This window comes from Myotis yumanensis, unplaced genomic scaffold (genome assembly GCF_028538775.1).
Source record: "Myotis yumanensis isolate MYYU_CA2020_CCGP unplaced genomic scaffold, mMyoYum1.0.hap1 SCAF_10, whole genome shotgun sequence".
NCBI classification, from domain to species: domain Eukaryota; kingdom Metazoa; phylum Chordata; class Mammalia; order Chiroptera; family Vespertilionidae; genus Myotis; species Myotis yumanensis.
In genome coordinates this window covers 51,706,338-51,825,403 of record NW_027223761.1, presented here as the reverse complement: position 1 = coordinate 51,825,403, position 119,066 = coordinate 51,706,338, and the positions used below count along the sequence as shown (strand labels likewise).

General features: G+C 41.4%; 1 protein-coding gene across 2 annotated transcripts; it reads left to right on the top strand.

Moving 5' to 3' along the window:
* The first annotated feature begins 39,998 nt into the window (after positions 1–39,998).
* On the top strand, positions 39,999–118,673 carry RAB30 (RAB30, member RAS oncogene family). 2 transcript variants are annotated; one of them, XM_070425723.1, is made up of 5 exons: positions 39,999–40,125; positions 104,986–105,086; positions 109,518–109,601; positions 115,504–115,687; positions 117,730–118,673. In XM_070425723.1, the coding sequence occupies exons 2-5, from the start codon at positions 104,994–104,996 to the stop codon at positions 117,978–117,980; spliced, it is 612 nt and encodes a 203-aa protein (XP_070281824.1). In that variant the 5' UTR covers positions 39,999–40,125; positions 104,986–104,993; the 3' UTR covers positions 117,981–118,673. The 2 variants fall into 2 exon arrangements, with proteins under 2 accessions (XP_070281824.1, XP_070281825.1); XM_070425724.1 differs by lacking the exon at positions 39,999–40,125 and adding an exon at positions 46,574–46,598.
* Positions 118,674–119,066: the final 393 nt, after the last annotated feature.

The following is a 119,066-nucleotide window of genomic DNA, read 5'->3' as shown; positions in this document are numbered from 1 at the left end:
TAGAAATTTTTTCATTGATCCTTAGAGAGAGTGAAAGGGAGGGGAAGAGACACACAGAGAGAAACAACAATGTGAGGGAGACACATTGATAGATTGTCTCCTGCATGTGCCCCAACCAGTGTTGGGGATCTAGCCTGCAACTGAGGTACCTGCCCTTGACTGGAATTGAACTTGGGACCCTTCAGTCCTCGGGTTGGCGCTCTATCTGCTGAGCCAAACAGATTAGGGCCGCAATGAGTTTTTTATATAGTCAGCCTGAACCTTCAAAGTATTTTGGTATCATTAATTTGATGAATAGAACCACAGACTAGCTAGAACAAAATGCTCTCTGCCCCTTATCCTGGCTTTAAATCAGAGCTACTAACTTGGTGTTCAGAAGACTTACTCTTAATATTCTGTTTTAAGAAAAAAAATGTTATTGCCAGAGTTACCCCTTCGTTGCTGATTGAGAACACAGAGTGCTTCCAAATGTTCCTAAAGATAGATTCACACTCCACAGCACACCTGGGTTCACACAAGTTACCAGACCTCCTCCACAGGTGAGGAGTCTGGGCTTTGTGGGGATAAGGGAAGATTCCCAGCCAAGCCGTATGGATATCACCATCTCTAAGAGCTGGATAATGGAAACATCAGTGGCTTTGGACAGTCCAAAGTTCAAATCCTAAGTCACTTCCTGGCGAGCCGACCTTGGGGAACTGAACATTTAGGAGCCCTCGTTTCTCCATCAGTATAAATTAGGCCTATAAATGATACTTCATAAAGTAGTTTTGAGAATTAAATAAGAAAACAAATATAAAAGGGCTTTCCAAATGATGTCTCTTTGAAAAAGAGTGTGGAGTCCAAAGGGACCTTTAAAAACTGTCATCCTCTTCACACCCCAGGGTGTTTATTATTACAGAGTCATTAGTCCTAGGGGAATGAGCTCTTGACAGTAAGAGATACCTCAGTTTTTCCCTGGCTCCTCTGCACCAGACTGGGTTGGAATTTTAGCCAATATGCAAAGCAGCCAACTGTTTAGTTATTTATTTTTTAATATATTTTTATTTACTTCAGAGAGGAAGGAAGAGGGAGAGAGAGATAGAAACATCAATGATGAGAGAGACTCATTGACTGGCTGCCTCCTTTACTCCCCGCACTGGGGATGGAATTTGCAACTCAGGGCATGTGCCCTGACTGGGAATTGAACCGTGACTTCCTGGTTCATAGGTCAACACTCAATCACTGTGCCACCTCACTAGGCAGCAGCCAACTGTTTTGATTGAAGAATAGTGAATGTGTGGTGGTTCTTTTGGATTTGGTCAAAGGAGTTGGAAAGAGAGACTTAAACATATACAGTATTTTCAGTTTCTACTACATGCAAGGCATGAGTGAGAGGAGTATGATGCAATGCTGTGGAGTATGAGCACTAGGACCAGATTGCCTGGGCTCCACCTGTAGGGATGTGTCACCTGTAGGGATGTCAATGTCCTCATCTTAAATTTGGCATTATAATATACTTGTTGTGAGGATTAAATGAGGTAATGTTTGCGAAGTGCTTATAGTAAGTTTTTGTGTTTGATAAATTCACTCTGTGTTTAGTGTTTACTTCATCTATGTAGGTCTTGTTTTTGTCCACTGGATTATAAATCCCCACAGAATAAATGAATCTTGAAAAGGGAAGGGGAAGTTCACATTTTTGCCTTGTGTTAGGGAGTGTCCCTATACATAGTCTGTTAGATTGTGTTTTATATTCATTACACACATTTAATTCCCACCAATTGAGAAAGATGTTATCTTTTTACAATCAAAGAAGCTAGAGTTCAGAGAGTACAGTATTGGAGACAGAATTCAAATCTGTTCTAATGGCAAACTCCAGAGTCATCTACCTTAATAGGTATGAGGATATGGAGGGGAGAATCCAATGCTTGTTGCGTGATCACATTCTGCTGTTATCTCTTATCAGTCACCCTAAAGTGTTCAGTATATGTTTCTGAGTCACCCTAAAAGTGTTCAGTGTATGTTTCTGAAATAATACAAGGACATATAGTCAGTATTATGCCTATGGATCAGAGGCACAAAAGTATTCATCCTACTTTCCCCAAGTAAATATGAATTCATGTCAAAGAAAAAAAATAGTAATTATATTCTCAGGGGGAGGATAAAGGAGTGGAAGAGATGAAAGGGGGGCAAAGAGGAAGGGAAGGGAAGGGAAGATATTTTGCTGACTAGAAAATGTTGTAAACTTAATTTATAGGACTGATTAACACAAAACATGCAGGAAGCATCCTAAGTAACATAGAATTAGCCTCTGCCTGGAGGAAAGAAAAGGCCCGCAGACAAACATGTCACAGGCCACCAGGAAGCTCCCAGGTGACCAGACTCAGGTGCTGTCAAGCATAGGAAGCATCCCTAGGACAGATGAGTTTCAAGCCAGGTGTTAACATAAGGAGCAAGTGAAGAGAAGACGGGGCCCATTGTCACTGCTACTGACCTTCAGGTAAGGCTGACAAATCAGTGGCTTTTGGAGTTGGGTTTTGAAAAATGTGTTCAGAGTACTTGTGAAAGATTGTTCAATAAGATAAGGAGTGTGATGAGAAGGAGAAACGGGATGGATAGGACAGATGTGGAGCAGGCAGGAGGAAAGGAAAAGGGAAAGACAGAATGGGGTCAGCAGGGAAGGATATTAAAGGTATCAATGAAAAAACACACTATCAGGCAGGTGTTTTAATTGAGCACCTACTACATGCAGAACACAAACTATATGCTTAGAATACAACAGAATAATGAGACCACTGTTTTTTGAATGTTTACAAAGTGTCAGATACTATGGTAGCAGGTTACATATTTATTTTCTTTTTTAATCTTAACAGCTCTCTGAGGTGAGGATTCTAGCCTTGAAAGTTTAATCAAAGCTAGTTAGTGGCAATCAGAGATTCCTAAACCGAGTCCATTAAGATAATATACTTTCGCCGAAGCCGGTTTGGCTCAGTGGATGGAGCGTCGGCCTGCGGACTGAAAGGTCCCGGGTTTGATTCCGGTCAAGGGCATGTGCCTGGGTTGCGGACACATCCCCAGTAGGAGATGTGCAGGAGGCAGCTGATCGATGTTTCTCTCTCATCGATGTTTCTAACTCTCTATCTCTCTCCCTTCCTCTCTGTAAAAAATCAATAAAATATATTTTTTAAAAAAAAGATAATATACTTTCCTTCTCCTCCCTCATTTTCCCTTTAATTTTTATAAGATTTTTTTTAAAAAAATGCATTTTCATATATTTTAAAGTGTAAAAAGGATACATACTTATTGTAGAAAAATTGGAAAACACTGCTAATAGCATAAAAAGTAATGAGATTTTTCAAACCTATACAACATTAAAGGACAAGAAAGAACATCCTGACATTGATTGCTAAAGAATGTATGAAAGATCCTGTTCTTAACACTCAAATCAACATTGAGTACCATCATTTTTAAAAATGCCCATTTCATAAAAAGAAAGGGAAGATCATTGTTATTTTAATTTGCATTTCTCTAAGACTACTGAGGTTTTACCGTTTTTCATGTTTTTGGCCTCTTCTACATTGTATGTCTGTGTCACACACGAATATCTTTTATTTTTCTTACTGATTTACAAAATGATATTAAGAATATTAACTTTGGCCCTAGCCGGTTTGGCTCAGTGGATAGAGCGTCGGCCTGCGGACTGAACGGTCCCGGGTTCGGTTCTAGTCAAGGGCATGTACTTTGGTTGCGGGCACATCCCCAGTGGGGGGTGTGCAGGAGGCAGCTGATCCGATGTTTCTCTCTCATGGATGTTTCTAACTCTCTATCCCTCTCCCTTCCTCTCTGTAAAAAATCAATAAAATATATTTTAAAAAGAAAAAAGAAAAAAAAAGATTAACTTTGTCTATTATATGTAGCAAACTTTTTTCCTAGATTCTCTTGTTTTGTTTATAGTACATTTTGACATAAAGAAGCTTTTCATTCTTGTGTAATCAAATCTCCTGAACAATTCCTTTATGTTTTCCTCGTTCGCTTTCTTCCCTTTGGAAAAGACTTCACCCCACGAGCAGCTTTGTTATCTGCTAATGGGCTGGGTTTTGAAGGAGGCAAGGGACATGGATTGACTCAGAGGAGGAGGAGGAAGGGATTTAGGGACTCAAGGCAAATACAATGATGGGGCCGTCGCCAGGAGCAGGGATGAGGCCCAGGGATTGGCAAATAGAAACTGGATTGCATCAGTGTACAGAAGGCAGACACGGAGAGGACACTATGTAGACTTGGGGCCTTGAAGGCTGGGCTGTAGAGCCTGGTATTGATTGGTTAAACAGGAACTAGAGACTCATGCCAGCTTTTCCCAAAGGGGAATCCCAGGTGGGAAAAGGACACTATATAAGGGTAAATTTGCTAGAAATTGCACAAATGCAGGGAGCCAGAGGGCTGGGCTGCTGTTGCTGCAATCCAGGCCTCTGATGATGACATACACATTGGCAGGTCCAAGAAATAACAGTGATAAGAACAAAACTAGGATTTTGTGTCTCGGCACACTAGGAGACACACAAAAGGTAGGTTTTAAAAAATGTCTTCAGTGTTTGGAGAAGCAGGTGAGGTTTCTGTTTTAATGAGAGCAGCAGAGAGATTTGTAAGGATGAACTGGCTTCAGGTGCAGTGTAGGTAAAACCTACTCATAGTGTTGGGATGTTCTCATTTCTTAGCAATGATGAAATATCCAGTCATCTATCCCATGACTAAGGCAAGAGAGAGCAGCTCACTGGTGGAATGAAGGAAGTCTGAGATCAAGCAGGAAACTGGGTGGCTTATTCTCTCTTCCTGAGTACATGGCTCTAAGCAAGGCCTGTGCTTGAAAGAAGACAGCTACTAGCTGTCTCCTTAGAGGTGTTTGAAAATGGACTAATTAATGAGCCAGAGCCTCAAGGGAATACTTTTGAGAAAAGACAACTTGCATGTTGGTGTTGGTGCTTGGGGTGAGATCCTCTAAGGAGGGCTGCCAGATGAAATACAAACCTCAGCTACATTAGAATTTCAGTTAAACAGTGAAAAAAAATGCTAGAATAGTATTACCCAAATGTTTTATGGGAGATATATATATCAAAAATTTGTTTGTTGTTTATCTGAAATTCAAATTTAACTTGATGACCTGTATTTTCAATTGCTAAATCCAGAAGCACTACCTATAGAGGAGATCCCAGAAGTCTCCAAGAATATGGCAGTTTGTATTAGCAGTTGGTGAATGGAAAACATGCCAGGAAATTTCAACTTCCCAAAAAAGAGAAGATGCAAATCAGCAGGAGGAGGAGATAATAAATTCAGAATAGATGAATTAATTGATATGCTTTTCTTAAGCACTTGCCTTGCACTGTTCTGGATACTTTGAGAGCTTCATCAGGAGCTTACAATGAGTTTTATTTTTTTATTTATTTTGATTTTTAAAAAATATTTTTTTATTGATTTTAGAGAGGAAGGGAGAGGGAGAGAGAGATAGAAACATCAGTGATGAGAGAGTATCATTGACTGGCTGTCTCCTGCACACCCCCTACTGGGGGATGAGCCTGCAACCCGGGCATATGCCCTGACTGGGAATCAAACGGTGACCTCCTGTTTCATAGGTCAATGCTCAACCACTGAGCTGCACCAGCTGGGCTACAATGAGTTTTAAATAAATTCCTATAGTTAGTTCTTTTTTTTTTTTTTTTTTTTGGTTAATCCTCACCCGAGAATATTTTTCCATTGATTTTTAGGGAGAGTGGAAGACAGAGGGAAAGACAGAGAGAAACATTGACGTGAAAGAAACACATTGATTGGTTGCCTCTTGCACGTGCCCTGACCAGGACCCAGGCCGAGGAGGAGCTTGCAACCAAGGTATGTGCTCTTGACTGGAATCAAACCCGAGACCCTTTGGTTCACAGGCCAGACGCTCTGTCAACTGAGCCAAATCGCTAGGGCTAGTTAGTCCTTTAACAAGCATGAGAACCAGCTATGTGCTGGGTTCAGACCTTGACATTAAATTATCAAATGAAGAAGATAGTGGCACTTACAACAGTAGGGGAGACTAGAGTAACTCAGGGAAAAAATTTGGAGACCAATTCAAGATGGAATCTAATTGGAAACTAAAACTGTGGCTTCTAAGAGCAACAGGGTGAGCTTAGAAGTGATGTCTCCTCTATCTTCCTGGCTTTGCTTAGTTAGCTTTGAGAAGCAGACATAGTTCAAAGGAAGTAGCAATCAGCTGAAGGTCACACATTAATTAGAGGACAGGTGCTTCAAGCCAAGCCTTGAGTCACTCTAGAGCTCTTACCATGGCTGCAAGGGAAGAGCTTGTGAAACATACCAATTGTTTGCACTGACATGAAGATGAAAAGGTCTGCTCTCATTGCAGGAATGTTTTCTGAAAAGAAAGTGTGGAGCAAGAGCCTTCTTCCTCCAGCTTCCCCTTTGCCTCCACATTCCTGGATCCTTTGTAAAGGGATTTCTTCTGTAAGAAAGTTGTGAGTGGCAGTGAATTTTCCTGATGAAGATGAAAGAGGGTGAAGGGTTCCTTGCTTGACAGACCTGGAAAAGCTGACCTAGAACTTCCTTGTGTCAGTCAGGGCTCTCCTTCACGTCTCCCTCTACCCTGCAACGTTGGTGGCTTGACATCTGATACAAGATTGGCTGTGAGGTCATGAGATCTTTGCAACCCAACGGATGGGAAACTTGGCACCTCACTTACAGCATGGTATCTCTTTTCTTAGGGCTGGTGCAGGGCCGGGACAAAGGAACTCATTAATATTTTTAAGAGTACTTCATGATGAATATGAGTTATGATCTACATATTTTCAATTATTCAGAAAGATCCTGGGAATTTTATTTTCAGATGGGGACTCAAATGTCAGAGATGAAATGACAGGGTCAAGACTTGGGGCCTACCTTCTTCTCATCCTGTATCTCATACTTGATTCATATCACAGCTGCCTATCTTCTAGGCAATTCCTTATAAATGTACCAATTAAACCTTGTTTCTGGGAACCATCTTCTGAGGACTTGAGCCCTTAGATAAAAGAACTTATTATAAAGGGATTTGACCTCTAACTCCAACCCTTCTTACTACCATTTACTGAACACGTCCTGTATACCATGCATCATTGTGCTAAGCAGTTTGTAGTCTCCATCTATGTAAACTTCACTGCAATGATATGTATGTATGTATACGTGGTTGTGTGTGTGTGTTACTTGCTCAACCTCATATACTAGTAATTGATTGGGTCAGATCGCTATCATTCTAGCTAAGGAGTGTCTAATTCTAAAGCTGCTATTATCTACTTTAATATTTCTTTTTCTAGACTTTGGTTCCTATCTTTGAAGTGCTAACAAAGTGATATTCAAACAAGCTTTCATTTTAAAAATTTCCAAGTTTTTTTCTACATGTTTGTTCTGTCACAGACATAAAAAGAAGAGAACAAAAACTATGATCCCCCAAAGGACTCTCAAATTTGAAATTAATTTTACTAGTTGACCAAGAACTATCATTTGTGAATGTATTTTTAGGATCATGTTTATAATTCTGCTGTAAGTCAAAAACATCTGTTTGTTTAAACTAAGGTATCCAGCCCTTGCAGGGTGGCTCAGTTGGTTGGAACATCGTCCCAATTGGTCAGGGTTGTGGGTTTGATCTCCAGTCAAGGCAGCAAAAATTAAAAAAAAATAAAATAAGGTCTTCAAAGCTTTAATTATTGATTTCTTCAGTCTTTAAATACCCTTGTTTCCAAAACAGCATGAGTACTGCTTATCTCCAACAATGTTAGTCTTTCTAGTGCTTACCTTTAATAAAGACTCTACCACAGTTTTTCAATTAGATGTGACTAGCCCAGTTTTTTATCTTTGGATGAAATTTTCAGGATTGACATCTCAAGGAAGGCTCAATTACTTTGCTTCAGGCATACATCCTCTCATCTTTCGATGAGGAAGGCCCTGAGTTGATTTTCCTGAAGCTTTGAGATGAGGAAGAACAGTCATAGTGAAGAGAGATGGCCTTGGGCAGGAATTGGAACTGGCACAGCCCCTGACAGAGAAGATCCAGAACAGAGCCCCTGTGTACTCACCTGCTCCACGTAGTTAGTTAGCAAATATTTACCGAGCACTCACAATGCTTGCATGCTAGCTGTATAGGGACTCTGGCACATGGGAGCTCATTTCAGTTTCCTCTTCCTACACAAAATGCCTGCAAAGTATAAAAGGTCAGTGCCCAACTTGAAATTCTTATTACAGATCCTGATCTGCAGGTTGGGGACCATTAATTTTTTTTCTTTCTTAAGCTCACCTATTTTGAGATTTTACCATTGGCCTGGTGGTATGCCATATATATACATATATATACATATACATATATATATATAAAATTATTGATTTCAGAAAGGGAGGGAGAGGGAGATAGAAACATCAATGATGAGAGAGAATCATTGATCGACTGCCTCCTGCAGGCCCCCTACTGGGGAATGAGTCTGCAAGTCGGGCATGTGCCCTTGACCAGAATTGAACCTGGGACCTTTCAGTCCACTGGCTGACACTCTATCCACTGAGCAAAACAGGCTAGGGCTGCTAAATATTTTTATATTCATCATCTAAGACTCTGTTTCCTTGTCTGTGAAATAGAGGCAATAATAGTAGCTATCTTATGGAGTTACATTAAATGAGATGATGATGATGATGATTTGTTGAGCGTGAACCCTGTGCTAGGCACCACCGTTAGCACAACAATTATTTCATTCAACCCTTATAAAAACCATGAGGTGGGTACTCTTATTAGCCACATTTTACAGATTGAGGCTCAGGCTGGTTAAGTTAATTGCCAAGCTCACAAGGAAAATAAGTGACAGACTTTGGACTCTAATCTAGGTTGGTCAAAGGTTAAAGCTATGTGCTCAACCACTGATCCACGGTGTCTTCCTAATAAAAGTGGAAGAAGATTTTAATGTACTGTTTGGTAATGGTTGCCCTATGGTGGTTACTTCTAATCCATTTTTACAATACTATAAATAAACAGTTTAAAAATTAAACATTTCTCTGCTAAATCAAATTAGACAGATTTATTCTTGACCAAACAAATAGAAACACAGGGTTATCCTTTGAGGGATTGGAAGCTAAAGTGAGTACATTTCCACTGCATGCTCCCTTTTTGCTTTTTTTTTTCTGGTCAAAAATGGGCTTTGGTGACGTTTGGGAGCAATCTTGAAGGAGAAAAATTCACCAAAGGGCAACACATAGTCTGAACTGAAAGTGAGAAAGGTGGAAAGTGGGAAGAAAATTAATATTTATTAATCTCCTCCATATGTCAGTCATCTTAAGTATGTTATTCACTTATTGTGCTCAGCAAAAAATTTTGAGCACCTACTGTGTGCCTGGAAATGTGCTGATGATGAGCTATCATAGTCTTACCACACATGGCAAATGAGGACACAGAGCCTCAAAGAAGTTAAGAAATTTGCCCAAGGTCACATGATCAGTTGTTGACAAAACCTAGTTTCAAATTGTGATCGGCCTGCTTTCAGTCTGTGCTACTTTTAATTTTTATTTTGAGAGTGCATTTATTAAAGCTGGGGACAGTGAAACAAAGGAAGGGCTTAGTATAGAAGAAGCAACAGGAGAGAGGCTGGGCAGTAGAAACATTATGGGAAAGAAGTGAGCCATGCAGGGCAGCATGCACTCATTGAGAAGTAAAGGTCACAGTGACAGAAGTGAGCCAAGATGGGGCTGCTGTCAGCCCACTGGAAAGTCAGAGAAAAGGGGACCTTGGAAACAGGTTCAGGGGGTTAACCTGGGATGAGCTGCTGCTGCCTACTGCTCTCCTGGTTGCAAGTTTCCTCAGAACCCTTAGTGCTTAGGAGAAGGAAAGCAGAGATACACACCCAAGAAAGGGGGGAGAAAGGTATGGGTGTGCTTGATCCCCAGCCCCAGTCAGGGCCCATACAGGAGGCAACCAATCAATGTGTCTCTCTCATATCGATGTTTCTCTCTGTCTCTCACCTTCTTTTCCACTTTCTCTAAGAAAAAAAAAATTCAGTGGAAAAATATCTTTTGGTGAGGATTAACAAACAAACAAACAAAACCAATTAGAAAAGTAACACATGCAAAATAAAAAAGCATTGGATTGTCCCAATTTGTATCAGAATTCAAATTCAGACATATCTAACTGCAAACCAATGCTCTTTGCACTGTTCCAAGGTATCTAGGATTAAAGATATGATTTTAGAGAGAAAAAAATTATCTTACATCATGCAGGGAAGCAAACTGCCCATAAGATTTGCAAAGCACTAGGAATTGTTCCCTGAGCTACTATGTCATCAGTTTAAATATAACAATTCCCAGAGGAACCCATTATAATTCACAGCTGTCTACATTCTAAATTGACTAGGATCCCCCACCTTACAGAAAAAAACCCTCTTCCCTTTCCCCTTGTCATTTCTCTGCAACTTCTTTGGGAAATCATGTCAAACTGTATTAAGATTTTTGACACTGAAAATAGTCATATTCAAATGTTACACAAAATGCCTCCACAAAATGTTTTTTTTTTTTTTTTTTTTTTTTTTTTTATAATAATTTTTATTTCTTAAAGTATTACAAAGAGTGTTACATATGTCTCCTTTTTCCCCCCCATGACATTCCCTCGGCCCCTACCCCCCGCCCCCCCCCCCGTCCCGTGTCTTGTGTCCATTGGTTAATCTTATATGCATGCATATAGGTCCTTCAGTTGGTCTCTTAATCCCCCCCGCAACCCTCCCCAGGCTCCCCATTGTAGTTTAACATTCTGTTCAATGTTGCTCTGCTTCTGTATCTACACCTGTTCATCAGTCCATACTGGTCCCCTTTATTTGTCCCAGCCTCACTGGAGCAGTCTCAACCTCACCAGGGCCGTCTGAGCCTCACCAGGGCCGTTTCAACCTCACCGGGGTCGTCCCTACCTCACGGGGGCCGTTTCAACCTCACCGGGGTTGTCCCTACCACGCCGGGGCCGTTTCGACCTGACTGGGGTCGTCCCTACCTCACGGCCTCCACAAAATGTTAACATCTTCATTAAATATACTGACTATTAAATTGGACTGGGATTGTGAACACATAATTAAATACTTTGGAAGAGTAATGGGCTGTTGGAAAAAACAAACAAACACTTGATTATTTAGACCTGGATCTTATAGAGTATCTGCTAAAGTAGACTCTATATCATTGCCTATCTTGGATAAATCATGTATTTATATTTCACTCAGTCCTAATCAACTTGCTAACTTCCTTCCATATGCATTAGTATTTTATTCTCAATCTTTTCATTGGATAAATGCTTTCATTAGTGTAACCAGCTAGTGTTTGCTGAGCCTAGCAAGGTAATTGATTGCATGGCTGTTTAGTCTTTTGTTCCCAAAGCTAATTTTACATTTCATGTAAAGACATTTCATGTCTTTAATGAAGACAGTTATAAAAAACACTAAGCCAAAACCAAAACTATGAACAATAATATCTATCCATAAACAAATGAACATTAATTCCTCAAATATTGAATTATGGAGTAAAGGTAGAGAGAAATGACATAACAATTCTTCAGAAAAATAACAGAAATACAAGTTTCAAGTTTCTCAAATTTGGACAAGGATAAAGAGGGAACTTTGGTGTCAGATCAGGTTAAAAAAGAAAAAAAGAGGGAATTATAAACCCCAATAGGCTATGATAATCTTTGCAAACACCTAGTAATGGTGCAAGAAAAGAAAATAGACCAATAGAATAGAACACAAAGACCAGAAACAAACTGCCACAGGGACACCTGATTGATAGCAAAGGTAGCATTTCAAAACAGACAGTGGGAATAGGACAGTCTTTCAGTAAGTGATGTTGGGTCATTAGATGTCCATCTTATCTTATATAATAAAAGCCTAATATGCTAAGTGTCCGGTCAACCTGTCGGCTGTTCAACCAATCAAAGCGTAATATCCTAATGATATGCTAAGGCTGCTCAACAGCTCACTATGACGTGCACTGACCACCAGGGGGCAGTCGACTGGTCGACCAGTTGCTATGACGTGCACTGACCACGAGGGGGCAGATGTCCCGACCAGTAGGTTAGCTTGCTGCTGGGGTCCAGCTGATGGGGACTGAGTGAGATGGGCCGGACATGCCCTGGAGCCCTCCCACGGTCCCTCCCTGGCTGTCCAACCTTCCGCATCCCTCACTGGCCCCAATTGTGCACTGGTGGGGTACCTCGGCCTGGCCTGTGCCCTCTTGCAATCTGGGACCCCTCGGGAGATGTCAGAGAGCCAGTTTAGGCCCGATCCTGTAGGCCAGGCCGAGGGACCCTACTGGTGCACAAATTCGTGAACCAGGCCTCTAGTATGCTATAAAAAGGAAAGATAACATACAAAGTTCAACACCAGGTAGATTATAACCTTAAATATGAAAATCAGGACAATACAACTTCTGGGAGATTATGTAGGAGAGTATCTAAATAGAACTCAAAAAGCACAATACAAGCTCAAGACCGAACAGTTGACCATATTTAAAGGAAGAATTTCTATTTATCCAGTGATAGCATTAAGAAATGAAAACGCAAAGCACAGATTGAGAGAAGATATGTGCAATACGTTATCTATTAGGACTTATATCCAGTACATAAGGAAAACACCTACAAATCAATAACAGAAAGTTAAACAAGCCAATTTTACTAATGGGCAAAAATCTTCAACAGGCTTGCCCTAGCCGGTTTGGTTCAGTGGCTAGAGCATAGGCCTGTGGACTGAACAGTCCCAGGTTCGATTCCAGTCAAGGGTACATGCCTGGATTTCAGGCTCAATCCCCAGTAGGGGGTGTGCAGGAGGCAGCCGATCAACGATTCTCTCATCATTGATATTTCTCTCTCTCTCTCCCTCTCTCTTCTTCACTGAAATAAATAAAAATAAAAAACTTCAACAGGCACCTCACAAAAGAGGATATCTAAAAGGCCAATAAACATTAGTATTCAGAGAAATGTAAATTAAAACCACAATGATATGCCACAACACACCCACTGAAATGGTAAGTATTAAAAAAAAAAAAGAAGGAAAAGGATGTGGAGCAACAGCACTCATACACTGCTGATGAGAATATAAATTGGTTCAACCAATGGGGAAAACTCTTTAGTATTAGCTATGCAAGTAAATTGCATATACCAATACACATCAATTCTGCTCCTAGGAATATACCCAATAGAAATGTATGCACATGTATATCAAAAGATGTACACAAGCACATTCTTATGTATAAAAATTCAGGTTGGTGATTACCTTTTGATGGGAGGGAGGGGGCACAAGAAGCTTTGGGGATTCCAGCAGTGTTCTATTTCTTGATATTGGTGGTGGTTACATGGGTGTTTGCTTTGTGATCATTTATGGAGTTATATATTTTGTTTTGTGAACTTTTATATTTCATAATTTGAAAAATATTTTTTTTTAAACCCTCTCTCTGGAGAGAAAGCGAACGTGGCAAGATGTCAACAATTTCTGCAACTAGGTGAAGGGTATACATACGGGTGTCATACTATTCTTTCAATTTTTCTGTAAGTTTAAACATTTTTTAAAAGTTGAAGGAAACACTCTCTTTGATCTACCTTCTCAGGTGGCCACTTCATCCCATTACCATATGGCAAAACTTCTTGGAAGTGTCTATATTTAGAGTCTCTAGTTCCCTTCCTCCAACCATCTCCTGAACATATCCCTGTCAGGTTTTGCTTCCACTGCAGAAGTAAAATTGTTCTTCTCGAGGTCACCAATGATGTCCACATTGCAAAATCCAATGATTGTGTCTCAGTCCTCAACTGTATTCAATATCTGTAGCATTTTACACTGTTGAGCACTCTCCCCCCTGAAACATTTTCCAGTTTTAAGGACACTTGCCTGATTTTCCTCTTATTCTTTCAGATGCTTCTCACCATTCTCCTTTCCTGGTGCTCTTAACTTCCCTGACCTCTAATTATTGGAGTGGCCCAGGGCAAGCCCTAGAGAGCACATGGGCACTTTAAATCTTTACTTAAATCTAGTTTTTTCAGTGAGGCCTTATTGGCCACTCTTATCTAAAATTGTAACCCAACATTTCTTAACTCCTTTTCTTAGTTTGCTAAAGTATTCCCCTTAGCACTATCTGAAAAATGTTATTTTACTTATTTTGTTTACTGCCTGTCTTCCCTGCTAGAATATAACTTTCAAAAGTTACTGCTACATGCCCAGAACCTAGAACAGTGCCTGACATATATTAGGCATTCAGTGTTGACTACTGAATGAATTGCACTTAAAGAAAAAATCCATTCTCCAAGTTTACAAAACCCTGCTTAATTTGTCTTCTGCCAGCCTCTCCTCTCCCATTTCATACCCCTTTCATTTCTCTAAACTCACCAAGCCCTTCCCCCACTCAGAGGCCTTTGCACTTACTTCTCTCCATCTGCCTAGAAAGAATTTTCCTGGCTCTTCGCATAATTGGCACCTCGGGGCTCAATTTAAATATTCCCTCCTCTGAAAAGCCCCACTCTGACCACTCTGATTGCCTCCCATCCTACCCAATTACTCTTTTACACATTCCCCTGTTTAGTGCCCTCATTTTTTACTTGTTTGTGTGGGGTTTTTGGGGTTTATTTACCATGGTAAGATGTAAACTTCATGAGGATAGGGGTCTAGTCTGTCAGTCTTTCTCATTGCTATTTCCCCAGATCTGGCACATAACTGGAAGTCAATAAATGTTTACTGGGTGAACAAGTGAATACACAATTAAGTAAATAAATGAAAACAACAACTTTCTCAGTGTTTAGAGCAGGATTCAAATAGACACAAAGAAGCAATGCCATCACTATCCAGAAGAGGACAAAGGACATTTGTCCTGATGCATCAAGAGCCCAAGAACGACATACTCAGCATTCCTTTAGAGTCAACTTCCTTACAAGATCCTTTTTCCCTCCGCACAGTCTGACCAGTTGCTGAGGGATAAAGAGCCAGTAGTCTACCTGCACCAAATGGGCTCCTTTTGATGTACTAAGCAGAGAAGGCCTGAAATGCTTGGTTATGGACAATTAAGGATGACTGGCCTTTGTAGTCTGTGCTTGAAACAACAGTGGCTGTGTGGGAAGAGGAGTGGGAGGGTGGCTTCCTGGTTGGGGGCAAAGTACACTGTGTGTTCCACCCACTTCTGCATTTTATTATTATATGTTAGAGAACAGGTTTTATAGCAAATTAAGGTCAGATTTAAAAGGAAAATGAAATTACAAAGGAGTTTTTTTTTAAAAAGTAACTTGGCCTGGAGAAGTTGAAGGGACAGAGGGCCAGATCATTTTCATGAGGAGGGCCAGGTACTGCATGTAAATGACAACACTGATTTTTCATAGTAAGTCTTCATGGTGAGATATCATTCCCATTTAACAGATGAAGAAATGGAGGTTTAGAATTATGAAGGATTTGTTCAAGTTTACATAGATTGAAACCTCAAATCCCTCTGATACCAAAGCTCTTCCCTTTCTCTTTTCTTTGTTAATCCTCACCCGAGGGTAATTTTCCATTGATTTTTAGGAAGAGTGGAAGAGAGAGGGAAAGACAGAGAGAAACATCAATGTGAGAGAAACACATCAATTGGTAGCCTCCTGCACAGGCCCTGACCAGGGCCCAGGCCAGGAAGGAGCCTGCAACTAAGGTATGTGCCCTTAACACGAATCAAACCCGGGACCCTTTGGTCCACAGGCTAACACTCTATCCACTGAGCCAATCCGACTAGGGTAAAAGCTCATACTTTTCCCATGATACCTGGTAGTCTCCCCCGTCTTCCTCCAAAAGAACAGTCTTGGATCCCAAAGCTGTGCCGCCTGAGATGATCACCAGAGGCTTTCCTGTGCAATGTGACCTTATGGTGTATTTCTCTCCATTCTCAGTGACTAGCATACTGCTACGTAGCCGGCTCTTCAGCAAAGTTCTATCGAGTAAAAAATAAAAGAATGAACAAGGGAGATGTCTTAAACAATATAGCTTATCTTATAAATTACATACTGAGAACCAAAACAACTTAGCCAGCTTCTGAGTGTCCTCCCCCCACTGTAGTCCTCCAGGGGAAAAGGCTGCAGTCAGTCTGGTGTTGACTTTCTCTGCCCTGACCTGGGCGATACTCTGTTTGTAAAGCTGCAGGATTATCTTCTTGTGGTGTAGTAGTTGCCAATAATGATAGCTAGCACATATTGAGCAAATACTCTGTGCTAGGCACTGTGCTAAGTAAGCTCTTTTCACGTTTTACTTTACTGAATCCTCAAACGCCTGAGAGAGAGAGAAATCAATCTATTATCTCACTTCACAGGCCAGGAAATGGAGATTTTGGCTTTTCTACAAAAATCAGTTGCCAACTTGTGAAGCAAACACTGCAAAGTCCCTTCTTTTCTCTCTCCATCCCTTCTCTTCTTAAGATGTAAAATATAATGCCTACAGAAACTCAGTTGTTTGAGAATAGAGGCATCAGGAAAAGATCTGCCTAGTCAAAAGATTCAAGAATCCATAAGACACTGCATTTGTCCTGATAAATGCGGTAGGACAGGGCTGTTCTCAAAAATATATTGTTTCTCTAGAAGAGACTGCATTACATTGATGTCGAAAGCGCTGGGGTTGAGTCTTTGGTTGCCATTACCCTGGAGGAGCCTCAGCTTTCTCACATATGAAGTGGGAATAATACAAATCCTTTCTTTTTTTCTTTTTTTTAAAATATATTTTATTGATTTTTCACAGAGAGGAAGGGAGAGGGATAGAGAGTCAGAAACATCGATGAGAGAGAAACATCGACCAGCTGCCTCCTGCACACCTCCCACTGAGGATGTGCCCGCAACCAAGGTACATGCCCTTGACCGGAATCGAACCTGGGACCCTTCAGTCCACAGGCCAACGCTCTATCCACTGAGCCAAACCGGTTTGGCTACAAATCCTTTCTTGATGGGCTTGTAATAAGGGTCAAATGAAGGAATGTGATTTGAATAGACTGAACCTGTCTGCAAACGATGACTATTCTCCTGTTTGGAGATGAGTTGGGCTTCCCCAGGACTTTCAAAGATCAGGGTCTACCATGCAACCCCAGGTAAGTGTTCCTTTCCATAAGAGCTGGTGACAGTGAGCTCTTGTCCAAGATTGCACACAACAGTGCAAGGAAGGCTTCTGAGACACTGGGACTTGGGAATCCAGGTTGAGTGCTATATCCAGAGCAGTAAGAAGCAGGGTGAAGGAGTGTGTCTGAACATGGGCTTTTTCTCCATTTATTTATGTCTTCGCTGATGTCTATGAATAAAGTTTTAGTCTTCTTCCTAGAGATAGCCTCATCTTTTGTTATTCCTGGGTAGTTGTTATTTTTAATGCTATTAAAAGTTATCTATTTCAGACAATTTAAAAATTATTTGTAGCTGGTATATAAAAATGCAATTGATTTTTATATATTAGTCTTGTATTCAGTAAACTTTCTAAGCTCTTATTAAGTCAATTCACTTATAGTTGTTTTTGGATTTTCTTTCTTCCTTTCCAATCCTTAATACCTTTTATTTATGAATTTTTCTTGCTTTACTGAGCTGTCTAGCACCTCCAGGGCAATGGTAAGAAAAGGAAGTCTTATTTTTTATTTCAAAGAGAAATTTTCATCTTTTAACCTATTTAGTATGATATACTTCTAAAAGTTATCCTTTATCAACTTAAAAAAGCTTTTGCTTCCTTAAATATAAGGTTTTTAGATATCCTTTATCAGTTTTCAAAGTTCTATTTACAATTTGCCAAGAGTTTTGTTTTTATGGGTGGATGTTGAATTTTATAAAAACTAGAGGCTCGGTGCACAAAAATTTGTGCACTCGGGGGTGGGGAGGGGGGCTCCCTCAGCCTGGCCTGTGCCCTCTCGCAGTCTGGGACCCTTCAGGAGATAACGACCTGCTGGCTTAGGCCTGCTCCTGGGTGGCAGAGGGCAGGCCCAATCCCTAGGTGCAGCCCCTGGTCGGGCTCAGAGCAGGGCTGATTGGGGAGTTGGGGCGCCACCCCCTGTCATGCACAGAGCAGGGCGGATCGGGAGGTTGCGATGCCACCCTCAGTCACGCTCAGGGTAGGGCCAATTGGGGGGTTGGGGCACCGTCCCCTGTCACACTCAAGGCAGGGTCGATGGGGAGGTTGCAGCACCACCCCCTGTCACGCACAGAGTAGGCCCCATCAGGGGGTTGGGGAGCTCCCCCCTGTCACGCACAGAGTAGGGCCGATAGGGGAGTTAGGGCATCGCCCCCTGTCACACACAGAGCAGGGCTGATCAGGGGGTTGGGGCGCCACCACTGTCACACTCAGGGCAGGGCCGATGGGGAGGTTATGGCTCTACCCCGTCACACACAGAGCAGGGCCCGTGGAGGGGGGGGTTGGGGCGCCGCCCCCTGTCACACACAGAGCAGGGCCGATCAGGGGGTTGGGGCGCCGCCACTGTCACACTCAGGGCAGGGCCGATGGGGAGGTTATGGCTCTACCCCGTCACACACAGAGCAGGGCCCGTGGGAGGGGGGGGTTGGGGTGCCACACCCTATCACACACAGAGCAGAGCCGATCAGGGGGTTGGGGCACCACACCCTGTCACACACAGAGCCGCAGGGCGATCAGGGGGTTTGGGCGCTGCCCCCTGTCATGCTGATCTGGTGCCAGGAAACCTCTCGGCTCCGCTGATCCCGGTGCTGGGAGGCATATTACCCTTTTACTATATAGGATAGAGGCCTGGGGGCTGGCTGGTTTGCCCTGAAGGGTGTCCTGGATCAGGGTGGGAGTCCCCACTGGGGTGACTGGCCAGCCTGGGTGAGGGGATGATGGCTGTTTGCAGCTGGTCACACCCCCTTCAGGGTGGGGGTCCCCAATGGGGGGCCTGGCCAGTCTGGGTGAGGGGCTGAGGGCTGCTTTCAGGCTGGCGGCTGTTGACTGAAGCTCCCTACCGCTCCTTTTTTTCCTTTTTTCTTTTTTTTTATTCTGGGCCAGCTTTAGCTCTGGCTCTAGCTCTGAGGCTTCCACTGCTGCGTTCTATAATCGAAACACTGTATCATCTCCAGCTCTGAGATCCCGGCCGGCCGGCTGAAAGCTGGTTTCTGGGGTTTTGTTTAGCTTCTATATTTGTTAGAATGTTTCAAACTGCAAGTTCAGAGGCCGGAAAGGCAGGCGGGGAACGTTGGAGTCCTCCTTTACTGAAGCAAGCAAGCCTCATGTTCGCTTCCAGCTGCCTGGCTGCCGGCCGCCATCTTGGCTGACAGTTAATTTGCATAAGGATATGCTGATTAGCCAATGGGAAGGGTAGCGGTCGTACGCTAATTACCATGTTTCTCTTTTATTAATGTAGATAGATGTTTTCTGCATCTCTGAAATGGTTACGTGTGTTTATCCCATCAATCAGTTAAGGTACAAATTACATTTCTGACTTTTAAAAATACTAAACCAATCTTATATTCCTGATGTAAATACATGTTTATGTCTATTTTAGATTTAGCTCAGCAGTAATTTACTAAGATTTTTGTAACCATATTCACAAGTCAGATCAAAGTGGGTTTTCTCAGCAATCTCACAAAGTGGTTTACCATTTCCATTTTACTTGTGACTCCTAACAAGTGGAATAACTGACCAATGTTATTCCAGGACTTGAAATCAGGTGTGTCTGAACACTTGTTTGTTTCCTTTAAGCAAGGAACATTTATCAAGGTTTCAAAACGAATTACCCAGCTCCTGAATGTTTTGGAAACATGACTGAGGGGAGGAGCATGATAAGGGTTATAGCAGGAAATAGTCTTGGGAGGCTGTGCTAATATTCTGATTCACCAAAGTCAAGAAGAAATAATTTACCTGTATTTGAGGAGAAAATGGGAAGTCAAGAGCTAAGTAGCTACACATGTAATTCTATAGGAATCAATCTTACAAATAAGAATGAAAGAGAAAGAGAGGAGAACATAAAGGGTGTCCCAAAATTCACGCAAGAAGTAATTTTGATAGAAAACACAGGTTTATAATAAAAAATTGTACATTTTTTATTGATTCATAAAGCATACAGTATAGGGTTATATATGAAATAGCATATCAGGTAAATGGATTATCATGTCTCGATAGCACCATTAACTGTTATTGCCTGAGCAGCCGCATTTTCAAAGAAGTTCCGATGATGCCGCCAGCCCAAAATCCGCACCAAACAGTGACACGTTGTGGATGCATTTGTTTTTCAACAATCACTCGTGGATTTTCTGAACCCCAAATGCGACAATTTTGTCGATTAACCAAGCCATCAAGATGAAAATGAGCCTCATCGCTGAAGATGATTTTGTTCAAAAAATCAGCATCCACTTGTTGTTGTTCCATAATCCATTCAATGAACTCTATTCGCTTTGCGTGGTCAGTAGGCTTCAGTTCTTGAGTCAATTGAACTTTGTAAGCATGAAGAAGCAAATCTTTCGTGAGAATACTCTGTAGAGATCTTCTCGAAATGTCCAATTCTTGACCACGGTGCCGAATTGATGTCCCTGGACTCTCAGCAACACTCTCACGAACTGCTTGGATGTTTTGTGTTGAACGACTTGTTGAAGGATGGCCAGAGTGTTTAAGATCACTAATTGATCCAGTCTCCCTAAATTTTTAAATTAATCTCTTCACAGTTGATGAAGTTAAATCACTATTCCGACCATATTTTGCACGAAAATTGCGAAATGTAGCTGCCAAACCTTCATTATTTTTAAAATATTGCTCAACAATGAAAATGCATTCTTCTTTCCTGTAGTCCTCCATTTTTAATAACCCTGAACTGTCAGCTGTCACGCTATCTTTTTTTTTCGTTGGCAACACTTTACGGCACAAATGGCGTAAAATTCAAGTCATGCGTGAATTTTGGGACACCCAGGCGAGGGAAGCCTGGGTCCTGGGTGCCAGATGGAAGCTGGTGCCGGCAGCTGGGGGAAGGAAGGCCTACTCTTGCACAAATTTCATGCATCGGGCCTCTAGTACATATATAAAGCTTAATTTGTAAATTAGGCACAATAAGAGATTAACAATAACTAATCATAAAACAGAATTATTATAATAATACTAGAAGCCCAGTGCATGAAATTTGTGCATGCGGGGTGGGGGGGTTGTCCCTCAGCCCGGCCTGCACCCTCTCCAATCGGGGACTCCTCGAGGGATGTCTGACTGCCGGTTTAGGCCCAATCCTGCAGTTGGACATCCCTCTCACAATCTGGGACCGCTGGCTCTTAACTGCTCGCCTGCCTGCCTGCCTGCTCACCCCTTACCGCCTCTGCCTCCCGGCCTGATCACCCCCAACTGCCCTCTCCTGCTGGCCTGATCGCCCCCTAACTGCTCTTCCCTGCTGGCCTGATTTTGCCCCCAACTGCTTGCTCCCCTGCCAGCCTGATCGCCCTAACCACCTCTGCCTCGGCCCCTGCCACCATGGCTTTGTCCAGAAGGAAGTTGGACACCTGGAAGATGTCCAGTTGACCTGGTCTAATTAGCATATTACCCTTTTATTAGTTTAGATACTGTTATAGTTATGTAATGGTCTCTCTCAAAATATCTATTGTACTGTACTCATTCTTCTTGTGATGATATGAAATGATACAATGCCTACATGATGAGATAAAGTGAGGTAAATGACATGGGCATTATGACGTGTTAGGCTACTACACGCGTTATTTGAACACAAGAACTGTGATAGTAGATCTGATAACCAAGCAGGCTATTAACCAACTAATGGGATGGGCATTGTATACAGCATGACATGCTGGACAAAGGAATGTTTTACATCCCATGAGGAATGGAGCAGAAAGGAACAAGATTTTATCATAGTACTCAGAAAAGCATGCAATTTAAAACTTATGAATTATTTTTTTCTGGAATTTTCCATTTAATATTTTCAGACCATGGTTGATGGCAGGTAACTGAAAACTTGAAAAATGAAACACAAATAAGGGGGGACTACTGTACTGACTTAGACAAAGCCTTTCCACCATTCTCCAGTTAAGAGTTCTGGCCTATGAACACAGTGACTAGTATCTGATGATCATGCAATGAGAGTTAGTTGCTATTATTATTAGGTCCAAAAGCCCAAGGAGGTTCAGATCATTCTGATGTAGAGAGACATCATTTATATAATAACCACCACTATTTCACTTCAAGTAAACAACATAATCTGTGGTCTCTCTGGAGACAGTTTTTTGAAACCATAATATTTGCTGCAATTATAATGCTGGATCTAACAGGCAGTCACATTGACTTGAGAAATTCTAGAAAGCCTTTCTTCTAATCCCCCTTTCATTACTACTTGAGAAAACTCAAAAGACCTCTCTTAACTCCTTCTCTACCTACAATAGCCCCTACCGCATTCCCACCTGAAGCCCCTCTATTATTAGCATTTATTCCTGTGAAGGGGACTACCTTAACCACCCCACCTCTGCCCCCAATTCACCTTCCCTCCTCTGTGCTCCAAAGCACCTAGTATAAAACTCAAAAACAGCACTTTGAATGTACATACTTATGTGTCTGCCTGCCTGCTGAATAACATGTTCTGGTAGGGATAAAGGCTGTCTCATTCATAGGCTTTGGAATTAGTGCTGACGATATGATCTTAGGCATATAACTATACCTCTCTCAATCTAGGGTCTCATCTATAAAGTGGGAAAATATCTCATAGGGTTTCTGTGAACCTGAAATGGGATAATGTATTTTTAAAAATATTTGGTTCACTGCTATGGTGCTCCAATCCCAAAATCTACACATCTACACTCCTTAATTTGAGCCAGTTCTCTATTAGTTCTTAGGGATGACAGAGCAAAATGCTATTCACAAAAATGTCTTCCCCGAGTCCCTGGCTATGCTGGATGTAAGTTTGGAGTTTGAAGAATAAAAATCAATTTCCCAAAAGAAAAAAAAAAATATATATATATATATATATATATGGCTCATTTTAGGTGTTCAACACAACACCTGTTTTCTCCATCCCTCCCACCCAACAAAATAAGTACCTTTTCAGTGTACATTAAGTGAAAGAGTGTTGAACCAATTAATTTATTTGGCTTGAGCTCTTATAAAATATGAGTTTTTTATAAATAATAATGTTTCAAGTGTTTACTATGTCTCAGGTACTGTGATATATGCTTTATGTGTCTAATCTGCACAACAACCATATGAAGTAGGTATTACTTTAATCCCCATTTCATACGTGAGAAAACTGAAGCCTAGTTATTTATCCACAGATGAGTGGTAGAGCCAAGATTAGAATCTGACTCTCAGGCCCATATTCTAACCGCTGTGTTTACTGTAGAGTGTAGAGGAATACTTATGGTTTAAATACCTAATTTTCAACTGTGCTCAGGGATAGAACAAAGCTGTGTGTATTTGGATTTAAAGCAAACACTGCCTAGGCCTTTCGCAAACACTTCATGGAGACCATCCTGTTCCCTCTCCTGTAAGACTGTGCCCTCTGAAAAGCAATGTGCATAGCAGTGCCAGGAATCAGATCCTTTGAAGTACACAGCCCATGAAATCAACCTGCCTGGGCTTTGGCCATCAGCCAGCTCTGAGTCAGCTGGCAGGCAAAAGGAACAGAGGCTCAGATGTAATCAGTTCCTGAACAGGCTCAAGCACACCACCTCCACCTTCCTCAGCCTTACTTATCCTTCCAACCTGATTTCACAAAAAACTTGTTTGCAAAGGAAGGCATCACCTATCAGAAATGGCCCAGTAACTCCCCCTTAAACCCTCCCAACTAATTCCATCCCCCCTGCCCCCCCCCCCCCCCCCCCCCCCAGGGACAGCCACACTTACTATGCAAAAACCAAGAATGATTAACGATAATAATGCTTGGAAGCTTTGGTAGCGTATTCGAACAAAGTACAGACTTTGGAGTCAAATCAGCCAGAGTTCAAAGTCTTAGCTTTATCATATTGTTGGACAAATTTTCCAGTCTCTTTTTAAAAAAATATATTTTTATTGATTTCAGAGAGAAAGGGAGAGGGAGAGATAGAAATATCAATGATAAGAATCATTGATTGGCTGCCTCCTGCACGCCCCCTATTGGGGATCAAGCCCACAACGCAGGCATGTGCCCTTGACCAGAATCGAACCTGGGACCCTTCAGTCTGCAGGCTGACGCTCTATCCCCTGAGCCAAACCAGCTAGAGCTCCAATCTCTAAAGATTCCAAATTTCTTATTGATAAATTAGGGATGGTAATATTAACAGTATTTTACAGAGTTGTCATAAATATTTAGAAACTTCGGAATGAAACTTTGCTTAGAGGAAGAGATTAAATGTTATCTGTAACTGTGAAGCCTTGAGTAAGTGAACAATGGAGACACTCTCACTCACACTTAGAAAGCTTTTGTGTAAAATTAAAAAGCCCCTGGCACAGAGTCAGCGCTCAAACATTAATTTATTTGATCAAAAACTCCCTGTTTCCCAGTTTAATAATAATAGTAAACAACTCAAGTTTCTTCTGTCACAAGCCCGATGAGATGCAGTCTTGTTGTCATCTATAAAAGGGACAACACTATGCGAGATTAGGTAAGCATCTTGGACTATATTAGGTTCTGAGGATTTTATATCAGGTAAGAGCCACGTGTACTTTAAAAACCTTAGACTTTACACAGCATTTACTTTACCTTTAACCAGTCTGACCCTCACAGCTTTATGGGGTAGTTCTCATATCATATTTGGAATTATTTATAGTTGTCCCTTGAACATGGGTCCACTCTATATTGGATTTTTTTCAATTGACCTGTTCAAGAGTCAAGTCTTTGGTTGGGAATTCCTGTGTGTAGAGAGCTGACTGTAGTTATACTAGAATTTTCTACTGCCAGGAGGTTGGCACCTCTAACCCTGGCTTGTTCAAGGATGAACTCTATGTGTTTCACATGTCATTCTCCTCCACTATGAGACAAGGAACATTTTTCATCATCTTTCTCTATATAGATGAAATTTCACTGATGAGGACACTAGCCTAACAGTGTTTTAAGTGGGTTTCTGAACAGAGAGAGGTAATAATAGAAAGCCAGAGATAATGTTACTCACGTAAGGTAAGCTTTGGGACAAACCTTAATTTCTTCATCTTTAAAATCACATAATCCTTACTTCAAAAACCTTGAAAAGATAAAGATGCCGATCCTTTGGTTGTAGCACATATTAATAAACCTAAAAGCAAGTTGAAAACAATCTTTGATCATAAAAAGAAAACTGAACATGACCATTAGTTAATGCTCAGGAGGCATAATATGATTCTCCCTAATATGTACAGGACCAAGAAAGGATGGTAACACTATAAATTTATGGAACTATGTTTGTAGGCTGCCTGGATACCCAGAAATGTTTTCTGGGTTCAGTTCTTAACCTGTGGCACATGAAGGGATTGTAGAAGGGCTAAAAACATTCCAAATACCTGTACAGATGTGAAGGTGGTTAAGGTGAGAGGGATGTGGTTGTTTCTTTTTGTGTACATGGAGGAGGTCCATAGCTTTTCTCATATTCTAAGAGGTTAATGGACCCTAAGAACCACTACGTTAGGGTATGAGAAAAATCCCTATTCATTCAACAAACATCCACCAAACCCTACATAGAGCACCATGCCATCTGTGCCCTCATAGTAGAGAATAACGTGAAAAACAAATATTCTGAAAAATTTCAATAATTTATGGTATGCCCTAACCGGTTTGGCTCAGTGGATAGAGCGTCGGCCTGCAGACTGAAAAGTCCCAGGTTCAATTCTAGTCAAGGGCATGTACCTTGGTTGCAGGCACATCCCCCGTGAGGGGTGTGCAGGAGGCAGCTGATCGATGTTTCTCTCTCATGGATGTTTCTAACTCTCTATCCCTCTCCCTTCCTCTGTAAAAAATCAATAAAATATATTTTAAAAAAATAACTTATGGCTGAAACCGGGTTGGCTCAGTGGATAGAGCGTCGGCCTGCAGACTGGAAGGTCCCAGGTTTGATTCCGGTCAAGGGCATGTACCTGGGCTGCGGGCACATCCCCAGTAGGGGATGTGCAGGAGGCAGCTGATCGATGTTTCTCTCTCATCAATGTTTCTGACTCTCTATCTCTCTCCTTTCCTCTCTGTAAAAAATCAATAAAATATATTTAAAAAAAAATAACTTATGGTATGAAACAGTTTTTCTCCTTTTTGTTATCAAAACAATCAGGCTCTGTGATTTTTTCATCTGCTTAGCTCAATCACCTGAAAAAGATAGGTATTTAAAAGTGCCTAACAGTAAGCTATCAACCATTAGTTCATTTTCCTTCACTTATCAGTTTAAAACAACATACATCTTCCCCCTTCTTTAGTGCTACTTTTTTGTTATTGTTAATCTTCAGCCAAGGATATTTTTTTCCTTTGATTTTTAGACTGAGAGTGAAAGAGAGGGAGGGAGGGAGAGAGAAACATTGATGTGAGAGACTAATCGATTGGTTGTCTCCTGCACATGCCCCTAACTGGGGCGAGTGCTCTAGCCTGCAACCCAACTACATGCTTTTGACTGGGAACCCAACCCATGACCCTTCGGTGCATGGTCGATGCTCCAATCACTGAGCACACTGGCCAGGGCCTTTGTGCTTTTAATGTTCATTGAAAGAAAATCTTGCCTTAGGACTGACTATATTATCCAGGATGGGAATAGGAGGCACGGTGTGATTTCCCTGTATCTGTGTATCTGTAAAGGATGGCAGCACTATAAAAGTCCTTAAGTAATGTAGGTCAAATACCTTACATTAAAAGCTCTGGCACATAGAAGGTACTAAATGAATAGTGGCTAATAAAAATAAACCAAGATATTCAAAATCAGAACAACAGGTGCAGACTCAGCGGAAGTGAGAATAGAAGCAACACTGGTAAGTTTTAACAGGTTTCACAGTCGTAACATGTGAGAACTACAGGGAGCATTAGAGTATATACCAGTGATGGCGAACCTTTTGAGCTCGGCGTGTCAGCTTTTTGAAAAACCCTAACTTAACTCTGGTGCTGTGTCACATATAGACATTTTTTGATATTTGCAACCATAGTAAAACAAAGACTTATATTTTTGATATTTATTTTACATATTTAAATGCCATTTAACAAAGAAAAATCAACCAAAAAAATGAGTTTGCGTGTCATCTCTGACACGCGTGTCATAGGTTCGCCATCACTGGTATATACAGTCATTCTATAAATGAGAAGGCTGAGGATCAGAGAGCTCTATCACTGGTGTCCAGTTCAGATCAGCCTTAACTTTGCAACTTTTGACATCAACTTACATGAAATTAAAAAAAAAAATTGAGAGAGACATGAATTTGTTGTTCCACTTATTTATGCATTCATTGGTTGCTTCTTGTATGTGCCCTGACCAGGGATAGAACCCACAACCTTGGTGTATCAGAATGATACTCTAACCAACTGAACTACCTGGCCAGGGCAACATACATGAAATTTTAAGAGATCGTAATGCTTGCTAGCATTTGGTTTTGTCATCTACATATGTGTCTCCTCAGTTAAAATTGGACAGAGCAGGTACTCCCTCCTGGGAGCATGCCCTCTCCTTTCCCCACAGGCGTGCATCTCCTAAACTCTACGGGGAGCAGTGAGCAGCAGCAGCTCATCCTGGGCTAACTTCCTGACGCTGTCCCCAAGGCCCCTTTTCTCTGACTCTCCAGTGAGCTGACAGTGGCCTCGCCTTGGCTTCTTTCCCATAACATTTCTAGAGAGCCAAAGCGGCCCTGCCTAGATTCTCTTCTGTTGCTTCTTCTACCCTAAGCCCTCCCTTGTTTCACTTCCCCAGCTTTAATAAACATATTCTGAAAAAAAAAAAAGGGGGGGGGGGGGTAGAAACTCAGGAAACACACACACACGCTTTTAGTTGTAATTGGAGAACACTGAATTGGGCTTTGGAATATAATTAATCTAACCTTATTTATTATAAATGATGAAATTTAGTCCCAGAAAGGGGAAGTGACTTTTCAAGACAAATTACTGGCCAAGTCAGTACTGGAATCCCAGTTCTGTATGTCAGATCAAACTTTACATGAAGGCCAGCCCTCTTCAGAGCTCATTTCCTTTCTTTGGTGCCCCCTATCTTTGAGAACCAAGGGCCCTTAATACTACTCAAAACACACTTCCTGTATCTGTCATTGCATGCACATTGTTCAGAACACATTGTCAAACCCTAATCTCCAACTCCATCCACTCACCCCATCCTCTTCCTAACCTAACACACATACAACACTACATATACCTTTGTGAATCTTATTTCCAACAGCTTGATCTATAAACTAAGGTGAAGATGACTAATAATGGTGTAATGATTTAGCCCCTCTGTTTGTTTGTTTTTTAAATCCTCACCCAAGGATATTTTTCCATGCTTTTTCTAGAGAGAGTGGATGAGAGAGGGGAAGACAGAGAGAAACATCAGTGTGAGAGAAACACATTGTTTGGTTGCCTCCTGCACGAGCCCTGACCAGGGCCTGGGCCGGGGGAGCCTGCAACCAAGGTGTGTGCCTTTGACTGGAATCGAACCTGGGACCCTTTGGTCCACAAGCCGACCATCTATCCACTGAGCCAAACTGGCCAGGGCAATTTAGCCCCTCTTTGGATATCTATATTTCTATAGAGGCTTATTAGAAAAGATACTGTCCCAAATGCCTTTTTTGAATAAGTTGTACATGGAACAAACATTAATTTTTGAAAAATAAAATTATTTTTTACCACAAAAAATTTACAAAAGGGGCAGCACAATAAATTTTTTGGGGTAATGGAACTGTTCTATGTCTTGACTGTGGTAGTGATCATACAACTCTACACATTTGTTAAAATGCATAGAATTATACATCAAAAGAATAAGTCTTACTGTATTAAACATTTTAAATTAACAGAAAATTTTTAAGAGAGGGGAAAAAGTAATTTCATAGCTCATTAATAACCCTTAGTTTTCCTGCCCAGAGGCAATAGTAGTCTTATAAAAAATGATATTATAATGGTGGAAATTTGGTCACAGAGGAGGCTGCCTTATTAGGGTGATATTTTTGGAAATGATGGTAGTTCTCTTAAACCAGGAAATCTCCTACTCCACTACAATATATTATACTGCAGCTTTTTTGGCTTATAGATCTATTCCCCCACTTCCCACCCCCACGACTGTTGCCTCCTAAAGGCACGTTTGTGTTTAGTTACCTTGGTGTCCCTAGAATCTGCCTAGTATATCTGACACCTAGTGGATACTCAATGAATATCTGCTGAAGAAACAGAAGTGTTTAAGCACAGAAGGAAATGTGAAAATAAATATGGTATAGTTCTTGCTCTCAAAGGAATTTAACAACGTAGTGGCTATGTACTCGCAATGTAGTTTATGGTATACAAACAAGTGGGAAATAAGAGGGCAGAGGTAGGGAAAGATTGAGTGTAGGCTGATGATGGAAATCTTCAACCTATCTTAATGTTTTGTTATGAACATTAGTGCTATAATGTACAACAGGGGACCCTTTAATATCTCTTCATAGAACTGTGGCTGATGATAAAACACCTTACTGGGTGACAGAACAGACCAGATGGAGGTAGTCTATCTAAAAATGCTTTACCTAATTGCAGAGTATATGTTTCTTTTTTTTTAAAGAAATTGAGGATGGTACAGCCTTTGACAAAGTTGCATCTTAAAATTTTTTACATAAAGAATCAGGTCCCAAAGGAAAACAGTAATTAATGTCACCAAAACAGTCATTCTGGAGTAATTTTGCAGGCTTCCTTTAGAAAATTAACTTAAGTGTTGCAGTAATGGCTTTATGGTCATGACATGAAACACATAATGGCATAAAGCCCCGCTATCAATAAATATTTTATTCTCAAATATCATGGTCTTCTCTGCACTGGGAATCAAGGATTCCAATTCAGTTTCCTGTCCAAAACTTGAAGGACTTCATCAAGCAATGTTCTATTTCCTTCATTGTCTCAAAGTCTACTTCATTAGCACAGAATCTGTCACAAAATAATCAGGTGATAAGGGGTGATGTCAGTTACTACTTAAAGGACTAAACAATCCATTAGTGTTATAATTTAACAACTTACAACTTGTTGATCCATTAAACAATTTGCTGCGTATCTACTGTGTGCCAGGCAGAAGAGTGTATTAACTACAGGTAAAAATAACATCTGGTCGCCAAAGGCAACTTTCTGGTTTATGAGCCAGTCATTTTGCAACTTTGTGCTAACAGGGAGTTGGAAGGTAGAATCAAATTGTCCTAGACATGGTAATCAGCTTTTGGGGAGCACTGTGAATTTTAAAGGTAGCTTTTAATTCTCTTCATTGGCCCACAATTAGTCACTGGTTCTACCTTTTCCAGGTCAAGAACTAAATGATTCAGTATATCCATAATTATTTTCAAAATATAAAATTGTGTCATGTAGCCTGCACAAGAACGACAAGTTAAAAAATACTGAAAATTAAAATTGTTCTGTAAGGTCTGAGGCACATTGTCAGTGTTTATGCTTTTAGTACCAAATCACCTAGATGACTATTGTGAAAAGGAAATAACTATAGGTGGACAATCTCTTATCCTAAACCCTTGAGACCAGGTGTGATGCAGAATTCAGAAATCCCTGGCATTTAGAATGGCAATAAGGTCCTTATACTGTATTACAGTTCCAGGGCAGGAGGAATGGGTTAACAGAAGCAGGCCAGTATGGCCAATTTGCAACGTTCTAACAAGCCTATCTTCTCCAGCCAAGGACACTTGAGAGCAAATGGTTAAAAATCTCCCTGAGGAAAGAATGCAGAAAGGGGGAAAGAAAAACAGGGGTTTTACTCCATAAGCAGAGAAGCCAGCAGTCTCAAGGCGTGGCAAGATAAAATTGCCAGGTGCTTCTCGTGAATTCTGGGAAGTCCACAACAAAGTAAAAAGGGACCTTGAGAATTAATCTGTATCAAAATACTCAGCAAAGGAATTTTGAAATCTATAGACAGGAGGGTAGATAATGCCTCAGACCCCCAACCAATTCTTCAGATTGGCTGAGAGCCATCTGCGCTTCGTAAACCAGATGTATAGGTTTGTTTCTCTAATAAAGTTGCATGCTTGAATTGTTTTAATTGGCCTTATATAAAACAATAAAGGTCTCTCATATAAATTCACTTATATGAGAAGATAGGATTGAGGTTGGGGACAGCCCTCTCCCAAGGATTCAGGGCGCTGTCCGGTAACACCTCTCTGGTGTCTGTGAGAGGTGCCTCTAACATACTGTATTATGAAATGCCCCCAGCAGGCTTTAAGTCAGCAAACTGGTATCAAACAATATTTCTGCAGTGAAGTGAATGCCCAGCCTATAAATAACTTTACATCAGCACAGATCAAGCCAAATTGTACTTCCAAGCTGCTCAATTTCCTCATCTGTAAAGCAAAGTTCTACTTCTTTAAGTTGGTAGTTGACAAATATTGATGTACTAATTTAGATATTGATCTAGTGTGCCCCATGTGGATCAAAAGGTCTTGAACATCACTATTCACTTTAGCATTTTTTTCAGTCCAATGTTTTTGTCTTAACTGCTCTACAGCTTTCTACCTATACAAGCTATGAAGAAACAAACTCATTGATATCCTTAAGGGGTGGAGAGGGAGGAGGAGAAAAGCTATTAAATCCTTTCAGCTGTAAATTACCAACACAAACCCCAGAAAACTTGAAATATTTTTTGGAGGGTAGAAAAGATGAAAAGATACCAAGTACACTGTGAAGGCAGAGCAAATTGCAGGATGAACTCCAGCTTAGCTATTTTTAAAAACTTGCTTTAAATAGTTATGGAACTTTTGTTTCACCATATGGTCTTTGTTTCATATGGCTGTTTTACTTCCTTGGGAAATGTGGGGGGCGGGGGGTAGGGGGGGAAGAACACAACATATTTGCATAGTCTTTGGCCAAATGGGAGATACTTTAAGTCTGGGACATTTACTTTCTCATTTCTCCTAAAAGATACTAGTAGCAGGTCTTATATAGATCTTAAAAGTCAACAACCTGGGTTCTACTCTTTTTAATTTTTGTTATTGGTTTTAGAGGGAAAAACAGTTTGTTGTTCCACCTATCTATACATTCATTGGTTGTTTTTGTATGTGCCCTGACAAGGGATCAAATTCGCAACCTTGGTGTATTCAGAGGACGCTCTAACCAACTGAGCTACCCAGCCAGATCATGAGTTCTATTCTTATTTCCTCTACTTGTTAATTGGTGAACTTGAGATTTGTGCCTTAATTTAAAAATGGAGGTGCCGAAACCGGTTTGGCTCAGTGGATAGAGCGTCGGCCTGCGGACTGAAGGGTCCCAGGTTCGATTCCGGTCAAGGGCATGTACCTGGGTTGCGGGCACATCCCCAGTGGGGGATGTGCGGGAGGCAGCTGGTCGATGTTTCTCTCTCATCGATGTTTCTAACTCTCTATCTCTCTCCCTTCCTCTCTGTAAAAAATCAATAAAATATATAAAAAAAATAAAAAATAAAAAATAAAAAAAAATAAAAATGGAGGTGACCCAGGCCAGCGTGGCTAACTGGTTGAGTGCCGACCTATGAACCAAGAGGTCAGGGTTTGATTCCTGATCAGGGCATATGCCTGGGTTGCAGGCTCGGTCCCCAGTGTAGGGTTTGCAGGGGGCAACTGATTAATGATTCTCATCACTGACGTTTCTCTCTCCCTTCTGAAATCAATAAAAATATATTTTTTAAAATGGAGGTGATTTTTACCTAAGTACTGTTGAATGAAAATGGTAGCTAAAAATATACTTGTAGTTCTTATTAGCTTTCTATTAAGGAGAAAATACCTCATTTACTTACTGAATGTCTAAGAGGTTTCTTACTTTCCACAGCTGGAGGTAGGTTAATGCTGAAATGTTCTGAGCAGTGTCTAGGGAGGTACCAGAATTGAGGCTGATTAGGTGAAGATAAACTTGTTGGGTGTGCCAGGCACTTTCCTGGGCTTTTGTAGTACCACCAGCTATAATGAAAACACACCTTACCTCATGGAGCTTACACACCAGTGGAACCACTCAAAGATGTTAGCCCTATCTTTTAATTCTGTCTAGGAAACAGTTATTTACAAACAACCCCTGCAAACTGTTCATTTAATACAGCAAATAAAGCATTTAGTCCTTACTCTAGTATTCCCTTTTTCATGTTGTACCCGATGTTCTCAAAACTGTGAACCTCTTATGGCAAAGGTCCATTCATTCATCCTACTGTTATTGAGCTTTTACTATGTACCAAGTATAGTGGATACAGACAAGCTTGGATACTAAACACACACTTTGAGACAATAGTAAAGCAGCCACTTTCCCTGCCTGTTCCTAATAAAACAAAAGGAGGTAAGTCCTAAAAAGTGTCCGTCTTCACCATGAGAAATACGAGAACTTCCTTAAATCCACTTTGTGGTATAATTTGACTTTGAAATAGAAGAAAGGCATCATAGAAGCAAGGCATCACAAGTTTTTCAGTGAGCAGGTCTCTGAAGTTCTTGATCAGGTCTGATATGCAACAGTGAAAAAGAGAAAGTTCCTGTCATTAAAAATTTAAAACAGGGCTGTGCATCAGGGGGTCATAGAATTCAGGAGGTCCATGAACTTGGATGGGAAAAAATTACATCTCTACTTTTAATAACTTCAAATAAAATAAAATTTGAATGTAGGTAACAGACCAGAGTAGTGTCCACAGAAAATGTTGACATCTTGAAGTATTTTATGCTCAATGTTGAAATTACAGCCAGTGCTAGATCTTAATGAGTTAATAAAGCATACCACAAATTTTAATTTTTGATATTTCAATATTGGCTCCTTTTGTAACCCAACATACTGTACTTTAAAAATTTCTTTTGAAAATGACACTAAAAAGGCTGAGTCTAACGGTCTGAAGGATCATAGTCTCCGTTGTATCCTGAGTCTTGTACTTGATAATTACTCCATACTTAAAGAATGAAATGGCCCTAGCTGATTTGGCTCAGTGGATAGAGCATCTGCCTGCGGACTGAAGGGTCCCAGGTTCTGGTCAAGGGTACATGCTCAGGTTGTGGGCTTGATCCCCAGTATGGGGCATGCAGGAGGCAGCCAATCAGCGATTTCTCTCATCTCTGATGTCTCTATCTCTCTCTCTCTCCCTTTCTCTCTGAAAGGAATAAAAATATACATACAAAAAAAAAAAAAAAAAGAATGAAATGGATTTACAACTGGTTAAACGGCACTCTCCAAATATTGATACTTTGAATGTCTATAAGAGTACTGTAGGGTTCCTTATCCAAAAATATTTTTAATCAAATGCCTTAAAGACATGGACCATATAACTTGCTCATTTCCCTAAGAAAACTGATACACCTTGGTTAAGCAATACTTGTTCATGTGGTTGGATTACATTATTCACTGAATATATATGTACAAAAAAACATTAAGGGTTTGATTCCTGGTCAAGGGCACATATTTAGGTTGCTCCCTGGCCTCAGGAAGCAACCAATCAATGTGTCTCTCTCACATCGTTTCTCTCTCCCCCACTCTCTAAAAATCAATGGAAAACATATCCTTGGGTGAGGATTAACAACAAAAAATTGGTTAACTGTCTTGAAATTTCAACAAAAATAAGATGTACTGAGCACAATGGAAAGAAGTCTGAATTAGGAACACAAAAGAGGGGGCTACACTTAGAAGCCTGACTTTGGTAAATTATTTTACCTTGGTGTTTTCAAGTAAAATTAGGTGGAGAGGAATCACCTAGTGAGTTTATTATTAAATGGTTATATTCAGGGATATATTTATATTTGATTAAGTTCATGTTCATATACTTAATTCTTAAAAATAAATATTTTCAATCATCAAAACCTACAAAAAGAAAACCACAGAATAGAGGGCAGACTTTTCTGGTTAATCAGTAACTACAGGCATTTAGATTTCAAATCTTGACTTTGGGATATTTACTGCATTTACCTTTAGTTGCACATTAAGCCCAAAGCTAAAATTATGCCAATTTGCTACAAATACAACAGTGGGTCAACTAAACAAGACTAGAAAATATATTTTCTTTTCCTGAATATTAACTCAAAGTAAAATGTTTAAAATGTGAAATACTAAAAAGTTTACAGAATGAGTGAAACTCCAAATGCTGAACCGTGTACGGTATGCTCATTTGTGTCCGCTTATAGAGATGTACACTTCAGAAAACATTCAACTCCATCTAAGGTGAGGCCTGAAAAGGTATCTTTTGGTAAATGTTTTTCTTTTTCTCCTTTAAGCTTACTTGTCTCAACTCTGTGATCAGGTTGGAATAATTTTTAATGTAACTGCTGAATCTACATCACTTTGGGTTGCTGGCATTTCATTTTGGAGACAAGTAAGAAAATTGATTCTATTTTAGAAGGCAGATACAGAAAAGCAGACAAATTTCATAGCTTGGAATGTAAAAGCATTACTTCAGAACTATGTGAGACATGAAACAATTCTAAAATTTTTCATAATTTAGAAGATCATTTCTTTTAGAGAACAAATTACAGCGATCCTAAAGTAAGATTGGGCCTGGTTTACAAAATCAACTGTGGGCTTTTTCAAGCTACACATGTACACAAGCAAAATCTGTTTCTGTATAATTTTTTTTAAATTTCAGCCACCCTAGGTACTATAAAAACCTCTTCATAACAGAATTCAGTAAGGAGAATTTTATATTCCTTATGTGGTAAGGGCTGAAAAGAATTGTTGCTTTCTAAAAAATGGAACTATATTTTTTAAGAGCTTAGTCATGCAAGTCTGACTTATCAACAAATGGCTGAAAGAGTACATCTGAGGTCATCTCTATCCTGTCCTTGGGATCCTAACTACTCTGGGGCTACTTCCTAAAAATGTAAACACACACACACACACACTTATCTGTTCCCAAGCCCTCGGCTAAATGCTTTATATAGATTATTCTGTTTAATCCTCTCCCACACCCTTGAGGCTATTATCATTGAGGCAAAGAATGTTACTAATTTCTGTGATACTGTGCAAGGCATTCAAGACAGATTTCAAACTGAAGCAGTAGGAAGCCAGAGGTCACTAATATTCTCTGAAACTCTGAAGTCAGTCTTCATTTACCATCTCCAAGAGGACATCCTTCCTCCAAAGACAGACCCTAACTGTGTGTATCTTAGGGCTGCTTTAAACATTTCAAATGCTTGTTCTCTTGAGTCTTATCTTTATTCTTTAGCAGATATAGATCAAAGAATGCTACAGGATTTTGAATGTGAAGATTCCAAACTCAGTAATGGAGTAAAATTTGGAGCAAAAAAGATACTATACAGTGTGGCTCAGTGGTTGAGTATGAACCAGGAGGTCACAGTTTGATTCCTGCTCAGGGCAGATGCCCAGGTTACAGCTCCACCCCCAATAGGAAGTGTGTAGGAGGCAGCCAATCAATGATTCTCTCATCATTGATGTTTCTATTTCTCTCCCTCTCTGAAATCATATTGTCATCTGAGGATATGTTCCCATTGATTTTTAGAGATAGTGGAAGGGTGGGGGAGAGACAGAGAAACATCGATGTGAGAGACACATCAATTAGTTGCCTCCCATACACACCCTGACAGGGGCCAGGGATTGAGCCTGCAACCAAGGTACCTGCTCCTGACTGGAATCAAACTCGAGATCCTTCAGTCCGTGCACCCTGCTCTATCCACTGAACCAAACCGGTTAGGGCAATAAAAATCTATTTTTTTTTTTTTAAAGATACTGTATTACATATGTTGCACCCAAGTATCAAGAGTACTAAGCCCTAACCGGTTTGGCTCAGTGGATAGAGCATTAGCCTGCGGACTCAAGGGTCCCAGGTTCAATTCCGGTCAAAGGGCATGTACCTTGGCTGCAGGCACATCCCCAGTAGGGAGTGTGCAGGAGGCAGCTGATCAATGTTTCTTTCTCATCGATGTTTCTAACTCTCTATCCCTCTTTATAAAAAATCAATAAAATATATTAAAAAAAAATAAAAATCATTATTCTCCCCTTTAAAAAAAAAGAGTACTAAGATTAAATCAACCATTTTAAAAATTTAGGGACTTACTAAAAATTATTTTCAGAAAATTCTAGTATCTGGCTGCCTGTCTAGAGTCTTCTTTTAAATATCTGAATAGCTTTACCATAATTTTGTGATTGCATTAAACTCTTACTGAAAAAGTGTCTCTTATTATCACTTCCTTAGCATTAGACTAAATCCTTACTCTAAGAAATATCCAGGTAAGTCAAGATATTTTGGTATTCTTTCTCTTTCCCCAACTATCAAGTATAAATTGATCCCTGGGTGATTTCCTCACCTATATATATCACAATTCATTTATGGGTATAATTTGTAATAAACCTAAAATCTTTGCCGATACTGTTTACAGTATTACAGATAGCCCTCATGTCACCTATAATTTAAAAAATACACAATAATTAGTTCCAACCCTACAGAATTAGGCAGGGATGGGTGGACAATAACTATGTATTTTTCGAGTTCTATAGGTGATCCTGACACTTAACCCTCTTGGAAAAAATCCTTGCTCTTTAAGCAACTGACAATACAATACTACTTAATGATCTACCTATAATTATAATAAAAATCAATGTACTAATCCTATTTTATTTTTTTCCATCACATTTATCCCCCCTTTATCCTCCTCCCTAATTCTCTTTTGAGAGATGAGAAGAGTAGGTTTCTGTATCTACTTAAGGCCGTCCTAATTCCACTTTTCAGTTTTCCTAACCCAGTGTTTTCTTTGGGACACTGAGGTTATTGTTTTAGAAGCTGACAACACTGACTCCTCAAATATTAATTTTGTAAATGAAATTTCTAAAAGAATAGTATAGATCCTCCCTCCCCCCCAAAAACTTAAGGGTTAACTCATGGAATCTTACTTACTGTAGCTATTAACTAGATTCATTTCATTTCTTCATGGTTAGATGTCCATTGGATACAAGGCTAGAAAAACTTCAAACTACCCAAACACATGACAAATTACAGAAATCAGTGCATTACATAGGTCTCACTCTCACACATTTCTAAGAAATTTGCTGGTGTTTCTTCCCCCCACAAATTTGTCTTCCATAGTAACTCAAATTGAGGAGGTTATTGCTTTAAGAAATATAAATGAGCAAGTCACAATAATTTTGTATAAGACACAAAAACACTTTGTATAACCAACCCCTAAAAATAATTTAAGTTTGAAACTAAGCCTAAATGTAAACCTGTCTAGTCTATTTTATATCTGTTAAGCTTGAAACACTTCTATAGTTATACTGAAGGTCAGAAATAAAATAGTAAACACTTTGTTCCTTTTCTTATACTTACCACCGTTAACTTCAAAGGTATTTTTGAGTAACAATTATTTGCATGAGCCCTTCCCATTGTTATATTCATAGATAAATGAGACCAATACCTATTATCTTTGTTTAAAAATAAAACAAAGCCATTCATCTAGTGACTTGTTCCGGGGAAACGTGACATATAAGATCATTCCTCATAAAACTGCTTACATTGAAGAGACTATTTCTACCATGCTTTCATCGTCTGGAATCATTGTGCGGAGCCTTTCTTTGATAAGAGAATTTGTTTATCAGCTACAGTTTTATTAAAACTTCTAGCAGTGTGAAGTGCCTACCTTCCTGACCCAAAATAACTAGTTACTTTTGTTTTCAGAATGAGGTGCAAAACGGAGGAAGACAAACAGCATAAAGTACATCAGCATTTTTAACCCTTCAGACACCCTCAGGAGGAAGAGAAGGCGCCCATCTTTCCACAGTGCAGACAGACTCTGAAAAATAAACACACAGCATGGCTTTAGTAACACAGTTGACATACAGGTCATTCGAGACACTAGACAAAATCACTTCAAGGACCACTGATTTTTGATTTCAGTTACTTCGTTTAAAAAATCAGTTGTTAAGCAGTGGTAATTAGGGAGTGCCACACACTTAAGGAAGTCGGCGATCCGTGCTAAGGAGCACCCCATCTCCGCAGGATTTGGGCGAACACTCTCTGGGTTTTACCCAAGAACCCGTGCTACTCGGGAACCGATCGCCCGCCGTCACAATACCCCCTTCCACCCCTCCCCGCTTCTGCCGGCAGGTGTGAGGATGCCATTTTAACCCGATTTGCTCATCCTTTAGGCCGCTCCTTATCCTTCCTCAACCGCGGGGCCAGAGCACCGTCCGACCCCCTGCAGCTTGTCTACCTTCCAGCATCGACTTCCTTAGACCCTTTTGCAAATCACTCTGCATGAAAAACCAACGAGGGTCCGAAACCTTTGAAGGAGTAAGGAAAATAAATTAAGTTAAACATACGTTTGGAGGGGACAGCCCAACTCTGTGGGTGGAATCTCCGACCACGGGCGAGAAGGTCGCCGCCCGGGGCCCCTGCACCACAACAAAGATATCGACCACCCCGACGGTCCTGTCAGAGGGTATAAATAATGCTCCGAGCCCAGATGTGAACTGACTCCCTCAGTATCTTCCTTAGAAAATGGAGCAAGAGGCGTAGGGGGCCTAGGCAAGCCCCGCAGAGCCGTGAGGACGAGGCCCATTCGGCCTCTGGAAGCCGCCTCCAGCCAGGCCCGCCCTACATCTGTCTCCAGATGAAACCTCCACCTCCCGGTTCCCAGGCTCCGGCCCCCGGCCTCCTACGGGCTTGTCCTCCACCTCACCGTCCCCAGTGCTCCACCACTCGCCTCCCGCGCTTCCTAAAGCCTCTGCCAGCTCCGCAGAATCGCCAGGCTCCCCCAATATGGCGGCCGAGCTTCGTTCGCTGCCTGAGTTCGCTCTGGGTGCGTCCGACCTCGGGGCATTCTGGGCATTGTAGTTCCGACAGCAGCCTCACTATTCCGAACAGGCTTGAAGAAGACTACAATTCCCAGAATGCAGCGCTCTTGAGCATGGCTATTGGGGCCTTTTGGACAGAGGGATGATGTCATTGCAAAAACCCCACTGCATTCATTGTGCTACGGTCTATCCACCCCCCTGCTGCTGCTGGGCTTGTGATTGCCGCTCGCTCCAGCTGAGCTAAGAGTAGCAGCGGCATCAGGGCAGGGACTGACTCCAAACCTTGGACTAAAGACTTCGCACCACCTTACGTTGCGTGCGTGACTCGTTCGCATATTATTTCTGTTTATGCCTGGGGTGGGGAGAAATATCCCAAACCAGGTGAGTTGAAGTGATTTATTCAAATGGTTCTACCAAGTTATTCCTCCCGCTTAATTCTCAAGGCTTTTCTTTTGGGAAGATGGGGGTTCGGGGGGAAGGATTGGGGAGGTGCTCGCAAGCGCTGCTAAGCGAAAAGCTCTGTGCAATTTGGGTCACTGTGCAGAACAACTCCGGCAACCTTCCCCCGCGGGAGGACCGATGCCTGCCAATTCTCCAGTCGCAACTCCCCTCAACCTTCCTGAAGCCGAGAGAGGGGGCTGGGCTGGGGAGGATGTTGGGAAGTGCTCTTGGAGAATCAGAAGAAGGCTGAGGTGGGGGAACACTGCAGTCCTGTCACCAACGGCCCGCGTGCTGAGGTTTGAGTGGGAAGGGGCGATGCGTGGGGAGAAATGGAGACAGTGATTTAATGTGCTCGCACTGCTTTAGAACATTTCTGTGTCGCTCGGGCGAGCACACGCTCTTCGCTTTTAAGCGGAGCGTGCTGCTTCTCAGTGGGCTAAGTTTTGTGGGGCTCTATTTTGCATGTGTGTCTGTGTCGCTTGCCTCGCCTTTTCTGCGGATTTGAGGTGACAGTGTCCTTTAATGGTGCACTCCGTGCCAGTCAGAAATGTTTCACGTGTCTCGGGAAGCTTCTCTTCGGCTGCTGGAGGCAGCCGTTTCGTTCAGAGTCCTTTTCCCGACTGCAGGATTTCAGGATTGTTTGGGAGTGGAGCTGACAGATTTGTGCTTGTGTGAGTGTTTTAAATTACATGGCAATAGGCTCCTTGCCACTGGCAGCGGTACCATAATGAGCTGCTGTTTCCTGAGGCACAGTCACCAGGCACGAATAACGGTTTGGAGAAGGGATCATTAAGGAAACCTAGGTTCATTTTAACGTGTTAGGGAAGGGAAAGTTAGAAGCATCGTTAACCTTCATTTGCCATTACTGAAAGGTACCTATTGAAGAGTGATCCTGGCCAAGGAAACCAAGGAGCAAAGTAGTGTTATTTTTTGTTTGTTTGTTTATTTTGTTTTGTTTTCTTCTTAAAGGAACCAACACATTTAACAGGACAGAAAGCATTCTGTCTTGTATGATGTTGGCTCTCTTCTTGTAAGTAATTAGGATGATTAGTGCAATAAATATGTTACTTTGACATAAACAACTGGCTGACTCAAGAACAGATGGGGCCAGTCTTAGCTGAGAGATCTACACCCTTGGAAATGAATAGACCTGGGGTCAACCACACCCCCCTCTTAGAATGTCAAAAGAAGGAGAAATGCCAGGCACTTTACGCTTAACTCTAAAATGCCAAACCTTTTTATAGGCATTGGGGGAAAGTCTTTACTGGTTATCTTCTGCTGCTGAATTGATTTTGTTCGTTTTTAATTCTGATCCTTAGATCTCCAAAGTTACAGCTGGGTGATGCTTCATTTAATGCTGCTTGTTACTGAATGCAAAGGACAATCCATTGTATGGGCTTTGTAGTAGAGTGATTTATTGGAATGCAGTGACCAGCTTTTGGATTTGGGAGAAGATGGGCTGCCTGGCTTTGCCTCTCTCTGTGTCTCTCTATTGCTTACTGTCTGCTTTTTGGGGGCACCTTACTTGTTTCCCCTGTACCTTCCTTTCCCGACCCTTCAATATCTCTCAAAGTTCTTTCCGTTTCTTTTCCCATGTCTCCATTTGCAATTCTCATTTTTCCTCTGTGTTTCAGAATCTCCCTCTCATCACAGGTATATCACATCTATTTCTTTAAGTTTCTTTCCAGTCTCTGAATACCCTCCCCCCCCCCCCCGCCCATTCTCTACCCTACCCAGAAACTCCAGGCTACATGGAGGCAGTGTGCATATTTATTCCACGGAGTTCTCTTTGAGGAGGCTTTGTCCTTTCCCTTTCTTTCAGTTGGTGCTTGGCAGGATGAGCAACAACGAGCCTGACCCCTTGGCCTGGTTTGTGGCTTCCATGGCAGCATGTGGACAATGACATGTTGCAGTAGAGCTCATGCCAATTGTATTGCTACCTTTATTAAGAACTGCCAATGGGTTAGCAAGGTTTTAAAATGCTTTACCTGGAATGTTCTTATGATTCCCAAGGAATAAGTATATTTCAAATGGCTTTTGTCTCATTTAATACTCCCCCACCCCTTATCCCTGTTCCAGTAAGTGGTGGGAAGTCTGCCTTTCCCCCCTCCCTTCTCTGTTGATTGCTGAGGAGCATTATCCAAGGGAGACACCTTGAGCAAAGACATCTTTCTCTCCTGTGGTTTCTAATTTGTTATTTTAGAAACAAAGTTTGTTATTTTATTTCCCCCTCTTAAGAAGAAAAGTGTGGTGGTAGTTATATTTGTTTGTTTAACATGAGTGCTTCTCTAGGCATGGAAAGTCCAATGTCTAATTATCTAGAAGCAACTAGTATGACAGGCAGTTTCAGAAGCTGTCATCCTAGACCCCTCTATACCTCCTTCTCATTTCTAGTATTCTTCTTCTAAGATGCTCCCTTTCCCAACCACGTTTTTTAGTGTTTTAGGGAGGAGAAATGCTATTTCCGTGCTCTTGAATAACTATGCAGTTCTTTCTATTTTAGTTTATATCTTTACAAAGGGATAATGATCCTCCCCCCTTGGTTTACTTGGCCTGCTACAATCTGGGCCCAGCCTATCATTCTGACAATAAACATTAATTGAACACCTACTGTGTTCTAAGGTCTGTGGATACATCAGGGAAAAGAGAAGCTTCTCTTGCCCTCATGGAGTTTATATTCTAATAGGGAGACAATCATTAAACACGTTATTGCAAGTGTGATGAATGTTACTGACAAGGGGGGGGGGAATTACAAGGTGGAACAGGAGTGCCTAACTGGTGCTCTCCCCTTGTGCAGAGGAGTCAGGGAAAGTTTCCAGTAGAAAGTAGCATTTCAAGAGACTTGAGTGAGTGCAAATACTTTAGGATGGTAATGGGAGGTTCAATTACATATGTAGTTGGTTCAATGTGATATGTAGAAAGATATTAAAAACATCACTGTGGCTGTTAAGGGAAGAAGAGATTGGAGAGAATTGGCCAAACAGAATGTGTGACCAAGTAGTAAGTCATTTTTGTTGTCTACGTAAATAATGATGGTGGCTTGGATCCAGGGTGGTGGCAGAGGGCTTGGAGAGAAGGGATGAGATGAGAGAGACACAAAGTTTGAAGATTATAATTGATAAGATTATTAATTGACTGGATGTGAGGATTGGGAGAAGAGAGTCAAGTTAACTTGAGTTTTTTCTTGAGCCACTAAGGATGTCATGTATAGAGAATGAGAACACTGGATGGGGACCAGATTTTTGTTTGCTTTTTTTCAAGAAGGAGTGACTTTTGGACATGTTGAGTTTGAAGTTCCAGGAAGACATCTAAGATCTTTCTCTTACCCTGTCCGCATGTATGATGTGGCATGGTGGAATAGACGAGAGCTCTGGTGAGAGCTCTTTCTAAGACCGGGTACTACTTATTTATTAGCTGTATGATGTTGGACATGTCATATTCTTTTTCTGACCTTTATTTTTCTCATCTGTAAAATATATGTATTCCACGATTTTATACTGATCTCCAGCTATATGTGCACTGTGCTAGGAAGATAGCACTGATAAGATAGTGTTTGCTTTGGAAGAGTTGAGGGAGACAGACAAATAACCACATACAGAGAGGTATGTAGGCCTTGGTAGAAGAGCACAGCCCCAAGAGATGCTTTTATTCTTCTTTCCTGGGGGGAGGGATCGTGTCTACAGTGGCTTGTGACATTTGATCTTTAACATGAGGTAAGAAAGAACTCTCTAGACCAGCGGTTCTCAACCTTCCTAATGCCACGACCCTTTAATACAGTTCCTCATGTTGTGGTGACCCCCAATTTCATTGTTAAAAATTGAACATAATTAAAGCATAGTGATTAATCACAGAAACAATATGTAATTATATATGTGTTTTCTGATGGTCTTAGGCGACCCCTGTGAAAGGGTCGTTCGACCCCCAAAGGGGTCATGACCCACAGGTTGAGAACCGCTGCTCTAGACTGTGTCCCCAGGCACCTAATAGAGTACCTTGCATAAATTAGGGAGTCTGAATATTTGTTGATTGAGTGAACTAACCTAGGTTACTAAGGGTCCATTCGAAAGCGGGAAATATCAAAATATTGAAAGAGAGCAATTAGTAATGCAAATGTCAAATGTGAAATGTTTTTAACAAGTCCATTAACATGTATTCCTGAGATCTGAAGCCTTTGAGATGTTTTGTGGATGAATTTGGGGAAATTCAGAAATATTTCAAATCTGGTTTCCTTTTGATCTTCACTTCCTTTATTCAAGTTAGTTTCTCAGAAATAATGTTAACTGTATATAGTTCGCTAAATCAATGGGTCTTAGACTTTTGAAATTTATAGATAAATAGAATTTTAAAAAATAAGATATAATGGGGGGTGAGTGGTTGACAATAGTTATTTTTTTAATGTCCCCTTTGACTTTTATCTCATAAAGGACATTTAATACCAAAAGCTGTAGGAAGAGCATAATTTAAAAATTAAGAATATATTTAGCTTTATAATTTTTTTTTCTTTACATTTTCTTTATTTTCTTACTTTGTTGGAGAATGGTTTAAAGAAGACAAACAATAGCCCTAGCCGGATTGGCTCAGTGAATAGAGCGTCAACCTGCGGACTGAAGGGTCCAAACTTCGATTCTAGCCAAGGGCACATGCCTGGGTTGCAGGCTCAATCCCCAATTGGGGGCCTGCAGGAGGCAGCTGATCAATGATTCTCTCTCATCATTGATGTTTCTATCTCTCTCTCCCTCTCCCTTCTTCTCTGAAATCAATAAAGAAACATATAAAAAAATTTAAAGAAGACAAACAATAAAAACACAATATTATATTTTTTAAAACATCAATTTGTTGTTCCACTTATTTATCTATTCATTGATTGATTTTTTTAAAATATGGGGTAGATTTATTTTTAAATTTTTATTTAAAAATACATATCTATATTTTATTTATTTCAGAGAGGAAGGAAGAGAGAGATAGAAATATCAATGATGAGAGAGAATCATTGATCAGCTGTCTCCTGCATACCCCCCACTGGGGATTGAGCCTGCAACTCAGGCAAATGCCCTGACCAGGAATCGAACCCGCGACCTTGGCATATGGGGGAAGATGCTTTAAGCGACTGAGCCAACTGGCGATGAGGGCAATATTATAATAATTCATGGAACCGCTGTCCTATATTCTTGGCTGTGATGAAAATGTGGCCCATCTCCAATTAAGAACATTTCCAAGTATGGAAGAATTTTATGTGGACCATAGCTAATTTATTTTCAGTTTCTTCTTCATAGGAATCCAACTTTTAAAACTAGATAGGCCTCTGCAAGATTATGCTAAGGCAGAGGTTCTTAAGTTGTCCATGGAGGATTCTCAGGGAGAACATGAACCCCTGAGATATGTTAAAGTGTGTCTGTGTGAGTTCACATGTGCATACACATGTTTTCTATCACTACATGTGTGTCCTTGGGCAAGTTACTTAACTTCTTTGAACCTCTGTTTCTTCACAAGATTGTTGTGAAGGTTAAATGAGATAATGTGTATTATATATATACATATATGTATATATGTATATATATATGTATATATATATATATATTTAATATATTTTTATTGCTTTCAGAGAGGAAGGGAGAGGGAGAGAGAGAGATAGAAACATCAATGATGAGAGAGAATCATTGATCGGCCGCCTCCTGCATGCCCCCTACTGGGGATAGTGCCTGCAACCTGGGCATGTGCCCTTGATGGGAATCGAACCTGGGACCTTTCAGTTGGCAGGCTGATACTCTATCCACTGAGCCAAACCAAGTAGGGCAGATAATATATTTTAAATGTCTGGCACTATGCCTGGTGCTCATGGTAGCTGTTTTTAACATTAAATGCATTTATTGTTGTGAATATTTTATTTATTGGCTGAAGCTTGCTTAGTGCCTACAGTGATAAGACAAGTAAAAGATAACTTAGTGTAACTAGAAAACCTGATGCAACGGAAAGTATACAACATCATTGATGTAGAATTCATGCCAGAAATGTTTGACCTAAATCTAATCATGAAGAAATCATCAGCCAAATCCAGATTGCGGGACATACAGTAAAACAGCTGGCCTGCGATCTTTGAAAATGTCAATGTCATGAAAGACAAACAAAACGAAATAAAACAAAAATGTGTGGGTGGCTGATCTAGACTAAAGGAGACTAAAGAGTTGTGACAACCAAATGCAACAAGTAATCCTTGGTTGGATCCTGTACTTAAAAAGCTATAAAGGACATTTTGGGGACATTTGGGGAAATTGAATGGGAGCTGCTGATTAGATAATCAGTTACAATGTTAGTTTTCTTGAATGTGGTAATGGTACTTTCTGTTTAGCCTGACATGTTATGGTCTTGGTCTTTGGTACAGCAAAGCTAGAAGACATCAAGGGCTGCTTCAGAAGGTAAGTGATTTTCTTGGTCACTACAAGTACTTAATCAGCCTATGTGCTGGAATACCATTTGTTGGGGGGCATTGTAAGTGATCTTTGTATCTTTTCTAAACATGATCCTGTATATCCTAATATATATAAAGAGCTAGGTGCCACCATGACCGAACAGGCGACCGGTCACCATGAAGTGCATGGAGCACCTCTCGGTCCACCCCCTCCCTCCGGCCCCAGAGCCGCTCACCATGAGGGGGGGCTGGCGGCGGGGTAGGACTGGGGACTGTTGAGCAGTGGTGGTGGGATACTTTGCTGGGTGGCCATGAGCTTAGCGGAGCAGTCACCCGGGTGGCAGCGAGTTTCGCGAAGCAGTCGTGGGGTGGGGGTGGGGGAGGGAATTTCCCGGAGTGTTCAGCGGCCAGCTTCGTGGGGTGGCAGCAAGCTTCATAGAGCAGTTGAGGGACGGGGGGAGCCTCACGAAGCAGGCGAGGGGCTGCGAGCATCGTGGAGGTCCTGGGGCGGAGAGCTTCACGTAGTGTCGCAGGGCGGCAGAGGCCAGGCTAGGTCTGGGGACCTTAGCCGCGTGCGATTTTGTGCACGCTGGGCCTCTAGTATTCTATAAGGATGCAGACTTTGCCTGGCCAGTGTGGCTCAGTGGTTGAGCATTGACCCATGAACCAAAGAAGTCGCTGTTCGATTCCGGTCAGGGCACATGCCCAGGTTTCAGCCTTGATCTTCAGTGGCAGGCATGCAGGAGGCAGCCAATTGATGTTTCTCTCTCATCGATGTTTCTACCTATCCCTCTCCCTTCCTCTCTCTCTCTAAACTCAGTAAAAACATATTTAAAAAAAGAATGCAGACTTCTACAGCTGGCATTCTACCTTTGCTATTATTAGAAGTAGTAATGCAGGTGGAGCTGCAAACTAGCTGGTTCCAAAGTGAAGAGGAAAGGATGAGGAAGGGCACATAAATATATACATTAATTTTATTTTTTTAAAATTCTAGATATAAGATTAATCAAAATTTATTACAGAAATACACAATGAACTATATAAGAAAAGTTCCCCTTAATTTCACCCTGTTGAGATTTATATGTATATTCCTCTGTCATTTTTTCCTACACATATGCTAATGATATTAGTATAATACATATATATATATATATTTTGCTTGCTTCCTTTAACTTAATATATTTTGGGCATTTGTCCCACATATTTGCATGTTGCTCTGATTTATCCATTTTAATGGCCGTTGGGCACTGCTGCAGTGAATATTTGCATATGCATCTTTTTTTGATGAATTTGTAGGACTATTTTTGTAGAATACATTTCTAAGGGTAGAAATACTGGATCAGGTGGCATGAACAGTTCCCCTTTAATTGTCCCTTGACAATTGAATTCCTATTAACGGTTTTTGAGAGAGCCATTTCTATATACCTTTGTCAAGTTACTTAGCCACTGGAGCTAAACTCTTTTACTAAGGGAAGAAACTTGTGATGGGTAGACAGAAGGTGGGCAAAAATGGAATAGCAGATTTCCTGCTGGTTTTTGAAATGGCTGTAATAAAAGGTTGATATGTAAATAACATGGAAACCTCTGGAAAAGTAAAATACATTATCTAAGCTGTAGCACAGCATGATGTTTAAAAAGTGAACTGAAAGAATAAAGCAGCCAAGAGTCTTCCCCAGAAAATTCTGCAGGAAATTTTATTTTTGAGTTATGGTTCACTTCACTAAAATGTGGACACCATCAATCTTGAGATGAAAATAACCTCTTCTGCTTAGTTCCGCTCCATCTCAGTCACACAACCACAATAGAAAGGGGAATCGAAGCTTCACTTTTTAAATATCTGAAGCAGGTGGTTAAAAGGCCTGATTGTTTCTCTTTCTGAATATCAATAGAAGCAATCCGAGGGCAGGTTTTCGGCATTTTTCTGATAAAAAAGGTGTGAGTTCAGGTGACTCACTCTGCCCCAGCAGAAACCCTGAGGAAGAGATTGTAAGGATCATAGGCTGTGAATTATTTCAATTCTATTAGCCAGTTATTCCCTTTCTTTTGTGTCTGAGTGGAGCAAGCACCCATTTGAGTTGTGTGCTCAGTGGGTAATTTATCTTTTTAAGCTGCAGTTTCTTCATCTATGAAATGGGGATTATTGTGAGGCTCAAATGAGATAATGTGTGTAAAAGATTTTGGCAAATGTATGTGCTGTTGTGAAGGTGCTGTTGTCTCTGACTGGGCCAGCTCCTCTTGATATTTTCTTTAATGCAATTTGCAGCCTAAGAAGCATCTGTCTCATACAGTCTCTCATTACTTCTTCAACCAATATTTGTGAGCATAAGCTAAATGCAAGGCCCTGCACTGGGTGTTCTGATAGGGAAACAAAGGTGGACCCATCCAGTTTTCCTTCTCCCCCCACTTTTATTCTAGGAGACTAATATCTTTTAAAGAGAGTCTGTAAAATAAGAGATGCTTCACAATGGCGTGTTATGTATGCTGTCTCATTCTCTCAATCCTAGGTAGTAGATTTGAGTTCAGTTTTTCCATATAAATGAGGAAACAATTCTTAGTGAGGTTAGGTAACTTGTTTTGTTTTTTTAAAGCTACCTAGCTTAAAAATTTTTGCAGATGTAGGTCCTAGGTAGATTTTTCTGGAACCAAAACCCATACTGCTTCTTCAGCTGCTTCCTGTTTTTGCCTTAACTTCTGATCAAAAATATAAACTTCATGAAGGCAAGGACTGGCTGGTGGCCTTTCCTTTAACGTGAGTCATTTTACCTACACGCATGGGGGAAGGAGCTTTCTGTAGATTTGTTGAGTTAGCTGAAGCCATGATGTGAACTGTCATGGCATCGACTGGGTACTAGATGGCTTACGTGCTTTATTTGATTTTCCCCCAACTTATTTTGAAGACTTTCAAACATATGGAAAAATTGCAAAAATATTACAGCAACCACCCATGCACCCTTCATCTAGATTCATTTGCTTTCTTTATGTATGCACACACATTCCCCCCTCCCCCTCCCAATTCCAAATTACTTGAAACTGAGTCGTAGACATGACAACACTTTATCTCTAAACACTGGAGCATGTATCTCTTAAGAACAAGGACATTCTCCTGTGTAACCATAATACCATTACATTGAAACAATAATATTTTCAGACTTTCCCAGTTGTTCCAACGTTGTTATAACCTTTGTTTTGGAACCCAAGATGGAAAGAAGGATTACACACCGTAGTTGTGTCTCTTTAGTTTCCTTTAACATATCACAGTGCCCCTGCTTTTTTTTTTTGTCTCTTATGACATTGAAATTTTGAAGATTCCAAGTCTGTTGCCTTGTTGTAGACTGTAAGTTGGATTTGTCTGATTCCCCCCGCCCCCCGCCACTATGAGACTCAGGTTAAACGTTTGTGGTAAGAATTCCCCATAGGGAATGTTGCATCCCTCCTTTGCATCGTATTTGGTGACACATAATGTGAGTTTGTAACATCGCTGGTATGGGAGGTTTGATGGTTTGGGTAGGTGGTGTTGCCAGATCTCTGCACTGTAAAGATAATGTTTTCTGTTTGTAATTAATAACATTATCTGTGGGGTTATCCTTTGAGCTTGTTTAGATATCCTGTTCCTCTGCAACTTTCATCCAATGGTTTTAACATCTATTGATAATCCTTGCCTAGGTCAATTGGTATCTATTGGTGTTTTCCTGATTGGTTAGCTTTCAGCTTTCTTCTTCTTCTTCTTCCTTTTTTTGTATCACTTGGACTTCTGGATTCTCTTATCCACCCAATATGTTTGTTATAATCCATTACCAACCTTCTGTCTTCTTCACCGCCCCCCCGCCCCCCCCAACCTTGTGCTTTTCGATACTCAAATTATCTCAACTTTGGTCACAGGGTATCTGTCTTATTTTACTTAACTCTAAAAGCAACCTAATAAAGTAGGTGGGATTTTGACCACTTTATAAGTGAGAAAATTAAGGCTCAGAAAGTACAGATAATCTTCCCAGGTCACATAGCTAGTTAGCAGAGGGGGCCAGATGCAAACTCAGTTCTGACTAACTCTGCTTCCTGCTACTCACACTGCTTCCTGGCAGTCCGGGAACAGAGAGTCATCTGATGAGACCAAGTTAAAAGCATTGCATCATTGTTGGTGATAGCGAATGATTGAGAAGAGCCTAAGTGTGCATCAGTGGGAAACTGGTTAAATGAATGGATACGTTCACAGAGGGGAAACTATGAAACTACAGACAAGAATTAGGGTATTCTTGAGGTACTGATATGGAGAGATCTCCAATGATATGTTAAGTGAAAGAAAGAAGGTGGCAGAACAGTGCATATTTTGTGAAAGAAATGGGGCTACACATATTTCAGTTTGCATGAAGATTCCTTGGAAGGGTGTAAAATAAATTGGTTACTCGTACAGGGCAGTAGGGGTGAGTGGTGTGTGTGTGTAATGAGATTTCTTAAGATTTACTATTTTATGTAATGCTGACTTTTAAAATAGCTTTATTGAAATATGATTCACACATCACACAATTCACTCATTGAAAGTATACAACTCAGTAGTTTTTAGTATGTTGACAGAGTTGTGTCAACATCACTAGACTCAATTTAGAACATTTTCATTATCCCAAAAAGAAATTCTGCGCTCATTATCAGTCATTTACCATCTTTCTCACCCCAGGACCTCAGCCCCAGGCAACCACTAATCTTCCTGTCTATAGATTTGCCTATTCTGGACATTTTATATAAATGGTTTTTTTCATTAGCATAATCTTTTCAAGGTTTAGCATGTTGTAGCATAAATTAGTACTCCATTCTTATTTTATTACCAAATAATATATCATTGTATGAATATGCCATATTTTATTTATTCAGTTATTAATTGATGGACATTTGGGTTTTTTCATTTTGGGGGCACTATGAATAATGCTGCTTTAAACATTTGCATACAAGTTTTTAAGTGGACATTTGTTTTTATTTACTTTGCATCTGTATCTAGGGGTGTAATTGCTGGGCCAACCGAGAGCTCTATGTATGAACTTTTGAGGAACTGCCAAATTGTTTTCCAGAGCAGCTGCACTATTTTACATCTCCTCCAGCAATTTCTCTGCATCCTTGCCAACACTTGTTATTATCTGCCCTTTTTATTATAACCCTTTGATTGGGTATATCACATTGAGTTTTGAACCACATGAATATATTACCAAGTAATATTTATTCCAAAAATAAAATAAAATAAAAACAGAAAATTAGAAAGAAATGACAGCTCAGAAAGAAGTTTCAGATGGCCAGCCAAAGGGTCAGGGTGTGGTGAGATGGCCTTAGGGTAGGAATGAATAAGGTTTGTCTTGTTTGGCTTGGTGTCTTGATGCATATACATTTCCTTCTTCTGCTTTTTTCTTTCTTTTTTTGGTTAATCCTCATCTGAGGATGTTTTTCCCATTGATTTTTTTTTTTTAAGAGAGAGTGGAAGGGAGGGAGTGGGGAGGAGAGAGAGGATTCCTCATCTGTAATAAAGGAGCCTAAAGTATCTCCTCAGAAGGTACTTATTAATTACAAAGGTGGAGAGAGTGACTTTACAGTGGAGAACAGTGGCAGGCATCATTTTAAATTTCAGTATGAGACAAATCAACATCTGAGGACATATCACTTGTGTGGCATTCCTGTGGAAAATGCATAATCTGAATCTAATCATGAGGAAATATTAGATAAACTGAGAAACCTTCTATAAAATAAATGAACTGTATTTCTCAAAAATGTCAAGTTCATGAAAGACAAAGACTGAGGAATAGTTCTAGATTAAAGGAGACTAAAGACACATAGAAACTAAATAAATCACATGATCCTAAATCAGATTGAACCAGAAAAAAAATATTTTTTGGCATTAACAGACATTATTGGGTGAATTGGCGAAATTTGAATAAGAACTGGGATTAGATTATAGTATAATATTTATATTAATTTTCTGGTTTTGATAGTCATACTGTGAAAATATAAGAAAATGCCCTTATTATTATTTGTTAATCCTCACCTAAAGATATTTTTTCCATTGATTTTTAGAGAGAGTGGAAGGGAAAAAGGTGGGGGAGAGAAAGAGAGATAGGCAGGGGGAGAGAGAGAGAGAGAGAGAGAGAAACATCAATGTGAGAGAAACACATAGATTGGTTGCCTCCCACACATGCCCTGACTGGAGCCAGGCATCAAACCTGCAACCCAGGTATGTGCCCTTGACTGGGAATCAAACCCGAGATCCTTCCACGTGTGAGCCGACACAAACCAGGGTGAGAATATCCTTATTTTCAAGGAAATGCTAAGTAGTTCGTGGTAATGTAATATCTATTTACAGAGAGAGAGAATGATAAAGCAAATGTGAGAAGATATTAACCTATAGGTAATCTGGGTGAAATATATATATGAATTCCTCATTTTTTTGCCTTTTTTTTCTTTTGGTATGTCTGAAATTAATTTAAAATAAAAAGGGAGAAAAGGAGGGAGAGGCGATGCCAATACCTAGAGCATAGGGTTGTTGTGAAGATAAAATTGGCCCCTGTGTGTCAAGTCTTAGCATGGTACCCTTCACCTGGTGGACCTTGATGGACAAGGCAGCCAGTAGCTCTTAGCCATTGCTGGGGAGCCAAATTAAAATTGACACATGAGATATGGTGACAGTATTGTTCTGAATCCAAAATTGTAATTCATGGTCTGACAAAGAATTTTTTTCTTTACTTATAAATTCACTTAATTGCAAAATTTTACAAATACATTTATTAAATCTCATTTTGTTTTTCATTTAACAAATCATCTTAGTATAGTGTTACATTTACATGAAGTCATGATTGTTCTAGGAAAGTTAGGGGTTGTTCACTTAGGGCCACAGTCAGGCTGATATTAGCATTCAGGCAACTTCCATTTACCTTTTCTTTTCCTTCCCTTCCCTCTCCTCCACCACACAACCAAGTTTCCTATTTTTGTCTCAGAGAGCCGTTTTAATTAGCCATGTCAAATGTTAATTGTTATGGCAGACAGAAACTTGAATAAGCTTTTTCTTCTAATACTTAAAAACTACTTCCTAAGAGCTAACCTTGGAAGGAATGTTTCTGGTCTGGAAAATTCAGATAGCAACCACAAAAGGAATTCATGTCCTAGAGGAACTGGGAGGAGAGTGGGGAGTTCAGTTTCCTTTGAGACAGATTAAAATAAATATTTCTGTCTGAAATAGTAATAAAGGGCTATTTATTCCTTCCATCTTTTTGCTAAAAGCTTTACAACATGAATGATTAAATTCAAAATCAATTTAGCCGAGGTACCAAAAAAAAAACCAAAAACCTCAAGTAATCCTGATTAAAAAACATTTATGAGATCTTGGACAGGCTGCTGTGCTAAGTGAGATGACCCTTAGTATAACATTTAGGTCTGTTCCTTTGAAGTGATTTCCAGCTACTAGAGTTGTAACCGTATAGCTCAAGATTCCACATTCAGTGGTACCAATTGGATTCATTGTTACTGCTGCGAAAGTGTCTGTTTTGACTGTTTCTTGCCATAAATTCTTTGGTCTCAGAATACTCCATGCTCTTTGCTTTTAAAGTTATCATGGTCAGGAAGCTAAATGGTATGTTTGCATGTGCAATAAGTGACTTTTAATATATAACTTTATAAAATAATATTGGCAAGGTTTCAAAGTTTGTGATGTGCCAAGAGCTGTGCTGCTTTACATAAGTTATAGCATTTAATTGTGGCAAAACCACATGAGGAAGTTGAAACTCTGAGAGCTTATTAAAACGCATAAGGTCCTGCCCAAGCCGGTTTGGCTCAGTGGATAGAGCGTCAGCCTGCGGACTGAAGGGTCCCAGGTTTGATTCCGGTCAAGGGCACATGCCCAGGTTGTGGGCTCGATCCCCAGTGGGAGACTTGCGGGAGGCAGCCGATCCATGATTCTCTCTCATCATGGATGTTTCTATTTCTCTCTCCCTCTTCCTTCCTCTCTGAAATCAATAAAAATATATTAAAAAAAATAAAATGCATAAGGTCCTATGACTAGTAAGAGGCAGATCCAAGATCAGAAATCAAGACTGTCTTATTGCAAAGTCTGTGCTTTTCTGCTGTGATTCTGCCCTTTTGCAAATTTGTATGGAAGCTGATTACTTTTTCACTTCATGTTTGGAGCAGCCCTGTCTCATTTACTCGATAGGTACTTATTGAGTGCCCATTACCTGTCAGGCACCTTGAGAACTGTAAAGATGATTGAGACCCTTTCTTTGTCATTAAGAAGTTCACATTCAAGTAAAGGAGAAAAACAGATGCACCCATGTACACCCATGTTTATAGCAACATTATTCACAATAGCTAAAAAGGTGGAAGCAACCCAAGTGTCCATCAACAGATGAATGGATAAGCAAAATGTGGTATGTACTTACAGTGGAATGTTATTCAGTCTTGAAAAGAAAGGAAATTCTGACACATGCTAAAACATAGGTGAACCTGGAAGACATTGTGCTAAGCGAAATAAATCTGACATAAATGGGCAAATATTGTATCATTTCACTTACTGAGTTACCTAGAGGAGTGAAACTCATAGAAACCGCAAGTAGAATGGTGGTTGCCAGAGGCTGGGGTGGAGGGAGCAATTGGGAAGTTATTGTTTAATGGGTATAGAGTTTCACTTTTGCTAAATGAAAAAGTTCTGGAGATTAGTTGAGAACAGTATGAATATACCTAACAGTACTGAACTGTGCACTTAAAGTGGATAAGATGGTAAATTTTATATTATGTGTATTTTACCACAAATTATAAACCCCAAACAGATATACCCCTCCACTATGTGGTGGAAACTAACTTATGAGTCAGGAATGTCTAATGAATTCATAGGAATTAGAGATGGCTTCCTTCATAGGGTGGATATGGCTGGGCAGTGGGAGATGGGTAAGATTTGTGTGGCAATGAGTAAGGTGGGAAGGGCATCCCAGGTGAAGGGAACAGTGAGCAAAGTTATTGAGGCTACTTGGTGCTGCCTTAAGATCCGATTCTAGCAAGGAACAAATCTCCAAGTACATGGTCCTGTAATTATGGTGTCCCAGCCACCTTCCATGTGGGCAGAGTCTTAAATGCAAAGTCTAAACCACATTCATGAGGTCGTGTGGTAGGTTGGACAGGGACTTATTCATGATTCACTCAGTAAACATTTATTTAGCACATAGTGCTATGCTGGGCACTTTGTGTATGTTGGCAGATTTAATACCCACAACAACTCTGAAGTTATTAATAGTCCCAATTAACAGATGCAGAAATTGTGACTCAGAAATGAAGTAACTTGCCCAAAGTCACATGACTGACAGGCAGCAGGAACAAGAAGACTTTGCCTGTGGAGCCTATGCTGTGTCCTCCAAGCTTTACTGCCTCCCCTTGGTGGTGAGTGATAAATGATATCTGTCTTTGAACTCAAAGTCAGAAAGGCATGTGACTGCCACCACTTGTCATCTTCTAGCTGCTTATGAGGCTGCCTTGGCTGAATTATCTCACAGCTCTGAGGCTTCTTCCTTATCTGTGAAACGAAGACCTCGTAGACGAGATTATTTCTAATATTTCTCCCGTATTAAAAATCCCATTCACCCCTTCCTCCATCAATCAACCCACCCATCCATCCAACACTAATTTAGTATCTATTATGTACCAGGTACTGTGCTGGTGGATACTGGTAATTGATATTTCACAGCGCACTGTTCTTGCCTGAAAGGAGAGTGTAACCTAGAGAAGGAGACATAAAATGGATGATTGTTGTACAGTATGGTCATAGTGCTGGTAGTGGTATAAACAGAATACTGGAGCATAGAGGAGGAGTGCCTGACCCCGTCTTGGATAGAGGATGTCAAGAAGAAATGGTTCTACAGATCAGAAAGATAATATAAAAAACATCACAAGAACTGTATATCTTTCCTGTTGTCCCTATGGCTGTATTTATTAAGTTTAAGAAAACATTGGTAAAGTCAGAATTCCTTTTTATTTTAAGCCTTGTGGAAAGTTTAGTTGAATTTGACCATTGTTAAGTACAGCTATGTGCCAAAGATCTATAAGGTTTGGATTCTCTTTCAGATTGGAGGAAAATTATAAAGTTGAAAAGAGACCTTTGAGTTCGTCTCCTCCCTCCCTCCCTCCCTCCCTCCCTTCCTTCCTTCCTTCCTTCCTTCCTTTTTAGAATTTAGGAAGCATAAAGTAGAATAAGTAAGAGGCCCAAGGGCCCAGAGTTATTTGATTTATATTTCATTCTTTTGTTTGTTTTTTGTCTGTCTTTTTGGTTGTTTTTGATGGTTATATTTCAAAGAGGCAAGTGAAATGGTCAAGATATTGGATAACTGCCCCGCCAGTATAGCTCAGTGGTTGAGCATTGAGCCAGGAACCCAGAAGCCACTGGCTTGATTCCCCGTCAGGGCACATGCCCAGTTGTAGAGTCAATCCCCTATGGGGGGTGTGCAGGAGGCAGCTGATAGATGATGTTCCTCTCTTATCATGGGTGTTTCTATCTCTCTATCCCTCTCCCTTCCACTCTCTCTAAAAAATCAATAGAACATATTTAAAAAAAGATATTGGATAATATATGTGATTCTTTCAGTATTACTAAGGGCCAGTAGATTAATAATAATTAGAATGACTAAGTACAGTGGGGCCTTGACTTACGAGTTTAATTCGTTCCGTGACTGAGCTCGTAACTCAAATTACTCATATGTCAAATCAATTTTCACCATTACAATGAATTGAATGCGGGGCTGATGTTGTGGCGTTCACTGTGACGTTCGCTGCGCCAACTAGCGGTGGGGTATCGGAAGCTGGCTCGTAACCCGAATTTTAGCTCGCAACTCAAAGCAAAAAATCGGCCGAGAGACAGCTCGTATCTCAAAAAATTCATTAGTCGGGTCACTCGTAAGTCAAGGCCCCACTGTATTAGAATTCCAATATTAGGGGATTGATTGAGGGGGGAAACTTAGGAGCTAACATTTATTGATACACAGCTACTGTGTATCGGGCACTGTGCTATGCTCCTTAGATTCATAATTTTGTTTTATCCTCCCCACAGCCCTATAAAATAAGCATTCTTATCCTTTACAGATATAGAAACTGAAGCTCAAAGAGGTTGTGACTTGCTTCAGGTCACAGCTGACTAGAGTCTGAGCAGTGGTTCAAGCACAGGTTGTTAAAATCAAAGCCTTTGCCCCTTACACTAACCCATGTTTCTTCAGGATCTTGTATTTTCTATTTCTCGAGCAACTTCACTGGTATATGGGACCTCCCTCTCATCCTTGGAGCCCAGGAAGTAACAGTAGTCAGGAGAGGCCAGCTCTTCACACTTTCCAACATGCTGAAAGACAGCTCCCCGAATGTCCTGTGTCTTCCTTCTGAGTTGATAGATCACCAGCCTCCAGGGATAAATGCTCTTACTAAAATGTCAATTATTTCCCTTTCTTGCCTTTCTCAGGCAGTATATGAATATTTGCTTTTGACAAATTTGTCTCTTACAAGTGGCTCTTAAAAATCATCTGAGAGCCGAAACCGGTTTGGCTCAGTGGATAGAGCGTTGGCCTGTGGACTGAAAGGTCCCAGGTTCGATTCCGGTCAAGGGCATGTACCGGGGTTGCGGGCACATCCCCAGTAGGAGATGTGCAGGAGGCAGCTGATCGATGTTTCTCTCTCATTGATGTTTCTAGCTCTCTATCTCTCTCCCTTCCTCTCTGTAAAAAATCAATAAAATATAAAAAAAAAAAAATCATCTGAGAGCCCTGGCCAGGTAGCTCAGTTGGTTAGAGCTGATATGCTAAGGTTGTGGGTTTGATCTCTCGTCAGGGCACATGCAAGAATCAACCAATGAATGCATAAATAAATGGAACAACAAATTGATGATTTCCTCTCCCTCTCTCTCTCTCTTTACAATCATTTAAAAAAATCATGTTAGAGAATGCTGATTGAGGCCAGCTCAGTCTATGTAGTTGATCCCCTCTCCCTTTCCAACAAAGGGTACCTTTAGCTCATTTGCCCTGTATTCTATCTTTGGAGTCTTAAGAGACCTTGTTGTCTGGGTCTCAGAAGCCTCCAACTATGCGATTTTGAGAAAATCACATGGAGGTCTCAGCACTTCTAACCCATGCCTCAGGCTCCCTCCTCCTCGCTCAAGGCCTCCCTGTGGGCATAAGCTATGGTATCTTGTCAGGGAATATTTTCCCAGCTGGTTTTGGAGGCAGGCCAGGCATCTATCCCAGGCCCTTTAACCCTCTGGAAAGTTCCCACATGTGACTACATGAAACAGAGCAAACTAACCCCCAACATGGGTTGAAGAATTATGGCACTGGGAAAAAATCTTGCCCAGCCAGGCCATTCCTCTGCCCTGGAAGTCCATAGTGAAATGGACAGAGGTTCTGGAATTCAGAGACTGGATCTCAAGTCTTGGCTCAAGTCACAAACCCTGGGGCCATGAGCACTTGACCTGTCTGAGCCTGTGTTCTTAGCTGTCAATGAAGGGCTGATGACAATCTCATCTTCACACTGTTGTTCTGAGAATCAAATAACTCAATATATAGTATAAAAGTGCATTATAACAAGCCCGTAGAATATATCACAGATGTCAGTGCTTGCTGTTATAAAACAATTTTGGCTTAATGATAAACGTTTCTGGGAACTGAACAGGATGCATGCTCTGTCATCACTGGCCCCCCAGTTCCTGGCAGACCTTTTCAGTGCTCAAGGAGGCATTCATCACATCACTCTTCTGTTTATTTTGTAATCTTTTCATTTATGGTCTTATAAATGTTCCCAGAAGCTTTGCTAATTCTTGAATATTTATCTTTGAAAACTCTGGCCAAGGTTGTATACTTATACCCAGAGCTATTTAGCCCAGAGTAATTATTTGAATTCTTAGAGCTCGATGTCGATCCATTTCCCAATAAATCATGGGACAGCAGAGCTGGCTATGCATGATAAAGGAGGTTTATCTTGCTAGTTAGGATTCTGTATGTTTGAGGACTCCAGAGGGTATCTGATAGTAGGTAAACCCTGAGGGAGGGCTATTACAACTTGGTACATGCTTCTGGTAATAAAATGAGAAGGAAGAGAGAGTATCACACTGTAAATGGTTCACGATTTTATTTTTTATTATTTTTAAATCTATTTTTATTGATTTCAGAGAGGAAGGGCGAGGGAGAGTGGGATAGAAACATTAATGATAAGAGAGAAGCATTGCTCGGCTGCCTCTCCCATGCCCCCTACTGGAGATTGAGCCCACAACCTAGGCATGTACCCTGACTGGGAATAGAACACAACCTCCTGGTTCATAGGTCGTTGCTCAACCACAGAGCCACACCAGTTGGGGTAGGTGGTTCATGATTTTAGAGCTAGTAGTAACTCTTGAAACTGAAAAGAGTCTTTTGTGGATTGTCATCAGTTTGTTGGAATTATTACTCTGTTATGAGAAACTTTCTAGACATTTGGGGATTGCTTTCTTCAATCTTCATGCCATTTCAAATGATTGCAGTTTATTCTTCTTGACTATGTTCCTCAAAACTCTTTTTTAAAAAATTATTTATTGATTTTAGAGAGGAAGGGAAAGAGAGAGAGAGGAGAGACAGAGAGAATCATTGATTTGTTGTTCCACCTATTTATACACTCATTGGTTGATTCTTGTATGTGCCCTGACCAGGGATCGAACCCACAACCTTGGGATATTGAGAGGATGTTCTAACCAGCTAAGCTCTCAGAGCTCTTTTATGTTGTAGATGCAAGATCCTAACTCAACCTGGCTTGGGCAAAGAGGGAATTTATGGGAAGAACACTAGGGTATTTAATGTAACCACGGAAGATGGGTGTAGTTGGAATCAGGAGACATTAGAGACATAACAACCCTCAAGTTTCGGTGCTTAACACAAAGTTTATTTCTTGTCTGAATAGCAGTTCAACATGGTATGTCCTGGTGAGGCTACCTTCTATGTTTCAGGAAGCCAGGATCCTTCCATCTTGTGGATCCCTTGGCCTCTAGGTGTCTCAAAGTTCTCTCCTTTTAACCTGCAGATGGAGAAGTCTGGAAGTGGCTTATATCACTTCTGTCCTTATTCCATCAATTACTACACAGTACATGGCTCACATAATGGTAAGCAGGGCTGAGAAATATGTCCTGTTTGCCCAGAAAGAAAAAGAAGCAGGTTTGGTGAGCATTTAGCTAGTTTGAGCCACACAGGGACTCAAATGATGTCAGTATTCTGTTTCTTGCTTTTGCTTCTCTCATACACAGCAGGGAGCATGGCCAGGATTGTTACTGAGCTTTTTTTTTTTTTTTTTTTTTAAGAACCTCTGGCTTTTAAAGATATATTTATTTGTTTTTTAATTTCAATGAGAGAGAATCATTGATTGGCTGCCTCTTGCACGCCCCCTACTGGGGATCAAGCCCGCAATCTGGGCTTGTGCCCTGATCTGGAATTGAACCGTGACCTCCTGGTTCCTTGGTTGATGCACAACCACGGAGCCACACTGACCCGGCTTTTTTTCCCCTTCTTTGTTTTCTCAGTGCAGTTTTATAGTCATCTTTTTAACCCTTATTTCCACAGCTACATCAACTGATTGTATTTCACTGAATCTAAGACATCATCATTTATAATGTGCATGACTATATTCTATGTATTACTGAGAAAGAAAGAAAAAACAAGGTTCCAAATAAACTAGGACACAATGCCAAGATGCCTTTCATTGTAAAGTGCATCCTAATTTTCAGGCTGTCAAAATATAAGGAAAAATGTTTTTAGAATGAATGAAAGATGATATTTATTACTTTAGAACCTATACTTTCATGCCTCAGTACTACTGCTCCTTTATTTCTTTAGTTCATCCATTAGTTAAAAAGTATTTATAGGCCCTAGCCGGCTTGGCTCAGTGGATAGAGCATCAGTCTGCAGACTTAAGGGTCCCAGGTTCGATTCCGGCCAAGGGCACATACCTGGGTTGCAGGCTCAATCCCCAGTGGGGGGCATGCAGGAGGCAGCCCATCAATGATTCTCTCTCATCATTGATGCTTCTGTCTCTCTCTCCTTCTCCCCTCCTCTCTGAAATCAATAAAGAAATATATATTTTTTAAAAAGTATTTATAGGTCAGGTAACAATGAATAAGACAGATTCAGTTTCCACCCTCTTAATGTTTACCACCTCTCCCCCTTTTCCATCCTGGTATTAAGTAGTATCTGCTGTGTGCTAGGCACTCTGTTAGGCACTGAGGGCTCAAGAAGAAATAAGATGAGGTCCTTGTCCTCAAGGGACGTACCGCCTGGGGTAGTAGAAGCTGTAGGGTATGGGGAGACAATCGTAGAAACAGATGTGTAAATAAAGGGTCACAGGTCCTGATATTAAAGTTCTTACAGGGTACCTGGGGCCGTAAAGCAGAGGGAATGGCCAATTCTGCTTTGAAGAGTAAGAATGGTTGTACTGTGTTTACCAAGAGGATTGTACACTGTTAAAAGAATAAACAGTCTGTTTTGAGTATTAACATGCAGTTTTCCCATATATACATGATAATAAGTAGGCCAACGTGTTTTCCAACGCCTGTTTGAATAATCTCAAACTTCCTATTAAACTTCACATTCGAATAGTCTGTGAAGCCCTTTATAGAGACAAAGTAAGTAGGTAGCAGTTTTATTTTGCAGTGGAGGCTGCCTGCGTTTCTGTACATTAATCACCTAGGCTCCTTCCGGAGACGCTTTTTTACCCACTGATGATTTTTCAGGCCCAAGTGGCTGCTCTGGATCACATGCTCTGCAGGAGAAGAGCAGGAGCCGCCAAGAAGGGCTGATGCAGGCACTCAGGGCCGTGCTGGGCCCACGTGAAACAAGGTTTACAGTGGTGGGATTTGGAGAAAATGTGGGTGAGGCTGTTTGGAACAGGGATCAGAGAACAGCCATTGCTGGACTTTTCCTTAGAGAATCCCAGAATCCAATACTATAACCCGAATACTGGATCCTTCTCTTTCAAGCAAAGATTATCCTTATCTTTCAGCTAAGATTGAACCCACTTTTATTTTTTTTATTTTTTATTTTTTATTAAATTTTTATTGTTAAGATTACATTTGTTCCTCTTCCCCCCCCCCCCCCCATAACTCCCCTCCTTCCAGTTCCCGCCCCACCCTCCGCCCTCACTCCCCACCCACTGTCCTCATCCATAGGTGCACGATTTTTGTCCAGTCTCTTCCCGAATCTCCCACACCCCTTTCCCCCCCAAGAATAGTCAGTCCATTCCCTTTCTATGTCCCTGATTCATTATAAGCACCAGTTCATTCTGTACATCAGATTATTTATTCACTTGATTCTTAGATTCACTTGTTGATAGATGCATGTTTGTTGTTCACAATTTGTATCTTTACCTTTTTCTTCTTCCTCTTCTTAAAGGATACCGTTCAGCATTTCATATAATACTGGTTTAGTGGTGATGAACTCCTTTAGCTTTTCCTTGTCTGTGAAGCTCTTTATCTGGCCTTCAATTCTGAATGATAGCTTTGCTGGATAAAGTAATCTTGGTTGTAGGTTCTTGGTATTCAGCACTTTGAATATTTCTTGCCATTCCCTTCTGGCCTGCAAAGTTTCTGTTGAGAAATCAGCTGACAGTCGTATGGGTATTCCCTTGTAGGTAATTGAGTCTCTTTCTCTTGCTGCTTTTAAGATTCTCTCTTTGTCTTTTGCTCTTGGCATTTTAATGATGATGTGTCTTGGTGTGGTCCTCTTTGGATTCCTTTTGTTTGGGGTTCTCTGCGCTTCTTGGACCTGTAAGTCCATTTCTTTCACCAGGTGGGGGAAGTTTTCTGCCATTATTTCTTGAAATAGGTTTTCAATATCTTGCTGTCTCTCATCTTCTGGCACCCCAATAATTCTGATGTTGGTCCGCTTGAAACTGTCCCAGAGGCTCCTTACACTATCTTCACACTTTCGGATTCTTTTTTCATTTTGCTTTTCCAGTTGGGTGTTTTTTGTCAAATCTTTGGTTTGATTCTTGTGCTCCTCTGGTCTGCTATTGGGTATAATATTCTTTATTTCAGTCCGTGTATGCTTACTTTCTAATTTCTTTATCGTAGCATCGAGGGTCTCATTAGTTTTCGTGAGGCTCTGCTCAAGTTTATAGCAAGCCCTCAAAATTGCGATTCTTAGCTCCATATCCTCCATTTCTGTCATGTTTTTTTGTCTCCGCATCTTTTATGCTTTCTTGGTGCACCCCCTTGTGGTCTTTGTGCGCAGTCTTGTTCTAGCCAAGCCTTAATTGTTGTAGTTAACACTAGAGGGATTTGACCACCAGGCCGACTGGCTGTAGGAATCAGCTGTGTGGAAAACTTCAGTCCTCTGGGGAGGCGCTAATCCAGCCTTTGCCTGAGGCGATCGGCAAATGGCTCTGCGCAGGACTTGGGCGGGGCGGGCTCAACAGGGCGGGGGGAGGGAGCAGCTATGGCTGCTCTCAGTCCGTCCCCAGGGGCTCTGCCTCTCTGTCCCAGCAACCGCTGCAAACCTCGGAGGGACTGTAGCCAGACAGTCCCGCTTCTCCCGTTTGAGTCTGGGTCCCTAGAGACTCGCCCAGATCTGTAGCCCAGAGTCTGAGATTCACTCCTGATTGAAAACGACAACCGCGCCCTCAGCCACCAGCCCGCTTTGCGCGCGCACCGCCGCACCACCGTACCTTTAAATTTTCCACACTGCGCCTCCTCTGAGCCTCAGAATGCTGTTGTTTTTCCTTCTAGTTGAAGAGTCTCTCCTCAGCCAGCCTTCCTGTGGTTCTGGTTGATGTCCGTTCAGTCTTTTAGTTGTATTTTTGAAGTGGTTGTTCGAGGCAGCAAACTCCGGTGTTTACCTATGCCGCCATCTTGGTTTCCTGAACCCACTTTTAAAAAATACGTTTTCACTGATTTCAGAGAGAGAAGATGGGAGAGGTAGCTAGAGAAAGAAACATAGATGTGAGAGAGAAAAATTGATGAGTTGCCTCCTGTACCCACCACTATCGGGGACCGAACCTGCAACCTGGGCAGATGCCCCGACCAGGAACCCAACCTGTGACCTTTTGGTGCATGGGAGGATGCTAAACCAACTGAGCCACATCAGCCAGGACATAAACCCATTTTGATCCATTTAAAAAACTCATGAAAACAACAGGAAGACTGGGAAGTAAAGGGAATTTTTTGAAGTTTATACAGAGGACCACAGAGGGCTAGTGTCTATCTGTGTCTTCTGACTCTTAAGAAAAGCTTACCTAATGAGTCAGGAAGACAATCCAATCTTTTTTTAAAAAATTCTTTATTAAGGTATTACAAATGTGTCCTTATCCCCCCATTTACCCCCCCCCCCCAACTCATGTTCTCATCCCCCTGTTGTCGACAATCCAATCTTTAACTATTATTCTCTCCTCTGGTTTATGAAGAGCCTGGAAATAACCACTGAGCATATAGGCTTTTATTCCTTAACCTTCCAGGTCAGTGTGTCTGGAGCATGGTGCATGGGGTTGGGGAGTGAAATGTGTGAATCTACTTCATTATTGGTCAAGGGGGGGCCTTCAGCCCTCTGGTCAGTTGAGAGGAGAGAGAGCTCCAAGTAGCTGCTTCTTCTTCTTTGTTTAAAAAAAAAAATATATATATATATATATATATATATATATATATGATTTTTTAATTGATTTCACAGAAGGAAAAGGGAGAGATTAAAACATCAATGATGGGAGTCATTGATCTGCTGTCTCCTGCACGCCCCCTACTGGGGACCGAGCCTGCAACCCAGGCATGTGCCCTTGACTGGAATCGAACCCAGGACCCTTCAGTCCCCAGGCTGACACTCTATCCACTAGCCAAACTGTCTAGGGCTCCAAGTAGCTTCTTTAGAGGAAAGTAAAGAGGATGGAATCTCTACACCCACTTTGCAGTTTCTAAGGACAGTCTGACACAGTACGAGGTTGGAGTGCGCTCTACTTGTACTGGAGGTACTCAATGAGAGATGGCAGAAAAGCAGCCCTCGCCCCCTTCAGGAGAACGCTTTGTAGGCATACAGAAAGAGGAAGAGCAAAGGGAAGGGGGAAAAAGAGAACAAGAAGCTCATCTTTTGAAATCAGCAAAAGGTATATCCCCGGGAGTGATTTATGTGTGTACAGAGGAGGAACATTAAAAGAATAATTGTTGGCTGTTTATTTTAAAGCATGGGCAGTGAGAATGGAGGCAGGGAGCTTTATTTTCTATTTTACCTTGCTCCAACTTCCATTAGTGTTAATGGGGTCATATATTCTAGACTTTCCTTGGCCTGCTGCCCTGACATAACTGTTTGAATTCCTCGTTTTAGTATTATGTAGTCTTAACAACAGAGGGAAAGAGAAACAGAATGTTGTGTGCTAAATGATTCTATGTGCCTTATTGTGGATGGAATTTATTCTCGTGGGTCCACGGCTATTAAGATGATCTGTTCAGATGATCTGTGTTTCTGATAGCTACTTCTAGATAGCTTTATAATTTGCCCAAGGGGTTTGTTCAGGGGATGGCTACATGTATTTTTTATTTGCTAAAACAAGGTAAGTCTTAATCCTGGTTATCTGAGCTCCGGGCTGGTACAGGGACTGCTCTCATCCAAAGGGCCAATCGAGCTGCGTGTTCCCCTTGAGGTGGGCAGTCGATTGTGGAGGTATTTTACTAGGCGGTCATTTGATACGCATCGGCCCTTTTGGTGGGAGACTTAGTTCTTAGGATTACTGCTGCGGAATCCATTTATTCAATTAAACAAATATCAATTGAGTTCCTGCTTTGCCTCCAGTATTTCTTCAGACAGGGGAATACTCTGTACAAGAAGCCGGAATTGGACTGTTCAAGGAAACCCAGCAGAATTAGAATGCTAAAATCCCCGGTTTGAAAGAAACTTAGAGATAATCTACGGTTCTGAGAATAAGTGTATTCATTTTAGGGGACCACAAACAGTTTCTGATGCATATTATTCTTTGTTTGCTTTTATAACCATTTGAAAATGCGAGCCACCTTGGCAGGGTGGCTCTGTTGGTTGGAGCATTGTCCCATACACCAAAAGGTTGCAGGTTCAATTCCCTGTCAGGGCATATACTTACGTTTCGGGTTCTATCCCCGGTGGGGCATGTACGGGAGGCAACTGATTGATTGATATTTCTCTCTTTCTTTTTCTCTCTCTCTTTCTCTCTCTCAAATCAATAAACATATCCTCTGGTGAGGATTTTAAAAACAGTGAAAACTATTCTAAACCGGGGGGAGGGGGCACATAGGCTGGATTTGATCCATGAGCCATAGTTTCATACTTTGCCAGTCCCTGATCTAAATTCTCCTCCAGTTTTTTTTTTAATCAAAGGGGAAACTGAGAGCCAGAGGGTGAAATGATTACTTCCCTCATTGTCCACCCCCCCCCCCCCCCCCACATAGTCACACAGCTAGTTCTTGATATTGTTGGATTGGTGACCCTTTAGTAAGGATCACCAAAGTGCCTAGTCATTTTGCAAACGGCTAGTTTTGGTACTGAGGGAAATATGAACTTTAATTAATTTTTAACTTATTGAATGCCTACCACATTCTAGGCACTGTGCCTGGGATTTAGGATGCAAACTTAGCATGACAAAGTCCCAGGCATCAGTCAGCTTCATAACTGGTGCAGAGAAGATGGCAGAGTGGAAAGCGCATATGGAGACAAGCGGTGGGTGCCGGGAGGCACAGGAAGTCACTCCGCCCTCAGTATGTAGATGCTTCTGTGGGTGAATGAATGAGTTCATTCATTCATTGCACCTCCCCCACTTGTGTTTTGGATGCACTGCCCAGCCTAAAGGAAGGGGACAGGGTCTGACTTCCTCCCCACTTGCTTGTTTTTCTCTTTGGGGACTCATACCTTGTATACATCCTATGTATGCAGGGGTGGGTTATGAGATTAAAAGAACAAAAGTGAAAAAAGATTCAGACCCCCACCAGAGAAAGATGGTTTATTTGGCAGTTTCTTTGACATACCAGTTTATCTAAGCAGTGGCACTGAGACACATCTGAAATCATATAACATCAACCATGGAGCCTTTTACTATTCTAGAGTTGGAAGGACCTTAGAGATCACGTAACTGTATACCCTTTCATTTTACATATAAAGAGCTTGAGGCTCAGAGATGTTAAATTTCTGGGTCACACAATTAATTCATAGAATGAATCTCAGGGTTGCAAAAGACTTTAAAAGATATCTAGTATATCCACCCAGATAATAATAAGGAATAATAATTATAGCTAATATTTATTGAAAGTTTATTGACATGTGTAGTAGTATGTATTATCTCATTTAATTCTGCCAGTAACCCAATGTAATAGGTACAATTACCATCCTTATTTTAAAACTGAGGAAACTAAGCTTGAATAGATTAAGTAAAATTTGCCCAACCGATGTTTGCACAATGAGTGAATCAATGAGTCAGGCTGTTGACACTTTTAGGGACAAGTGAATGGGAACTCAGTGGCTGAGCTAGAGCCATGCCCAGGTCTTCTGATGACTTATCCTGTCACCAGTTGTATGTGCTAATATGCAGATGTGGGCCAGGAAAGTGTATTGTTCTGCAGCTGTCTTTATGGTGTCACTGAACAGTTTTGAGAATTAATGTGCACAGTAGAATTCTCTTTGAACATCAAAGGTTCCTTGACGATGTGACAGCCTGGTTGGTTTCTCTGAATCTGCTGAAGTTTGTAGAGGCAACTGGAAGATTCTCTCTGCATGAGGGACCTTCTTCTTCTTCTTTCTTTTTTTTTTTTCACAAACATGTAATTTAAAGTTGTAGTTTCAAACTATAGTCTGAGGCATCCTGGGGTTTGTGGGCTAGAGAACTGAGGGATTCTGTAAGAAAGCGTGGGCATGGACTTGGCTTTGAGCCAAATAATGCCCAAAACAAATATCTTTGCAGCATTAATTCTTTTAGCTCTGACAGATGAGAACAACCAACTCATTAGACGTACAGTAGCTTGTGATGTGTTCTTTCCTTATAAGTTGAATGTTTTTCTCACCGAACAGTGGTAATATTTGGGCTTGTTTGATTGGAAGTTTTTGAAGTCAAAGACATTTTAACACATTTGTAGAGCTTGTTCTAAAAAAAAAAAAACCCACCAAAACCTCTCTATCTAGATTACTGCTTTTTATATAAAGAACAGGATGGGCATTGTTTGCCATTCACTGTAAGCAGAGTATCTCTACATGGCATAGAAAAACTGAGGTTCTTGGATTTCAGCTCAGAAAGCTTATATCCTTTGAACCTAGGCCCCTGGGTTGATTCATAACGTCAATACATAGCATTAATAATTGCTGCATATCACTTGGAGGAAAATCCACATTAAATAAAGGAGGCCTTCATTAGGTTGAGGAAAAACAGATTCAGGCTCTTTTGGTAAAGATAAACCACCATTTATTTGTTTGAGGGCCTTTCAGGGGGAAGAGATGTAATACAAGATAATCTTCTCATTTGTAGGCGTATGAGAAATCCCTTAAAATAGAAACACATGAATATTTGTTTTCTAACACAAAATATTTCAGAGACCTCCCCATGTGTCTTGCCAATGCTTTTTTCAAGTTTCAGCCAACCACTACAAATGTTTTTTAATTATACCAGGGAGAAATCCTCAGTGATTCCTTGCTATTAATACCTACTTTAAAATTTTTATTTATTTATTTTTTAATCCTCACCTGAGGATATATTTTTAAATTGATATTTAGGGAGAGAGAGGAAGGGGGAGAGAGAGAGAGAGAGAGAGAGAGAGAGAGAGAGAGAAAGGGAGAGAGAGAGAGAGACATTGATGTGAGAGAGAAACATTGATGTAGGATAGAAACATCGATCCATTGCCTCCTGTATAAGCCTCTATAGGGATCAAACCCAAAACCTAGGTGTGTTCCCTTGACCAGGAATGGAACCCAAAACCTTTTGGTGTATGAAATGATGCTCCAGCCAACTGAGCCACCCAGCCAGGGCAATACCTACTTTTAAACATGTCTTATGTATTAATAAATCTTTCTTTTAACTCTACCAGGGTTTGCCCCTGATTTACTCCACTTCCGTCTTCAGCAGTAGTAGCCGCTTTCTGTAAAAAAGGGGTAGGAGGTGGAGGACAGCACAAAAGGAGGAGAATGATCTGTTCATTATGTGCTGGCTGCTGTGTTACCAAATAAGCATTCAGTGTCACCATGTTCTGGAGATAGGTACACATGTAGATTTCTAACTTTTCATTTTCAAAAATTTCAAATGAATAGATTAGCACAAAGAATACTCAAAAATTCTTAAATTTACTAATTCTTAACATTTTGTCACATGTGCTTTATTTTTATTTATGCAGATTTATGTTTTTTGGGGGGCAGACATCATGATACTTGATCTCTAAATATGTCAGTATTTATCTCCTGAGTATAAGGACATGTTTTTACATCACCACAACAGCTTTATCATGCCTGAGAAATTTAACATTGATTCCATAATACAGTTTATATTTAAATCTCATCTTTAATCAGTTAACATTTGCTGTATAACAAATCCACCATTTATTTGTTTTTCCAAAAAAATTTTTAATTGATTTCAGAGAGGAAAGCAGAGGGAGTTAGAAACATCAACGATGAGAGAGAGTCATTGATCAGCTGCCTCCTGCATGCCCACTGCTGGGTATTGAGCCCCAAACCCAGGCATGTGCCCTGACTTGGAATCAAACCGTGACCTCCTGGTTCATAGGTTGATGCTCAACCACTGAGCCACGCCAGCAAGGCGAAACCACCATTTATTAATTCTTATGATTCTGTGAGTCATATGGATAGTTCTAATTTGCATCAGGACCAGCTGATCTTGGCTGGATCCCCTCAAAGTCTGCAGTCAACTGCTGGATCTATCAGAGGCTGGCTGGTCTAAGTTGATCTTAGTTTGGATGGCTTGTCTCTGCTCCAAAGGGTCTTCCATCCTCTAGCACAGTGGTTCTCAACCTTCTTACTGTCGCGACCCTTTAATACAGTTCCTCATGTTGTGGTGACCCCCAATTTCATTGTTACAAATTGAACATAATTAAAGCATAGTGATTAATCACAAAACAATATGTAATTATATATGTGTTTTCCGATGGTCTTAGGCGACCCCTGTGAAGTCTAGCAGAATAGCCTAGGCTTGGTCCCATGGCGAATAGCCAGATTCTAAGAGAGAGTGGAAGTGTGCAAAGCCTTTTGAGGCCTAGGCTTGGAGCTTGCACAGTATAACTTCTATTGCAGTCTTTTCGTCAAATCCAGTCAGAAGCTCCTCTTAATGAGAGGAGCTGAAAGTCATATTGCTCAGGGGCCTGGATACACCGGCATGAACAATTGCAGCATTTTTGCAAATCCCCATTGTTCAAAGAATATTAATGATGTTAGTTTAATAATGTTAACAGTGTAGTTGTTGGTTTGTTTTTAATCTAAGGTCTACTCAAAGATTGCACATTAAATTTAGTTGCTATGCATCTTTAATCTCTTTTTTATAGTCTCTTTTAATTCATAGGTTTCCCTCTTTTTTGTATTTTATGACATTAATATTTTTAAGATTAAGATTCCAGGCCTGTTTTCTTAAAATATCTCACAACCTGAATTTGTCTAGTTATTTCTCCATGGTTATATGTAGGTTAAACATTTTTGGCAGGTATTCTAAATAGCTTCACAAGGAGAGGCATATATGTCAGTTTATTCCATTATTGGTGATGCTCACTTGGCTAAGGTGGGGTCTGCCAGGTTTCACAATCATAAAGGTGTCCCCTCCTGGAGATAGATTTGTATTAAGTCTGGACATTAAGTGCTAAAGTTCTTCCAATCACATCAACATCTATTGTTTAGATACCTACTGTATATGTAATCTTGAATTTATTACTATGGAAGATCTAAAAGAATGGTAAGGAATGTTGCCTGTCTAAAGAATATGTAATTTTCTTGAGGTTGAGTTACTTTTTAAAAAACTGTATGAAGAGTATAGGAGTGATGATTCTAAGTTAATAAAACTGTTTATTGAAATAGAATGGACATACAGAGAAGTGCACACATAAGCATATAGCTTGATGAAGTTTTCAAACTGAACATACCAGTGCACTAGCACCCAGATTAAGAAACAGAATGTAAGCACATCTCAATAAGCCTGATTTTTAACTATATAAAATGTAGGTCCAAATGATGGCTGTTCTTTTTGATAGCAATTTATGAGTGGCCCAAGAAAATCAATATTCTTTTAAGTTCAAATGGTATTATCTAACAATCACTCTTTGTATTCATCAAGCTTGAATCAGAGTAACTTTCATTATGCCCATACATTAGTCTCTCCTTCTTCATTCTTGTCACAGTGCAGAAGGTGACCTCTCTTTTCCCAAGGGTAGCCTTTCCCTGTGTAGTCTGTCCTGCCCTTCACTTCCTTAGGTCTGGTCCTAGTTCTTTCTTGTATCTTCATCTGTGTTCTGTCTTCAGCTTCTCTTCTTTTGGCTCCTGTTCCTCACCTTCTATACTTACCAGCATCCTTCTGCTTTTCCCTCTCCTTTAAAAAAAAAATTTTTTTTAAAATTGATTTTAGAGAGGAAGGGAGAGGGAGAGAGATAGAAACATCAATGATGAGAATAATTAATCGGCTGCCTCCTGCATGCCCCCTACTGGGGATCCAGCCTGCAACCCAGGCATATGTCCTTGACTGGAATCGAACTTGGGACCCTTCAGTCCGCAGACCAATGCTCTATCCATTGAGCAAAACTGGCTAGGACTTCCCTCTCCTTTTTATCACCAAACTTTTAAGAAGACCATGTTCCCTTTCTCTTTAGTCCATTCATCCAAATGCCATTGAAACTTGGTATCCTTTCCCACATCAGTAACTTCTGGTTATTAAGTCATACTTTGTTTTCTTAGATTCTACCTCCTTTGGATGGCTTCTCATCTTTTCTTTGAGACCACTTCTTCTAGGCTTCCATTTATTGTGCGCTCTGTCTTCTTCCAGCTGCTCTGAGTAGTCCTCTAACAGTTTGACTTCCCAAAGAAAGAACAATAGTTATTTCTGCTTCTTTTGGTCTGTATGAGAATGACATTTCTTAGGTCCTTCTTTTTTTAAAAAAATATTTTTTTATTGATTTCAGAGAGAAAGGGGGAGAGAGAGATAGAAATATCAATGATGAGAGAGAATCATTGATCTGCTACTTCCTGCACACCCCCCCGCTGGGGATCGAGCCTGCAACCCAGGCATTTGCCCTGACCTGGAATTGAATCATGACCTCCTGGTTCATAGGTCAGTGCTCAACTGTTGAGCCACACCGGCCAGGCAGGACCTTCCTTTATGGACTATGGGTCATTATGTTGGCAATTTATCTGCAGTTTGAAGATTGTGGTTTTATGGCAAACTCTCAATTAAATTGATGTAAAATCTCTGCCTGGTAGGAACTCAATACAGGTTTGTTGGAATGATTTATTCATTCATTTATTCATTTATATGTTCAATAAATATTTACAAAATGTGTAATCAGTGAATTAAATGGATTGTTAAATTTAACAGTAGGTTACATCTGTTTCTCAAGTTATATAAATAGTATAGGTCTCTTTGTTTTTTCTTTCAACTTTTGTTGAAGTTTGTTATTTGCCTGTTGTTTTTTTTAAAAAATAATTTGAGCAATAAGTAGCTATATGACTCTTGGATAAGTTACTTAACCTCTAGAAATAGTTTTCTAATTTTTAATGTTGGGATAGTAATAGTGCTTACCTTCTGGGTTTTTTTTAAAGGATTAGATGACAAAATGCCTCTAGATCACATAGTACATGCAAGCATACAGTAATGGCTCAATAAATACCATTTATCATTATTCTTATTATGTTTTAGACATTAGACTTTGGTCCTCACAGCAATTATCCTGGATTAGGCATTATTTTTCCCATTTTTCAAAGAAAGAAACTAAAACTCTAAGGATTTAAATAACTTGCCAGATATCACAGAGCTGGTCTGGGCTGTCTGATTTCATGGTTTGTGCCTTTTACTTACACCAAAGCCTTTCAGCCAATGCATGACACTAAGAAGTAAAGCAGGAGTCACTTTATATGGACTGAAATAAGCTAATATTGTTCTCAGTTGCCTTTTGAAAGGTAGGATTTACCAAGGAAGTTGTGGCAACTCCAGTTCTGAAAGTCAGATTAATAAAGATTTTATCTTAAAACCACAGAATTCTAGGGTTTTATTAGGATTTTCGGCTTAGGAGGATTAGGCCACCCAATTATTGAATTCTTTAACCATGTAGCCAAGGGGTCATCTGGTTTATTCTTGAACACTTCCAATGACAGGAAAGTCATCAGCACCTGGGGAACCTCATTCCACTTCCCCAGTTCTGACCAGGAGACATCCCTTCCTTACATCAGCCCAACTCCTCTCCTGTGTCTGCCCTCATTCCTAACTCTGCCCCCTCCCTGCACTCCCTCTGCCACCAGAACTCTCTCTTTAAGGCACAAATCAGATTGTCACTCCCCTAATTAAAACAGTTTTTTGATTTTCCATTGCCCTTATGATAAAATCCAAACTCTTTTCTGTGGTCAAGTAGGCCTGCCTCATCTCAAACATTCTTTTTCTTTGTTGCTCACTCAGCCTTGGTCCTGGTGGCCTGTATGTTCTCTGATACGCCCAGCGTCTTCCTGCAGCTGGCCCTTGCACTGGCCCTTCTGCCTGTGTGCTGCTTTCTGAGCTCTGCAAATGGCTGGCTCATTCTCATCTTTCAGATCTCAGCTCAGAGGCCACTTCCTCAGAGAGGCCTGTCCTGATCCCTTATCTGAGCTCCTAACCTCGTCATCCTGTACCCATTCTTCAGATCACCTTGCCCTCTTTCCTCATGAGAATGTAAGTTCTTGGTGACTGGACCTAGGATACAATGCTGGCAGTTGTATCCTCTACAGTAGCACAGTAGCTGTCCATAGAAGGTGCTCCATAAATGTCTGAGGAATAATGAATGGCCTCATGAGTGACTGAATGTGAGGTTGTGGAGTCATTAAAAATGGAGTTGAGTGTCATCCCAATACACCAAGTTTGTGGGTTTGATCACCAGTCAGGGCACATCCAAAAGGCAACCAGTGAATGTATCAATAAGTGGAGTAACAAATTGATGTCTCTCTCTCTCTCTCTCTCAATAAATAAATAAATAAATATTTTTTTTAATAGCGTATTTGAACTTTGCCACTTTTGGTGTGACTTTGGGCAAATTATGTTAACCTCTGGGCTTTTGTTGCTGCACTTGTATACTAGCAATCTTATCTACCTCACAGAATGTTATGCAGATTAATTAAGATATCAGCTGTGAATGTACCTGTCACATTACCTGGCACACATTAGATGTCCAGTCCACCTCAAAGCCTGGGGCTTTATTCTGAGCACGTGTACAAGAGTTCTGTGAAGTTTCAGCCTGATTAATGGAACTGTTTATATAGTGTTCCTATGCGTGTGACTCACAGTCAGGTGTAAGATGCCTGTGACTCCTCTGATGTAATGCTTGCCTGGCTGGGAAGACAGTTCTAACCCTGGATATCAGTTGTGCGGAGTGATGCTCAGTCTGATAACACGGGGGTGCCAAGCCCAGAGCCTTCACTGGGCCACTGAATACAGCCCCCCAAACTAAATGCTCAAATGTGACCTTGTTGTGGCTAATCTCTTGTCAAGATGGATTGGGATGCTCTGTCTAGACAGTTGTCTCCCTTGGGAAATCATAGTTGCCTAAGAGGAGGCACATGGTCTCCTGTTAAGAATACAAATAGCCTGTGAGCTGTTTTTCGGGGGGTGGAGGAGTGGAGGCTGCTGTGAGGTGTGTGGGTCTGTGGAGTAGAGCCTGCAGAAGGGAGCTGTCGGCTTCTGGACTCACACGCATCTCAGGATCATGGTGGTAGCCTTCTCCTTCACACATGCAGTGTCAGCAGAGCCCAGAGATCATGGGAAAGGGGAACTGTCACTGTCAGCCTATCCCGAGCCAGAGCGTCTGTGCCGCCACTAAGGAACGCTCGGAGGAATTACAGGGTAACCCTGGCACATGGATTACCTGCTGGGAAGGGGGCAGAAGTTTCTATGCAACCTGCTGGCTTGGCATGATGGCCTCGGTGGTTCCCCTCTGTAGGCTCTTAGGGTGAGTGTTTTAACATGGGGGCTCTAAAATGAGATAGACCTGGGATCAAATGCTGGCAAAGTCATGACCTTGGCCAAATTATTTAACATCCAGCCTTAGTTTCCTCACTGAAAATGAAGATGATAATAATAATAATTCCTAGCTTATATGGTTGCTGTGAGGATTAGATGATATCGTGCATGCAAAAATCCTAGCTTAGTTACAGGCCCATAGCCCATGTTCAGTAAATGATGATTCTTTTTATCTGATAGGACAGGTCAGGATTCTGCGTTTATTTCTGATGAGCCTCATGCACACTGAACTTTGAGTCTTGGTTCACCCCTGCCAGCTGTGTGCCTCGGACAAGTTATCTAACCTCTGAGTCAGTGTTCTTATCTGTTACATGCAGTTTATAATTCCCACCACAAGGTGAAGGTAAAATGAGATTAAGAGCGCCTGACACATAGTAAGTGCTCAAAATATTCTTTTCCTTCACCTCTGGTTCTTGAGTATCTGAAGTACGGTCCCTTTAAGCTTGTTAAGATTCCTCACCAACCTTGTATGCAGCTGTATTCAGACAGCTTTGGCAGAAGAAAGAGGCGCTTTTTAATTTTTTTATAAACGACTGTTTCATAATCTGTTGGCTCATCTGCTGCTGCCACACCCTGTGCCTCTTAGGTACCCTGCGTCCTATTGCACTTAGCATGTGCCTTGCCTCTCACCTAAATGACCCTGGAAAGTGGTTGCTGTGGAAGATTTCTGAATGCTAAATGGATTTTTCTCCCTGCTTTTTGGGGCCGTGCTGGCTCAGGGATTCTTAGCTGCAGGAGGAGGGGCTGGCAGTTGGACTTTGCGGCCTGAAGCTTTCTGGTTTTCATTAAAATTCTCTGGCTGTCTTTCGGGATTGCTCCATTGGCTATGACTGTGCGTTGGAGCTGGTCAGCCTCACACACCCATCAAATCACAGTGGCCCTGAAGACGAGAGAAAGTTGAAGGTGGGGCAACAGGCTGATTAAAGGGTCTTGCTCAGCAGCCTTTGTGTAAGGGACCCCCATCTACAACAGCAGAGCTTGAATTTGGCAAAGTCTTAAATACAGATGGGGAGGCAGACATAGCCGAGCTGGGAACCCTTTTACAACTTACTCTTGATGACAGACTTGCTCTTGAGGCAGACAGGAGTTTCCTGGCAGCTGTCAGAGGGTCCTTGAATGTTAGTTACATTCATGAATGAGATCAGTCTGGTCTAATCATTTTTCTGAGGTGCTGATACCCTCATATACCCAAGGAGATGGAAATTGGGTGGCAGTTCTCTGAGTTTGACAGAGTGAATTGAGTAAAGAGGATTTGGTGTTTAAATGTTAATTTCTTTCTTTCTTTTGTTTTAATTGTCTAAAGTGTTACATATGTCTCCTTTTCCCCCCGATTGATCCCTCCCCCAGCCATTCCCACCCGGGGAAGCCCCCACCGCCCCAGTGTCTGTGTCCATTGGTTATGCTAATGCATGCATACAAGTCCTTTGGTTGCTCTCTAACTTCCCCTACCACCCCTGCCATTTGTCTCTGTATCTATTTTTGTTCATCAAATTATGTTGACCATTATATCCCACCTATGAGTGAGATCATGTGATATTTATCTTTCTCCAACTGGCTTATTTCGCTTAGCATAATGCTCTCCAGTTCCATCCCTGCTGTTGCAAATGGTAAAAGCTCCTTCTTTTTTATAGTGGTGTAGTATTCCATTGTGTAGATGTACCACTCATCTGCTGATGGGCACTTAGGTTGTTTCCAAATCTTCTAGTAGCTGAAGAAATCTCACTTGAGATTGAAACTTTAATCTGAAAAACCTACGTTCAAATCATGACCCTGCTATTGGCATGCTTTGTGACCTTGGGCAAGTTACTTCTCTGGGTCTCAGCTTCCCAGTGGGGTTGTGAGGATAAAATGAGATAAATTATGTAAAGCTCTTGGCATATCATATGTTTTCAGTAAATGGTAGATGTTGATATAAATTGGACTAGATTTGACCTGCCATTCTATGTCCCAATTCTGCCATCTAGAACATTTGTCTGCATCCCTCCCAGCTTTGTGTCATTTAAGAATTTGAGGCAGATGTATTCCCTAGAGCAAGTTGAATCTTCTCTCTTTGGAAAAATACACCAAACACATTATTATGTTTCCCAGTGAAAGACTTACAATGCCGGACATTTCATCTTTGAGTAACTTAGTAGGAAAAAAAAAAAGGATTTTTGACATCATTCTTGATGGACAGACAGGCTGTGAGAAAGCCATTGTAATTGATCTTGGGTACAAATGTCCCCTATAGATACTCCCGAGAGAGCATCGCTGAGGCTCCCAGTTGCCCTCAGAGTCAACTCCATTTCCAGTCTTTTCCCTTTCACTCTACTCTTCAAGCCCTGTGTTCTAGCCACAGCACACTGCTCACGTACAATAATTAATATAGAACACATACATACCAAAGAGTATTTTAAATACACATTTACAGTTCAAAGTAGAAGAATAGAATGAAACTTGTGTATCTACCATCCAGTTTATCAAGTTGAGTATTATTGGTACCTTAGAAGCTACTTCTGTACTCTCTGCCTCCAGATCCTGTCTCCTTCCTTCCTCACCAGAGGCAGTGACTAGCTCGATTTTTGTGTTCATCATTCCCGTACTTTTCTTTATGGTTTAATCACCCATGTTTGCATTACTAAACTGTACATTGTTTAGTTTTTTTAAACAAAGATGCAAGCATAATTCTAGCAAGCTTTATAAGAAAAGGATGACGTTGCCACTTTTAGATCCAAAAATAAGCTGAACTTACTCAGGGTCATAGTCTGGCTTTAGCTTCCCTGTGAGTTCCAAAGGTCCTAATGGGGAAGTCAATGGGCAAGATTGTGAGTGAATCCTAGGAAATATGGCACTAACCACAATTGGGGCATCTGATGGGGCGGTAGTGTGGGTCGGGCACTGGCCGTCTGGTAGGATATGATCACAGAGAGAGGACTGCTCTGTCTTTTCTACTCCTAGTATCTCTATGGCCTATCTCTAGCTCTCTGTGGGATGAAGTGAATGCCATCAGCTGACCAAACAGACAGCAGGGAGGGGACAAGCAAGATACTTCATCAGCACATGGTCAAGGCAAATAGGAAAGAATCTGGACCAAGTTTATTTATCATAATTTGTCAGGTTCAAAAGAAAGTATGTAGTATACCACCTATGGAATATTCTTACATAAAAGTTGACCCTTCCATCTGATCAAACTTCTAGAGCTGACTTTAATTTATTGGGAATACAGGGGAAAGGATGACAAGTTAAGTCGCACTCTAAGAAACCAAGCACATAAATTTAGTGTTGAACAACTGACTTGGCCTCTGCATGAAGTCAATGGCATGAAAAAAATAACGTGGTTTAGGAATGATAACCAAATGTGTTATATATATTTATAGTAGGGGACTTCAATACCCCACTGACATCACTGGATAAATCTTCTAGACAAAAAAATCAACAAGGAAACAGCAATCCTAAATGACACTCTAGAATAGATGGAACTAATTGACATCTTCAGAACATTCCACCCCAAAGCTACAGAATATACATTCTTCTCAAGTGCACATGGAACATTTTCAAATGTAATATATAAATCTTGTTTTTATTTGGATAGTCTGTGTGTTAGTTTGTTAGGTACCATAACAAAACATCACAGATTGGGTAGTTTAAACAAGATAAGTTTATTTTCTTATAGTTCCGGAGGCTGGAAACCCAAGATGAAGGCGCTGTCAAGGTTGGTTTCCTCTGAGGCCTCTGTCCTGGGCTTTCAAATGACTGTCCTCTTCCCACCTCTGTACATGGTTATCCCTCTGTGCACATGCTGACCTGGTGTGTGTGTGTGTCCTAATCTCCTCTTACAAGGACACCAGGGGGGTTGGATTAGGCCTTTAGAGGCCTTATCTTCAATTACAGGCCCATTTTGAGGTACTGGGGTTAGAGCTTCAACATAAAAATGTGTGTGTGTGTGTGTGTGTGTGTGTGTGTGTGTGTGTGTGACACAATTTAGCAGCCCATAACAGTCTACCTGTTAAAAGGTGTTTTTGAGATGTTGGGGAAATTTTATTATGGACTAATATCAAGGGATTATTGTTAATTTTCTAGGTATGATAGTAGTGTTGTGATGTTAGAAAATGGGTAATGTAGAGGTGCGTTCAGGAGTACATAGGGTTGCAATATGATTGGAGTTTGTTTTAAAATATTTAAACAAAGAGAATAAAGGCTAGATCAAGTAAACAGGCCAAAATGTTCATCATTGTTGAATCTGGGTGATGGGTATTGAGGTTCTACTTTTGAGTATGTTTGAAAATTTTATAATCATACATTTTAAATATTTAGAATAAAGAGGGTTTAATGGCCATCTTCAGTGTGTCTCTCCCTGGAGTTATACTTCTCTGGGCTGACTAGCTTCTTCATGTGGTAGTTATCTGGGGGTCCTCAGTTTCTTGTCTCTACTAGGTCCTCTGATTCTTGTTTACCACTTGGTGAAGGACATCCTCCAGCTTGTAGAATCTTCTCTTCACAGTTTCTGCAAATTCACAGTCATTTCACATTGTGCTCTGTGTGCTGGGCCCTTTCAACCTGGCAACCTGCACCCCTCAGTTCTTCACAGTTTGGTCGAATTATAGTGATTCATCATGATTTTCCTTTCTTGTTTTCTGTTCTCTCTTGGGAATTTCTCTTATTCCTATAGGAAACACCCTGTACTAGTCCTCTAGAACAAGCATGTCAAACTCAAAGGCTAACACAGGCCAAATAAATGAGGCATGTGGCCCACAGGCTGGGAGTTTGACATGCTTGCTCTAGAATATTAACTTCTCTTTCCTGTTTTCAGCTTCTCTCTCTTGTTTTCCTTATCTTTATCTTTTGACTACACTAGCAGATTTCCTCAACTTTATCTTTTAATCCCTTTATTGAGGTGTGTTTTTTTAAAAAATTTTTGCTATTGAGTTGTCATTTTCTAAGAGCTCTGTTTTTGTTTTGTTCTCTGTTTCCTTTTTATAGTATCCTATGTTCACTTCATGGAGGCAGTTTTATTTCCTTTTTGTGAGAATATTAATGGCATTCCCCCCCTCCCACATAATATCTGTTTCCTTCAAGTTGCTCTTTTTGTGTTTACTGTGGTCTGTGTCTTTATGAGAGGCTTTCCCAAGATGTCACTCGGATTGCAGGAGGGGAGGGGGAAAATAAAAGCTGTCAAGATCTTGACATTGTGGTAAGTGAAAGAAGCCACTCATAAAAGACCCCACAGTGTATGATTTCATTTATGTGAAATGTCTAGAATAGGCAAATCTATACAGACAGAAAACAGATTAGCAGTTGCCTGGGGCTGGAGAGTAGCTGAAATGCAGAGTGACTGCTAATGGGTGTAGGGTTTTCTTTGGGAGGCAGTGATGAAATGTCCTAAAATTGATGGTGGTGATGGTTGTGCAACTCTATGAATATACTAAACACCGCTGAATTGTACACTTTAGAAGAGTGAATTGAGTATGTGAATTATATCTTAATAAACCATCCCAGTGGTGACGGTTGTACACTCTGTGAGTATACTAACTACCGTTGAATTGTACACTTTAAGAAGGTGAATTGATTATGTGAGTTCTATCATAATAAAGTTGTCAAAAAAAGAAGCTGTCAGGAAACTGAGTATGGGATGGAGATGATTAACTCCGAGCCTCCCTATGGCATGATTGGGCTGGGCTGTTTTGGGGAGCCCCTGAGGCAGCATCTTCCGTTTCCCTAGGTTGTGTTTGCCCAGGAGGAGTCTTCCGCTCCTCGTTGCAGTGTGTGGCTCTACCCGACAGTGTCTGGTAGTCAGGAAGGTGTGTGACACTGGACGTGTGTAGACACGTGCCCTTCGTTATGCTTCCCTTCAGACGTGCTGGGTACTTCTGGACCAGAGATACTCTTACTTTTTATTATGGAAAATATCAAAGATTTACAGAAGCAGAGAGGCTAGTACAGTGAACCCCCATGTTCCCATCACCCACGTTCACCAGTGGTCACTTCATGGACATTTTTGTTTCATCTGTATCCCCGAACCCCTTTTCCCCGATGGTTGTAAAGCAAATACATTTCTGTTTTATGTTCTCCAGAGACTAAGCAGCCAGAATTCTGCCAGTGGGGAGAGGATGTAGGGCAGTGATGGCGAACCTATGACATGCGTCAGAGGTGACACGCGAACTCATTTTCTTGGTTGATTTTTCTTTGTTAAATGGCATTTAAATATATAAAATAAATATAAAAAATATACATCTTTGTTTTACTATGGTTGCAAATATCAAAAAATTTCTATATGTGACACGGCACCAGAGCTAAGTTAGGTTTTTTCAAAATGCTGACACGCCGAGCTCAAAAGGTTCGCCATCACTGATGTAGGGACTGCTTTCCAGCGGCTTTCACTCTTGTCTCCGTCATTGTAGCATCCTATGCCCCTAGGTACACGGGACTGCCAGTCCAGGCCTGGAAGGATTCTGTGGTTTCAATCAGCTGAGTTCTCAGCTTTCCCTGCATCTGGTTTAGGGTTCAGATTTCTCAAATCTGCTAAGCCAGTCTCCTTTTCCCCTGTACTTGCACAGTTATGTTATTAAGAAGAAAACAACACTCCACCGACTTTCTGTGGGTTTCAGGAGCAAGTGAAATTAGATGCAGCTGTTCCGTGTGCCGCAGGCTCAGGAAGACCCGCTGCTCTCAGGGTCGCCTCCCCCACCCCCACCCCCAGTCGTGCTCTGTCCTCCCCTGATCTACTCAACCCTAGGGCCCTATTTCATTTAGTTATGTATGTTTTTATTTTTATTTTATTTTTTGCCTTCACAACTCATTTTCAATCTTCTGAGCACTAAGGGGACTCCTCTTATTTTACCTCGCCTTCCTCCTGACCTTGAGTCTAGGCAAAGTTAAGGAGTCCCGCATTTGTGCCTTGCTGGCGTTTTGTGCTCCCCTCTTATTACAGAGTTGTTTGCTTGCACTTTGCGTGCTGCATTGCAGTTTGTTTACCTGCCTATTTCCCCGCGCAGCCGGGTTTGTGGGTGGGACTGTGTCTGTTTGTCTCTGAATCATGAGCACAATGCCTCGCTGCCAGTGCACATTTGTTAACTCGCAGACTGGATTGCTGAACACTGTGCTTCCAGGGTGGGGACAGACAGCAGACAATGCCCCTTTCCTTCTCGCCTTTTATTGACACCACCGTTTGGTAAATATTAAGGAGCAAAGCATGCTGTTATGCAATGCTGTTCCCATTGCTTTCAAGCCTGGTGTTTCTTACTTAGTCAGCAGGTTGGAGAGGGAGGGAGGGTGGCTATGGGAGTGTAAACATCCTACCAAAGAAGGAATGGACTTTGTCAGAGATGCCTTGTTTCCCTTGATAGAAAGGCTTGTGGTTAGAGGAGGGGGGTGTGAGAGGGAGTGAGGGGGTGGCGGTGGAAGATAGGGGGGATAAATGGTGATGGGAAAAAATTAAAGAAAGAAAGGCTTGTGATCTACAGTCTACCTCACAACTGGAGAAGGAGGGTATTTGTTTTCTTTTAAGGGTGGGGGAATTTATTTATTTATTTAACCCTCACCCGAGTATATGCCTCCCCTCCCACCCCCCGCCAGAATATGCTTTTTATTGTTTTTAGAGAGGGAGGAAAGGAGAGGGAGAGAAACATTGGTTGCATCCCATGTGCGCCTCGAACAGGGAATTGACGCTGTGACTCTTTGGTGCACAGGAGGGTGCTCCAACCAACTGAGCCACACTGGACAGGGCAGGTATTTGTTGTTTTGACAGCTACTTAGCTCTGCACAGTCTTCCATTGCTTTTTCCCTGTGGGCAAAATGCCAGGAGAATTTTTAAAATTACTGATTACAGTACTTAAAAATCTGGTGTTAAGGTGTTATCTATGAGAGGCCCTATTGCAAAATGTAACTTTGCAACGGTAACACTTAACCTGTTTTTTCTTAAAGTTTGTTCCTCAAGATGCTGTGATCCTCCAGAGAGAAAGAAGTAGAGAACTTGTAGTCAAATTTGGGGTGCTGGATTCAACAAAGTTAAATAGAGTTCCTTACTTCAAGACTTCTCAGAGCCTTGCTACTGTACGTGTGGGTCTCCTAGAGGGCTATGTAATAGTCAGAATTTCCTAAATTTACTTAAAAAATATATATATATATATTCATTGATTTCAGAGAGGAAGGAAAAGGGAGAGAGAAATAGAAACATCAGTGATGAGAGAGAATCATTGATCGGCAGCCTCCTGCATGCTCCCTACTGGGGATCGAGCCCACAAGCGGGGCATGTGCCCTTGACCGGAATTGAACCCAAGACCCTTCATTCCATTGAGCCAAACTGGCTAGCGCCCTAAATTTACTTTTCTGCTGATGAGCAGGTGATTTGAGTTTTGTGTTTTGAAGAACACATACAACTCTGGAAATAGCCCCTCAGCTTATATTCATCCTTTGAGGTCTAGTTCAAATGCCACTTCCTCCAAGGCTTTCCTGTCTCCCCCAGAGATATATACCCTTTTCCTTTTCTGAATTGCACTGCCTTCATTTGTCTGATTGTCCCTTCACCTTTTCCCTACATAAATTCTGTATACATGTTGTATCACTTCCACTGCATCGGGGACATTGCCTTGTACAAAGGTGCTCAAGGAACGTTTGCATTTGGTGCCCTAGCTGAGTCATCCACAGAGTCCAGAGGGCACAGGCCGAGTGGGACTCTCACTGCTGAGGGATATGGGTGGGGAGAGGGCTCACAGCAAGGGCACAGGGCCAGCATAGAGCCTGGTCCTGAAGGAATAGAGCCTGGTCCTGAAGGACAGATTCAGAAAGCTCAATCAGGAGATGCTGAGAGCATTAATCAAAGTACTGAAGGCTGGTTGTATGCCAACCACCCTGTGGTCAGCTTTGAATACTTAACCTTAACTCTAACTTTTCAAGTAGATGATATTCTTCTCATTTCATAGATGAAAGAATGGGGCATCAGAAAAGTGAAGTAGGAGTAAGTACCTGTATGTACCAGGCACTGTGCTGGGGACACAAAGATGACTAAAACTCAGGCCTTTCCCTGAAGGGACCCTAGTTTTATGGATTAGATAGTCTTGTAAATAAATAATTGTAATAAATAAATAAATAAATTGTAATAAAATAAATAATCATTGCAGTGGGGTAACTGCAATGATTAAGCTGTGGCCAGTGTATCATGGGAGAACTTCACCTGTATATGGGGGGAAGGTGACAAGTCCAGGAAAGCTTCTGGGTGACTGATGTCTGAGCAAGGTGGAACAAGAATGCAGGGTTTGAAGGGACCAAAAATAAACATATATTTACACAAATATAACTAACTAACTAAATACCTAACTAAATAAATAACAGCATGGGCTGAGAAATATCCTGAGGAATTTATTGTTACTGGAGTATGAAATGTGAGTTAGGTGAGAAGTGAGGCTAGAGGAGTTGAAATGGTGTTTTAAACATGTTGAGTTCGGGACTTGATTTTGAAAACCATGGAAAGCCATTGTAGAGTTTTCAGCAGAAAAGTGAGCTATCTGACACATTTTGGCTGCATACCCAGGTGGTGGGTAGTAGGTAGTATTATTCTCATTTTCTAGGTGGGGGAATTGAGTCTCAGAAAGTGACTTACCCAAGATTACCCAGTTTGTCAGAAGTTGAACAGAGCCATAATTTCAACTCAAATCCATTTGAATCTTCCCTAAGTGACCTCTCAAAGTAACCATGGCCAATGATTATATTGAATTTCCTACTGAAAATAGTTTGAATTTCCTACTGAATCAGAGAATAGTTTTGAGCATTAATATGATCAAGAGCTAGAACTTAGTGCCATCAGATTCAGAGAAGGAGAGACCAAGGAGGACTTCATGGGAGAGATGGCATCTATGTTGTCCTGAAGGAGAAGGGAAACTAGAACCGATAATGGAAAGCCAGGTGACAGAAGATGGGGCTGGAGGGGTGAGGTTGTGCCACCATGTGGTAGAGTAGGAGTGAGCATGGGAAACATAACAAGAGGCACAGGCATGTCACTTGCTTTTTCAGATACCCATGTAAAGAGGAAGGAAACAAAAACGATCACGTTCCTTAATTTCCATCTTCACTTTAGCTGACTATACACAACTGGCATTTAAAAAACCTTTTTACTACCTTATTGCAGTCACTTGAGAGATCTCCCTTACAGTGTACGGGGATTAATTTCAGTGTCCCCATCCTCTCCTCAAACCCACTATGAACATAAAAGGGCAACAGTTGAGGGTCCTATAGTTAGTAGGACTAAAGCCATGACATTTGAGTGAAAATGCGGTAATAGAAGTCTGTATGAGAAATAGAACTTGCTTACACAGAAGAAGGGAGTATTTGTGTTGGCTTTTACTTCTCTAAATATTCCTTCCATCTCTGTTATCACTTGGATTGCGGGAAACGAGTTAAGTCGGCTCGCGTGAATTGCGCGTACTCCGCGGGAGCCGTCTTAACTCGGTTCATATAGATTTGCGGTGGAGTGCGGGAAACGTGTAAACTCGGGCCGATTGTAACTGCGTATTACCAAATATTTGTTTGTTTGCCGTTCACAAAGATACCTACCTGCGTATGCGAACCGTTTCATACCCATTGGGGTAATAGGTATCATAAAAATCCCTTGTAAGTAGAGAACACCATGCAGGCTATCGATGGACATGAGAAAGCATACGTTACAGGCAATTGTCGGGAGTGGAAAAAAGAAAAACATTTTGAGAAGGTGTCGCGTATGTTCCGTTCATAAATTGCGCAGTGAGACACGCTACATGTGCAAATTTTGCAATATACCTCTACATAAAGGGGCGTGTTTTGAAAAATATCATACGCTAAAAAACTATTAATTTCTATTTGTTTTGATTTATTATGAAAATTTTATTTTAAACTTTAAAAATATGTGTATATTTTTAGGTAATAAGTATTTTTTGGGTTTTTCGTATTTAGTTTATATATATCGAATTATTTATGTACTGAATAGATAAAAAAATGTCTGTGATTGAATAAATTTTCATTTTTTACACAAGAAACCGAAAATTTCATTTCAATTGAACCCATACTTCAAAAGATATAGGCATTTTAAACTAACTCTGATTTTGCGCGGGAAACCTAAATAATTGCCCGCGCCATCTTATATTTTGGCGGGAAATTCACCCGACACCGTAGTGTTATGATTCACTTCAGAGGTTGGAGTTGGGATATTTTTCCAAATACTATTGTGTTATACAGACTGGGACAAAAATAGGTTTACTGTTGTGAGTATGCAAAACACAGTTAATTCTTGTAATATTACTTACTATTGTTTTATTTTCCATAAAAACAACTGTACACTGGCTTTTGCCCCACTCTGTATATATTATAGTCAATGGTGTGGTAGAAAGAGGACGCACCTTCGAGTCAAAACACACCTGGATTAGTACCCCAGCTCCTCTACCTACCAATTTTTTTTTCCTAGGGCACATTATTAACTTCATTAGGACTAGTCTTATAGACCTTTGATCTTATAATTATGTCCCCTTTGTTTGCCATCATTAAATTTACCCTCATCCCTGGGTAATTATTGGTGGCAAATAAGCATGTTCTAATCTTTCTTATCTGAAAGCAAAATAACAAATCCCAAACCTTTTCTAATTTTATTATTTATTTTAAACTCTGTTGACATTGTATTTTTCTCTAGCTATCTTCTAGTTTTTTTTTCTCACTAAAACTTAAGTTGTCCATAGTTTTTTGTGTTTGTTTTTTTTTTTTTCTTTGACTTCTTCCTCTCACTCTAATCTCTTCCTATCATTTCACCAGGACTATTCTTTTTTTAAAAAACATATTTTATTGATTTTCCACAGAGAGGAAGGGAGAGGGACAGAGAGCCAGAAACATCGATGAGAGAGAAACATCAATTCAGCTGCCTCCCGCACACTCCACCGGGGACGTGCCTGCAACCAAGGCACATGTCCCTGACCGGAATCGAACCCGGGACCCCTCAGTCCTCAGGCCGACGCTCCATCCACTGAGCCAAAGCGGCCAGGGCCACCAGGACTATTCTTATCTGTGTCCACTAATGACCTTCCTATTGCCAAATCTGAGGCCAATGCTTTCTATGTGACCTATGACCTGCCCGTGTCAGTCTCTTAGCCTCTTCTTATTGACCAAGTACCCAGCTTCATTACTTTTGATTCCTGGAACATGCCAAGTTCATTTTCACTTTAGGGCCTCTGCACCAGCTGTTACTTCAGTCTGAAATGTTCTTCTTTCATCTTTATGTGCTTGGCTCTTTCATATTCAAATATCAACTTAAATATAGCCATCTCAGAGAGGCCTTCTCTGACAACCTGGTCTACAATAGTTACCTAGTCAGCCTCTGTCCCTTCCTCCTATTTTAATTCTCTAGTAGCACTTGTCACTATCTGATATTCTTCTTGTTCATTTATCTATATGATCATCCCCCATTCATTCATTGCTCTGTTTTCTGCCCACCTGGGATGTATGTTCTATGATGGGGGGACTTGGCTTGTTCTTCACTGTGGATCCTGGACCAGTGACTGACTGGCTCACAGAAGATGCTCAGTACAGATGGATGGAATGAGTGAATATGTTTTTCCTATCTGTAAAATGGAAAGGCCAATACTCATGTCTCAGAGTTGTTGAGGACTTGCATGATCTAATTTGATAATATATGTAAAGTGAATAGTTCTGTGTTGAGCACACTGTATTTAATAAATGGAAACTATTATTTTCTAAGTATCTGGCTCATCATAGATATTGAACAAAGATTAGTTAATTGTCTTTCTTTCTTACAGTCTGAACCCCCTGCAGTATTTTTTATTTAAATAGCCCACACTCTAGACAAAGTAAAGCTATGACTCTGTTTTTTGAAGAAAAGGCTTAAAAAGCATTATCCAATGAATAGTCAACATAAGCTAGTTTAGAACCATTATTAATGTATCTTTTGTCCCCCACCTCCCCATACACACAGAGACACTGCATTATAACAAGGTTTGGCTTTCTCTTGGGAAATTATAATTTTCTTCTTCTGTTTGGTTATATGATCTTTGCCAATTAATTCTCCATAGGATCAAAGTGTTTGGGGGTTTGATTTCCTTTCCTGTTGTTTAGGTTCTCTGAAAAGTATTTCCAGCCTTTGTGTGTCCTGATCACTTTTTCTTTTGCTTTTATTGAATAAATATTTATTTAGAGACAACTGAGTGCCCAGCAATGGGGACACAGATAAGAATTCATAGGAGCCTCTGTCCTTAAGGTCTAGTGGGTAAAGCAGGATACATAAACCGGTGAGGATAATGAAGTGTTCATGGAGAGAGTCTCCTTAGATCATAGTGGAGGCACAAAGGCGTGGGTGACTAATGCACATGGAGGGGGAAGGAGGGTTTCAGAGATGTGTGGCTGCTCTCCAGCCAACAAGGAGAGAATGGGCGTGTGAGTAAAGGTGTGGAGGATGAACCTGCCTCAGGCTCTGCACTCTGGGAGCCTGGCGTGGCTGTGTGGTCACAACAGGTGGTGGAAACTCAAAAGTCATGAGAAACAAAGCCAGAGAGATGAGCAGCAGCTGAGTTGTGGATGGCTTTGTGTGCCCTGCTAGGGACTGTGAACTTTCCCCAACAGTAACAATGATAGGAGCTGCACCTAACATTTATTTTTTTATATGTTTTTATTCATTTCAGAGAGAGGAAGGGAGAGGGAGAGAAAGATAGAAATATTAACGATGAGAGAGAATCATCCATCAGCTGCCTCCTGCATGACCCCTACTGGGGATTAAGCCCATAACCTCAGGCATGTGCCCTGATCAGAATCGAACTGTGACCTCCTGGTTTATGGGCCGATGCTCAACCACTGCGCCACACTGGCTGGGCAACACCTAATATTTATTGACTGCTTCCTTTGTGCCAGGTTCACTTCTTCATGCTGAATTATATTAATTCCTTTGATTGCACAACCACCTTTGAAACAGGTACTGTTATTACCCCTGTTTACAAATAAAGAAACTTAGGCACCGGGATAATAGGGGACTTGCCCAAAGGCCCCAAAGGCAGAGGTAGGACACAGACTGAGGCAGCTTGGCTCCAGAGCTCACTCTCATCACCAGGGCACCGTACTTCCTTTCACCAGGGCACCATACATCCTTTTAAATGGTTTTGTATAGGCATCAGGGAGCAGGGGAGCAGATCTAAGTGTGGAAATGACATGGTCCGCTTCACTCTTTGGAAAGGTTGCTGTGGAGTCCCATTGCCTCTTGTACAGGAATTGGTTTCTAAAAGCATCTACAGCTGCCGGGCCTGTGTGGCTCAATGGTTGAGTGGTGACCTATGGACCAAGAAGTCACGGTTTGATTCCCAGACAGGGCATCTACCCTGTTTGTGGGCTCGATCACCAATGAGGCAGGAGGGAGCTGATCAATGATTCTGTCATCATTGATGTTTCGATCTCTCTCTCTCTCTACCTTCCTCTCTGAAATCAATAAAGAGATATTAAAAAAATAAAATAAAAGCATCTAAGGCCAAAAGTGCAGTTACATTTCTTCTAGAAGTGAGGAGTGCCTGAGTGAGGTTTGCTATGTTAGTGGTGGCATTTCATGTCTCAGTCAGCCCAACACAGCGGCTTTCCCCCAGCCCTGGAACGGAGGGCAGTCTCTGGTAGACATGTAAGAGATGAATAGTCGGCTTGTCTCGATGGGCCCTGGTGTTTGAAAAGCACAAAAGCATGTCACAGTCCTGTGGAAACTGAGCCCCTCAGTGGTGACAGCAGACTCAGCTGCCCCTCTCACTTTCTTCAGGGCCCACACTCACTCACGGGCTGCAGAGCCCAAGTGTTGCTTAGATTGTGATTTCTCCGTCCCTGTTTCTCTCCCAGGAGGAGGGGCACGGTTAGGCCTGTGCGTGATGACAGCAGAGTGGAGGGAGGTCTGCATAGGAGTGGGGAAGTGAGAAGAAGGCAGAGAGAGCAGGCAGCACAGGGCAGCTGCAGCCCAGGTGTGAGAGGCTGGCCCCCATGAAGGTCAGGGCAAGTGCACAGGAGAGTATGGATGTGAGAGATGTAAAGAGGTTAAATATTCTGGACCCAGTGACCGATTGGATTTGTTCCCTTCAAGCTTTTTCTGATCTGAAAACATAGTTCATCATTGCATCTTTCTGTTTTCAGTCTGGTAAAATCCCTTCTAATTTCCAACTACATCAGCTTTCGTAACTCATGTTCCTGGTTTATGGCTACTGAAATAGGCTTAAGAGTTTTCTGCAAGCATTAGGGACTTTGACCAATCTGTCTATTCTGTCACAATGGTGAAATATTTCTGCTTTGTTGTTGTTGTTGTTACATGCAGACATTATATTAGGCCAGATCTCTTGGTAACACTTGAAAAAAACCACCAGGATGTTTTTCTCTTACAGATCTTATGCTAAGTTCATGGAATCTTCAAAAAACCAAAATGATTTTGTAGCTACTTTTAAGAAAACTTGAACATGATTACACGGATAAAAACCAAACAAACCCACCCAGGGTACAGGAAAAAGAGACAGGGAGAAGCATATCAAAATGCTGACAGTGATTGTGTTCCTTTTGGTAATTTATTTTCCCCTGTGCTATGTTTTCTACATTTAAAAAAAAAAATGTGTCAGTGGTACATGCAAAATGTTAAAAATGTACTTAAAAATGAAAAAAACTTAAAAAAATAAGCTCCTTGTAATCCCATAATCCTCATACAACACATGTTCTTATGTTTGAAGTGCCCTTGTTCACATGCATGCTTATTTTTCATAGCCGCAGTCCTGACAAATGCAGCTTTGTGTATTCCTTTTATTTTATAGCCCATTGTCAACATTATTTCATATTTCTACATAGTTTTCATAATTGGCATTTCTAACGGCTGCCCTGCATTCCAGGGTGTTGATGTTCCATGCTGAACCATCCCTTGCTGGACATTTGGATTGTTTCCAATTCTCTTAGATAAGACGTAGTGAGCATTTTTGTTCACTTAGCATTTTGAGTTGGTTCAGTTCTTTCCCTAAAGTGATTTCCTAGCAGTGAGCTCAGCACATGACAGCTTTGAACTCTGTGATGGCTTTGGCTTGTACCAAGTAAGATCATGATTTCTGGAAGGGCCGGTTGAAAGTGGATGGTCACTGGTATTTCAACAAAGTGTATTATTTCTAAATTTCATGTTTATTGAAGAAAATTTAGAACAGATATAAACCTATAAAGAAGGAAATAAACTATAATCCCGCCACCCAGAGGTAAGCATTTAAAAAATGTATTTCCTGCCCGGCTGGTGTGAATCAGTGGTTGAGGTCCCCAGTTCGATTCCCAGTCAGGGCACATGCCCAAGTTGCAGGCTTGATCGCCTACAACTCCAGGAGGGGGTGTGCAGGAGGCAGCCATTTGATGTTTCTCTCTCATTTGATGTTTCCATCTCTCTCCCTTTCTTCCTCCCTCCCTCTCTCTTTCTCTCCCCCCACAAAAGGAAAATCAATAAAAAATGTATTTCCTTTCAAGTATATATTTCATCATGTTACATCATGTGGCTCTATGAAAATATGACCTCTTCTCTATTGTTGGATGGCAGTTTACTCCTTCCTCCATTTGCGGGGTTTATTTTAAGTCATACTGGAATGACCTTTCTTGTGAAGAAATCTTTGTGCACATCTTGGGATCATTCCTTAGGAAAAGTCCCCCAAGCAGAATTGCTAGGTTAAAGAGTATGCACATTGTTAAGGCTTTTGATGAAAATCGAAAACTTGCTATTGAGGAAACTTGTGCCATGTTATACTTCACCTGGTTAGAAGTGTACAGGAGACAGGCTGGGTGACAGCTGACCAGGGCCGGAGCCAGGTGGACGTGGTAGAGACAAGCTGGAGCAGAGAGGGAATTCAAGCAACATTTCTGAAAGAAAATCTGTGGACCTTGGTGACAGATAGCTTTTGGCATGCTGTGTGTGTATGTGTGTGTATTGGGAACCATGTTGAGAAAGAATATCTACCTTGTCTTCCACATCGGTATTCGCCAAGATGCAGATACGATAATTAGCAAAGCACTTGCAAACCTGAGGTGCTGTTTAGACATAAAAGCTTATGGATAGTAACAGTAACTAAGAAACCCCTCCCAACAGGGCTGTCTCAAGGATGAAATGGGCTGGTGGGTGTAGATCTCCTAGGCTCTAGACAGATAGTTTTCTCCGAGAAGCTTCACAGACTCGCGAATTCCTGTAGTTTATCCTCATCTACGTGAGTCCCAGAGCACTGGGACACCTTCTTCCCTTTTACTTTGTCCTGCTTCCAGTGCAGAGGGAATCTGCGTAAACAGCTGATAAGAGTTCAGCTGGCCAGACCGGTTTGGCTCAGTGGATAGAGCATCGGCCTGCGGACTAGGGGGTCCCAGGTTCGATTCCGGTCAAGGGCATGTACCTTAGTTGTGGGCACATCCCCAGTGGGGGGTGTGCAGGAGGCAGCTGATCGATGTTTCTCTCTCATCGATGTTTCTGGCTCTCTGTCCCTCTCCCTTCCTCTCTGTAAAAAAATCAATAAAATATATTTTTTTTAAAAAAGAGTTCAGCTGGAGTGAGAGTCTCCTGGGAGGGAAGGAGACACCTCTGTCCTTGGTGGGCCTTAGGTCCCACCGTGGGCTGCAGCCCTGACCTCTGGCCACTTGGCCAGGCTGCATTGTGTGCACAGCCTCAGGGAGGAGACTGAAGATGCTGATAAGGAGGCCCTTCCGGTGCAGCCAGACAGGAGCAGGAAGGCATCTGCAGAGGAGAGATTAGACACAGTCCCTGATTTAGAGAGCAATAAGGAGAGCCAGGGAACACCCTCCCCTCCCTCACCGGCCCCCCCCCCCCCCCGTTCCTCCCCCCTCCCACCCCACACAACCCAGCTCTTTATGGGTGGTATTGTTTATTGTTGGAGGAAGACAACAGAGGGAGCCTTGCCTGCTTGTGCAGAGGACGGAAACAGCAAGTTGGGTCTGGAAGGGCCTTTTTTTAGATCAGTTCAATAAACATGATTTGCAGATAGAATCTCTCCATCTTGGAAAGGAATTAATGAGTAGGAAGGGTATCTTTTCCCCCAGGAAGCAAGGTGCTAGTATTTCCAGGAGCATCCAAGACTCTTTGTCAAGCACCTGCGCCCACGTGCTTCGTATCCTAACAAATGAGCTCTGCCTGGGGAGTTAACGCAGGGGGAGTCCAGTGCAGCGGCCCTCGCTTCTCCTTTCACCTCCCTGTAGGAGACCCAACCTATGCTCCGGGCAGTGACACCTGCTCACTCTGGAAGGTGACAGAGCATTGTTACTTCAACAACCGGATTCAGGCATTTGCTTTGGTTAATGCTGATGAAATGCTGTTTCAAAGCTTTAATTTTCAATTTTCTTATGTGGCTGGTATCCCAGATGTATTGTGTATTTCTAGGAAATAGGAAAATATAAAAGACCATATAGACAAAGACTATAAATAATAAGATATTTTATGGTTTTGCTTTTTAAAAATAATACTGTGAAGGTCTCAGGCCTACTTTGTTTTTAGTTTTATATGTCCTTAAAAATATTCCCAAGGGCTGTTTTTGAACTCCCTCTCATCGATGGCTCCATGCCAGCCTCTATGGAGGTTATGCCCTTGGCCTTGCTCAGTAGGGAGTTATCTTTGCAGACCTTATTCATCCTAGTAGCAGCTCTGACTTGGTGTCAGACCACCAGGAATGCTCTTCTGGCTGTTGCTGGCATGCTGCATGGCCGGAAGCAACTCACTCTTTTGAGTGCTTCTTCAGGAAGATTCTGTGTCAGAGTACAATGAGAGTAATTTCAGAGCAGGAATGCATGATACACATGTGCCAGAGTTTTACTTTTTTCAGTGACACAGATACACTATTGTTCTACCCATCTGTTTTGGCTATCATACACTGGATACTTGGTTTTGAGGGAAATCGGTTTGAAGGAATGAATCTACCGTGCAGGGACTTGCTGTGCTGAGATATGTTTGTTTGTTTATTTTTTTAATCCTCACCCAAGGATATTTTTCCATTGACTTTTAGGGAGAGTGAAAGAGAGAGGGAAAGGTAGAGGGAAACATCGATGGGAGAGAAACACATCGATTGGTTGCCTCCTGCATGAGCCCTGACCACTTACTGCACATTGCAGATGTCCTTTGCAGGGGAGGAGCCTGCAACCAAGGTATGTGCCCTTGACCGGAATCAAACCCAAGACCCTTTGGCCCACAGGCCCTATCCACTGAGCCAAACCGGCTAGGGCCTGAGATATGGTTTAATAGAGAAGCAGTGGTACCCAGAGTCTAGGTGGGATAGTCCTTCTGTGCCATGTGAAAGGGTGCAGCAGAACAGACAAAGAAAAGAACAGAGAAACAGAGCACCCAAAACAGATTTTTTTTTTTAAAAAAAGGACCTTTCTCCCTGTATTAAGCATTACTGTAGAATGAATAGAAGGGCAGAGTATAATTTGTTAGGATTTGGAGGTTATCTTTTTCCTAGAAAGAACTAGATACCACAGCCTCCCCAGAGGCAAACACTTGCTGGTTTTCTTTTGTATCCTTCCAGAGAGCCTCATGCTTCCACAGATAAATAATAATATGCCCCCCCCCCCCCTTTTCCTACTATACACACCACTTTCCACCTTCCTTCTTTCACTTACTGCACATTGCAGTTGTCCATAGCAGGCTGCGTGGTACGTCGATGTATAGTTTCCACAGACTGTACAACTATTTTTCTGCTGCTGAACTTTTAGGTTGTTTCACATTTGCTGTTGCAAACACTGTTGTAATGTAATGAATATTCTATTCCAAGTGTCTTATACACATTCATCAGTATAAGTGTAGCATAGATTCCTAGAAGTGGAGTTGCTGGTTAGAGGGTTTGTAATAGCCTTTCTGTTTTAAATCAGTATTGCCCTCCATAGAGGTGGTGTTGACTTACCTCCCACCAGCAGTGTACCAGTGCCCCATTGTTCCATATTCTCTCCAGTACAGAATGAACTTTGCCAATCTGCAAAAAAAATGGTTTCTGATTAAACATTCATTATAATTTTCATTATGAATTATAATTTATATTTAAAATTAAGACATAATTATAATTTACAATTATGAATGATAAATTTTATAGAGTTTGATTTACTCTTAAGAGTGAAGCTGGCCCTAGCCGGTTTGGCTCAGTGGATAGAGCATCGGCCTCCAGACTGAAGGGTCCCAGGTTCGATTCCGGTCAAGGGCATGTACCTTGGTTGCGGGCACATCCCCAGTAGGGGGTGTGCAGGAGGCAGCTGATCGATGTTTCTCTCTCATCGATGTTTCTAACTCTCTATCCCTCTCCCTTCCTCTCTGTAAAAAAATCAATAAACTATATTTAAAAAAAAAGAGTGAAGCTGATCATTAAAAAAGTATGTAAGTGCCATTTTTATTTCCTGTCTTATAACCTATCTGCTCATGGTCTTTACCCATTTTTTTCTGTTGTGTTATTCAATTTTTCTTATTGATTTGTAGGAGGAACTCTTTATGCATTTAAGGAAGTTAGCCTTTAGTTGTATGTATTGCAATCAGTTCATTTTTGTTGTTATGCCATATAGAATTTTTAAAAGATTTAACCAGTCACTGGTCAGTCTCTTTATTTTATGGCAGGGGTGGGGTACGTCTAGCCCATGGGCCTCATAAGTCCTGCGAAATCATTTGGTCTGGCCCTGCCAAAGCGTTAGGGGTGAGTTAATTGAATGTTTGACCAAATATAGCAGGCTGATTTTTAAGTTGATGATTTTGTGTGGCCTGTGAATGATGTTATAAATATCCAAATGGCTCTTGGCAGAAAAAAGGTTCCCCACTCTTGTCTTATGGCCTTGATTTTGAGTAAGTTTTAGAAGGTCAGCGCCAATTTAAGATTTGGTATATATCATGCTTTTTTCTAGTACTTTCATGCTTTTATTTTTAAAAATCCAAATCTTTAATTTATCTGCAATTTATTTTAGCATAAAGAGTGAGATAGAATTCCAATTTAACATTTACCCATAAAGATGTGGATTTTGATTTGTGCACTTTTACTAACTAGTTTTGTAATTTTGACCAAATTAACCTCTATGAAGTTCAATTTCCTTATCTGTATAATGGGAATAAGAGTAATAATAATCATCTAATGGAGCTGTTGAGAAGGTTAAGTAAGATTATATACGGAAAACATTCAGCATAGTTCCTGGAACATATTAAGTGTTCAAATTATGGTCCACATTCTCAGGAACCTGGGACTACATAGTGTGTTCCAGCAAGGGGAGAAGTTCCAGGTGGTTAGGAGACAGAAGTTACCTCGAAACTCACAAGGTGTGATTTAGGGTGAGTCACTTTGTCACCTAAACCTTCAGTTTCTTCACCTGCATATTGAATGACCAGAACCAGTCCATGAGATATTGGCAGGTCCTGATGAGATCACATCTGTGAAAGCATTGTGTACCCTGTAAGGGACCATATAAAAACGCTGGAGAATATGGCCCAGTGAATGAGGGGCAGGAATGGCACGGGGGCCGAAGGGGCGGTGTTTGACACACCTAGCCAAGGAGCATAATTACCTTGCAATAATATGAAATTAACAGCCGGTGTAAAGCAAAGAAGCTTGCAGCAGTTGATTATAGTAATGTTTAGTAATTGCCTTCTGGTAATTAAGCAATAATGAGCTTCCTGAGACAGAACCTTGTTAGAGCAAAAGATGGATCAAATGCTTTCAATTCAGTGTATACATCTTGAGCACAAGGTGGGATATGCAGACACGAGTGTCTTGTTGAAGCATGCTTCTTGTCCTTAAGGACAGTTGGGGCAGTACACATGTAGAGCACTCCCTTCTCCGCCGGGCAGGTGCACGCGCCTAGATGTACTTGAAGGGAGGCCCACAGTGGCTGGGGTTGTCCAGGAGGGAGAGACTTTGCCTTCAGAGCCCCGAATGCCAGACTGAGCCCAGTCCCCGAGTGTTGCCCAGCATCTAAAGGGCCCCAGCTCAGAAATGCCTTCTTCAATGTCACATGCTGCCCCTTTTTATTCTCTCTATTTGGTTGTTCATCAGGCGTATTCTGCTTCTTATGCTCTGCCCATCTCCCTTCGCAGCTTCTGGGTGGGCTTGGTGTTGTGTTTAGGGCCTCTGTTTCTACTGGACTTGCTGACTCAAATTTTCCCTGGGTGGGGTTGCCAGATAAAATATAGGATGCCCAGTTAAATTGGAATTTCAGACAAACAACCAATAATTTTTTAGTGTAAGTATGTCCCACACAATATTTGGGTCACACTTCTATACTAAAAAATTATTCATATGTCCATGTCATATTTGGAATAAACATATTAAAATTTATTTGTTGCTATCTGAAATGCAGATTTAACTGGTGGCCTTTCTTTCCTTCTTTCCTTTCTTCTCTCCTTCTTTTCTTCCTTACTCCCTTCCTTCCTTCATCTAGCAACCCTACCTGTATGGCCCCGATTTCAAATGCTGTAAAATAGCATTGACTACACTAATATTTAATAGAGCCTTAGTAGCAAAGGACATTAAATGGTGTTATATGAGAAAATAATTCTGAGCTACAATCATGCTTGGTAAACCCTGGATTAAACAAGGTTAGCCAGTTTTTTTAATTGTGGGAATTTTTAGAATCTTTTAAATCTCCAACGTTGGGTTGTAGTATGTAGTATTTCTCAAAGTTATGTCACTATCCTTCCACTCTCCATTTCTGAGTATTTAAGGTTATAGGAGCAAATGCTGAATGGATGCTGGCAGTCTCTGATTATAAACCATGAGTTCTTTTATTTTTAATTGTTTTATTGCTTAAAGCAGGGGTCCTCAAACGTTTTAAACAGGGGGCCAGTTCACTGTCCCTCAGACCGTTGGAGGGCCGGACTATAGTTTAAAAAAAAACTATGAACAAATTCCTATGCACACTGCACATATCTTATTTTGAAGTAAAAAAACAAAACGGGAACAAATACAATATTTGTATTTGCATGTGGCCCGCAGGCCATAGTTTGAGGACCCCTGGCTTAAAGTATTACAAAGAGTATTACATATGTCTCCTTTTTTCCCCGCCCTTAACAATCCCCCGGCCTCCCCTACCCCCCAGTGTCTTATGTCCATTGGTTATGCTTATATGCATGCATACAAGTCATGAGTTCTTTTTAAGAAATGTATATATTTTATTGATTTTTCACAGAGAGGAAGGGAGAGGGATAGAGAGTTAGAAACATCGGTGAGAGAGAAACATCAATCAGCTGCCTCCTGCACACCTCCCACTGGGGATGTGCCCACAACCAAGGTACATGCCCCTGGCCGGAATTGAACCCGGGGCCCTTCAGTCCTCAGGCCGACACTCCATCCACTGAGCTAAACCGGTTAGGACAACCATGAGTTCTTATGTTGGGTTTTGGGAAAATACTTCTCTATAGAAAAAAACAACAACTTTGTATAATATTATGATTCCGTTTTTGTTTTTGTTTTTAAATATATTTTTTATTGATTTCAGAGAGGAAGGGAGATGGAGAGAAAGATAGAAACATCAATGATGTGAGAGAATCATTGATTGGCTGCCTCCTGCACACCCCCTACTGGGGATCAAGCCTGCAACCCAGGCATGTGCCCCTGACTGGAATCGAACCTGGGACCCTTCAGTTTGCAGGCCAACGCTTTACCCACTGAGCAAAACTGGCTAGGGCTGATTCCATTTTTGTTTTAAAAGCCATACATTTATAAAATATAGATGTGAGTATATAGAAATAAATATACATAGATGTGAGTATATAGAAATAAAACTAGAAGGATGTATATACCACAATGTTAACTGTCCTTATCCCCAGGAGGAGGTGTGGAGAGGGAAAGATTATAAATGATTTTCTTTCCTTTCTGTTTGGCTGTATGTCCTGTAATCTGTATATATGACTCTTGTCAGAAGGGTTAAAAAATGTGATTATTTCATTTTAAAAAGGATCACTATTTCACGTATTATTTTATTTGCCTCCCAAGCAATTCAGTGATCAAGGCTCTAATAGTATCCTCATTTTATGGAGGAGGAAACTTAACACAGCTCTGCAGCAGACGGGTCTCCTGATTTCATTGTCTTGCTGCCTGTGTGGTATGAGAGAATGGCTGTCCTGGGGAGGGGCAGTGGCACCTGTCCACCCAACCCTCTCCTCCCGCTCCCCCATCTCCAGTTTACAGAGTCTCAGTTGAGACTGGGAGAGGGAAAGGACCTGAGTGAGGCACATGGTTTTTGAACAAGGACATGTCCTCAAATTATCTTTTTCTTGGGCAGGGGCTGGGGATCAGAAGGCAGGACAGGGATTTTGCTTTTTATTCACCAGAAGCCTTGACTTTATCTGTTCTACTAGACCAGAAGGACAAGGGGGAAGTGTTCTGATGCACAACAGTAAAAACAATTTTGTTTTGTTTTTTAAAAAGTCACTTTGTTAAATGATTTATGTTGCCAAAATCACATTGCCCAGAATTTTTTTCTTGTCTTTTTTTTAAAAAAGTCTTTATTGTTGAAAGTATTACATAGGTTTGCTTTTTTCCCCCATTAACTGCTCCCATCCTCCCCCCCACCCCCAAATTTTCTTCTTTTTAATCTCTGCAAAGTACATGGTTCCTGTATCTTTTTTAAACTCATTTTCTCTCTCCTTTGTCTAATTTTCCTATTTTGAACCTTAGGCATATCTCCATTTATTTAGAGCTATTGTGGCGATCATGTCATTTGGGGTTTTGCTTGTTTATCTGAGTCGTGATCTTGTCTCTATCCCCTGTGCCTGGTACTTGGTTACATGGATGAACGATGACGGAATTGTGGGCGTCCTGTGCAGGGAGAAGTCTGGGTCCAGCTCCTAAAAAAACCTGAGCTTGGAGGGCACAGTGAGGAGCAGTGCTTGTAGATCTGGAATCAGTGTGTGAACCTATCAATGTGGGGTGCTGCTTCCAGAGCGGGGAGATCCTAGAGCACCGTAGTTCAAAGGGGCTGGGCTTCCATTCACCTGAGCCTCCACCCTCATGACAGATAGAGTGCTATTAACCATGAGGCAAGGGGCGGTGGCATCTACTTTGGAAGGAGTTGGGCTTTGGAGTTTGATGGGTCTAGGTTTGAATCTTGGTCCTAAGACTAACTAGCTGTATATCTTTAGCACAACCTCTCTGTGTCTCAGTTTCATCTTCTGAAAGCCAGGGATGATAATAGTCCCTCCCTTGTAGGATTGTTGTGAGGCTTAAATGAGTGAATACCTGTAGAACAGAACCTGGCACATCACAAACATTGAGTAAGTGTCAACCATCATCATCATCATCATCATCATCATCATCAATAATAGAATATACAGTTTCTAGAGTAGCGCCTGGCCAGTGGCATGTCTTGGCAGGTGCTTGCTTCCCAGACAAGGTGTGACTTTGCTGCCCGTTTAGGGATGGGTGTAACTGACTGCTTCTGAATGGGTTTACCTTCCTGAGAATCTGCCTCATCACCTGGTGATCGGTGATGCCTGAGCTGTTACATTACTTACCAAGCACTTCCTCAGAGTGCAGTTTCCAGAGAATTGTGTGAGCTTTTCACTCAGCCTTGTGTTTTCTATTAGAAAGAAAACAGTAACCACAGCAGGTAACCTGGAGTTTACAGTCCAGCCTTAGCCTGCATTTTTAAAGATTCCAAACACTTTCCTCCCAGATGTTTATTTTTTTTTAAAAAAACTCAATAGAGCATTAAAGTAATTTCTTATAGAAAGGAGAAGGGCCTTAATTTTTATTCTGTGGCTCACTCCAGGTGGTAATGACATGAGACTTGATGATGACCGTGGACTCGGACCAGGTAACACTTTCCCTTCCTTTCCTGAAGGGGCATGATTTGGGCACTGTTAACCTTCTCTTAGGAGCCCTGTTCCTCAGGTTGTTATATTTGGACGCTGTTCTCTGGATTCTCTGCTTGTTTCTTTGGCCTCTGCCAAAGATGGAGAAGTAAACGTGTGGCACACAGTCTTAAGCTCAGGAAAAGAATGCAGTCCCATCCTGTGTTCCCTGTTTATAGGCTCATGAAAGCAGGGAGCTGTGGTCCGTGGGTGGTCCACAGAGCCTCAAATCTTTCTGCTATCCTTGTGCTGTCTCTGTGTTTTCTTTTCTTTTCACTGTTAACAGCTTGCGTTTTAATGAACATACTCTGTCCGTGAGTTTTTATTCAGAGTTTGACCTTGATTCTTATTTAGATTACTATAGTGCGGTGGAAAAGAGTTTTGGATTTGAAGCAGAAGAGAGAACAGAAACCACATGTTTCTTTTTTTAAAAAAAATATATTTTATTGAATTTTTACAGAGAGGAAGGGAGAGAGACAGAGAGCTAGAAACATCGATGAGAGAGAAACATCGATCAGCTGCCTCCTGCACATCTCCCACTGGGGATGTGCCCGCAACCCAGGTACATGCCCCTGACCGGAATCGAACCCAGGACCCTTCAGTCCGCAGGCCGACGCTCTATCCACTGAGCCAAACCAGTTTCGGCCACATGTTTCTTAAGTGCTTACCCTTCATCATTTAATGTGTCAGATCTTTCTTAAGTTCCTACTATGAGCCAGGTACTGTGAAAGGCACTACAGGGCAGTAGTTCAGGGAAGTGAACCCAGGCTGTCTTAACAACTTAAACGAGGTCTTAACAACTTCTTATTTACCTTCTCTTCTGCTTCAGTATCCCCATCTGTCAAGTTAGGCTGTTAATAGTGTCCACCAGGTAGGATCATTTAGAGAATGAAATGAATTAATAATATAAAGTGAAATGACGATGATGGGGACGGGTTGGGATCAGGACTGAACAACTTCGTTACTCTCATGCTGCTCACAGTCCTGTGTGCGTGTGCGTGTGTGTGTGTGTATGTGGCCGAGGTGCTGAGACATGCTGTTGGAGACAGATGTATATGATTAAGTACAGTAAAGCATGATGAGTACTACTAAAGGAGAGGAGAAGGGTATTGTGGGAGCATATAGCAGGTGCCCAGCCCCCCTCATAGGTCAGAGAAGCACACTAGAGAGAGCAATGTTTAATCTGAAATCTAAGGGAGGAATAAAAATTACCTGGGCTGGGAGTGGTGAGGGGAGGTTGCATTCAGTGCGGTGTTTAAGAAACTGAAGAAATATTGTGAGCCCTAGCCAGTTTTGCTCAGTGGATAGAAGGTCGGCCTGCGAACAGAAAGGTCTCGGGTTCGATTCCGGTCAAGGGCACATGCCTGGGTTGTGGGTTCGATCCCTAGTAGGGGACTTGCAGGAGGCAGCCGATCCATCGTGGATGTTTCTATCTCTCTCTCCCTCTTCCTTCCTCTCTGAAATCAATTTTTTTAAAAAAAAATCTAGTGAGCCTACAGCAGGGGCAGAGATGGTGCTGACAATAATGAAGACAGAAACCAGACCATGGAAAGTGTGTGAGTCACAGTGAGGATTTGGGGTGACTAAGAGCCAGATACTGTCCTTGGGGCTTTTCATTAATTACTTCAAGCATCACAACTCTGTGGTCTAGGTGTTATTAACCCCATTTTGCTGGTGGTGAAGTTAAGACTCTAAAAAATGTTCACTTGCCTTCAAGGCACAGACTTAAAAAGGCAGCACAGTCAGGGTGTGAACCTAGGTTTCTCTGGCTCCAATGCTAGAGTTCTTTTGATGACTTCAGGCTATCCTCTTAATTTCCTTTATCTTCTGTTTACTCACTTGTAAAGTAGGGAACATAAATAAATACCCACCTCATAGACTTATGAGAACAAATGGAAATATACATAAGGTGCCAAGTACCTTGCCTGGCATATAGCAAGTACAATGACTTCTTATGGACCCAGGTTCTTGACAGAGAAATGTTTTCCTTTCATGGTCCCCTGAACTGAGACAGAATCCCAAATGAGCTGCCAGCTGCATTTGGCCTGGTTGTCAAGTCATCTTTCCAAGGACCAGTTGAAATTAAGATCCATAGAGAACACACCGTTGCACACAGGGAACTTATTCCTCTTGCTACCTGACAGGTGACAGTACAGTGGGCTTTGCTTCTGTCCTTCAGCCCTGAGTCATTTGCTCCCCAGCTGGCTGAGGCTTCTCTAGCTCTCCAAGCATCCTTCCCCTCATGGCTTGCTGTCACCCTTTCCCTCCTCCTCCAGAGTCCACCAGTCTTGTTCTGCCTGCACCTTATGAAATGAGCTCTGTTACTGATTGGAATTGAATTGAACTTCTTTGTTGTTGTTTAGCTTTTGTCATGTTGGTCTTGAGGGCAGAGATCTCTGTATGGTGATTAGCACAGTACTATCGTAGGTACTCAATAGACCACAATTATTTTCACTAGGATGGGGCTTTATGGATTCTAAGACTCTATTATATAGTAGGGTTTGTTTTTTTAAAATCTTCACAACAGTCCTCTGAAGTAGAGCTATAGTATTCTTCTTAGCACAATTGGAGAAACTAAGGCTATAACTTAAGCCAGTGATGGCGAACCTATGACACGCGTGTCAGAGGTGACACGCGAACTCATTTTTTTGGTTGGTTTTTCTTTGTTAAATGGCATTTGCATATATAAAATAAATATCAAAAATATAAATCTTTGTTTTACTATGGTTGCAAATATCAAAAAATTTCTATATGTGACACGGCACCAGAGTTAAGTTAGGGTTTTTTAAAATGCTGACACGCCGAGCTCAAAAGGTTCGCCGCCATCACTGACTTAAGCAATATGACCATTAATGAATTATTTCGTTCTAGAGTCGTCATTTACTAGGTGTAGCTCTGTCCCATGATCTAGAAAAATAGAGCTGAAAGATGCAAGCCCTTTCCTCAAGGATAGGATAGACATTTGAACAAATAACTGTATATAGCAAGTGAAGTTTAGGACAGAGGAATGATGAAGTTGTTTAACTTATATTTGGGGAAGATCAGTGAGAAATTCAGAGAGAAAGAGATGGACTCTCCTTTGCCTTGCTGCCTTGCACCCCAGCTTCTCTGCACATAGACCTGTAATCTCCTTTCTATGCGAAAACACATCTTATCACACGAGCGAACTGCGACCTGACTACTTGGAAGTGTAAAGGTTACCAGGCGAAAGAACATCTGTGTCATTTACTCTCTGTGGTCTGAGGTGGCTGGGGAGGAATAAAGTCCATCTGTGACCAAACACCTGTGTTCCTCTCTCGCCGGCAGAGTCACCAGAGGGGAGCATTAAATTGCTCTTCAAATGAGTCAGACCCGCTTTTCCCGAGGAGACAGGGCCGGCGCAGCTTCAGCTCTGTGGGCAAGTCTGACCAGGCCCCATCTCACTCTTGCCTGTTTGTTTGCCTTGCAGCTGTGTAAATGAGTATGGAAGATTATGATTTCCTGTTTAAAATTGTTTTAATTGGCAATGCTGGTGTGGGGAAGACGTGCCTAGTCCGACGATTCACTCAGGTAAGAGAACTCGGAAGTCCAAGATTGGCTTTCTTGGTGTGGCCTGTGGGGTTAGGAGAAATAACAGGATAGGTGACTGGCTCCACGCCAACTTCTTGGCTGCCAGTTATTAACACTCTGTTTGAAAGAGCACCAGCTTTGTAGCCTAGGCTAGAGCTTTTTTTTTTTGTTGTTGTTTAATATATTTTATTGATTTTTTACAGAGAGGAAGGGAGAGAGATAGAGAGTTAGAAACATCGATGAGAGAGAAACATCGATCAGCTGCCTCCTGCACACCCCCTACTGGGGATGTGCCCACAACCAAGATACATGCCCTTGACCGGAATCGAACCTGGGACCTTTCAGTCTGCAGGCCAATGCTCTATCCACTGAGCCAAACCGGTTAGGGCTAGGCTAGAGCTTTTAAACCACCTCAAGGAAGCATGGCTCTCTGGGTCACCACCACCCTCCCATGGTCTTGTTGCTTCTTTTAATGAAAAGGGGCAAGTAGTTTTGTTTTCAGTGTGTGGCATCAGAAATATATGATTAGGCCCTGGCCGGGTGGCTTAGTTGGTTGGAACATCATCCCGTTCACCAAAAGATTTTGGATGTGATTCTTGGTCAGGGCACATATCTAAGTTTCGAGTTCGATCTTCAGTCAGAGTGCATATGGGAGGCAACTGATCAATGTTTCTCTTTCACATTGAGTATCTCTCTCTCTCTCTTCCCCTCCCTCCCTCCCTCCCTTTCTTCCTTTCTCTCAAAGCAATAAACATATCCCCAGATGCGGATTTAAAAAACAAATTATTAGATTAATAGATAGATTATTAATTAATAATAACCCAAAGGGGGAAACAAATGAATCTGTATATCAAATTAAACCTAAATATTAATTTTTAAAAAATCTTTATTGTTGAGAGGATTACAGATGTCCCCACCCCTCCCCCTGCAAATTGCCTCCCTCCATCCAGTTCTCACCCTATCCTAGGCCTTCACCACCCTATAATATGTGCTCATAGGTAATGCATATATGCATATAAGATCTTTGGTTAATGTCTTCCCACCCCTTCTCCCCCCTTCCTTCCATCAGTCTGTCCCATGTTTCCATGCCTCTGATTCTATGTTATTCAATTTATTTTGTTCATTAGATTTCTTGTTCGTTTATTTTGATTTTTATATTCAATTGTTGAAACTCAAATACAAATTAAACCAATCAGATTGCATTCTCAAGTCCCCCAGAAAATGGAGGGAATTGTTTTGGTTCAGAACCAAATATGCTGATTTCTCTAGATCTGTTAGATGGGAATGAATTGAGAACAGTGAAGGACTACTTGAATTAAATAAAATGCCTGCTCTGGGTTGAGTCCTTATCTTATGATCTAAGTACAGATTTCCTTTGGGGCTGCCCTTTTGAGAATTATTGCCAGAGATTATATACTTGGTTTTATACAGAAATTGTGGGAAATTGTTCTGAGGTTGACCTTCTTTTGTGTTTTTCCGGAAAAGATATGAATGGCATCCTTTTTGGGATTATCATACATGCATCTTGCAGTTTTCACAAAGTGCTAGTTGGGCAAGTTGAGACTAGCTCTTTTATCTGAGGCATAGAGCAAGCTGGTGCCGTGGAAAGGACATTGGCTTGAGAGTCAGGGCGCAGGTCCTCGTGCCAGCTCTGCCCTTGGCTCATCTCTGAGCCCGGGTAGGTTACCCCCCACCTGCCTTCCTGACGGACATGAGGGGCCTGGTGATCTTCAAGGCCCCTCACAGCAATAACAGTCTGTGGTTCTGGGAAAACCTGGAGAGGCAGATTGGATAAGACAAACAGCACTGGGACAGAGAGTCACCTTTGGAAATGTCAGGGTTTTCCCCACGACAATGAACACAATAGGTCTCGTGCTTTTTGCTAAATCTCAGCCTTGTGAAATCAAAAGTAACAAGCTTACGCATCTGGTCTCAGTCAAAACCACTGTGGCGTCATATTGGAAACTCCAACTGGTTTTACTTCCACCCAACATTAGCAGTCTTTCCTGCTTTTGGCAGGAGTACAAGACTGCAGAATGTAGAGAAGTTTTCAGTCATTCCTTTGACCAACTCTTATTGCCAAAAGATCCCTTAAAGAGCCCACTCTCATTTTATGGGTGAAAACCTCAGGTCTAGAGGGATGAAATGACTTCTTAGTATCACATATCAATGTTAGTGGCAAAGCTAGTATTAGACCCAGGTCTCCGGTTCTCAGCCTGATCATTTTTATCTTCTATATGTTCTAACCTCTGAAACCATAGGCATCTTGCATTTCTTTAAAAAAAATTTTTTTTATTGTTTTATTGCTTAAAGTATTACAAAGGGTATTACATATGTGTCCTTTTTTTCCCCCTGCCCTTGACAATCCCCTGGCCTCCCCTACCCCCCAGTGTCTTATGTCCATTGGTTATGCTTATATGCATGCATACAAGTCCTTCGGTTGATCTCTTACCTCCCTCCTGCCCCCAACCCTCCCTGGCCTTCCCGCTGCAGTTTGACAATCTGTTTGAGGCAGCTCTGCCTCTGTATCTATTATTGTTCATAAGTTTATAATGGTCTTTATTATCCATGAATGAGTGAGATCATGTGGTATTTTTCCTTCATTGACTGGCTTATTTCACTTAGCATAATGCTCTCCAGTTCCATCCATGCTGTTGCAAATGGTAAGAGTTCCTTCTTTTTTACCGCAGCATAGTATTCCATCGTGTAGATGTACCACAGTTTTCTAATCCATTCATCTACTGATGGGCACTTAGGCTGTTTCCAGATCTTAGCTATGGTGAATTGTGCTGCTATGAACATATGGGTGCACATATCCTTTCTGCTTGGTGTTTCTGGTTTCTTGGGATATATTCCTAGAAGTGGGATCACTCCCATTTGACCTTGCATTTCTTTTTAAAAGCATAAACTTTGTCATTACAGGTAAAAAAAAAAACACTTCCATTTTGTAACAGATTTTTACCAGTAAGCACATCACCCCTTATTTTTCATTTCTGTGTACTTTTTACCCCTCCCAGTCCCTTAGCTCCCCCTTAAGGTTCATATTTCATAGACAGGATTATGTGTGGTTTTGTTATTTAGTAGACAGTTAAAATGAATTGGATTCAGCTGTTTCTGAGGCAGGAGGAGTTGGGGAGCAGAGTGAGGGGAGGAGACATTGGAAAGGATTTGTTTTATTTTGTGGCATTTGTTAGACTGCAAAACAGCTGGAGCTGTAAACTTGAAGCTTGGCAGCCTCGTGTTTGAGCCAAACCAAAATAGAAGAAAATTGATTCAATATTTGTAAGTAAAGTTATGAATGTTTATGTTTGCATCTTTTGCAGACATGCAATGGAACATTTTCTGTTGTTTTTGAAGCTCAGTCTTTTAAGATTAAACATTAATTAAAGCTTTCTTTTGTTAAGGAATGGATTTAATTAAAGATGGCCCAATCTTATATGCCAGAGCCAATAAAATCCATTTTACTTTAATTTCTGGAAATTCTGGAATGTAAGTGACGAGGGAAGAGAAACTAGGTGAAGTGTTCTTTCATGATAGAACTTCCTCCCTAAGCTTACAGGAATATTATGTAACAGTCAATTATGTTACACACGTGATTTTGACAGAATCTAGTGTAGCTTCCAGTTTGCGATAAACCTTTATTTTTGTTTGTTTTGAAATGCTTACATCAGCCTCAAACTCACTGGATTTGAGGCCCAGATTAGGTAACTAGTTTGCCTGAAGTCAACAGAGATCCTAGGCTGTTACCTCCGTGGGTTTAGTGCTCCTTCTACTGGTCTTTCTCCCTGAATGACTGGTTTCTTCAGTTATCTTCCCAGTATCATTGGCCCTGATCTCATGCAATAATATGGTTATCACCCTGAGGGCAGGGGGAAATCCAAAAGCTTCGTTTTCCTGTTTATTTTTCTCATACCGTGTTCCTGTTGTTTCTCTGTTGTCCACTCCCATGAATGTCCATGCCCTAGATTGAGAACTAGTTTGAATCTTCCTTGATTTTACCTCTTTTAGAGAACCCACCCATTTTGCCTTCCCCCTAACAATCCTGATCTCATCCCAGTGGCTCAATGCAACTCAATCTTAGCCTTGTGTCTGATATTTTTGTTTCATCTTTTGAAACCAGATCCCCCACCTCTGCCCTTTCCCAGTTCTCTCCCTTCATCCTCTGTCTTCTTCTCCCTTATTTGTCCCCCTTTCCATTTCTTTTCTTTCCTTTCAGAATTTCTCTCTCCCTTTTCCTCCCTCTTTTCTCTTTCCTTCCAAACACACATACATGCGAAGTTAAATGAAACAGGGCTCCCGGGACACTAACTAGGGTTCTTTTTTCTGCTGGTTAACTCACCCAAAGGAAGAGACTGGTGGTGGGGGAAGTGGGAAAATTTTATGTAATTGTAAGATTTGCTTAATTATTATTTCCCATTATTTCTTCTTTAGGGTCTTTTCCCCCCAGGTCAAGGAGCCACAATTGGAGTTGATTTTATGATTAAGACCGTGGAGATAAATGGTGAAAAAGTAAAGGTAAGATGCTAAGTGTTCAATAAGGCTTTTATTGTGCTATGTGAGAGGAAATGGTGTTTTCATAACATTTGTTGTATCTCCTAATTGAAACCCTCATTGAAAATAATATACTCAGTCACGACAGCTTATTTCCCAACAGAGCTCATTCCCTTTATCGGAGCAGGAAGGGGCTGTAGGTGATGCATTTACAGATGGGAAGACAGAGAAAAAAGGGCTAAGGCAAGTCTGTCCTGTCTTCGTCACGTCAGTGGTGATGCTAAAAACCAAGGCAGACATTTCTTGTTGGGATCTCTCTCCTGAGATGGGCCAGGAGGCGGTGCTACCTCTTCTGAACAGCAGCCCATGAAGAGCCAGTGGATGCCTACACTGGTTATGTATGGGTCCTTCCGTCGCATGGATCATTTCCTGTCTCCCATCATCCCCCTGTCCCTAGCAAGGGAGAGATACTATGAGGGGCTCAGGAGGGATGCATGACCTCTCCCTTCCCCTTTGTGGCCTCTGGATAGTTCGGTACCTGTGAGAACTATGGTGTCAACAACAGGAAAAGGGAGATGGTGCCTATCAAGTGCCCAGTATGTGTCAGTCCCTTTGCTAGGTGATTCTGCGTGTGTCGTCGTATTTGACTTAATCCTTACCATAACTGTTGTGAGGCAAATATAGTAAATTATCTTCATTTTTTAGGTTTCAGAGAGGCTGAGTGACTTATTTATCTGTGGCTTCACAGTTAGGAAGGGAGGTAGGAGATAGGCAGGATCTGAATTACCCCACTGCCTTCCCGGGGTCTCCCCTGCCATAAAAGAAGGAAGACAGAATAAGCTTGTCACCTTGGAGCAAGGAAAGAAAGAAGGTGATGGAAAGGTTGAAATGAGATGAATCACATGGAAAGAGGGTAGAGAGACTTGCTCCTTAGAGTTAGTGAAATTCCACTGTCAGGTCTTTCAGAGCTGAGGCCCGTGGAAAGATTCCACAGCCCCGGCAGCAGCTGCACAGTGAAAACCGTGGCATCAGCCCAGCTAGATCCCAACCCAAGCACTCCAAGTTTGAGTCCTCGTCATTTGCATCCTTCTCTCGTGTGCACCTGCAATCCTGTCCTCAAATGCTTGGGGAAGGGCAGAGAGGCTCCAGGGTGCTCCTGCAGCGTTCCAGAGACACACAGAGAAGTGTGAGGATGAGACTCCTGAGTGGGGGACAGAAGCTCTTGTGTCTCATCCAGCACCGACTCCCCCACGTGTCTCCTCACTGCAGACATTTACACCAAATACATTAGTGATGGAGAGCTGGGGCTCTGGGAAACAGAAACGGCACCAAATCCACGAGTGGCAGGGCAGGACCAGAACCGAGGTTTCTCTCCTGACTTCTCATCACCCCCCAAGCGCCTCCATAAGTCTCATTCTTTCTAGAATGGCTCCCAGGATTGAAGACAGAAAATAAAAACGTTTTAGAAAGATTCTTACACATATTAAGTTAAGTGCCAAGCCAGTAAAGGCAAAACTGAGGAAGAGGCCCTTTTCTTAAGGTTCTCTGCATTAATGAAGGTGACCTTGCACAGAAAATATAACTAAAGCATACAGAATTTTCTCCTATCCATTGATCTTTTTTAGTCTATCATAAATAAACTAGAGGCCCGGTGAGTCCCTCAGCTCGGCCTGCACCCTTTCACAGTCCAGGAGTCCTCAGGGGATGTCCTACTGATGGCTTAAGCCACAGTCTGGCCTCCCTCTGTGGGAGGCAACCTGGAAGGCCCATCAGAATCAGGGGATGGCACCGCCCCCATCACCCCGCTGAGGCCTCTGCCCGACCTTTCTCTGTGGGATCAGCCCAGGGCTGGCCCCATCACCCCACCGCAGCTCTACTGGTGGCCTCCCTCTGTGGGAAGCGACTGGGCAGGCCCCCCAATCGCCCATTCACCACGGATGGTTGCTGCCACCCCCTTACCCCTCCTCCCCCTGCATCACTGTTCCCTCCCTCTCCCTGCTGGCAAGTGCCTTGGCTGGCCTGGTGCAGCCTGTTTGCTGGCCCTGCCCCCCGCTGACTGGTCGTTCTGCTGTTTGGTCAATTTGCATATTACACTTTTATTATATAGGATACGTAATAGTAAAACTCTAAGCTAGTCTACCACATTTTAACTTTAGGAGATTAATTATAGTAATAGACTTTTCCCCACCCCTCTAATCAGGTGTATTTTGCATAGAAAGGAAAGTCTTGAAAGCATGCACATATATTTGCTTATTCGACCACCATCTATCCACTTATTTATCCGTCCTCTGTTATAGTAGATGCTTTGTTCCAAGCACTCTGTTAGGTAAAGCACCTTGCTCCCTAGTAACTTCCTATCACCTAGGTCAAACATTTTATCTATGAAAACATCTTTAATATCCTACACAAAATTAACCCTTCCTTTGTGATTCCACAATCCTTTGTCACTAGCCATTACTCAAATGTGTCCACCGTGTACCATGTACTGTGTTAGGAAGGCACTGGGGTATAAAGTAAGAGACAGTCCTTGCCCTTAAAGAACTCAGTCTAGTAAGGAGACACACTAGTAAACCAATGATTGCAGTAGGTTATTGTGACGGTGAGGCAACAGAGGTGTAAGCAGCCTGGCCCCATGCCGGAGGTGAGAGTGGTTAGCCTTTGGCTGTGGCAATGAGAACAGCCTGGCATGAGACTAACGCTAGGAGGCACTTTCTCCTGCTGGTGCCTCTTTAAAAGGACATCTCATATGTTATTTATTATGGTTAGTTAATATTGTGTTTATCTTTCCTACAGACTGTGAGCTCTTTGAGATCAGGGGTTGTGTTTTATTCATCTTTGTATCTTCCCAGTGCTTAGTACAGTGCCCTGCACATATTAATGAGCTATAAATGCTGAGAAGGAACAAATGAATTGCAGAGAGAGTGGCGAAACCGAACTAAAAGATAAAGGCAATGGAATATGGATATCCTCAAGAATCAACTGTCAGGCTAGAAATGAATAGCCTCCTATGAGAAAGCATCTTGGCAAGGCAATGCAATTACACTTTTAGGAAATATTTCAATGGCTTTAATCCTTGAGGCTGTTCTCTCAAGATGTGCCAGTCATCAGAACACACTGCTTTCTAATGACTGACAGTGTTAGATCCCATCACAAGTGTTTTTAGAGGCTCAATGAGTCACTAAAACAATAGTCTGTTGTTCTAAGATCCTGGCAGAGGGGAACCATGTCTGTACGTTTGGGGCAGGAGAGAAATAACCTTTGTCCTGGCAAAAGCCAGAACATCTGTATGGTCGCCTTCCACATGCACACACTTCCATGTACACTGTCACAGAGCAGCTGCAACTCCAAATCAGAGAGCCTTTGTGCCACTGATTGGTGGCAGGGGCTACCGGCCACGCAGTTTCCTCGGCTAAACTGGTGTGAGCAGTGGGTGACGCCGCCTGCCTCAGCCTCTCTGGATGCCGATGCCCATGTAAATCAGTCTCTGGGAGCAAACAGCACAGTGGTATGAAGTGAGTCCTCAGCTTGGAATGAGAAGGCCTGCAGTCTGAGTCCCAGCTTTGTGAGTAACCATTAGGAGGTGGAGTTTCCTTTTCAGGAAGGGGAGGCATGAACCTACCTAACCCACTGGATTGCTGTGAGGATTAGGCCAGAGCATTGATTCATATTTGCACTCTCTTTTTTTGATTTTTACTGTGTAAAATTTTTATATTTAGAATTAGGTAGCTGGACTCGGTTTAGATGATTCCAATTTTGTTGGCAACATCCAAAGCATCATAGTCAGGAGCCAGTCGAACATATGCCTTCTTCTCTCCATCAGGCCTGATCAGGGTGTTGACCTTGGCCACTTCATGTCATAGAGCTTCTTCACAGCCTGTTTGATCTGATGCTTGTTGGCCTTGACGTCCACAGTGAACACTAGTGTGTTATTGTCTTCTATCTTCTTCATGGCTGACTCGGTAGTCGGGGAATTTGGTGATGGTGTAGTGGGCAAGCTTGCTTCTCCTGGGCGCGCTCTTCCGAGGATATTTAGGCTGCCTCCGGAGCCTTAGTGTCTTTGGCCGTCGGAAGGTGGGTGACGTGCGGATCTTCTTTTTTTGTGTGACTGTGGACGTCTTTCAACACTGCTTTCTTTGCCTTCAAAGCCTTTGCTTTGGCTTCGGCTTTGGGAGGGGCAGGGGCTTCCTTCTTAGCTTTCGGCGCCATCTTCGTAAAACGCTGAACACTCTTGCTATTTGCCAGACACGCTGTTTGGTGCAGGGAAAACTGAGTGAAATGGACCCTGGCTTCTCCCTCATGAAGATTTCAGTTTAGTGAGGCAGACAGCTGATAAACAAATTATTACAGATAAGTGAATGGTTCAAATGTGTCAGGTGCCATGAGAATTATAGGGTAGGTTGCAGGAGAGAATATGGGGCTGGGGCTGGGGAGCCTGCCTCATCCGAGGGTGCCAGAGGCCTTCTCTGAGGAAATGATGTTCTGTTTATAGGGGGTGAAACTGCATTTCTCGACGTGTGAAGTTTATGCAATTAGAAGGGAAGATTATCATTGTTATTTCTCAAGGTCTTCTGATTTGTTCTGACTCAGTGGGCTCTCTGGAGGACAGATGTCTTTCAGTATCTTCTGTTCTGTGCAGGGAAATTCGGGGAGAAGGGAGAAGTGTTTTGCCTTTCTTTTTTGGCTATTTTATTAGGCCATAGAACTGATAGATGACTTCAGAATATGTGCACTTTCAGCAGGTTTATTTACCTCTTTTTATAAAGAAACTGCTGAAGCCTAAAGAGACTAAGTGACTTGCTCAAGGTCACAGAGCTTAAAAGTGGTGGAAGAAAATTATTATTTTTGTCTGCCGTGGCACCGTTCCTGTTTTCATGAACAAAGATAATACCTTAATACATTCATTTGAACTGGAAAAGGTGGTGACGTTGGATTTTCTCCCTCTCCAGTTGCTGACTGAATGACAGCTCTCCCTGTATCCTGCCTCTTAAATATTGCATCGTGGTTAAGAGCAGGGACTCTGGGGCCAAACTGCTGGGTGGAATTGGCTCTGGAACATACTGGCTGTGAGATGTTGAGCAAGTTAATTAATGTCTTTGTGTGTCATGTGAGCATTGGATACAGTTAAAGTACCTACCTCATAGTCATCGTGAGGATTACGTGAGTTATTACATGTAAAGTGCTTGAACTGGAGCTTGACACATAATACATGCTTGAAGACACAGACAACAGTGTGGTGATAGCCAACGGGGGCGGAGGTAGGTGGAGGTGGGCAAAGGGTGAGGGGAAATGGAGATGGAAAGAGACTTTGCTTGGGTGATGGGTGCATGGTGCATTGTGCAGATGATACTTTGTTGAGTTGTACACTTGAAACCCGTATGCTTTCATGAACCAGTGTCACTCCAATAAATTCAATAAAAAAGAAAAAAAAAGAAAAAGAATGAAGGGGCCCTGGCTGGTTTGGCTCAGTGGATAGAGTATCGGCCTATGGACTAAGGGGTCCTGGGTTCAATTCCATCAAGGGCACATGCCCGGGTTGCATGCTTGATCCCCATTGGGGGGCATGCAAGAGGCAGCCAATCAATTATTCTCTCTCATCATTAATGTTTCTGTCTCTCTCCCTCTCCCTTCCTCTCTGAAATAAATAAAAAAACATTTTTTTAAAAAAAGAATAGAGGGGAAACTTTTAAATAATCTAACAAAGAAAACACACACACACACACACAACAACAACAAAAACAAACAAACCCCTATCCCTAACCAGACACACACAACAGATAAAACGAAAAAATTATAAGTACTTTTTTTCTTAGGGCTGAAAATAACAATGAAATGATTTGGGTGAAGGTGTTTCCACTTCTAAACTAAAGTCAAGCAATGCTTTCTTTCTTTTCTGCTTCTCCAACCTGATCCTTGTATGCCTTTACAGCTTCAGATCTGGGACACAGCAGGTCAGGAGAGATTTCGGTCCATTACTCAGAGTTATTATCGAAGCGCCAATGCCTTGATCCTCACCTATGACATAACCTGTGAGGAATCCTTCCGTTGCCTTCCTGAGTGGCTGCGGGAAATAGAACAATATGCCAGCAACAAGGTCATCACTGTGCTAGTGGGTAAGTAAGGACTAATGAGGAGGGAAATTTATTTTTGGGCATCAGAGAATGTATAATCACATAAAGCTTGTATCTTGGTACCTTCCAAGAATATAATCTACAGCTATATAATTCAAGCAGTCAGCCAGCATTCAGTTCTGCAATTGAAGAGAAAATTAAATAAGTTCTATCCCATGGTGATGGTTTAGGAAAGTAAAGTAGAAAATATTGCTGATTGATTTTTCTATCATTGTAGGCTCTAGGGAAGAAGATAAGACTGCCGTGAAGTTATGTGGGCTGCTAAACATTATTTTAAATCTAATTACGAGATCATGAAACTGCTGGTCTAGAAGTAAAATGTATCTCTTAAGTTGATAAGGAATTCATTATTGAAGCAATTGTTTTTTGCCTAAAAAATGAACTGTGGCTAATTTTGTCCCTTCTTGCATTTATGCTGACTTCAGAAATTCTTAATTTTCTGAAAGAATCTACTGAGGGAAATTCTGCAGTTTATTTCATTTTGTAGGAGAGTAAACCTCTGTTTAGCATGGGGGGAAAGCAAAAAACAACCCATGATTTTCTATGGTGACAAATACATCCATTAAGCCCAGGCTTGTTGAGCAATGGTTAGAGCACTGGCCTGTAGACCAAAGGGTCTGGGGTTCGATTTCCAGTTAAGGGCACCTATTTCAGTTGCAGGTAAATTGTTGGAAAGATAAGGTACACCATGAATTGTTCATGTGGGTACTTCCATGTATAATTTAAAACTTCAGAAATTTTACTTAACCTTGTTCATCTTACATCTGTACATATTTCCTTTTTCTCATGCCAAAAATCCCTGTCCCAGTGACACCTGCATAATCATTCACTTGCTTTATCCCCAACAAACAAAGCAGCCTCAGAATAACAATGCCTGTACTACTGCTGACAAGATGATTACTGCAAGAATTTAAGATTTCTTTCCTTCAGTTCTTTTTGTTCTTGGGGTATCTGTGACTAGGGATGCATGGTTAAATTACGGTCTCTTAAACTCACATGAAATCGTTTCTCTCTGTGGTTGCGCTGCTTCAGGATAAACAGGCTCACTTGTTTAATTTTGCTTTCAATTTTAAGAATTCCTTTTTAAATTTAATTCCATGTTAATTGTATAGTTATCATTAATTACATAATTATGTAAAAACATTTATAAAATTATGAAGTCAAATCTATAAAATCAGGTATATTTAGAGAGTTCTCGTTCCTATCCCTTCCTACCCCTTTTAAAAAATATATTATTTTATTTATTTCAGAGAGGAAGGGAGAGGGAGAGAGATAGAAACGTCAATGATGAGAGAGAATAATTGATTGGCTACCTCCTGCAACCCCCCCACCCCCACCAGGAATCGACTTCCTGGTTCATAGGTCAACGCTCAACCACTGAGCCACACTGGCCAGGCTTATTAACCTTATTCCTTTAATGGGTAATCATTATCTTTAAAATTAAGATTATGGTTTATTATCCCATTAAAAATAAGCAAACAAACTGTGTATGTATTTTTCATCCTTGTTCTTAGATATACAGTTGTATGTTATATACACTTTTTTCTACTTTGCTTTATTCATTTAACAATATATCCTAGTGTCTCACCTGGCAGCATATAGACACGTTCTTTTTTTTTTATTTTTTTTTTTATTTTTTATTTTTTTATTTTTCGCTTAAAGTATTACAAAGGGTATTACATAAGTGTCCTTTTTTCCCCCCCGCCCTTGACAAACCCCTACCCTCCCTTACCCCCCAGTAGACACGTTCTTTATTGCTTTTCACAGTGACAAATAACTACGGGTCTATTATAGTGCATTTAGCCAGTGCCTAAATGATGGACATTTGGGCTGTTTCCAGTTCTTTGCCACTATATATGGCACTGGTATTTTAAAATAAACATTCCAGTAATTATACTCCCATTACTTGGCTTTACCAAGCCCATCTGTCTGGTTTGACTTCAGATATGGAATTGAATTTTGCTGTTTGCGAGTCTGCAAAAAGTCAAATGATGAGTCCGTCTGTGATTTTACCACTGTTTTAGGCAACAAGATTGATCTGGCTGAAAGGAGAGAAGTCTCCCAGCAGAGAGCTGAAGAATTCTCAGAAGCCCAGGACATGTATTATCTGGAGACCTCAGCCAAGGAATCGGATAACGTGGAGAAACTCTTCCTTGACTTGGCGTGTCGCCTCATCAGGGAAGCCAGGCAGAACACACTTGTGAACAGTGTATCATCACCCTTACCTGGAGAAGGGAAAAGCATCAACTATTTGACTTGTTGTAACTTCAACTAAAGGCCGAGGCAAGGAGAAGCAAGAGGAATCATCAGCTGTCCCAATGGGCCACAAATTGCTGGGGAGATCTGGCGACGATGATGGCTCCCGCTCTCAGACCTTCTGACTCCTGAGTTTACAAAGCATGGCAGGCCAAGGGCGTAGTCCACAGGCCGGGATTAGCAGAACATATAATGGTTTCATCCTTTTGCAGTCTGGAGTCAGAGCAAGGAGACGATTGCACTAGGCGCTCCATGACCTGCAGAGCATGTTGCTTTTGTTTTTTAAGAAAAGCAAGCAAAAGCGCGTTCCTGAACACAGTCCAGGGGAATCCCTCCTGCACACCAGTGGGTGCATGTGGGGGCTGTTCTTTAGGGCTTCTGGGGACCTTGGTTTTCTTGTCCACCAGATAAACCAAAACTGGGAAGGCCAAGTCCTGTCTCTGTGGTGCGTGTCGATGACCCCATGGAGATTCTGAAGTGTTATTTCTCTTGTCTACAGGCACTTTCAAGAACTTTGGGATGTAAAGATGGGAAAAACCTTTACCCATGACCAAGAGTTAACATTTATTGTTTTAATGATATATACAAGCTCATGACTCCTTTTGGTGCTAATGATTCTGCTATTTCACAGACCAAATGTTTTAGTACATTGATGTCCTTAAATGCATTTCATAGAAATAAAAAAAAATTAAGGGAAGTCCATGAATCAGCACTCTTTCTCAAAGTCTTGTTATACCTTTTCTAGGGTGGATTTATTGGAAAAGAGAATACTTTCCTTTCATGTTCCCCTCTAAATCTTACCATTTTCTTCTATTTTCTCATCTTTCCTGCCCTTTGAGTAAATGAAAAAATTTGAAAAACGAAAAACAAGAATGGTTGATATAATATTCTGATATGAAAGATTAGCTCTAAGACTCTATGAGTACGTGTGAGGAAACAGACCAGATCTGACCAAAATACTGTGGATTCATGGACTGCAGTGCAGAGCTCCAAGCAGAGCACAACCCTTGAGCGGGTCACATCTTTCTCTTTCTGGTACTATCTTTCTTGGACAGACCAAGGCCTGGGGTTTTGTAGGTTTTTAGTATGATAAGTGAAAACAGCA

Bases quoted from the DNA above. Each gene is read 5' to 3' on its own strand.
- RAB30 (XM_070425723.1), top strand. From the start codon at position 104,994: ATGAGTATGGAAGATTATGATTTCCTGTTTAAAATTGTTTTAATTGGC. The intron at 105,087-109,517 runs GTAAGAGAACTC...TTTCTTCTTTAG, and splicing joins TAGTCCGACGATTCACTCAG to GGTCTTTTCCCCCCAGGTCA. The intron at 109,602-115,503 runs GTAAGATGCTAA...ATGCCTTTACAG, and splicing joins TAAATGGTGAAAAAGTAAAG to CTTCAGATCTGGGACACAGC.